Source organism: Mya arenaria, chromosome 5 (assembly GCF_026914265.1).
Source record: "Mya arenaria isolate MELC-2E11 chromosome 5, ASM2691426v1".
NCBI classification, from domain to species: domain Eukaryota; kingdom Metazoa; phylum Mollusca; class Bivalvia; order Myida; family Myidae; genus Mya; species Mya arenaria.
This window is the reverse complement of record NC_069126.1, coordinates 46,994,369-47,116,264: the sequence shown is the minus strand read 5'-3', so window position 1 is coordinate 47,116,264 and position 121,896 is coordinate 46,994,369. Positions and strand designations below refer to the sequence as shown.

The following is a 121,896-nucleotide window of genomic DNA, read 5'->3' as shown; positions in this document are numbered from 1 at the left end:
ACTCAAAATTAATGGGTGCGTTAAGAAGTGTTGACTAGTCCTGAAGCTGATTTTAGCATGAATCAGTTATTTGGAGTTTACTGGCATGAGGATGAACATATATTTGCTGTCAATTTATTTCTTTGGCATCAATTACAATAAGTATTGATTGTATAGGTTTATTTTGGGACAGCGCGTGTCAATAAAGTTCTGTTTCTTGCTCCGGCCGGTTTGAAGCTGTTTACCATGTACAAACAATAACATTAAGAATTGTTGTCTGCTGCCTGCACGTTGGAGATTGTTCTAGATATTTAATTTAACCGAATAAAAAAGTATGGCTTCAAGTGTCGAGCATAAGAAACCTTTATTTAGAAACATTAATGCAGAAGAAGATGATCCTGAAGTGACAGAAATAGAAAGTTTATGTGTGAATTGCGAAAAACAGGTAACTCAAAGTAGAGCGGTGTCCGGATATTTCGGATACTGTCAACATACATGTATGTAGTGTGTGGGGGTAAGAACCAGTCGCTCGGTTAGCTCAGTGGGTAAGAGCGCGATGCTAGTACTGCGGTGTTCGAATCGAAACCCGGACCTGCTGTACTTTTATTCCAATGTTAACTTGACTGGTGTTGGAAAGAAATGGCAGAGTTCCTGGGGTCGGCCTGAAACTGAAAGTTATTTGGGGAGCATATATCCACTGCGTGGGTAGCTCATTTGGTTAGAGTGCTGTGCTGTTGGTCTGGTGATCATAGGTTCCAAGCACACTCATCCTCCATGGCTTTTAAAATAATTAAACATTATATTTAATAACAATAATGCAGATGATTATTGATGGTATTGTTATCAGTATCAAGATATCACATCCTTACTTTTTGTAGTGTTCGTTGCTCATTTATAAGGCTCCCTACCAGTTAAGACAGATATTACTTGGAACAAAACACATTTATGGCACTATTTTGTCTTCAATGCTGGTGATTTTTAGCACGGACCTATAAACCATGGATTGGCAACTGCCCCATATGGGTGAAACGATAAGAAATAATAATTTACCCACAATCCTTAGCGCGCGCTCGGCAAATATCGGAAAATCACTCCGAATCTCCGATCGGTGATTAACGGTGATCTTTGGTTATTTCCGCCAACTCTGCTAATAATGCCTTGTTCGTTATAGATTTAATTATAATTAATAACTGTGATTTAAATCAGATTCAATTGGACTATTATCAACTCAAATGAAAGTACCACGCATTTGAGTCAATTTTAATTAATGTTTTCCTACAAGTTTATATTCGGCCGATGTCGGACTTCTCGAAAATGACCACACGGTAAGATCTCGGAATGAAATCCTGCTGCAAGCGTGAGTTTGAGATTATCCCATTAACACAGATGAGAGTTGCCAATCCATGGTTTATAGGTCCATGTTTTTAGTATATTGTAAATTTTTCATAAAAAAATATCTTCACTGGAAAGATAAACATGCATCAAATTTTCAACCTGACAGTGAAAGCCGTGTGATTTTGAAGATTGGGCCTTAGAATTAAGTAGAATTAAAAATATTATTTAGATGATAAGAGCGATACAATCTTTGTCAAACTAATTTTTGTGAAATGTGATGCATTTTGCGAATGAATGTTTCCTGTTAAGATTGTAAAAAAAAAGCTGCTGTACAATACAAAAAGTTTCAGACTGGTTTACACTTGCATTTCGTCTCTAAAAAAACGTCTCTTTTATGCTCAGTTCATTTTTGCCAATCTTTCTCTCTTGAGTTCATTTATACATTTTGATGTGTTCAGTTGTTATAGTTTAGTATATGGCTGAAAGGAATAACATCACTAATAAACTTCAAACATACACGTAGCATAAGCATAGTAAGGAAAACAAGTTATTGTACAAGAATAAAACTACACTTAATGTTATATCAGAAACCGATTGTACTATCATTGATAATCGGTTACTGGAAACGATTATGGGTAGTCGAAATTGGAACCGATTCCCAACATTACTGTCAACCAACAAATTCACTGTAAATGTTTACGAAACACCAAAACAAATATCAAGTGACTTCATAGCAAAGGCAAAAGCAAATGTAATGATAAGGATTTAGATACTGTTTCCAATTTTTCTTGTACAATTAAAGCTTTTGAATAAACTTCTAGCCCTTGTAATGATTACGGATTTCTCATCATTTTTGGGGATATTATCGTTTCTGTTAGAAAAAGAAATCCCAGTCATTCAGTCCTCAGCGCTTTCAAAATGTTATTCATCTCTTGGCTTATTGTGAAATAAAATAATTCAAATATTAAACTGTAAATTAAACATCTGTATTACATTATGAGTCGTTCTGGCAGTCATTTTGAAATGTCTTATGGCTGTACCTAAATTATGGCTTTACTGTAACTTTGATAACATGTAAAAAGAATGTCCTTTATATTGGATAGCAAACGTACACAAAGGATGTTTGTAATATCTTAGTTATCGTGCACGTTTTTATTGTATTGTTTAAATAATGAATTAATGATGAAGAAACACTTTAGAATTTATTATTTATTATCTAAGTACCAGCTAGTTTTAGGTACCAAACCATTATATGGCAACCAGTCATGTGTGTGTATGTGTGTGTGTGTGTGTGATAGAGACAGGATTGGTTGTACTACACATTTATCTACCATCAACATGATCAATTACTGACAGTCAATGCCCCTAGTTGAGGGCAACCTCCTCTGATTTTCTTAGCAGGTTTAAAATTTCCCCTGTTCTTATAATTTAGTGGTATGTAAAATAAAGTGCTATGTGTGAACCCATTTCATTTGCTTGTTTCAGGGGATGACAAGATTGTTTTTCACTAAGATCCCATTTTTTCGTGAAGTGATTGTGTCATCATTCAAGTGTGAGCACTGCGGGAACTCAAATGCTGAGTTGCAGCCAGCTGGGAGGATACAGGACAAGGGCGTTAAATACACCGTCAGGATCACCAATGTAAAGGTAAAGTCAAGTAAAATAATGTGTTTGTTTTAGTCTCAACCCTCTCAATTAAATCCGTGTGACTTATGAGACACCTAGATGAAACATCTTAACTCCTGATTCCTATCCTATATGACCAGACGCATGCCTGGCAGAAAGTCAATCAGTTCCAATCTATTAAACTTGCTGCTTGGAAGCTGTCCTGTCTATTTAACTAGCTGCTGGGTCTCTTTCTCTTTTTAAAAAGGTAGCATCAGATGATTAAATAGAGGTATCAGAGGAAGGAAAACTTTAATCTTTGACCACATACATGCATCTCTACAGCGTTTCAATCTTTCTTTGTTTATTTCAGGATCTTAATCGTCAGTTTGTGCAGACTGACACAGCCACAGTCTCCATCCCAGAACTCGACTTTGAGGCTCCACCAAATAAAGGAGGTACAGTCTTTAGCTACAACTTTCAATTAGTATAAATAGTATTTTAAGTCCAGATTTCTCCTTTAAAAATTATATTTTATAATATTATATTTCATATTTTCCTGGTACTATTATCTAGAAAAGATATATATAATGTTGCTTGTCCTTGGCTTTTCCCATTGCTTTGTTTTAATTATGAAACCTGATAAAAAAAACACATACAAAACACCATGATATTCATTTCAGCACTGACCACAGTGGAAGGCATCATTGACAGAGTGATAGAGGGCCTCAATCAGGACCAGATCTTACGTAGGGTAGGTGCCCGATAAGTAGGTCTTTAAAATGTTTATACTCTCTACATCATTAGCTTTTAATTGGTGCCTTCCATGCTAAAATTACTTTGAAGATTTCACCAATGTTTACCTCTGGAATGTCCATTCCCCTGACAGGATTTGAAGTGGGAAATCAGTATGTTTATTGCTGACCAATTTAACCAGTAAAAATTTGGCCCCATTCCCAATTGCTTAATCATACTGTCTATTTTCCTTAAGCCCAATTTTCAAAGCTGTGGAAAAAACACTTAAAATTTCCCATAGGTTCGCCCCAATCTGGAGAAAATAACTGACCTTCTGTTGCTGAAAATGAGAAATCAATGTTTGACTGTTGGATTTAATAATGTTTTGTTGCATTTAAACTAGTTTACATTTAACAAATTTTGAAAGCATAAAGTATGTATGTCTATGTTTTTGACTAACCTGCGCAGCATGGTAGTCACATGGGAATTGCTTTGGCTGTGTCGTCTGCATCACTCTTTCGTTTCCATTCAAATACTTTTGACCAACTTTGTGAAGGGTCTATAAACTTGGTATACACATTGGGCATGGTTAGAAGTGATAATAATTGAGTTGATAGGTCAAGGATAAATAGCATGAACTTTTATAGAACAATTATGGGCATTCCCAACAGGTTACACATGTTATATGCTGAATCATAAATTGTAAAAGGGGAAATGTACATGTAGACTAGTATTTCAATGACTCTTAGACAAATCAATAAGAAATTTCTGAAAGTATCTTTGCAAGGAAATGCTAATACTCTAGGATCATTTTCCAAAAATACACGAAAAAAACTCTGATCTGTTTTTAGGAAATAAATTAAAAATAAATGGAAAGAAATCTAAATGTCAGCTCACAAGCAGGTAGTTTCTCAACATGCTTTTTTTCTCTAGATCCAGCACCCAGATGATGCAGCAAAGATTGATACCTTCATAGGCAAGCTAGAGCAGTTGAAGACATGTCAACAACCCTTTCATATGGTTAGTGGTCCAGCTTGAAGTCTCAAGTTGCAGGTTTAAAGAAACAATTGTTAATAAAGCGGAACAATTTTTTTTTTGTTATTATATTGAAGATAAATGATTTGTTCGGAGAAGATTTTATATTCAACAAGTGTCTTACTGTCACTTTTCAAGTATTCAGTATTTCTTGTTATATAGATGACAGTGAGTATTATTTTCATATCTTTTTATATGTGACCAAGTGTGTTATTTTTTCTGCAGGTTGTGGATGATCCAAGTGGGAACAGCTTTATTGAGAACCCATATCCTTTGTTCACGTGAATAAAGCCATATACTTACACATTACTACTATCATCAAAGCTTGTGTCAGCACTGACACAGCAGTAAAATATATCTGCTACTTAAGTATTATATTACATTTTTCGTTTGTTCATGCAGTATGAACACAAGCAAACTCCATTTTACATTCTAGGGAAATTGGCAAGCATGACTTCCTGTGTTCATACTGCATGAACACAAAAACAAACATGATCATTCCTTCTGTTTTTATATCTGACATAAATATTCATCACAATAAGAAATAAGCAAAAGTCTGGCAACTGAAGTTATCAACTTTATTCGCTTGCAAAAAGGAATAGCTATTACATGAGAAATAGGGTAAGTTGCTTATAAAATGATAACAGTAAAAGAACCTTCAATATATTCTCCACAAAATCGTAACATTCATAAATTAATATTTACTTTGCCTACTCTTTTGTATAGAGAAAACTAGACTTTCATATAGAAGGGAGGAAGGGATAATGACATCAATATTTTATTTCAATATTGTACTCCGATTGGTTAAGAGTGAAGTCATCTAACCAATGATATAAGTCTTTACAGTTATCAGCTTTTCTATTCCAATTGCGCTTCACAGAATATGTTCTTATGCCCTCCAATATGAACACATGGAAAAATGCAATAAATCCTTAGATAGTACAGGAAATGATTAAACAATAAAATAACTGTAATACGTTTGTGAACTATTTGCCTTGACTGTGTTTTCACATTTGCCCCGAGTTCTGATCCAGAATCTAAGGTGGTCCACTACAAAAGGACGAAGGCACAAGATGCAGCGTTGGGCCTGCAGGAACAGGTCAGGCCTTTCAGACAATAACAATTTGTGTAAATGTCATGTTTATCAAATCACACATTTATATCAAAAGTGGACCCATTATGTCCTTTGTGAATTTAATATGTGATGCCTAGATTCATTATGAAAGCTAAAAAATATTTTTTAGAAACTGCGGTTTGACTTTGACTTATAATTATTAGCATATTGTTTGGAACCTCTGTTGTTTTGCATTGACTCAATTCCTCAAGATTATAAGCATACAATTCAAGTCAAATGTCATATATTTTTGACATAATTTCAATATAGACTTTATCTAAACTTCTTTTGTGATGATAACTACAACATATGTTTGAACCCCGTGTATAGGTTGAGGAGGCGCCACGGGAAGATGCTCCTCAGGAATTCCATGCTAAAGATGAGGTAAGGAATGCAGGCATGACCGAAACATCAGCATTGTAGTTGAATGTTTACCATGAGAGTTCTCCCACAAGGCTTGTCAGTTCACAAAGTACAAAGTTCATTTCATGTAAAGCTTGTCTGTTTTCCTTAAAAAAATAAGATATTGTCATAGCCCTGGTGTCATCATCGTCACCAGCGTCGTTGTTGTGCAAAAACTCAAAAAACGTTCGAGATATTAAAAAAAAACTTGGTACATGTGTAGCTGGAGACAATTTCACATTTAATGCAAGGCCCATATCTCTGACTATATGAATGATTTGTTATGTCTCTTTTAAACTGAAAAAACAACCTACAGTTTGTTGGCATTTTTTGATTTTTCTCTAAGGATCACATGTAGGGAAGTTTTCTTAGTCTGTGTAGACTGAAATGATTCTGTCAAATACAAACTATACAGCTATCTAGTCCTATTCATTTCTTTCTGTTGATGATAAGATGTATTTTAAATTAGAGAATTATTCATTTTCTGGCAAAGTAAGTGGGAAACTCTTATCATGTTGAATTCTGTACCAATGAATGTTTAAAATGCCATCGTGGCATGGGATGAAGGCATGAGTCCCATATTGTGTCAAACTCAACACAGTTATTTCCCTTTCCTGTACAATAATCATTGCCTTCACCCTTGTCACAGGATGATAACAAATAATGATAACATGTTTGAGATCTTCATTGTATTTTCAAATGCATGTATATTAACTTTCAGTTATTTATAACATAACAATATGACTAGTAAATGAAATGAAACAAACTTCTTAAAAAGAGAGTAGTTAAAATCTAGCTATTTTTCATACAGGGTGCCAGGGATTGATATTATGTATGTTGTGATTGCAGGTTCTAATGTTTCCTAGCAACTGTCCTGGTTGTAACTCACCCTGCCAGGTGAACATGAAGCTTGTTGGTATCCTTGGTTTTATATTTAAAACTTGTACAATTTTGGTCGGCTAGATTTTCAGCTGTCTGTTTTTGAAGAAAAAAAAAGTGAAGGTATTGTCAAAGGTTTAGTGTGGTGGTCAACTTCATCATTCAAAACATTCATCTGGGCCATAATTGAAAAAAATGTTTGAGATCTTCTAATAACACTCGGTAGACCTATTCCCAGAGACAATACACACATATAGCAAGGCCCATAACTCTGGCTGAAATAATTGTCCAGTTATGTCATTTTTTTTAATGAAAAGGATAACAGCTCTTGTTTACAGAGTTGAATTCATTATGACTTGTTCTAATAACTAATTCTAATTTACTTCAAAACTTCTTTTTCACAAAATACCAAAGGGTGTGTATACCAAAGGGTGTGTACACATTTTGCAATTCAGGCTTCTCTGAAGTTTTAATTCTTACCATTTTGTCACCGATGACTTGAATACTTGTGAATAGTGTTTCATGATATTGAAACCTTTACTGCCCTTTTGATACTAAAAAAATGCAACAAGGACATAAAGAATCCAAATGATCCTTAACATTATTATTAGCCATCCCCCACTTCAAGGAGGTGGTGATAATGGCGTTGAACTGCGATGCCTGTGGGCTACGAGACACTGAAGTGAAGGGGGGTGGGGGTATCGAGTCTAAGGGACGGAAAATCATCCTCAAAATCACAGATGTCAGTGATCTCTCTAGGGACGTGCTTAGGGTATGCTGTGTTTTATTTGTTTACATGCACTTTAATGATATTTTTGGTTAATGTCTTACATTACTTGTTATATATATATAATTAGCATAATTTACATGATGTGTATGGAAGCCTCGCTCCGCCTGGTCACATGATAGAGGTTGTTTGTCGGAGTAGGTCAAAGTAAGTCATTGGGTTATACAACCATTGTTCTATTATTTATTGAAGAAATATTGTCATTTAATAGGTCATTTGAAAGGTTGAATGACAACCAGCATCCTGTAAATTGTTACAGATGTTGTACGGATGTCCCATGTTCATTGTGAAAAGGAAATATCATTAATATGTATTGATGTTGAACTTTACTATTCCATGATGATGTCTCTGGTATTGAAGATTGATAGTTTGGATCAGTTAAATTAAGATATTCACAATTAAGTCTTCTAGTATATACATGTAGAACTAAAGTCATTCCACATTATTCTGACACTTAATAAATTATTGATATATGTTGGGACAAGAGTTACCTTGAGCACTAAAAACTGTTTTAAACACCCTTTGAGTTCTCAGGAACATTATGCTGACCATGCCAAGGCAGTTTCTCCAACATTTACCAATAATGATATTGTAACAATCTTATAGAAACATTTTTTGGCAGTGGATAGGGTACAAAATGTAGCCAAAACAATAAAAAAGCATGCCATGGCTTGCAAATATTAAAAGTTTGGCTACTTTACTATGATATTTCATTTTATATGACCTTCCTCCATTTCAGAGTGAGATGTGTTGTGTGAACATTCCAGAGCTTGACTTCTCCACGGAGATGTCGGGTAGTGCAGGGAAGTTTACCACCTTGGAGGGGCTACTTGATGACCTTACTACGCAGGTGGGTGGGGTAACTTGTTGTAGGGGGAGGTGGGAGAGGTCATGTGTTAAACTTCACCATGGAGATGTCCGTTAGCGCAGGGAAGTTTACCACCTTGGAGGGGCTACTTGATGACCTTACTACGCAGGTGGGTGGGGTTACTTGTTGTAGGGGGAGGTGGGAGAGGTCATGTGTTAAACTTCACCATGGAGATGTCCGGTAGTGGTGGGAAGTTTACCACCCTGGAGGGGCTACTTGATGACCTTATTACACAGCTGGGTGTGGTAACTTGTTGTAGGGGGAGGTCGGAGTGGTCATGGATCTGACTTTACTTCAGAGATGTCTGGTTTTGCAAGATAATTCACTACTATTGATAGGCTGCTGGATGTCCAAAGGGATGACCTAATTGTATTGGTAGGTTTGACAGATTGACAGACAATATTAGAAACAAAGAAAACTATTGTAAGATCTGCACAAACAAGGATTCCATGACTTTACGGTTATCCATGAACTTTTCTCTATAAATGTGTTACGCAATACAGATATTTTTTAAACAAAGCATTTACAGGGAAATAATAAATATGCTCCTGTAGTTCACATAACTTACTTCATATCCTCAGAATACATATACTGCATGTTTTTCTCAACAGCTTCATATCCTCAGAATACATATACTGCATGTTTTTCTCAACAGCTTCATATCCTCAGAATACATATACTGCATGTTTTTCTCAACAGCTTCATATCCTCAGAATACATATACTGCATGTTTTTCTCAACAGCTTCATATCCTCAGAATACATATACTGCATGTTTTTCTCAACAGCTTCATATCCTCAGAATACATATACTGCATGTTTTTCTCAACAGCTTCATATCCTCAGAATACATATACTGCATGTTTTTCTCAACAGCTTCATATCCTCAGAATACATATACTGCATGTTTTTCTCAACAGCTTCATATCCTCAGAATACATATACTGCATGTTTTTCTCAACAGCTTCATATCCTCAGAATACATATACTGCATGTTTTTATCAACAGCTTCATATCCTCAGAATACATATACTGCATGTTTTTCTCAACAGCTTCATATCCTCAGAATACATATACTGCATGTTTTTCTCAACAGCTTCATATCCTCAGAATACATATACTGCATGTTTTTCTCAACAGCTTCGAGCAACAAACCCGTTTATGATGGGAGACAGCGGCCAGAAAGATAAAATCTCACAAATAGACGAGTTCTGTGATAAACTCGACAAGGTAAGATCAAGTTAAATGAGATATAATACAACAAGATTGTTTATCTCATTAATTACTTTGTTCATTTTCAAGCATGTCATTATATTTCTATACATGTGAATAAGTGCCTCTTAGATACCGGAAGAAATGAAATGCTCTTCATCATAGCACCATTCCAAGATTCTGCATTAAACTTTTGAGCTGGAGTTCGCACCAGAATTGCTACATTTTCGTTTAGTTCCAATTGCAATATTATTGGTTTGAGTCGAAACTATGCAGTGTTAAATGTGGCAACAGGTGGTATCCACTGAAAGGCCTTTAATATGTAGGCAATTAATTTGCATGATAATACATGATACATTTGTGACGCTTTTAACAAAGAGTTATAGTAAGATGGTCAAGAATGTCAGTGAAGTACCGCTAATTAGTTACGGTATAAGGCTTTGTTGCAAACCTTGTTCTTAAACAACGACTTACTAAGTGAATGCATATGTTTTTAAACAAGTGGCAGGATTACTTGCTTTAAAAAGGCTAAATATTTAAGTAGATAATGATATTTATATTATTCATTGAATATTCGTATTTGACTTCTAATAATGATGCCTTATTCATGTCTGTGTTAGAATTATGAATCATTACTTACCTTTATTTCCAGATCAAGAGTGGAGAGAACCTGGATGTGCACATTGTGTTGGACGACATGACGGGCAACAGTTATCTACAGGTTGGTTTCCTAAATTAATGATTATTACATAAAGTTGCCATTAGAGTGAGTAAAAAAAATCATGAATTTATTTTCATTTTAAGACAAAAAATTATTGAATTATTTGAAACTTGTGCTCCTATTTGGCATTTGTTTTTTCAAAATGTTTTTTATAAAGCATCATTAGTCCTTGGATCAATAACTTGTTGAATAATTTCTTTTAACTCCATTGTGGCAAAAGTTGATAGCTAATAGAATCTTTTCGAGCATGTTTCTAGGTTTGAAACCATTATAAGGGTCCATATAGTGAGGCAATGAGAAAGTTCGCGTGGTGGGTAGCGGACCCACAACCTCTTCGTGGAAAGAGGCACAGCTGTACTACCAGACCACCCTTCTCTTTTGTATTAATAAATGAAGCAAACCATGAATCATTGTATCATTGGTCCTACTTTCAGAACCTGTATGCCCCGGAATCAGACCCCAACATGACGGTAGATGAATATGAACGGACATTTGAACAGAACGAGGAACTGGGACTCAACAACATGAACACTGAGAATTATCAGGCATAATTGCAGGAATGGTCAGACATCTTCATCAGGGATGATAGAAGGAGTGATCAGACATCTTCATCAGGGATAATGGCAGGAATGATCAGATATCCAAGTCATAAGGAATGATGGCAGGAATATATGTAGAGGAAGTATTCTTTTTCCATTTGTGATATTATAGTTGACATGTCTCTGGACCGCTCTGATATTGATATTCATAACTACTAAACAATTGGTGAGATTTACTGGTCACATGATAACCCTGGAAAAAAACATGCATCTGGACATCAAGGGCAGTTGTAATCTGATGTATGTGTCATATCACTTGTTAAGGTTTAATAATGATTTTACAACAAATGAATATAGAGAGGATATTTTTTTAATTTTAGTGTAAGATAGAGATTGATTTTCCAATATGATCATAGAAATCAATATTTTCACGAGAGGCGCAGTCAAGAGTGAAAATATGAATTAATGTGATAACAATGGAATTTTATTTTGATCTTAAACTGAAATTCAACTACAAAAAAATATTGTAAAATTTAAGAAAATTTTAATGGGCGATCATATGAAAAGCATGTGTGAAACAAAATGTCAAGAAAACTTGTGACATGATGTTGGTGATTTAATTCCATAAAAATTCATCCGGCATGAATGAATTCATATGTAACTTTTATTAAGCAACACAGGAACCAAAAGCTGTAAGTACAGTGAAATAACATAAGACAAAGCTATGATAAGCTTCCAAGAAATAGGGACATTTTGACAGAATGAAGAACTTGGGACTCAACACATGAACACAGGGAACAGCAGAATCATAGAACAGAGTGAAAGATGATCTCCACATGTGATAGCATTGTTGTATCGCCATATCTGTTTTATTTGACCATTAATTGATAAATAAATCTAGTCCCAATCATCACATGTTAAAAATGTAAAAAAAAGTGCATACCGGTATTTTATTTTTAAAATTGTTTTGAATTTCTTTAATGAAAAAAAGTTCGTACGGATTTTGTATAACAAATGTGTGTTATTGATTTACCAAGAAATAGTTTTGAAGTTCATGTATTATATTGATGATCATGTGTATGAATTATTTAAGCCTATAATGTCATTGTGCATTAGATAATGGTGAATTTTTGGTTTCATTTAATATAATGTCAATATCCTTAAAATTATATCATGATGTTCACTTACTTTTTATTTCACTGTGCACGTTCGATGTAAATTTGATAATGTCTTAAAGCAAGTATTTGGGACTTTAATGAGTTGATGTTCTTTAATTCAAAGCATACAATATAGTTATTTTGATGTAAACAAAAATGAATGATTGTAATTGTCATTATTGTTACACACAATAAGTGCTTGTTATTAAGTGTGTATATTCCAATAGTTGAAGATTGAATTTTCTATGAGCATCTTTTTATCAATGTTTGCCTTTTAGGTGCTAACTATTAATTTTTACTTAAATGTGGAGGATGAGCAGGTGACTTGGATTACATTAGCTGTTTTATACCTATATGTTTTTGAAGCATATTATGGGATTCAATTTCTGTTACATCTTAATGGAATTTAAACTATCATTTAAACTTTTTATTTGAATTGTCAGTGAAATTCTGTATGTTTGTCAGCAGAGGTCTTTGTTACTAGCATTAATGTTATAGTGGAATGGGTAAGGGTAGGGAAAAACGATTTCTTCACCACAAATACATCCTATTGTACATTGAATATGAACTTGTCTTTGTTATGATTAATAAAGATCAACTATAATAGAGTTTTGTTTCTAATGATTCTTCTGTGGTGTTGTTTGATCCATTTTTCATTTTCAACATACATCCATGTATGACAAGTTGTCACAATCATTAACATTGTTTTAATAAAATATTACAGTATTGCATTTTCACCGAATGGTAAACATTACGAGACATAGCTGTGAAAGAATGTGTACTCTGGTCAAATATCAATCACTCTATGTCAGAAATGAAAACTTTCATACTAAAATTATGTTTTAGCCAAAGAGCTGTGGATTTATTATTTATTTATTTTAGAGTGAATTCTCTTAGAAACCAGAACTTCTTTGTATCATTAAATTAGATCTTGAACTCCATAGCAACCATTTTCAAGGTCAAATGTCTTTGCAGATAGTCAAGCTATGTTTGTGAATTTGCATTTGAAAATGCGCATTCGAATATTACATTGACAGCATGTTCTCCGTGAATTTTGTGTGTATACCATGTTCATTGGCTCCAACTGATGGAATTGATTATTTTTAGCTGGTCTTGTTATGAAGAATAGAGTCGATGTATTGAACCTTGGTCCTTTCTCATTAACCGTCAATATATTAAGATGAAACGTGGTACATATGCTGCCATATAAGATACATTTTGTCATACGGGGATGTATAGCAAGGCTCATAACTATGGCTTAATTATTGTCGAGTTATGTCCGGTGACGGACTCAAGAAAAAAAGGAATAGAAGAGCGATCGCTCCGCCGCGATCTTGTTAATCAAAAGTATGTAGTTTGTCAGTCGGGAGTGAAACAAATACTTGTTAGCAAGTTCAAATGCCTAGACATAGCTTGGATTAGTCTAAAAATGCGTTTCCTTTCCGTAGATAGTCATGACCTATTGAACGACCAGAGACTGGGTTATTATTATTGAAGGATTACTGTATTGAACTTTAATAAATACTGTTAAATCAGACGACGGAAAATCCATTCCACTGATCCTACACCTTTAAATGGGGCCTTGGAGGAAAATAGGACAAATTCAAATGGTCCTTCATCTTAATATGGAGTGTTATAAGTTAGAGGCAACATTTCCCCCGCTGTGTTAAATCCCCGCCTGTCATAACTCACAATACTGTATCAAAAAGTCGGCAGATTCGTATCTGAGAAATCAATCACTAAATAAGTTTATGATAATATCAACCACTATCGATCTACGGACGATGTTCTTAACTAGGTGTAAATGGGTTTAGTAAACTGGGCACTTGTAAGTCTGCTTTGATTAAATACGATTGTTGTGCGTCTGTGTATCCATGTTGACATTTGATTTTAATAAATTCACAGTTAAGATAAGATTTTGAACTTGGATATGACATGAATTGGTGATAAGCGATCGGTCATTTTTTAAGGATTGTACAGGTAACTTTTTAAACCAATATTCTTTATCGTACTGAATTATTATAGAAAAAAAAATCCGCAGCTATTTTTAACATGCCAATAACCAATGCTTTATCATATAAAGAATGAGAATGTGTCTAAATTTTTGTTTGGGATATTATGCGCAAAATCATACCCAGAAGTCAATTTGGAATACTTTATCATATGTACGTATACAATTTATTTATCTAAATTATTAAATTTGATTTAATATCATAACTCTATTTGAATTATTTTATAATTTTTCTTTTATTGAAGCAATGATATAAAGATTTCAAAAACATTGATAAGATCGTGACAATTTTATTATGAGTTCCGCCTGCCTTTTTAATACTTAAAATTGTGATGATATGAATGCCTATAGATGTATGCCCATTCAGCGATTATATATTGAGGATTTAACTTTATTGCACAAACCAGCGTGGTTATACCCAGTGCAAACACGCGAACACAAGGACTATAATACTTCATGTATGTGTCAACATTCTTCACAGTGAATCTCGAGAGATTTTTACATTTTGTTATAATTTGTTTATCTGAAATGAAGAGAAAAGCGACAAGCATTGATCCTATTTGAACGGATATTAAATTCCCTCAAGTTGCTATGGATGGAATATTCTTGTGAGTCTCCGATTTTCAATGGCGGCGCATTTGAGCCATACATTATTCAGGATAAGCCTGTGCATTATAAGTATGGACCAAGTATGAAAGCCCGAACTAACGCGCTAGTGTCGTAATCCTGATTATTTATTTAATCATAAAATGAGTTTGCATTTTGTATTAACGATTTCACATCATGAACTTTCGTTTTATACAGTTTTTTACTTAGTTTTGTGAAAAGTACAACAATATTAACACCCATCTAATAGGTATCATTTTCATAATCGGCCTCGATATAATGTAAGTCAAACCATTTTAAATGGTAACGGATACTATTCCAAAATATAATTGAGATACTTCTATTATAGTATAGACTTATTTGTTGAATTAAATTAATTGAATTATTATTTAGTTTACCATAATTCCTGTTCGTGAAAGCAGCTAGATATTGTTTCATATATTGTTTCCGTCAGCGTTGTCGTCGTCGGCGGCGGCTAAGTGTGGTATAACTCGGACACTATTTGAAATATTTCGATGAAACTTGGTACCCATCTCAGTTGTTGAGTTATACACCTTATTTGATAGAGGAAAACGGACGAGCGTCGACGATTGTGTGTCGTGTTTTGTATACACTAACTATCCATGGGCTCGCGGAATAGAAGCCTGTTTTATGCAAATAATTAATATTAATGATACTGAAACCATTCTATTTGGTATTATATCATTACTGGCAACTAACAGCAGGATTCTGTTTTCCAAATCGCCTGCTATCATACTACTACTGTATTATTTCAAAACTGCACAATCATGATTTATGTATTTTTAATTATTAAACAATGAATGCCAATTACGAGGTACATGACCAATCTTATAACTGCGGTTTAATGACAATTGTGTTGAAAAGGCTTTGAAATTAGATATAAATATATAAATACAGCGGTGACATATAATACCGTGCGAGTTAGATCTGAATCTTCTTACCAAATTGGCTTTCAAGGACGAGAAACAGATTAAACACAACAATCAATGTGTTCATGCCCCGTACAATATACTTAAATAGTTATACAGTCAATATTTGAACTGTGACTTTTTGCTAATAAAAGTGAATTAAGGCAAATATTTACTGCGTTTGTACGGATATTACAGACCAGTTTTGGAACTTGGTTTTAATAATATTCCAGTTATTGAGGATTTTGTATATTAATAATATTCGGTTGTCCAGCATATTCTGCTTTTAAATAACAATTTAGTGATTTAACTTGAAAATGATTTCTTTCAGGAATACAGAAGTGTAGCATAATAGTCGTGGATACAAATGGCGAGGTATTTTATTTATTTCTATTCTTTATATATACTCTGTTTTATACTTCTGTTTTATTTAACAATTTAAGTACAAATTGACGCTGAGTCTTTAAATCGAACAGCTTTACAAAAAGTTGTAATTTTAATTTCTTGCCTTATAGAATTGGTTTGATTTTTGTACTGCTTAAAAAGGTTAAAACGACATCTCTGTACATCATATTACATCGAAACTCTTATGTCTGTCAGTACCAGTGTTCAGCCCGTAATTCGAGATGTCGACAAAGGGACGACGCCCCAGAGGTATGCATAGAGCACGCACTGTCCTGCCGGGGCGATGCTATGCCTTGCATCATTGCTTCATAATTGTTGTGCTTTTCTCAGATTGTAACAAGTTGGCATCACAGCTACTTGAAGTTTGAACAGTCTAGCAATCTGGTCCACCACGGAGTGAGCCGTACTGGAATATTTGAAAAAATAAATAAAATGCTTTGCATATAACAGAATCATTTAATATTAATGTAAGGTGTGCACACGAAGTTATAATGTAATGGTTAACAGCCATGGTTAACTTTATCCTTTATACTGTTTTATTTTATAAAAGCGTAGTTTAAGGCAAATTAGTGTAAAATTTCAACTTTGGGCCTGGATCGCTCGACTGGACTCCAAAACCAGACTTCCAGCCATTGTGATTATGTGAATTTGTGTAGGAGTAATAATGTGCATGATTCTAACTGCGTAGCGGAACTGTGTTATGAGGTTGCAATTGCATAACATGTAAGCTGTATTTATGTTTCTAAGACATATAACACATGGGCATGGACATTAAGTGAATTTGTTTTAACATAAATAATCAGATCACTTTGGTTTTTGTCGAATATCGACATTACAACCACTGGAAATACATTGATATGAATATAAATGTCTTTAAATCAATTTCAAGGGGTGACTAAGCCCCATTTACCCTGCCTTTTTCAATATATGCTATTTTCTCTGTAAAATGCATGTCGTTGTCTAATTGGCCATTCTTGGGCTGAACTGTTTGGGGGCATTGCTCTTGTCTTGGTTTTGCTAAATTTTCTAAGCTATTTAACAAATTGTAACTAGTGGTCAAAATGGCCATCAAGGAGTGTCTCACTACATGTATATTTGTTTTATTTTCGTGCCTTGAATTTATGGTGTACGCACTGTACTGTGTCTTCATACAACTTGTAGAATGGTATATATGGTGTAAGCACTGTACTGTCTCTTCACACAACTTGTGGAATGGTATATATGGTGTACGCACTGTGCTGTCTCGTCGTACAACCTGTGGAATGGTATATATGGTGTACGCACCGTGCTGTCTCTTCACACAACTTGTGGAATGGTATATATGTTGTACGCACCGTGCTGTCTCGTCGTACAACCTGTGGAATGGTATATATGGTGTACGCACTGTACTGTCTCTTCATACAACCGGTAGAATGGTATATATGGTGTACGCACTGTGCTGTCTCGTCGTACAACCTGTGGAATGGTATATATGGTGTACGCACTGTGCTGTCTCGTCGTACAACCTGTGGAATGGTATATATGGTGTACGCACTGTGCTGTCTCTTCATACAACCTGTAGAATGGTATATATGGTGTACGCACTGTGCTGTCTCTTCATACAACCTGTAGAATGGTATATATGGTGTAAGCACTGAACTGTCTCTTCATACAACCTGTGGAATGGTATATATGGTGTACGCACTGTACTGTCTCTTCATACAACCTGTAGAATGGTATATATGGTGTACGCACTGTGCTGTCTCTTCATACAACTTGTAGAATGGTATATATGGTGTACGCACTGTGCTGTCTCGTCGTACAACCTGTGGAATGGTGTGTATGAAGTGCGTACTGTCTCTTTGTACAACATGTAGAATGGTATATATGGTGTACGCACTCTACTATGGCGGCGATGTGTTGTCGGAACGGTTTGTTATGCATTAATGCCAGCTTAACTTGTACTTTCGCAGAGATGTATTAACAGGTTGCCAAATGAATTGTGCATGTGAGTTGATGGTGTTTGTGTACATTGATTTTGTGCTTATAACAACTGGTAAAAACCCAATACATCATAATGCTTGCTTAAACATCGTGTTTCGTATGGATGTGATTTGCACTCAATGGTTTTTTTATAATGTTATTATGACACACTGTGACGACATTTTACATTTAGAATAACTACGTCCCCACTTAAACTTGACTACCAAATACAAATTCAGCACCTTCAAATACACTGTTAATTTGTTTTAAGATAGTATTTACTGCTAAACAGGACTACGGCATTACTTAGTTCTGTCCCATATTTAATAACAAGGTTTATATATTACAGGAAACTTGAACGCGAAATGCGGATGGGGACGATGACGTCAAGGCGCGCGCTCATGGAACGTGAACGTGCGATGGACGCCGCGCGTAACCCGGGCGTCAGCAGGTTCGGGGACTGCCTCGTCTCCGTGAACTCAAAATCTGACAAAATGTTGAACTCTCACTTAAGGAAGATAAACTCAGAAATACGGAGGATGGAAGCGCAGATAAACAATAAGATGAAATGTTTTGTGAAAAATAGCTCTGTACTAAACCACGACCCAATTATTTTAGTGGAGCGACCGGCTTCACCAGACGTTGTTAGAAAGGCGTTTTCAATGAAGTCAGAAAAAGACGTTCACGGTTATCCGACGACGGTGGACGAGGAAAAGCCGAGTTACATGCGGCAGTTGCGCTCAAGGGCACGAACGCCGTCCACCCTCACCACCATCGATGCATTCACGGTAAAGCCAAGAAGGAAGAAAAACGTCTGGGAAGACGCGGCCGACGCGAAGCCGGAGTTTCAGAGCACCGTCCGTCCGTACGCCAAACTCACACAGCGGGAAGTTTCTGAACTCCAAAAAGGGTACGAGTTTCACAAACCTAAGCTAGAGTCTGCCGCTCAGTCTGATATTGATGAGCAGAGCCACAAATCACTTCCGTTGCCAAAGAAAAGAGGCAAAGACGTCCATACAGATGACAGCGATGAGGAGGACATAGGGACGCCGTTCATTACTCAGATGGCCTTGATGCGGAAGGGGAAGAGCCAGGATCGACAGGAGCACACCTTGGCGGAGATTAACATTCACCACCGCTCATCGGAAATGATATCCGACGACGGCCGCGCGCGTAAAGAGTCAGAACACGGCAGTCGCGCTGAGAAATCTGTGAGATTCAAGGCGCCCGTTCTGTCGGCGCCAACCAAGAGGGGTGGAGCAACAAAGCGCAGGACAAAGACGTCCGAAACTATTATCACTTTAGTTCAGCAAACCTAGCTTATGTGTGTTTATATGCAATATTTATAGTTACTACGTTTAAGTGCTATTACCTCATTCTGTTAAGGATGGCAGTCATTATTAGAACGTGAGCTTACGACTAAATTTCGGTGGTTTTCTTACGAAATCAGTCCATTCCAGACACATGTTCAATAAACAACTTATTCCATTTCATGAGTCAATGGTGAATAAAAACTAATAAATTGGTATAATAACGATCATTAATACACCAATTTCCAGTAGACAACAAAATCTGACAAATGGTGCACGATCATCAAGTTCATTATATTTCGCTTGTTCTTACAAGTGCGAACATATGCAACATACTTGTTTTCAAATCTTATTAAATAAATTAATGCCTTGATATTTTTTGTTCATCTTAAACCTGCGTGTGCTCATGGAAAGGGAGGTAATAATGTAAATGCATTTACTGAAATACCGGTCTTAATTTAATTGATCACAAAAACGTGGACGTTACTAGTTAAGAGAAGATATCTGTTCTAGCCACATGCGAAAATTGTTTAATAAATCCATCTTGCCGTCCCCCCATACCAGAACTGCTTAAAGTGAGTTTTCAATTAAATAAAACTTCAAAGGAATTGTCGGCGATGTCCCTCTACTTACCAAAAGCGTTTTTTATGTTCTTTCGAGTATTTTATTCAATGCAAACTGTGTTCGCCATGACAACTCATCGAAAATAAAACCTTCTAGTGAGATACCAATGACCCATAAAAGACGGTCACAATCGTGTTCGCAAAATGATCCTCTACTAACAATTTTCAAGCAAATGCATGACCCTTTAGTGTCGGGGCAAATTTTCCTTCAATCGGTACCGATTTGTAAAAAAAAATTAAAAAGATTTGTCGCTGGTTTGATACCGTTTCCCCTGTTACCGTTTCCCCTGTTACCGTTTCCTCTGTTACCGTTTCCCCTGTTACCGTTTCCCTTAATGGCATCGTTTTGAAGAGGTAACGTGTCGGATGTCATGTAAATGTAGATATCGAGTTACATAATTATTAATTAAGGTTATCAATATATGGCCACTATGACCCTCTTGTTCATACTTGTACTCTAATGTACGCACATATATTAATATTCATTTATTGTTTCCATATAATCCTGTTATATTCTGAGATGATGACTTGTTATTATTAAGTTTTCTTAAATATAAGTACATTATATATGAGTTTGGAGTGCACTGGGCCCCGATGTACTCAGCATACGTCATAATAGTTCGCTTTGGGAGTTTCTCACGCGCTTCAAAATAAAGGTTTGGCGATATATTCCCAATGATAAGGCCACTCTTCCTTCCTTATCAGTAAATTTCTAACATAAGGATAACAAGTCACCTAACTTCAACTGAAGAAAATGTTCACATAATTTCACTCATATAAATGTAAAATATCTCCATATACGGAGAAACGCTTATAATGATTTGTTTGGTATTTTACGGTGTGTTGACGGGCCTTCTTGTGGGCTCTGCCCGGGGGTTTCTACCCAACTCTTTCTCAGCCATCGACATCAACGACTACACCCACACTGACATCACAGAGATTGGCATTCTTAAGGTATGAACTATTTGTACCAATTTTATAATTACATCTGGAATAAAAGGATTTAAGAGTACATGCATTATATCAGCGTATTCATTAAAATCAGAAAGATCATCCGCTCCAATGTGTTACCTAGTAAGTATATGCTTATTACCTTGACCTTTGATAGATTGTTCTAACTTTAAACATTCAAATGGTAAAATACATTAGGTTACAGTTAATAAATAAATCGTTTGGCTGTTCCCTACCCAGATGATGAGTCCTTTGTAGACACTGAAATGATTAATACACTTTTGTGACCCGTTCTGTAGTCTTTTGGTAGGGAGGGTCAAGTCATAGTCACGAATTAATAAATAAACTTGACTTGGAAGAAAAACAAAACAGTTCGTTATGCGGCTGTAGGAAAGGACACGCATTGCTTTCGAAGTGTGATAATCAGAGTTGTTTAGTCATTGAAATAAACCAGTACCTGTATTTAAAGAAACAGACTTGCCAAATGCAATATTCACAAATCGGCCGCCTTTGCCAAGGTAGGACGATAGATAGTTCGTTAAGGAGGAGTTGGTCCATATATTATCAAGGGTTATGCCCAATCCATTTAGGATGGCATAGCCCACAGGATTCCCCATCAGCTGCGGACCACAGATTTAGAACGCAGTAGGTTTAATTGGATCCATTTGGGATTTGGTTCTAAAAAAATGACAAAACGGTTTTGAACAACTTGGTCCAAAACTTTAAATAATATTGAAGACCTTGATAGATAGTTAAGATGCATTTGGCTTAATGGTTTAGGACGTAGAAAATGACTCGAATAACTTGGCAAAATGATTTAGAGAGACTTAATAAATTGGTTTTGAAGAACTTTTTAAAATTTAGGCAGACGTAATTCAATTACTTTGTATATGTCATTTTGGTTTAGGCCAAATAGCTCAGAAGAACTTGACTGAACGGTTGAATTTGATCCAATGGTTAAGTCGGATATGACTCAATGTCTGTGGAGGACTTGGTCCAATGGTTTAGGCGGATATAACTCAATGATAGTTGAGGACTTGGTCCCATGGTTCAGGCGGAAATGAATCAATGTAAGTGGAGGACTTGGTCCAATGGTTCAGGCGGAAATGACTCAATGTAAGTGGAGAACTTGGTCCAATGGTTAAGGCGGATATGACTCAATGTAAGTGGAGGACTTGGTCCAATGGTTAAGGCGGAAATGACTCAATGTAAGTGGACGACTTGGTCCAATGGTTGAGGCGGAAATGACGCAATGTTAGTGGAGGACTTGGTCCAATGGTTAAGGCGGATATGACTCAATGTTAGTGGAGGACTTGGTCCAATGGTTAAGGCGGAAATGACTCAATGTTAGTGGAGGACTTGGTCCAATGGTTTAGGCGGATATGACTCAATGTAAGTGGAGGACTTGGTCCAATGGTTAAGGCGGATATGACTCAATGTTAGTGGAGGACTTGGTCAAATGGTTTAGGCGGATATGACTCAATGTAAGTGGAGGACTTGGTCAAATGGTTTCGGCGGATATGACTCAATGTAAGTGGAGGACTTGGTCAAATGGTTTCGGCGGATATGACTCAATGTAAGTGGAGGACTTGGTCCAATGGTTCAGGCGGAAATGACTCAATGTTAGTGGAGGACTTGGTCCAATGGTTCAGGCGGATATGACTCAATGTAAGTGGAGGACTTGGTCCAATGGTTCAGGCGGAAATGACTCAATGTAAGTGGAGGACTTGGTCCAATGGTTAAGGCGGAAATGACTCAATGTAAGTGGAGGACTTGGTCCAATGGTTCAGGCGGAAATGACTCAATGTTAGTGGAGGACTTGGTCCAATGGTTTATGCGGATATGACTCATTGTTAGTGGAGGACTTGGTCCAATGATTCAGGCGGAAATGTCTCAATGTTAGTGGAGGAATTGGTCCAATGGTTTATGCGGGTATGACTCAATGTTTGTGGAGGACTTTGTCCAATGGTTCAGGCGGACATAACTCAATGTTTGTGGAGGACTTAGTCCAATGGTTTAGGCAGAAATGACTCAATGTAAGTGGACGACTTGGTCCAATGGTTAAGGCGGAAATGACTCAATGTTAGTGGAGGACTTGGTCCAATGGTTAAGGGCGGATATGTCTCAATGTTAGTGGAGGACTTGGTCCAATGGTTAAGGCAGATATGACTCAATGTTAGTGGAGGACTTGGACCAATGGTTAAGGCGGATATGACTCAATGTAAGTGGAGGACTTGGTCCAATGGTTAAGGCGGATATGACTCAATGTTAGTGGAGGACTTGGTCCAATGGTTAAGGCGGATATGACTCAATGTAAGTGGAGGACTTTGTCCAATGGTTAAGGCGGAAATGACTCAATGTTAGTGGAGGACTTGGTCCAATGGTTAAGGCGGAAATGACTCAATGTAAGTGGAGGACTTGGTCCAATGGTTAAGGCGGAAATGACTCAATGTAAGTGGAGGACTTGGTCCAATGGTTAAGGCGGAAATGAATCAATGTAAGTGGAGGACTTGGTCCAACGGTTAAGGCGGATATGACTCAATGTAAGTGGAGGACTTGATCCAATGGTTAAGGCGGATATGACTCAATGTAAGTGGAGGACTTGGTCCAATGGTTAAGGCGGATATGACTCAATGTTAGTGGAGGACTTGGTCCAATGGTTAAGGCGGATATGACTCAATGTAAGTGGAGGACTTGGTCCAATGGTTAAGGCGGAAATGACTCAATGATAGTGGAGGACTTGGTCCAATGGTTCAGGCGGAAATGACTCAATGTAAGTGGAGGACTTGGTCCAATGGTTCAGGCGGATATGACTCAATGTAAGTGGAGGACTTGGTCCAATGGTTCAGGCGGAAATGACTCAATGTTAGTGGAGGACTTGGTCCAATGGTTTATGCGGATATGACTCATTGTTAGTGGAGGACTTGGTCCAATGATTCAGGCGGAAATGTCTCAATGTTAGTGGAGGAATTGGTCCAATGGTTTATGCGGGTATGACTCAATGTTTGTGGAGGACTTTGTCCAATGGTTCAGGCGGACATAACTCAATGTTTGTGGAGGACTTGGTCCAATGGTTTAGGCAGAAATGACTCAATGTAAGTGGACGACTTGGTCCAATGGTTAAGGCGGAAATGACTCAATGTTAGTGGAGGACTTGGTCCAATGGTTAAGGCGGATATGTCTCAATGTTAGTGGAGGACTTGGTCCAATGGTTAAGGCAGATATGACTCAATGTTAGTGGAGGACTTGGACCAATGGTTAAGGCGGATATGACTCAATGTAAGTGGAGGACTTGGTCCAATGGTTAAGGCGGATATGACTCAATGTAAGTGGAGGACTTGGTCCAATGGTTAAGGCGGAAATGACTCAATGTTAGTGGAGGACTTGGTCCAATGGTTCAGGCGGATATGACTCAATGTAAGTGGAGGACTTGGTCCAATGGTTAAGGCGGAAATGACTCAATGTTAGTGGAGGACTTGGTCCAATGGTTAAGGCGGAAATGACTCAATGTTAGTGGAGGACTTGGTCCAATGGTTAAGGCGGAAATGACTCAATGTTAGTGGAGGACTTGGTCCAATGGTTAAGGCGGAAATGACTCAATGTTAGTGGAGGACTTGGTCCAATGGTTAAGGCGGATATGACTCAATGTAAGTGGAGGACTTGCTCCAATGGTTAAGGCGGAAATGACTCAATGTAAGTGGAGGACTTGGTCCAATGGTTAAGGCGGAAATGACTCAATGTTAGTGGAGGACTTGGTCCAATGGTTAAGGCGGAAATGACTCAATGTAAGTGGAGGACTTGGTCCAATGGTTAAGGCGGAAATGACTCAATGTAAGTGGAGGACTTGGTCCAATGGTTAAGGCGGATATGACTCAATGTTAGTGGAGGACTTGGTCCAATGGTTCAGGCGGAAATGACTCAATGTTAGTGTAGGACTTGGTCCAATGGTTAAGGCGGATATGACTCAATGTTAGTGGAGGACTTTGTCCAATGGTTAAGGCGGAAATGACTCAATGATAGTGGAGGACTTGGTCCAATGGTTAAGGCGGAAATGACTCAATGTAAGTGGAGGACTTGGTCCAATGGTTAAGGCGGAAATGACTCAATGTAAGTGGAGGACTTGGTCCAATGGTTAAGGCGGAAATGACTCAATGTTAGTGGAGGACTTGGTCCAATGGTTAAGGCGGATATGACTCAATGTTAGTGGAGGACTTGGTCCAATGGTTAAGGCGGAAATGACTCAATGTTAGTGGAGGACTTGGTCCAATGGTTAAGGCGGAAATGACTCAATGTAAGTGGAGGACTTAGTCCAATGGTTAAGGCGGAAATGACTCAATGTTAGTGGAGGACTTGGTCCAATGGTTAAGGCGGAAATGACTCAATGTTAGTGGAGGACTTGGTCCAATGGTTAAGGCGGAAATGACTCAATGTTAGTGGAGGACTTGATCCAATGGTTAAGGCGGATATGACTCAATGTTAGTGGAGGTCTTTGTCCAATGGTTAAGGCGGATATGACTCAATGTTAGTGTAGGACTTGATCCAATGGTTAAGGCGGATATGACTCAATGTCTGTGGAGGACTTGGTCCAATGGTTAAGGCGGATTTTACTCAATGTTAGAGGATTTTTTTTCAATGGTAGAGACGGATTTGGATCAATGTTAGATGAGGGCCTGATCCAGTGGTAGAGACGGATTTGGATCAATGTTAGAAGAGATCTTGGTCCATGGGCAGAGAGCTTGGGCTTTTGGTTTAAAGGAGCGTGGCCCAAAGTTGTACGATGCCTTGGCCAATTGATAAAAAATATCAATTGCAAATAATGAAGAAGGTAGTGGACACATATTATAAAACCGCTTTGATAAGATGACTTAACGCAATGCTAAAGAATGAGCTAGCCTTACTTAAGATGTTCAACGTACAAGAAAGGGCACAATTTGACCCAAATAGTGTACATGTAAATTGTATTTGAAACGGCTATGCATTTAACATCCAGGCAGTGGCGAAGTTTTTCGAGGAGAACCCAGTACAAGCCTGCCGGGATTGCTCTGCGGGCGCCCTGACCGGCATTACAGACATCACCGCTAGGAGGCTGTACGACCAGTACTACGGAGGTACATTCTACATGTTTATAGGTTCCGAACAATAACAATTTATGAACATGTTTTCTAGTTTCTAGCTAATTACGAAGGCTTAGTGCAAGACGGTTGTAAACTACATCATAAAAAGCAAAAGCAACGTCATTCTTGCGCTTCGCCTTCAAATTTAGGGTCTAAATCACTCGAACCAAAGACAAGCGTACTGTAATCTGTATCATATTGCAAGCTTAAAAATGTTGTGTCTACACAACTACGAGACATCAGTTAACAAAATTGTAAATGCGATACTCGTTTCCCAGGTGTTGTGAGTGAGAAGCGGTTCCAGGAAGCGATTGACGACATCGTGAAACAGAACAATAAAGTCGACCAGGACCACTATGCCGAGGCCGCCTGGCACTTTAACGGGGAACAGATACAGCAGAGTAGGTACTGGGTAGCTCATCCGCAGCCATTTGTTAAACGCTGGTTAAATGTGATAGACCAATCAAATCATTTTAATGCGCAAAGATAACCTGTTGACAATTTTATACAAGTGTTATACAATTGACTGCTGTAAATGATATAATTTACCAAAAAAGAAAGTTTTTTTTAGTTTTAACGATTGCATGAGTTGTAGAAAAGCGGGTTACATTATTGTATGTGCGTTTATTATCGGATCAAATACATTTATAAATGAATGCGTAAACAGACCGTGCTATATGCTGTTTGTGCATTGCTCATTAATACGATCTAGCGTATGTCTAAACTGTTAGTCACTTGTCACAGGTAACAATAAGATGCAAACCCTGCGAGACACGCTCCTCTCAATCCTTAACAACACCAACCCCAACTACGACGCCGCGAGGGAGCTGGTGGGGCAGTACCTCCACCTTCTTCAGATGTTCTACAGCAACACAAACTGGGTGGAGATCGCCACCAGTTCTGGGAGCAGCGGCATCATCTACAAGCCGCTAGGTAGGGAAACGTTTTGTTTAATCTACCCCTAAATACCGGGATCGAAGGAAATGTTTAAACATGTACTTGTATCGGTCGTTGATCAAATGTTAAGTGATATTAATGTTCGTTTGTCGAGATGTGTTTCTAATGCCTTCTACATAGTTCTTAAAGTTATGTAGTCTTGTTCAGTTTAAGATGTCAGATGTACAATTTGGATGACTGGCTCAGTGGTATCACAATCTTATTTACACATCGGATACCTTAAGAGGAAGCACCACACAGCTGCTGTGTCTATGGTTTCCGCTGCAATTCTTAGTTCTACAAAACGACTATCTTATGGTTGTAAAAGTTGATAAACGAAACATCCCGTGATTTGGATTTAGGTATCGCGGGCCAGTCCATCATGGCGGCAGCCCCACCATCCATCGACACTTGCAGATCTTGTGGGTACGTACATGTGGGCGGAGGTAATTATAACGTATCTTCACATTTATACGACACAGTAGTAAGTGTGCATTAATGAGGTGAGCTTATAAACATCCACTTTCAACATGTGCACATATGTTTTAAATAGGTAGAATATGTTGCTATAAAAGTTAACAAAATGTTAGAAAGAATTTTAAAAAACGCCACACAAGCCCATTCCTGTATTGGTTTCTCAGTTGATTATGTATTTCCACGGACAATAATATTTTTATAATTATGAATATGTATCCACTAGATCCAAATAATTATCAATATATTTAAATACATTTACCCACAATGTTATTAAAAGCAAATAAGGCCAATATCTCACTGGGGACCAGTATTCGCTAATATCTGGTATCTGAATTTGAGACTCGGACTCAGATATGCATAAATGCAGATCTAAAGAAATCCTGTATCTGTTTAAAAATAAATTGTTCTGTAATCAGGTTCACATCTGTTGTCAAACTAGTTGTATTGAAGACCTTTTAAGTCTCAAACTCACACTGCAGACATTAGTGAATACGGGTCCTGGTCGCTCGACTGTAATCCAGGAATCCAACCTGTCCTAAAGCTCAATATTTTCCGAACAAGTAAGATAAACGTGTAGATGGTGTGAGCATGTGTGGGATCAGGTATAAGTGGAACACATACATACATGCTTGTATCCCACTGCAGCTCCTCCCTGAGCACGGACTGTGCCACCAACCTGATAGTGGCGGCCAACCTTCTCACCAGCGGGTACAAATCCGGGCAGGACATCGCTAAACCAGCCAGTGAGTAACAGGTTTACATCATCATCATCATCATCATCATCATCATCATCATCATCATCATCATCATTATCATTATCATCATCATCATTATCATCATCATCATCATCATCGCAGTGGTAGTAGTAGTAGTAGAATATTACTGGCATGAGCTGATAAATGCGGAAAGAAAGGATGATAAGTGTTAACTCAGATAATATTTTTGGTTAGGACTGAATGACACATCACTCCATTTTGTTATCCTTACAGAGGACCCCGCCTCCTTCAGTGAAGGGAAATGCAGCCACGGCGGTCCTCGTGACGCTAGCTCCACTCTACAGGCAGCCCTTGGCGGCATCAACAAGGATTCAAACGACGCCGGCTACTCGCCCCACCATCACCTCCATGATAGGGCCGCTGAGTTGGCTATTGAACATACAAGGGTCTTCTTTGAGGATGAAAGTAAGACGATATCAGGACACACGGAATCACGGATACAAAGGCCATTCTTCTCAACACAATTATTTAATTTTGCAAACCTCTTTTGAATTGGGCTGTGAATCAAAATCCGTGTTTTCCGCCGCTTCAGTTAATTCGCTTTTTCATATTATTATGAAGAAAGTCAGGGTGTTTGTTAACTTTTCATGTTGACGTCGTCGTCTTCATGATGTAAAGCATCTTCGACGTTTGTCACTACCGGAAACCCGTTCAAAGTATTCAAATGAAACTTGGTACACATGTTTTCAGAGATTGTAGGCACACGCATAACAGTTATCATTACATTGACTTTGGCAAGTCCTGATTTATGTTCTCCTTTCGACTAAAAACAACAACAACAACAACAACAACATCAGCGACATGTGTTGTGCTATTCGGGGCGCTCTAGTGTTCTATCTTAAATCTTTACAGCGTACGGACTACGGACTCTGGTTGGGGACGACAAGTTCCAGGATTTGCTGCAGATCAGGTCCGGCAACTCCCTCGTCTTTGTTATTGACACTACAGGCTCAATGGGAAAGGTGAGGCGTTTCATGTGGTCAGGATTGAAAAAACGTGTTGTTTGATTACTCTGATAACGACTCTTTGCTAATTTGAATATTGGGTAGAAAAAGGAAGAACATTCTAAAAAAATATTCTCCTGTTGTGCTCGTCGACGTTGCAATTCTCAATCAATCGCCCTTCCCGGCTCCTACTCCCGACTGAATGAACACATTTATATTTTAAATCTGAATCACTATTTATGTCACTATTTTTGTTCACAGATACACTATTAAAATGGCCCTTATCCATTTGTTTTTATACACATTTAAGTTTACAGTTTAAACAATATCTAGTGTTGGAATTTTACAGAAGTAATAGGTTCCAGACTCCAAATGCCATTAAGGGCACAATCTATACGTTTTTCAAAAAGAGTAGTTCAGTTCCACTCTGATACAAGAGTAGCACGATTCAAAAGACTGACAGCTTTCTTAAAATCGATATATATATATTACATTGGTGCATAACTTTTCTGTAATTTTGTAGGACATCGCGGCGGTACAGAACAAGACCGCCGAGATAGTGAGTGAGACAGCGGGGACCCCTAACGCCCCGTACAACTACATCCTTGTTACCTTCAATGACCCAGGTACGTTCACGCGGGGACCCCTAACGCCCCGTAAAACTACATCCTTGTAACCTTCAATGACCCAGGTACGTTCACGCGGGGACCCCTAACGCCCCGTAAAACTACATCCTTGTAACCTTCAATGACCCAGGTACGTTCACGCGGGGACCCCTAACGCCCCGTAAAACTACATCCTTGTTACCTTCAATGACCCAGGTACGTTCACGCGGGGACCCCTAACGCCCCATACAACTACATCCTTGTTACCTTCAATGACCCAGGTACGTTCACGCGGGGACCCCTAACGCCCCATACAACTACATCCTTGTTACCTTCAATGACCCAGGTACGTTCACGCGGGGACCCCTAACGCCCCATACAACTACATCCTTGTTACCTTCAATGACCCAGGTACGTTCACGCGGGGACCCCTAACGCCCCGTAAAACTACATCCTTGTTACCTTCAATGACCCAGGTACGTTCACGCGGGGACCCCTAACGCCCCGTAAAACTACATCCTTGTTACCTTCAATGACCCAGGTACGTTCACGCGGGGACCCCTAACGCCCCATACAACTACATCCTTGTTACCTTCAATGACCCAGGTACGTTCACGCGGGGACCCATAACGCCCCGTAAAACTACATCCTTGTAACCTTCAATGACCCAGGTACGTTCACGCGGGGACCCCTAACGCCCCGTAAAACTACATCCTTGTTACCTTCAATGACCCAGGTACGTTCACGCGGGGACCCCTAACGCCCCATACAACTACATCCTTGTTACCTTCAATGACCCAGGTACGTTCACGCGGGGACCCCTAACGCCCCATACAACTACATCCTTGTTACCTTCAATGACCCAGGTACGTTCACGCGGGGACCCCTAACGCCCCATACAACTACATCCTTGTTACCTTCAATGACCCAGGTACGTTCACGCGGGGACCCCTAACGCCCCATACAACTACATCCTTGTTACCTTCAATGACCCAGGTACGTTCACGCGGGGACCCCTAACGCCCCATACAACTACATCCTTGTTACCTTCAATGACCCAGGTACGTTCACGCGGGGACCCCTAACGCCCCATACAACTACATCCTTGTTACCTTCAATGACCCAGGTACGTTCACGCGGGGACCCCTAACGCCCCGTAAAACTACATCCTTGTAACCTTCAATGACCCAGGTACGTTCACACGGGGACCCCTAACGCCCCGTAAAACTACATCCTTGTTACCTTCAATGACCCAGGTACGTTCACGCGGGGACCCCTAACGCCCCGTAAAACTACATCCTTGTAACATTCAATGACCCAGGTACGTTCACACGGGGACCCCTAACGCCCCGTAAAACTACATCCTTGTTACCTTCAATGACCCAGGTACGTTCACGCGGGGACCCCTAACGCCCCATACAACTACATACTTGTTACTTTTAATGACCCAGGTACGTTCACACAGAAGGCAGAATCACTGAGAGATGTTGAAACGAATGTGTTGTATTCATAATAAGAGATATTCAACATCGGGTCACACCTTGTATATTAAACCTTGCTTTTACAACTAATAAAAGGAATGAGCAAAAACTTAAAAATGGATGTCTAAACAATTTCGTTGGAATCATGGTTTAAAATGTTAAGCAGTGTATACAAATCCATTTTTATATTTTTATCTCATTTGGGAGTGTTAATTTAAGCAAGTAGTACATCGTTCAAAAATTTGGTACACACGCGCCCCCACGCCATTGCATGTTCCTAAATTTTACATCACCAATGAAATGGGAGATTTGTCCTTGTTAAACGTTCATAGGATTCGGTCGTTTTTAATTTTCAAATATAATGTCATGTTTGTGTCCATCCATGTTTCATCAAGTACGCACATCATACATGAACCTAGCCGGGTTCAATGTTAACGAATGATTGAATAGTAGTCGTTACGTGGAACTACGGTATTCCAACGTCGAAGTTTCAACGTTAGGATATGGCTTATGTTCTAAACTTCGTAAAATGATTGTCGTAATGGTATTTCAAAATTGAAATATTGCCGTTTTCCTCAATGTTGAAATTGTTGTAAAGCACATACGACAAAACTAATTGACACTTCCTACCACCTACAGGTAACCAGACCACCGTGCAGAAGACGACCAACCCGGCTGACATACAGAGGTGGCTCGGGGAGATCAAGGTCCATGGTGGGGATGATTGTCCCGAGTTCTCTCTCACAGGAATACAGGCCGGTACGTATTGACGTCCTATTTCAAAACATCCGGCTATAAACCTTATCGCGGATCAAAGTTCACGTGCCAGATATCTAATACAATATGAAATAGCTGGACATATCGGACGTATACGGGCGTTTATAACTGTCCTCTATATCAAATAACTAACCATTAGCATCTTAGTCTTACGTCATACGTTATTCACCCTTTGCAGCGTCTACAGTGGCAATGCCAAACTCCAACGTATTCGTGTTTACTGATGCCACGCCCAAGGACCCCCAGAAAATCAACTACATCACTAGTCTGATCACCGAGAAGAAACTCCGGGTCCAGTTCCTCATTACTGGCTCGTGCACCGGCCGCCGATGAGGGTAGAAGGTGCATTGTGCATTTTCGAAAAAAGCATTCCTACTATTTTAACGTAATTTGCCGTCTGGTCTTGTAATGTTACAAAAGCCGTGTGTGCGCGGAGTCGGGTCAAGTTTTTGTTTTAATACAATTGAATAAGGCTGTGAAGTAATCAAACTTATGCAAGACTTGTAAGTCTTAGTCTTTTACGATTGTCATTTCTATCTTCAGGTACATCTTCAGATGGTCACACACATTTAATTGTAACTGATGTGATTTGAAATTTGTAATAAACTATCAGCTCCTTTGCAAAAAGAGTTTTATACGTTATAAACTGTTATCAGAAAAAAATGGCAAAATACCAATTGTTAAAGATGCACTCTCACAGATTGAACGTTTTGACAGCTTTTCTATTTTTTGTTTTCGAACGGAAATATGAAAAACTACGATCTGATTTTTTGTCAGCAATATTTTATTATTGGTTTGCAGATATTTACGAAATTTTTTCCTCTTTCCAAGACAAAAAAAAAAGTTGTAAAAACGGTAAATCTGCGAGAGTGAAGCTTTTATTGGTGAAATCTTACATCGGTACGCTGGTGACATTGACCGTAAAACGTGATACGGGGTTTCATCGGCATCGGTTATCAACGCAATAAACATAAAAATGTAATGTAGATGACATGATAAACAGATAAAAATACTCAGATGGTATTCAGATCTCATTGATTTAATACAAAGCAATTTGACAAGGCTATTAGTGCATTTAGGGACTTTACGTAAACATCTTTGATCTTAAAATCTTACCTTAAACATATGTTACCTTTATTCTATTTTCAATTTATGACCAACATCCTAACCAAGTTTGCGGATCTTACGCCCAAGCATACTCTAGTTATCAATCGGACAAGCATTAAATAAAAAATTGTGTTCAATGTCACCACAACTGTAGCCTTTGACATACTGCCTGGAAATCAAAAGGTCATCTGCTAGCCATGACCAACCTTCCTACCAAATTTGTGGACGTTAGTGCCAGGCGTTTTCCAGTTACCAGACAAGTTTTGGTCTACAGATCGACCAACAAACATGTGAAAAGGGTCATAATTTCGTAGCATAAAGGACAGTAACTTATGATGGTACCATAATGATTCAATCTAAACAACACATGTGCATGCACCACATCACCATGGCTGCTCACACGTCATGTTAATTTCACCAATTCCTGTCGATAAGGTATATAAATGGCTCCCATTGTGCAAATATGAGCTTGTTTCATTAATTAAAGGGCAATAACTGTTGCGTTACTTATCCAATTCATAAGAATCGTGCACATGCACCATCATACGTAGTAATTAAATGAGTGTAATTCTTTCATTAAAGTGCAGTAGCTCTGCGATGCTAACCCGAGATCTTGTGCCTGGACCACCACACTGTAGTTATACACACATCACAGCATTTAATTAACATCTGTTGATAAGTTCAGAAGTATAGGGTTTGAACAAATTTTAGGTATTTACGTTAATGAAATGGCAACTAGATCTATCACATAAGTGATGACTCCCCTCACAAAAGTTGTTTTTGGTTGACTCGGGCATATATGGAAATAAATAATAATGTATGTTTAAAGATTAATTGGAAGGACACAAGTCTTGTTTGCCATAAGATCGATCTAAAAGTGTTAAACTCATGTTCCAGGGCAAATAGCTCAAACACGCGCAAAGACTTTCAGCCATAATCCGGTGTCGTATTCTTACGTTTGCCACTTTTGCCGAATCACTATCATCAGTAAGGCTTAGGCCATCCTTAAAAAATTGTATGTTTGCTGTAACGCTACCCATCATTTTTACAGTGAGTAGGTAGGTAGGGATTTTTTTTCCCATTGTGTGCCTTAAATTACTCAGTAAATAAGTTTCTTATCATTTCAGATTGCTTGACACTTCATTTTGGACAGACCTCATCCATTAATCCATTATCATGTAGTACAGTGTGATGACTATCATCAGACATGTCTCATTCCATCATCCTCATTTGGACAGATCCCATGGACACAGACTTAGATACTTCACCAGTGTGTCTACATAATTGTACAACAAACTCTTAGGATTACAATATAAATAGTTATAGAACATTATAATAATAAATTTGGTATTTATAATGAACATCCAAAATAAGTTTCCTGTTAATGAAGTCTAATGCATTACATCATTTTTGTTTATTGGCTTTGTTTGAGTAACATTTTTAGAAACCTACTCACAATATTCCTGGGCAATCTCAGTCATCCTGAGTTGTTTACCAGTTCTATAAAGTTCCCATACTCCTATCAGTAACTGAGAACGCAATTTTCTCAAAATGTTCATCTATTTCAGGGTCAATTGCGACATTTTCAGTTAAAGCGGAAAAGACATCAAACCAGGACTCGTTTGTGCTGAATTTTCTAATGGAGTTTCGAGCATGGAATATGGTTTCAGGCCCCTTTTTCTCGATAACTGTAACCGCAAAGGTTACACGCTCGCCTTCGTCGGCCATTTTGTCGATAAAAACAAAAGTCAACCGCATGACGTAATATAAATGAGCCGAAGGAAAATAATGAGCGGAAAGAAAATATAATAAGCGGAAAGATTATTTTCCGTACGCTCGGAGATGCGAAAAAAAAAATTTCGTCCTGGAGGGCCTAAAAAAAAAAAGTTGAGTCGCGGTAATTTCGTGAGTCGGTCGCGTTACAGCAAACATTCAATTTTTTAAGGATGGCCTTATATAGTAAAACTGACGATGTTCAGAGGTGGTCATGACCTTCATATTGAAGCTAGGGATCCGAGTGTGGCGCGCTACATGTCGTCATCTTATGGTGGTCAATTATGCAAAGTTAGTTCCATGTCCCACACTTTATGACAAAGTTACAGACCGGACACAAACCACTTGCATCCATTAATGCTTTATAAAGCAAAAATTCACAAATTCTCAAATGCTCTCCAGCAGAAACGATTAAGTAGCTTAGTTTTAAATTTCATCTTAAATTTACTAAATACGAAATAGTTTATCGTGGTAATCCTAAAGATAAATTCCGTTTAAAGACTATTACAATCTTAACAAAGTAAATATTAGCCTAGCTTAATCCTGTTGTAAGAAGCTTTAGATGGTTCAAGAAATTGGGGTCTGAATCCTGTTTAGCCCAACATCAATTTGCAGGTTTGATCCCATTTAGACAAACTTTGGGCGTAGACCACAGCACCACGGTTATCAAACTTTGCCAGTTTCATTACAATCTGTTAATTATTTAAATGGTAGTGACGCTGGAGAGACAAATATATTCTTTTTTGCAGCGAAATAACTCTTGCATTTCCTACCCAATCAAAATAAACTATGATAAGAAAAGTTTTATAAACATCTGTCCAACATTTACAAAGTAACAACGTGTTTGATATCCCTCCACCGACACCACCGTGGGTGATAATACAAGAAGGGATCGGCCCCATTCCTATGCTAAAACATAATTTGCCTATTCATTTAATATGAAAATATAACTCCCATTTTTTTAATTAAACCATTGAACTGCATTCTCATTCATCAGGGCTTTGATTAGGATAATTCTAATGTGGTAAGCATAGCATCATCACTCTTGCGTACGAGAATGATAAACTGGAATCCATCAACTATTTTTGTGTAAAAAAGCTAATGCATTCTTAACGAAAAAACTTTATCACATTCTTTGAGTTCCCCAATCTGTTTTTAGCACACTTGTTCAATTCCAAGCAAAATTTCTTTCCTTAACTTTAAAACCCAAGCTTCAATCTGAAGTTGAGAGAAACAAGAGGCCCATGTGGGCCTATGCCTTACTGGCATGGCATGTTTGGTCATTTTCTATCTAATCCAGTCATACACGGGCAGGTCTGGCTGTGTTTTTTTTAAAAAGCAATCGAGTCCTCATGGACATATAACTGCTCTACAAGTTTAAGGAAAATAAAATAAAAACTGAAGGCTCTATTCTGTTCACAATCTCAGTTACAGCAATTAAAAGGGCCATAACCCAGTCATGCATGGGCAGATCCAGCTGGTTTTCGAAAGGAACCGTGATAAAGGCAATATCTAACCAGTCGGATAGTAAACATTAAATTGAATGGAAGTTCTATTGTTTTAGCAATTGACAATTTCAAAGGCCATAATGAAGTCATGCATGTTGGGGATCTGACTCATTTACGCAAGGAACCAAGGTCTCATTAATATTTATCTACCGTCTATATTTCTTAAATACCAAATAATATATGAAGACCTTTTTGTTTAAACAACCTGAGTTCAAGCAATTTTCAAGGGCTGTAATACAAAGTTTCATCAATATTTATCTACTGTTTTTGTTTGGTGAAGATCATATTCTTAAGAAATATAGACTTGTGTTCACAAGCTGTTCTTTCGCAAACTCAACAATTTCAAGGGCAATAATCCAGCCACGCATGCCATAGGCAAAACTGGCTGGTTTACACAAGGACCCAAGCTCACGTGGATATCTAACTACTGTAGAACTTTGGTTGATCAAAAATAAAAACTGAAGACTACCGCATTCACAAGCAACTGTCAATGGGCTGTTGAACAACACTATGCCATCACAGACAGCAGAGTTAAAAACACTAAATTGACACTAGTTTCAAGTAACTGGGACAGCAGAAAAGTCAACCCTAATAATTTTGTTGGTCATAGTAAGGTATTATAAAATATAAACAAGAAACACAGCAAAGCGACGAAACCAGGTTTTCAATGATTGAAAGAAGACAGCTTTCATTTTGAGATTCAGTTTCAACTATTTTTCTATTATCAGCAACACAGTGGCCCCATGAGTTCCAAACACAATACCATGAAAGGTCTCCATAACTTCTTCGTATTAAAATACTAAGTTTAGTCAAGATATGTCAAATCCAACTAAGTTATGTGGGTTCAACCATTTTTATATTTTTAGTTAAGTGATCTTGACCCCAGGGGTCCCAAATGCAACCCGCCGTAACCCCATTAACTCTTCCCTACAAATACTAGGTTTAGTCAAGATATATCAAATCTAACTCAAGTTATTCAATACTAACCATTTTTTATTTTCAGTAACAGTGACCTTGACCACAAAGGCCCCCAACCCAATGCAATGAGAGGTGTTCATAAACTCTCCCTATATATATGTGACAATTGGTCAAGATATGTCAACCCTAACAAGTCATTTCGTTTCATCCATTTTCGATTTTTAGTATTAGTGACCTTGACCCAAAATGCAACCCATGAAAAGTCTCCATAAACTCTTCATGGATACCAAGTTTAATCAAGATATGTCAACCCTAATTGAAGTTATTCAGTACTAACCATTTTTGTAACCGTGACCTTGACCCTAAAGGCCCCAACGCAGTCCCATGTGAAAACCTGGTTAACCAGGCCATATCTTTCTTCCAAAAACTATGTGGTAACAGAAATATATACAACGGATCGAGATCACCCTTGATAGTTAATATCTACTTTGCTAAATTCAAAGCACGATTTTTATTATAATTCCAAGGGCACATGTATTTTTTGTCCAGGGTTATTATTTGGCGATTAAACCTCTTCATTGGATTTACAGTTGTCAATTATTGCACAGTGGAACCAATTTTCTTCAGGATTTTTCTCAAACTATCATAGCTGTGTAACATACTATTAACAAAACTTGTGTGTTCCCGGTCTTTATTCTGCTCTTTTTACAGTCAACATAATAACAAAGACAAGGCTTTGGGGCGTGGTCATCTACTTCAGCTTCTTCTTGGGGCGGAGGTTGTTTGTGTGGCCGCACTTCCTTTTTCTGCAGTTGGTTGCTCTGGGGTGCAGACGGGCATAGCACCTGAAGTATTATATCATGATATGACATTGTGTGTATCTTAAATATGTATGTGCATTTTAGTACAGGGCATGGCACCTGAATTATTAAACCATAATAATAAAAGTTGACTGGTGGTACCAAGTGAAAACTAGCTAAATAATGCAATACGGTCTTTTATTTTTCTGTGGTTTATACGAATAAAATTGGGAATGACTGTGTTTTGTAAAATGTAGAAGTTCTGAACAAAGATCCAAATCTGATTCTCTAGAACTTGCAATTGCTCAATGTTGACAATGTAAAATTCTGCATTTTCATAATTTGTAGAAAATCTGTGCATAATACAATAATCAAATCTGAATGAAAGGACACACAACACACTACATATTAAAATAATTTACATGTAATTAAAGGATGATTTAAAAAGCACATCACTCCTTCAGAAATTAAAACATAGTGCATTTGAGTTTGGTATGTGGTCACCAAGCCAGACGAGTGGGTTTTCTCTGGTTTCTCCAACGCAAGACCACACTCTATCGTAAAATCGTGCCAACGAGAGTGATTAAAATATTGTTTGTAATAACTTGTTTCACAATTGTTTTTACCGTAAATAAATATGTTTAAACTAAAGTAAAACATTCAAGTTGTCTTAGTATCTACTTTAATTTTCTGCTGAAACATGTCATTTTATATTGACTTTCTTTGAAAATTAAAAATATACCCTATTTTCAAATATTTCATTGAAACAATTGGCTATGGGAAGCTAAACAAGACTTGGAAAATTAATCCAAACACTCTTATTCCATCAAGTAATGGACCAACCACTCAGTCTTAGGTCTGCACATAAATGAAACAAACTCACTTTCTGCAGATCATCTTGTCGCAGTTGTACTTGGAGGCCAGGATACGGAGGGAGGGCTCGATGATGCCACCTCGAAGACGAAGTACCAGATGCAGAGTTGACTCTGTAAAATACAATAATACATTCAATTACATGTAGAATAATAAATCTTTTTTATTGTTTGTGAGCAGAAAAGGATTATTCCAACACAAAAACGTACCTCTTAACAGTCGGGCCATATTAGGAGAAATAAACCAGGTATGTACCATTGTTGGGATGCTAAGTGCAAGTAATAAAATATTGAAAGCAAAAGCAAATTGTGATATTTTCAGGCTGCCAATATCCAAATAATTGTACATTGATTGACTTTTTTTATGGGGTTTTATATACGGCAAATCCTTCTTGTACAAATAATTTTTACTGCATTTTTGAAACTTTTTTCTAAAGCCCCTCCCCTTAGTAATCCACAAATATCCTTCTCATTGGTAAGGCCTAAAAAAAAAATGTTTGGTTAGGGTTACATCCTTCTCAAAAATAGGTAGGGTAGGTAGGCTTTTATTTTTATTTTTTTTATTATTAGGATTTATATAAGAATATCATTTTCATCATTGGAGAATGGTGTTAAAGCTATCTTCTGTATAAGCATTTAAGGTTTAAACTACATATTGAAAAGCAATTAAAAAAAAAAACGAATTTTTTTTTTTTTTTAGTTTTTCATTTTTTTTTCAAACTGACTATAAAAAAAGTCGGGTCGGCGCCTATTCCGTAGGTAGGGTCGGGTAACCCGAACCAAATGCATTTTTTTTTTAGGCCTAAGGTACTACTGCATTACATATTCATATATGAAAAATATGTGACAACTTCTTAAAGCTGCACTCTTACAGATTGAACATATTGACAACTTTTTAATTTTTTTGTCTTGGAATGAGTCAATTTTAGCGAAAATCCATGGAAACAAGTAATATAAGACTGTTGACAAAAATTAGATCACAGATTTTTATATTTAAGTTCTTCAAAAATTGATGTTTTATGCAATGGTTTAAACCATAAAATATTAATTTTAGAACGGAAATATGATAATCGCTGATCTGATTTTTTGTAATCAATCTTATATCATTGGTTTGCAGATATCGATGCAAAAATTTGTGTTTTCCAAAACAAAAAATAAAAAGTTGTAAAACTGGTATGTGAGAGTGCAGGGTTCGTATTTAATAAGTATCTTAGTGAGAATTTTGTAATTTTTGACATCGATTATTTGAAAAACCCGCTACTTTTCATCAAATTTATTCATATGCATATATTGTTTAGACAATTTTCTTGCTTATTTTCACATTTTTTGGTGTACAAACATTGTTCGTTTTCTTAAAATTCAAATTAGAAAAAAGGCAATTTTTCACTAAGTTGATTTTTTTACTAAGACGCTTATAGAATACGGCTCCAGCTTTAAAATAGGATACATCTTCACAATGGCTCTCTTAATCGAGTTTTTGCCACTTGTAGAAGTATGTCTATGAATTAAAACAATAAAAATCAATATTAACCCTTCTGAATGTTGTAGTCTGACAAGGTGCGGCCATCCTCCAACTGCTTGCCGGCAAAGATCAACCTCTGCTGATCTGGAGGAATACCCTCCTTGTCCTGGATCTTTGCCTTCACATTCTCAATGGAATCAGAGGCCTCAACCTCAAGGGTAATGGTCTTGCCCGTTAATGTTTTAACAAAAATCTGCATTCTTGATCTGAAGATAATAATAATAGAGAACAGTTTTATCTCTAAGATAGTTTATTAGCAGACAGCAGACAACAGACAACGCAAAAACATTTTTTTCTTCACAGAACAATGTGACAGGTAAACACTAAAAGTTTACCTATCGCAACAAATTTTTACCTGTCGCAATGTTTCAAACAGTAAACAAGTTTTATGAAAACATGTGCAAAACGGGGTTTACAAATAGTGACACATGGATTGACTCGCTAAATAATCATGATATAATAGTTAAAAATAACACTAAAAATTTATTTAGAAACTAAAAGTAAATTTTTATCGATAATTAAACGGTGCTGACTGTAATTTTTAACCGGACATTGTGACCGACCAAAACAAATTTTCATCAGCCAAAATGGTAATATACCGGACATGTACGACGGACATTTGCATTGACACGAGTAGGGACACACTCAGCTTAAGCATTGTCTGAAGAAACAAGTTGTTCGACTAATAGCCGACAGTGATGTTATACTGTTACATACAGTAGCTGAAAGCAACTCGGCTCTGAAGTCTAAATAATTATACATTGACGGTTTTATAAAGACATACAAATTGTTTTGTATCAAAAGTGGGTAGTTATTCCGATCGGGATTCTGGGTTAAAACATATTGCATCCATATAATATCATAAAAACAAGAAATATTACCAGATAATGTTATTTTATATTAGTTACGTACAAAAAAATAAATACCCAACAAATTATAATGAGTTTGATGCGTTTTTCTTAATTTCATACTGTCGAAACATAAAGATTTATACATGAAGGGCACCTGCAAGAATGCGGTTCAGTTTTACAACAATCGGAACACTCCTGCCACGGCGGAGCTGTTAGGATTGTATTTAGGTCTATCTCGAAGCTAGTCTAAAATAATAGACGTGTTATACGGGATTCTTCCAATCCCTAACGTCTAAACGGGAATGTGCAAAAAACGGGGGTGTTTTAAAAATATTGAAATTGTTTTAAGTGAAGTATTTTATGGTTAAAATTGATCATAAAGAGTTATATTCATATTTTACCATGTAAGTGAAATGTTATTTAGCACTAAACAAGCATTTAATGCATTAAAACACGTTGTTTACCTTTCCAATAAAACGAAAGTTGACAGACACAGACAACAATTATGCGAAGGGGAACAACTTGATACAATCGTAATAGCTCGGCCTCCTCCGACAAAGCTTCGAGATAGACCTCGTTATACAATCGTAACACCTCGGCCATGGCCGAAATGTTCCGAGCGATTTAAAACTGTGCCCTAAAGTCTTGCAGGTGCCCTTCATGTATATATCGTTATGTTTGGAAAGAATGAAATGAAAAAAAGCCGTCAAACTCATAATTATAAGTTGGATATTGATTTTTTTGTGTACGGAACTAATATAAAATAACATTATCTGGTAATATTTCTTGTTTTTATGATATTTTATATACGCTATATGCTTTAACCCGGAATCCTGATCGGAACAACTACCCACTTTTGATACTAAACAATTTGTACGTGAAGGATTTGCCATATCAAAAATCTAAAAAAAATCCGTCAATGTACAATTATTTGGACTATCTCGAAGCTAGCCAGAGATGTTCGAGTGTTTACGCTTGGCATAATTGTTGTCTGTGTCAGTCAAGTTTCGTTTAATTGGAAAGGTAAACCCTTTGTTTTAATGCATTTAATGCTTCTTTTGTGCAAAATATATATGTACTTACATGTACACGGTAAAATTTGAATATAAACCTTAGTTATCTATTTCAAACATAAAATACTTCTCTACATACTATTTCACTTCAATATTCTTCAAAAGCCCCGTTTTTGCAAAAATCCATTTAGACGTTAGGGACTGGAATTGTAACAATTTAAATATTAGAAAAACACACCTACGTTCAAACAATGTTTATTTAAATAGGTAAAATATGTGATTTTTGAAACTTTAACAAATATGCAAATGTTATACACCATTTTAAAGGGAATCATGAGAGAAAAACAATGGTGTAATCCATTTGATTCTATCACAATTGTAACTAAACTTACAAGCATTTGAATAACACTAACACGAGTTATTCGTCTGTCAGATATTACATTCTATTACAATTGTATATATAACAAGTTTCTGGTTCACATTTCTCCTTTAGATTAAAACAAATGTGCACATGTTGTATATATATACCATTTTCACAGTGCATTTCAATATAAAAACCACTGTGTCATGTATTTGATTATAAAAAGTAGAACAAAAATTACTAGTTGAGAGCGGCCAGTTCTAATTCCATGTGTATATACCATACAAAAGTCCAAATGTGGCATTCTTAAATATGTCTTTTCTGTTGGAATGTCCTTATTATAAATGACAAGTGATATGTCTAACCTTATAATATTAGAATTGGTGAACAATTTATGTCATCATCTGACATAACGGATAATTCAGTAACTGAAAGTACAAAAAAGTAAGGTCAGTAGACTGAAAAGAGTTACAAATGCTGATATGGGTCAATGGTGAGTTATTAATTGACCCTTTCTATTATAAACACACTTTCAATGCACTTAGACTAACACAATCTTCAGTTAAATGACAAATATGAGTCATTATGACTTTTATTGCTGAATTTGTAGGTAATATACAATGTGAAACCCCATTAAATTTAGTGACCCACTTTCTTTTAATTTGTTTATTTCCTGTTTTTTTCTTCAATATATGTTATTTTCTAAGTATATCGGCATTTCTTAATCAAGTATTCGTCTAGTATCAAGTTGTTAATTGCTTTAATTTACCGCTAATCCGCTTGAGATGTTTATTTAGAAAAAACGAAAGTGAAAGTAATTTTTGCTTGTCATGTAACAACAAGAACACCGATCGATTGCGATTTTAAGCGTCCAGAAGACGCAAATTATTTAAAACATTGCGTGAACGGATGTATTTGTACGTATAGAAAAACGTAGATATAATATACTCACTGAGAAATTCTCAAATAGTCAATTAATTCAGTAGAAATGAGTTTTCCATGCGTTTTCGGATAAACCGGAAGTGAATAACGAATGACGTAATTCATTATGGCATAGGCTGTGCGCACCTGCTGAGGCTATCGGTGGGTGATTTTAAGTGTAAATCGGCAGCCTGCGGCAAAACGGGGGGCAGAGTTTGTGATTTAGTCGTAAAGAATAATGCTGTTAGATCAGTTATGTACTATGCCATGCCATGCCGAATGTGCCGATCAGAAGTAAAAACTATTTGAAAATTTCCCTTTTTTTAATTGCTTGTTTTTAAGAAGGAATCGTTTTAAAAACAACAAAAACAATAGTTTCCCCAATTGAGGCCCCTCTTAACTTTGGAAAACACCCTTCGTCATCAAGTTATATTCTTAGAATGCGACAAAAAATAAACCATATTTAGCGCATGTGATCTTCCACTTTTGTCAAAATGGCGGACGTAAAGTGATGTTTAACTCGGGCGTCTGCAATTCTTAACCGGTCAGATTGGCTTTATTACGATTTGTATTTTGTTTGAACTTGATGTAATTACGAAATATAAACATTTATGTTAGTAATGTTGTGGATAAAAACTATATTGACCATTCAAAAAGACGAATTATAAGCACTTAAACTGGGTCTGTTTACAATGGTGACAGATCTATGATCGATAAAGTACTATTACTTGCGGTACCTAATTTAAATGGAAATGACTAGTCCGAAAACATTTATATCCGGATTTAGTTCACCTGATTAGTCGACAAGCCAGAAGTGCTACATTATGCTGGACCTTAGGCTTTATTTCCTTTTTAGCTATTGTTGGATAAGCTTTGATATTTTCTAAGGTGTTTTAACGTCAGACCGGGGAGCAATTTGTAATAACTTTGCCTTCGAAATAATGTTGACTTACATTTTGTACCACTCCACCAGAAAAGGAAGTAGATGGGGTTCACATGTTGTGTAGCGTGGGGCTAATAGAGGTCATAGTGTAGAAAACTATATCCTTACTCTACGCAGTGACCTCCCCTAACGATACCATATCACTTTTTCAGATTTATCACTATTTTGTTGAGGCCGTGTTTAATGTTCAGAGAAGCCTTCTCAACAACTGCATGAACTACATGAACACAACATGGTGTTCATGTCTACACAGGTCGGATACTGGACTTACCGAAATACGCTTATTTACCGAAAGACGGAGAAAATTACCGAAATACGCAAGAAAGTTACCTTCTATACGCCTTCTATACATATTTGTATTGTTCTTATATTAATATTATACTAATACTGTTCGCCACTATGGGACATTGCAAAAACAAAACCAAGGCTTCGTTCTGTTTGTAAATTAATCTTGAATGAACTATGACTGTTTATTTCACGCCAATATGTTCAGATATGTAAATCCTGTCAATTGTTGACTAATAATATGTGTGTTCATCTTCTTCTGTTTTGTCATGAGAAAGAAAAATATCGTCAATTTCTTTGGGATACGATATACGACCATTGTGGTCTCGAGACTTATAAGGTGATTATGACAATGACTTGTTCTGACCAATGTGCTCACGTGTTTGCTATCAGTACAGAAAATGATAATGGCTGCTTAGTTAATTATCCAATTATGATCAATGTACTTAAAATGTTGCGCAAAACTTAAATGCACTTGTTTGTTGTTGCTGATGTTTGTATATTATGTAAAGCTGTTTGCTATAGTCTTGCTCAACATATTTTTTTTGTTTGAAACTCTCGCAGAGCTTAGCATGTTATTTGTGTCGTCAGTGTGTTAATTGTATGATAATATACTGATAGTTTCCTATTCTCGTTTTGTTAAACTTGCTGAATGATATGTTTATATCTTTATTAGAGTCTCGTCCATATACATACTAAAAGTTACACGCAACACATAAAACAAATAATTATATGGCCCTTCTATATAGAATTACAGGAGACTATTTGACAAATACACAGAACATATTAATACAAAATAAAATACAGACTTGTTATAAAATATGTGACTGATACTGACTGGTAAAATAAACCCAACAACAACACCAATTGTACTTACAAATTAAACACTAATATGCCACACAAACAATTATGATATGTATTCATCAATGTGTATTTACTGTCTTTAATGTTGTATATAATTGTATATAAGTTCGACTCTTTAATTTTGGAGGAATAAAGGAATCTATAATGTATCCGTCCGTCCGTCCGTCCGTCCGTCCGTCCGTCCGTCCGTCCGTCCGTCCGTCCGTCCGTCCATCCATCCATCCATCCATCCATCCATCCATCCATCCATCCATCCATCCATCCATCTATCTATCTATCTATCTATCTATCTATCTATCTATCTATCTAATTGTAGAAATTGAGTACATGTACATGCTTAATGTTCTGAATGGTCAGAGCAAGACCTTAAGTCTTGGAGTGCCCAAAACCTCAAATTTGTTGTAAATCTTGTACATACAGTGGATTATCATATGATGCCGGAGCTGCACTTGCAAGGTAAGTACCTGATATATTGAATGAGTAGACATATCACATTTAAATAGAAAACATAGTAAAGACTAAAAATTATACAGTCTGATATGCATTTGTACGAAGTAATGACAAAGTGTTCTTTAACCATAAATTAATTTCGAAAAATCAGTAGATTTAACATTACGAACAATATTTATTACATTTTACCCCAGTTATAGGGAGTGTCTACTCATTCATTTTGTAATTGCATTGCTTTAGAAGATGAATTATATGTTAGCATGTCCTTGTTGTTATGATATTAGAAGAAAATACATTAAGAAATGTACTTAAAATTTGCACCATGTTTTAGTTCATGTTAATTATAGAAATATATTATCGTATTTGATAGTATGTCTGCCATTTTATTCACGTAATTACAGTATCTAAAATATTGGCACATCATTGACATGTCGAACCGTATATGTGGATTGGCGATTGTAATGGATGTTACGTATATTACGATAATTAAGGCTTTTGTTTTCACTTAGTTACTTCATTATAAACAAAACTACATGGAATTAAAATTTACATCTTCTTTGTAATATAATTGATTGCTATTCGTTTTGACATTGATATATTTATTACGTATTATTTACTTGCGGCTTCGTCTACTAAATAATTCCAAATTTAATTTATTTTACTTAATAGCCTTTAGCAGACATACTTTCAATATCGATACCAAGATCTGTATCAATTATGAGTAGTAAACATGGTACGATCGTGTACTTACAGACTCCAACATGCCATGTCCGGAAAGTCGCTTAGTCTTACCAACCAGGGCAAGTCTGAACGCATGCTGCTTGATTAACTTACCGTGTAGCGATGCAACTTGATGGCCTTATAAGTCACACATCGGCAAGTCTCGAATCTAGTTCATGTGACATACACATCCCAATCCAGTTATTTTGACAAAATACAAGCCTGTAAAGACTGTTGGTGATGACAACTGCCTGTATAAAGCTGCTTCTTTAGCATTGACCGGATCCGAGAACAATCACGCATTACTTCGTTTGATGGCTGATATTGAAATTATTCAAAATAAAGCACACTATGATGTAAAGATGTCGAACACCAAATTCCTCAACTATATCCTAATTGTAACAAGCGCACACTCTGAGTTAGTTCGATAGTCCGTTACATTAGGTGCATATGCAAAGATGGCCCATATATATACGCTTTGAGCGCCGCATTGAACGCCCCCTTCAAGGTCCTATCACCCGCCAATTCTTGACAGCAAATTCATGGAAGTCTACACACGCCTTGTCCTCGGACGAGCTGTTAAGAAGCAACATCAAACTTTACAGTCATGTGGACGATGATGTCTGTTGATATTTGCAACTTTGCGCCACACCATTTTGTTCCGTTAGTGAATAATACCCTAAAATTCAGAGTTAGAATTTGTAGATGTAGATATGCCATGTTCTGTCTCGCAAGGGCAGATGGCACTATCTGCTTTGACCAGAAATGTAATGACTTTGAAGAATACTGTGCGGACATATCTGAAACATTCGTGCTGTATTTCCGGAAACGCTTCAAAGCATGTATTAAAGAAAAGATTAGTTTAAACATATTTATTTTACAACGATTGTGAGGTCACAAAGTGTGTTCACCTATCCAATGAGTTAGTAGAAGGTCAATTCAAAGAGTTAAGATCAGCCATTCTAGGGACAGGTGAATCCCGCCTTGCCGAAACCCATTCCCAATTCCATAAATCCAAAACTGCTTGGATGCCGATGTCAATGGTCCAGCGCGACATTCAATACCAGAAGTTCGGTAGGCATGTCCCCCGCGATCGGTCCGTAGTTACATCCACTGACGGTCGGTCCTCTGTGGTCTTACCGAGGACCAAGAGCCAAAAACCGGGACGACGCAAACGCCCGGTTAATGTCTTCTCGACCAGTTTTAAGCGCCCACGTACGTCAGAAGACTCAGACTAATCCCACCCATTGCAAACACTGGAAATACCTGCTATTATTTCTGATGCACTATGCTAATAAAACATACAAAATAAAGTATTTTAGGTATAACTGTTTTATTTCAATAATGAGCATATCTACATAGTTACAAATGCTATTTACTGTATATAATAATTAAACATAATTTGATTCAAGGCAATGCCAACATTTATGCCGGTATGAACTTTGGTAGTAACATTTTTTTTCTTCATGGCCATATTTAAGCATGGTGCATTCAATGGTAAATCTTAACATTTTCTTAAAACATTTGTTATCCAAATGTGTTCGGCTAGGTTCGAATAATTTCAATAGCAGCCTACCGTTTAATTAAAAAGATGATTTTAAATTTTAAAGTTAGATCATATAATCATCCAATGTAATCTAAATAATTTTAGATTTTTTTTATTTGAAGTCGGCAGGACATTAAATTCAGTACAATGTCACGACGTTAAAAAGGCTTCCGTGTCCAAACTGAAGAACGCTCAAATATGTTATTATTAATTTTGATATCGCCACTCCTTACACAAAATATAATCAGAGTATGGGAGTATGATGTTATTGCTCCCAGTCAGAATCCTTTTATATGTCCAAATGTATTTCAATTTATAAGTCAGATCATATGATAATTCAATGCAATCTTATTATTATTATTATTATTATTATTATTAGTATTATTTATTTATTTATTTTAATTTTTTTTCGGGGGGGGGGGGGGGGGGGGGGGGTTCGCAATTTTTGCATAAATATATAATATCATTTCAAACTGTCTGGTTTTGTAAAACGAACTTCCAGGAAAACTATTGTAGCACTCTACTGATAAGTAATAAACTAAAATACTCCACCATAAATTATCTGAAACATCACAATCATGGTGTTCTGTCCATGTGTCTCCAGGTGAAAAACGACGACCTGTCTTCAAGCCAACCACACTTATCATGGCCGAGAGATTGGATACCATGAAACCATTTCGAACACTCGGAAAACTATTATTAATCCATTGTTGATCCACCTTTAATTTGTATGCAATTTTGACTTTAAATATTTCATTCAGTAAACGCTGCTATTGTAATTTGGCCATATTTATTCATGCGCTGTTCCATTTTTGTGAATGTACTTTAACTGTTTAGAACATAAATGTATTGATATAAGCCGGCGTTGGGGTGACAGTTTATGTCATCGGCGATCAAAACTGTGCGTGAGGGGAGTGCAATGGGTAGCTTAAAATTAGAGGTGTGACTAAAACGTTTATTAAGACAATTAGATTAACATACCAATGCATATCCGGAAGTAAGCATAAAAGTAACATTTTATATATATTTCAGTTCAAGATCGTAATTTATTTCTATCGCTATTGATCATAGAAAAACTATATTTTCGCTGTTGAATATATGCATTAATTTCCATGAACATATATACTTTTATTTCCTCTATGATGCTATATATTATGCACGTTTACATCATGACAGTATGCAATAATATAAATATATAAACAACATTCACAATTATATAATTTAACTTCGAGTATAATACATTGGAATTCCATGAACATTGGTATAACCAGGCATGTGTCTATTTCACTCGGAAAATGAAAAACGATCTTACACTTAAACCAAGTATCAACTCTACTTTTTTTATATCTTTTTGCCTTACAGTACATGGGTGATTTTTGTTAAATGCGATAAAAACATTTTGTTTGTATATTTAGTTCGCTCGTTTTCTTCAGAAGGATGAAAGAAAATAGTTTCCTACACTATGCCCAACTTGCAGTTACTATATTTTCGTTCAAACAGCCTGCATTCGTAATATTTACTAGCCCATCGACCGGAAGTAAATTGTCTCAGGAAAGTTTATTCAACAAATTATCAAAACATTTTTGACATTTGACACTAAGTTTCCGAAAATGGCTTCTTTTTTAGCAATTTCTGCTATAATATGTGTTTTAATAGCAACTGTGGCAACGATCGTGGCGTTCTCAACTCCGAACTGGATTGAGTTTGAAGGAAATGGAGACATGCTGTGCAACTGTCATCACTGCGATTGTGGATTATGGCTACACTGTACAGGGGGATCTCTCACCGACACTGGCAACCTCGATAACTGCAAGTGGTTCTTTGGAGATGAATTCTTCATTGAGAGGAGTCTCCCTGGTAATTTATGTTATTATTTTGACATGTACAATACTCGGCAGAGCATCATTATCTGTCAATATTCTAATAATAATTCGTAGAATAATTTTATTTATGTTCTTATTTTCCTGAAATTAATAACTTTTATTTCTTTCTGCTAAGTTTCAATGTTTTTTCCCAACAATTTATCGTCTTTTTAAATCTCCAGAATGGCTAATTAAAATTCTTCAAAACACTAAATCTGGTCTGAACCCTAAGTTACTTTTTTAAATTTAAATATTTAAAATTCGCAATTTTTTTGCATTTTTTTTATTGTGAATAATATTGAATACTTTGATAAATGATCATTTAATCTTTTGATGGATTGTTCATGGCCCATTGTTTAGTGAAATAACTAATGTTAAGAAATTATACTGATGATGCACTTTCCTGATAATGCATGAAAAATATCGAATACTTCAATAAATGATCAGTAAATCTTTTGATTAATTGTTCTGTAAAATTACTATTGATAAGAAAATAAACTGATAATGAACTTTTCTGGACCTGAAAAATGGGTTCGTTCGATAAGTTCTGGCCTGTGATTTTCTGATTCCTGGCGGGTAGCAAGTTAGCAAACAAAGTGTTTGATTAATTCTAATATTATATCCTGATCTAGGCGCAGACCAGGTGACAAGTAAAAGGTGTTATTTATAGAAAAATGCATTATTAGTATATAAAGTGTAATAACAGTCATTGTAATGTTATTTGACTTAGTCACAATAATGAATTACCTTTTTAAGTAGTTTATATTTTTAGATGTTTTTCTTAATGATAATAATTATAAAGCGAGATTTCACAATTTAAGCAAGGTATAAATTGCTGGAAAAAATGGTAAATTTTAGATATGTCACACTGGACAATTTGTTTCTAGAAGCTTACATATGTTATATATACTAATACATATCTTAAGTTAAGTCTATCTACTCTTGAATAACTTAATAAACTCTGATCACAAGGCAGATTGCTTAATATTAGTAAAATTTAAGCTGTGCAAATCATCCTTGATTACATCATTGTATTCTTCAATACTTCTGTGTGTCATGGGAAGCCTGTAAAAGACTGTAAATGTTGTGGAATAGCTATGCCTACATATACTGAATATGCTGACACTTGTGACTGTTGAATTACAGTGAACAAACTCAAAGGGACTGTTTATGTTTATGGTCTGTTTCTTGCTGCTTTTGAGGTCTAGTGTTTTGTTAACTTCTGTACCTGCCCACCATGCCATATGACATTTCTGACAGGGGTAATGAATTTCTGACAACACATCTTGCAACAGGCTTAATTAATCTGTCAACAGAGTGGTGTCTCCTTGTATTGTTTTAATGTTGTTCATTTCAATGATTTGTGTAGCAAACATTCAATAACCTGTTGTGACCGTTTATTTTGCATACACTTTTCAAATCACTTTCTGTGGTGTCCATGATGTACCATTGTCTTACAACATTAGAAATTTGGGATACAAGTCACAAATACGATTGCAGAACATTTGAAGTTTTCAGAAACTCACAAGAATACTTAAGTATACTGTATTACAAATCAAACATACTATTCATTGTTTTCTTCCCAGATGAAGACAACTTGATATCCTGACCCATTTTTCTGGCCAAAGACCCCCATTTCAAAATTTACTGTACATCCCTGGAACACCAAAAATAAATGTTTAATTGTATGTGAACATTTATATTGGAACTCCAAAGAATAAGTTAATATGCATATTTCATGTGAAAAACATGCGATGCTCTTGAAAAAAAGCTGAACGGTGTTTGCCCTGTTACTAAGCATTCTAATTTAACAGTTGATTCACTGGCATGTTCATTATTATGTAAACTTCATTATGCCCTCATCACAAATTCTGAAGTATTCCCAAAATTTGATGGTTCATGACACGCCTAAGGTATGAATTTGTCAGCGGGGTATACTTATGTCATTTGAATATTTAAGAAAATAATTGAAAGCTCTTGTTGGTGTTAAGTGTTAAGAAGAAATGAAGAACACATAAATGCATAAAAATAATAACAAATTCCACAGGAATCGACAACAACAACAATATCTGTCCAGAATCCGTTTTATTTATGTATTCTGTTTTGTAAATTAATATTTATTCCAATATACATGTATGTGCTATACAAATACATTTGCCGCGTTGAAATTTGTATCAAGGTGTCAGACCCATGACAACATACGGTCATCCTTTAATATGTTTGATGTATTGAAATAGTTATTCTGTGAAGAGTGTGCCTCATCAAGGTGTGAGGGGTCAGCTAATTGATTATGTCAATAAACAATTTGATGGATGAGCCAACTGTCAGTTTGTAAATGTAATCGAAATGAACATTCAACTCTTTCTTGTTTATTTGTACATTTGTAAGTATGTTAATAATAGTTATTAAGTTAATCAGAGCTAGGCAATTAAACTGTTTGATGTACTTGATTGACATCTAGTTACATGATATATATTGAATCAGAAATGATGAAATTCAAATAATTCTTTTTTTGTTTAAAAAATTAAGTAGGGTTGAAGGATTTGATTTATCATAACATTGATTTGTTTTCAATTCGCTGAAGACTCCTAATATCTGTACCATGTATGGTGTTCTTATATCTGAACCATATATGGTGTTCTTATATCTGTACCATGTATGGTGTTCTTATATCTGTACCATGTATGGTGTTCTTATATCTGTACCATGTATGGTGTTCTTATATCTGTACCATGTATGGTGTTCTTATATCTGTACCATGTATGGTGTTCTTATATCTGTACCATGTATGGTGTTCTTATATCTGTACCATGTATGGTGTTCTTATATCTGTACCATGTATGGTGTTCTTATATCTGTACCATGTATGGTGTTCAAAGCATGATATTGGCATTGTCCTTAGTGTTTCCAGCAGAGAAAAAACTAACCTTCATTTTGCTTGAATACTCATTTTAGGGTTCCAAAGAATGCACAGTTAGTTCCAAATGGGAGTTCCTAGTTTTCAGCATCATAGACCCCCTTCCAACCCCCAGAGTACAAATTGTACATGTATTCTCTGACTCAAAGGTTTCAGTGTAATTATTCAATGACTAAAACTAAATGATTGTGTTGAGGAGATTCTTTATATCCTTTATTCAAGTGAAGAGGCCTAAAAAAAAAATACATTTGGTTCGGGTTACCCGACCCTACCTACGGAATAGGCGCCGACCCTACCGTTTTTATAGTCAGTTTGAAAAAAAAATGAAAAACTAAAAAAAAAAAAAAAAATATATTTTTTTTTTTTTTTAATTGCTTTTTAATATTAAGTTTAAACCTTAAATGCTTGTACAGAAGATAGCTTTAACACCATTCTCCAATGATGAAAATTATATTCTTATATAAAACCTAATAAAAAAAATAAATAAAAAAAAATATAAAGCCTACCTACCCTACCAATTTTTTTTAAGGATGTAACCCTAACCAAACAATTTTTTTTTTTAGGCCAGAGGCACAACTCCCATATAAAAAAATTCAGAAAAAATGAAGCATTCATCATTTATGTCTGTGAAAATCTTCCCCTACCCCGAGGAAACCCTGCTAGGCAATGTAATGTACCTGTAGCTTTACTGGGGATATCGTCTGCCGAAACAGCCAGCCATGTCATTCATGTTGCAGTAGTGTTCAATGGCAGAGTAGAAGAGATTTCTTGGAAGAGAAAATACATTAAAAAGTAATGATGTTTTAGTTTGATGCTCTGGAACACATTTCAAATTGAAAACATTCTGTAGATTTGAAAAATGATTTTTATTGGCAAAATAAATTAGAAGTGTGCATGTGCTTGTGTATGTTTTCTTGTAGGCAGTTAGAATCCTGTACATTATTATGTTGCTTGTGATTGTTGTTTTATGCTTGTGATTAGACCATGCAGTGTTGGAGGTTTGATTCTATTTTGAAATAACATGTGATTAGATAAAACAGACAACACTAAAAACACCTCTTGTGGGGCTATTAATTAAAGCATTTTCCCGGCATGATGGTGAAATGTGTGGGTAATGGCCGTGTGTTGACTCAGGCACCTGGTAGAACAATCAGTGGGCTCCGGTCCCTGTAATAATGCACACCAGTACCAGCTTGTAGGTTAAATACTGACAGTTATATCCCTGATGCAGAAAACCGGAGTACCTGAATGTGTTTTTTTACAAAGGACCCTGGATTGCAACTTAATGTACATTACTTCAACACCCATAATTAACTGTTACTATTGTCTGATATAATAATTATATTGGGGCTCTAATAACCTTAAGAGAACCCCGTCTTGTCAACAATAAGGGTCCAAATAACCAACAGGAAAGCCCGGATTTGGCCCATAACAGTCATATCATTATGGTGTGGGGTTTGAGGGAATGGGGATGCATAAGTCATACATTTGTATGGGATTTCTTTGTAATGATGTAATTTACTGCATGTTCTATGAAGTTGTGTTCATTATCAAGTACATGTATAGACATTTCCAAGGATCTTGAAAAAAGAGAACTAATTCTTTGAAGGAAATTTAGAAAGAAGAAAATATGGCCATTTGTTTCTCTATGCATGACAGTCTACTGGATGAAAGCGAACATGTTTTTTGCATCTCAACATCATGTTATGTTTTGTTAACATGGCCAATGGTCATATTAATAAAAGCCGGAATCTTGTCAGATTATAGAGCCCTTTGATTTTACAAGTGTTTCAGCGGCAGTTTATGCCAACAACAAATAATGATTGTTTCCCTCCTTTCTTGGTCGTAAACTTATATCTTATTACATGTGTACGTGATTTTTTTGTACAGTGTGCATATTTTGTTCAAGTGTCCTTGATAATGGTAGGTACAAAGTCTGTTGAATCACCGGAACATTGTGGAATACATTGCCAATCCCAGTGATTGAAACTTTAATTAATACTTAAATAATACTTATGTAAGAAATGGCCTTACATTATCTGTCTTAATATTGACTTTAAAGTAGTACATGTAACTTCCTAGTGTTTCACTAGGATTGACAAAGGGGATGTTTGTTTTCTGAAAATGTCATAACCTTAACGCAGCACTGAGGATAAAAAGGACACCCTGGTACATCTGGCGTGGTATCTTCGACAGGCTTAACTTGCCCTCTGTTAGTAGTGCCTTGGACATTAATAAGCTGGCACTGATGTGTCCTTCATCAAGCCCCCCACCCCCTTTTTAACTTCAACAGATGTGTCCACTCCATACAAATAACATTGGCACCTCATTTTGGTATTTTGAACTCCTAGCCTTTACTTTTGGAAGTTTTCTCCAAAATTATGGAAGTTTTTGTACATCCAAGGACTCTCTGACATTTTGTAAGTTTAAGCCAATTTTTACGGAATGCTGAGAAACATATTTCCTATAAAGTTCCTTCAACAGAAGCCTGGCTTATTTGAAAAGCCAGTGTGCTTCTTGATTTGGGAATGACCTCAGATGACCACTGGTAACTATACAACTGTCTGGTCACTGATGACATTGTGTCACAGGACATGAAAAATAGGAGATGATCATGTCATAAATGATTTGTCTATACTCATTTATATCAGCTGGTTGTGAAGACAACTGAAAGTTGATATGAATCTCTCTTGAAACTTATTTCCTGGGCAGACACCAGTTTTACCAGTATATATGACCTTTAATATGCAGTGGTTAAAGGTTGTAAGTATCATACTTTCTAAGTATGTTCTTTAAAAAAATGGCTTAATGTGACACAATTGCAGAACCATTTATTTCTTGTAAGTACATACTAAATCTTTGTTAGTAGTCTACATACTATTGTGTAAACTACCCACTAAATGGGCCAGCCACTGTTTATATCTACCAGTTCACCTGATTAAAGTCAATACAGGCTGACTGCTGATTTACTTTAATTAATCTATTGGCAAACTTTAAGTATACAGCCTTCACATTGGCCAAAAAAAATGTTCATTAAAGTTAAATAATATATTTAGAATGGTTTTAAATGCTGTAACCACTGCCTGATTTAATAATTAAAACTCATGGTGACTTAGCTGGTTGTTCAAATATTTGTTGTATTTTAAGGGGATTTTTAAGACATGACTTGTGAACTTAATATTATCAGGCTATTGAGCAGTACTGCCAGAAGCCTTATGATGTTATAATGTACCATCCTTGGATAATAAAACAGAATTATCCAACCAAGGGAAAAATGAACACACCCAAGTTCACAACTGGGTGAGCAGCAGTCTGGTACCTAAAGCTTCTTTATAATAACAAGTTGCTACATAAAAGTTTTGATGCAAATTGAATTGTTTTATTTTAAGATATATATCATGTCATTTTACATTCAATTCAAAGGGTGAAAAAACATACTTTCCCACTAAGTGAAAGTAATTGATATGAGAGACGAGCATCGTCTATATTGCCTTAGGTTAATGACAGGTTTGTTTAAGATTTGTCTATCTGTATTTGATCATAGTGCATTGTTAATGGGACACTGACATGAATACATACGTATTTGATGGTCTGGGTTTTAATTGATTGTGATTTTTGTGAGTTGTTTTGTGCAAAACATTAACTTTGTTTTGTATTTTCTATGCTTACTAAAATAATTCATTGCTTTCATAAAGAATGGCCTTATGTTTATAACTACTCTGTATGTGTTTGTTTTCGCCACTTTTCAGGGATTGCCAATGGGATCATCGGACACTTCTGATATTATCATTTAGAAAGCTACTGAAAAAAACAACCCCAAACATTCCATAAATAGTTATCAAAATTTGTATTATAAGAGGGTTATGCAGCGGTTTGGGCGCATGCACGCTGGCAGAAATGAATACATTCCCACAAACAGTAAAATAGTAATAAGGTATTTTTTCTTTCCTAGTCCAAACAATGAAATTGGCTTCGCCCACCTAATGCCAATTAAAATGGTTAAGTTAAAAAGCAAAAATAACCAATAACTATGTATGATCTGAAACAGGAATTCACTCAGATAAGTTGAGAATATTTCCTGGTATTGGTATACTCATTGGAAGTCATCATCCATTGTTTGATTTCATTTCTGGTTAAGCAATATCCACATGTACATCAAATCTCAAGATTACATACATGTATGGTCGACTGAAATCCATGTATAAAGTTGCCCTGGTACTGTTGACAATCTCTCATACGTGTAGATATGACAACTGACTTTGTAGGCTTCTTGTTGGAACAGCCCCTAGCCATCTTGTAGTTTCACTCCGAAAACACACTTATGTATACATGTATCATCCTTTAATTCCTTTAACAGTACCTTGCATATGACCAATCTTCATAATATTCTAGACTGTCCAGAGACCGATGTTATGTGTGCTCTCTTCTTAAATGTTGGTGTGATCCTCAAACTGACTTACATGTGCTCAACTTACATCTGCATACATTCTTTATTTCAGACTGGTTCAAGGCAGTCCAAGGGCTGATGTCATGTGCTCAACTAACATCTGCATACATTCTTTATTTCAGACTGGTTCAAGGCGGTCCAAGGACTGATGTCATGTGCTCAACTTACATCTGCATACATTCTTTATTTCAGACATGTTCAAGGCAGTCCAAAGGCTGATGTAATGTGCTCAACTAATATCTGCATACATTCTTTATTTCAGACTGGTTCAAGGCAGTCCAAGGGCTGATGTCATGTGGTCAACTAACATCTGCATACATTCTTTATTTCAGACTGGTTCAAGGCGGTCCAAGGACTGATGTCATGTGCTCAACTTACATCTGCATACATTCTTTATTTGAGACAGGTTCAAGGCAGTCCAAAGGCTGATGTAATGTGCTCAACTTATATCTGGATACATTCTTTATTTCAGACTGGTTCAAGGCAGTCCAAGGACTGATGTCATGTGCTCAACTAACATCTGCATACATTCTTTATTTTAGACTGGTTCAAGGTAGTCCAAGGGCTGATGTCATGTGCTCAACTAACATCTGGATACATTCTTTATTTCAGACTGGTTCAAGGCGGTCCAAGGGCTGATGTCATGTGCTCAACTAACATCTGGATACATTCTTTATTTCAGACTGGTTCAAGGCAGTCCAAGGGCTGATGTCATGTGCTCAACTAACATCTGCGTACATTCTTTATTTCAGACTGGTTCAAGGCAGTCCAAGGGCTGATGTCATGTGCTCAACTAACATCTGCGTACATTCTTTATTTCAGACTGGTTCAAGGCAGTCCAAGGACTGATGTCATGTGCTCAACTAACATCTGCGTACATTCTTTATTTCAGACTGGTTCAAGGCGGTCCAACGACTGATGTCATGTGCTCAACTAACATCTGCGTACATTCTTTATTTCAGACTGGTTCAAGGCGGTCCAAGGGCTGATGTCATGTGCTCAACTAACATCTGCGTACATTCTTTATTTCAGACTGGTTCAAGGCGGTCCAAGGGCTGATGTCATGTGCTCTGGCCTCTACAATGCTGGCGTTGATGATCGGTCTGTTCTCGCTGTGTTGTTCTTGTCGTAGTTGCAACCCAAATATGGCCGCTGGAGCATTCGCAAACCTCACATGTAAGTTCAACATTTACATTCAATATTTAATTTTACTGATGCAGGTTCGTCAATAGCAGCATTCTGACTTCAGGTAGAGTTCACACTTGAATTGTCAGTCCCACAGGTCCGTCTTGTGACTCCAAATTCAATTACTATAAATGCGAAGGTCTTGAGACTGCACAATGCAATTACACTAATATGTGAGAACCCATTATTTGGTTTATAGAAAGCAAACTTTGTGACAATTTTTAAGATGTCATCAAGGCCAAGATATCGATAAAATTAACAGTTGACAAGAGTGTCTTTTGCTATTCTGAAGTATGTTATCAATAAGACTCTTGTTGTCAAGAACTATTTTACAAATAGCAGCCCATAGATTTAAATGTTCCAAAACTGCTAAAACATGTTACTCTAAATACATGTCATTTATTAATTGACATAACTTCTGTGGACCCAAACTTTTATATTTTCCTTACAGTTCTGCTGTTGGCAATCTCTGTCATCCTGTTCGGGGTTCAGGCCCATCGAATCCATTTCGCAGAAGTTTTGTTGGAGCAGGGATCGAACGCGCCCGTGTACGGCTGGAGTTTCTGGGTGGCTACGGGGGCGTGTCTTATGTCGCTTCTCTCTTCACTTCTCTACTTCTGCGTTGGGAGAAAGGAGGACTATTATTAGTCCGAGTGGAGATGTGTAGGAGCTTGACTCTGTGTGTTCAACATTGAAGCATAACAATTGTGTTGGCCTATTGATATTTGTTTTTTTGCTGTTTCATAAAATTCAGGTGTCAGAGAATGTCTCCAGGGGATTTTCTTAGTCTCACCTTGTGAAATTACTTTCCCCAGTAATTCGACTGACTGATTCTTTTGTGTAGATATAATTTATTTAGGGTTTAAAATTATGTTTGTAATTTAGCTTGTTTCTCAGTTTAATAGGATTTTATTTATTCTATTAGATCTGTTGTTTGACCCTTAAATTGGGATATTTTTTTTTTTGATCAAAATTTATTGAGATTAAAACTGTAGTGTTAGGGATACACTTATTATTTCAAAGTGAAGGCCTGTATAAGATGTATTACTATATGTTAGCTCAAAAAAATGGATGTTGATCATTGGTTGATGTACCATATGTTAACAAGACGAGCAAACTTTTTAAAAGCATCATAATAATAGAAATTTAATGTTCATCCAGTCACCAATTGAACATGCCTAAGTTCTTACGCTAGTGCTTGTCATCAATATTTAAGCCAGGCCTGCTGAATCCAATCCAGAAATTGAGTAAACCCCGGAAAGCATTTTACAGGGCTTACAGCTTGTGCTAATTCGACCACTGTTTATCAAGGGACATGCCATATTTTTTTCAAAACAGGAAGGACATTTTACATAATGAGTCTTTAGCCGGCATACACAAACATAAATATATATAATTTTATAATAGTTTGACATTACCAGAACCAGAACCAGTTGAATCTTAATTTAATTTTACAAGCTATAAACCAGTATTTTATTGACAAAAATAGGGAAACTAATGACAATTCTATTCATAAATCAAGGTAGTATAATTTCTATTGAATGTGATAAAGCTTTTATAAAAACCTTTATGTTTTCTATTTGAATACAGACATTGGTGATGCTTTATACAAGTAATTCCTAACTACACCTTACACAACCGATAGTCTATACTGCATGTATGTAAATGTGTTTGAACAAAAGCTTTGCATTTAACAGACCATTCATTGTGCAAATTGAATTGTTTTATTTTAAGATATGAAGATAAAGAAGTGCGAAGGAAAAAGAATCATGTTAAAAGCCAAGCTTTATTTATCAGCTGTAGCAATAAAAAGAATCTGTATTTTTTACACTTCCTAATCTTCTATGAAATGAAACATGTATATTGTGGTTCTCTGGTGTGTGAAGTAATAGAGAGTTGATCATTTTAAACTTTGGGTGGCACTGATGTTTGTATTTCTGTAGTCGAATCTGTACTATAATCAGTTCCACACTCAGTGTATTATAGTCTATTTCACACATTATAAATGAGTGTGTATTATAGTCTGTTTCACACATTATAAATGATTGTGTATTATAGTCTATTTCACACTTATATTTATCACTTTCACCATTCAACCAATCACTGTATATACTCATGTAAATTTATTATTTTTTTCATCATGAAATGTGCTTCTGTAAAATTTTACAGTTGAGTATCTTGAGCACTAGTTTTGTACCAAATATTTATAGATGTAATGTTTTTGTCGAACAAATCTAAGGCCTAAATTTGACCTGCATTAAAAATACATATTTATAGTGTTTAAGCTATAGAGGTAATGGAAGGGTGCTGTGTAAGCTATAGAAGTAATGGAAGGGTGCTGTGTAAGCTATAGAGTTATGGAAGGGTGCTGTGTAAGCTATAGAGTTATGGAAGGGTGCTGTGTAAGCTATAGAGTTATGGAAGGGTGCTGTGTAAGCTATAGAGGTAATGGAAAGGTGCTGTGTAAGCTATAGAGGTAATGGAAGGGTGCTGTGTAAGCTATAGAGGTAATGGAAGGGTGCTGTGTAAGCTATAGAGGTAATGGAAGGGTGCTGTGTAAGCTATAGAGGTAATGGAAAGGTGCTGTGTAAGCTATAGAGTTATGGAAGGGTGCTGTGTAAGCTATAGAGTTATGGAAGGGTGCTGTGTAAGCTATAGAGTTATGGAAGAGTGCTGTGTAAGCTATAGAGTTATGGAAGGGTGCTGTGTAAGCTATAGAGTTATGGAAGGGTGCTGTGTAAGCTATAGAGTTATGGAAGGGTGCTGTGTAAGCTATAGAGTTATGGAAGGGTGCTGTGTAAGCTATAGAGTTATGGAAGGGTGCTGTGTAAGCTATAGAGTTATGGAAGGGTGCTGCACCCTGTCCTCTTTTTGTAGGACCTTTCTGCCATCATGAAGAGCTGCATGTTTGCCCTGTCTTCATATAATTTAATCCTTATGATAATAAAAAAAAACGTTTTGATTAAAGCTTAAAATATTAGCATGAATTCATACAAAGTTGATATATTTGGCAGTTGTAACCTACATTTACTTCAACTAAGTACAATTCCAACTATTTTTTTGTGAAATTAATAATATTCAAATATGTCACAGCCAACAAAATGTGCCCTTTTCCCACTAAGCACCCTGGCCCTTTGCTGCAGCACTCTGTTCCTTTGAAAACCTGGTTAAATGTTCCTTTGAAAATCTGGTTAAAACCGTAATATTGAGGCTTAATTTTACATTTGTTGTCTTAATGAATCTCATTGCTTCATAGGTCTCTGATTTTCAGTATTTTATAATCTTTTTTACTTTAACTTTTTCGTTGAACTTATTAAAATAGTTTTCTAAAAATATGAGAATCGAAATAAATTTCAAACAATTTCTTTTTACTGCAAATGGAATATTTTTTGTCAATATCTACAATATTTCAGACTGTAAGGTTTTTAATATTCAAAGTTTTAAGACCTCAATTTGATATACGGTAATGAATTTTTTTTTTAGTAAAGTGCAACGTTATTCATACTTATATAAACTTAAAAGTAACTTCTGTTTACATCCTAATTGTTCTATAACTAGTCCACTGTTGTGAAAACAAATTGCGTGACACTTCCTTGTGAAATTTGGCTCTTCTGACAAAAGTTATGACACACCTAGATATATGTTCTGTCAGTGTCTCCGCATAATTATCAAAATGTTTATGATATCATTATAAATTAAAAAATAAATGGCTTAAGTGTTAAGTGCAGGTAATAATATAAACCAATTGTCACACGTTTAGCTATGAAGAACAAAATCGAATGAGTTGGTATTTTTTTTTTAATTTCTCCGGGCTTTTTATGAGGATAGTAATGATAAGTTTTTTTTTCCTGTAACAATGGTCTCTTCATTAATGTTGATTTAAAATTAACATTTTTTAGTGTCCAAACATGCTCACAGCCTAAGGTTAAACACAATTGATCCTAAGTCACCTTTACGCATTTGATTATAATATGGCATGACGTGACGTTCATCTATTAAGACTATTTTCCATATCGCTGGTAAACACCCTCTGTATCTATTACGTCCAGATGTTCTTCTAGGTTGTGATTTACTGTCTTCTATGTGCAATATGAGGGGTGGGAGGAAGAAGCTTCTAACTGATATGACATAAACAAACAGATAGAGCCTTCTCGCTCTCTCCCCGGGAATTTATTCTCTCTTTACCGTCCATGAGCATTTGCTGGTCGGCTGAATTCTGCTTTCATTTCCGTCTGTTACACATTTGGGCTGTAAATTTGGGGAAAATGTTGGAAGTAAATAATACATAAATAATGGTTTTGAAATGTTTCTGTTTCTTTATTGTTTATGACGTAAATTTGTCATATATCTGTCATGATTTTTTTATTACCAACTTTTAAACTATATGATATTATCAGCCTTGTCTGGTGACAATAGTTACTTTAACCTATACAACACAATGTTTTTGATGTAGTTAATAGTTAATACCCGTCGGGTATTTTTAATAACAAATCGTCAAACTACATGTTACATATTGATGTTGGCCTAATTTGACATAAACTTTTTATGTACAGCAAAATGATAACGTTCATTTATATGTTTTGCGATATATTAATTGCTTCTTGTTTTCTGAGAGTAAAGGCTCAAAATCATATTTAATTTTCACCAAGGCATCCTGGGTTAAATTTCTGGCCTGGGCATATGTGATTTTGGTATGTTGTCACCAATCCAGACAGGGGGGTTAACTGTGCATTCTATCCCCCCACAACTCAACACTCACGCCCAACATCATCCCAACAGGAATGATATGCTAACATACTTTTTTTGCAATCTATTATGATTGTAAAATAACTAAAGTTAAACTAAAATAATAACTGACATTATTATGTTATAAAGAAAGCAAGTCTGTCCCATGTGTTTTTGAACTCGTTGATTTTTGCCTGGAAGCTGGGATCACTTTCATGAGCTAAGATCATCCCATCATGTGCCATAGTGAATAGATGCACACATATATTCTTAAGTAGTGCCTTAGAATATGTATTATAATGCAGGTACTGTTGAACATCTCATTCACATAAATTTATTTCAAAGTAAGTGTATTTTATCAAGAATTTTATGGAATTCTCCGCATTTTAATCGGTTGTCTTATTTAACACACCCGTAAAATTAATTGTAATAATTCTATTTTCATAAATGTCATATTTTGAAGTGAATTCTGTATAGTATTTTTATATAGAAATTTACAGAATTCTCAGCTGTTTTGACTGTTGTCTATTTTCATACAGTTTATCATAATATTGTAAATAAATTTATGTCATATTTTAAAGTGAATCCTGCACAGTATGTTAAACTTCATCTTTATGTTTTGAACAAAGGGACAATGGATTGAGATTTTTTTGCTAAACTTTGACATGTTTTTCACATTGCCTCCTTATTTATTACCCAGCCATTTACGGTACAAGTGGCTCAAAGTACATTAATAATGGACTGGTACCAGGCTTTCCCTTAATTATATCAGTCGTCATTGTTAACAGTGCCATAATAGAACATGTTGTTATGAAATAGGAAATGTCCGTCTGTAAACAATGTAATATTCTCTTGCCTGTTACGTTCTTTGAAAAACCAAATGTAATTCAATGTATTGTTGTATATACAGTCTACTTAGGTAATTGTAATTGTTAACACATATGATTGTAATTGTTAACACATATGAAAAGAAACACATTCTGTAATTAGAGTCAAAGTTTCAGAGATTTTAGAGAATAGTTTTAGTTCTAAGTGCTCATTTTCTCATTCTTGTTTAAGATATATTAACTAACTTGCCAGGAACTTGAGAGTCTAGTCATAAACTTTCTCGTAGTGTTAGCTTAAGGGGAGAGTTCCTCTATTTTTTGTTACTGACTGATGGGCCATTGTTTGAGCAATTGGATAAAAAAATACTATTACAATGTCAACTCAATTGGTTCATCCCTTTATGTTTGAAAACCCCAAAAAATTAGTCAAATCAATCGCCTACTGTTACAATACATTCTTTTTCTGTACCGCCATAACTTCTTCATGTATGTTTCCAATAAACTATTAATGTAAAATAAACATTTATAGAACTGACATTAATTTAAGAAAATCAAATAAGAAAATGATGATGGTTGTCAATACATGTTGAACGAGGCAAAAAGTAGACTGTCTCAATTTTTTTTTTTTTTAAATATTTTATTGCTCCTGTTGACAATATTTTTCTGAAGGTCTGAGTAACAAAAAATAGATGAACGCTTACCCCCCTCATGAAGAAGGGAGAAAGGGTATAGAAGGTCAGTGAGGGTAACAATCACACACTTGATTGCCTAGAATAAAATCAAAAAGTTAGTTGATATATGGAACTGTCTGTTTCCCTTATTTATTGCGGCTAATTGTATAAAACTGGTGAAGAGTTTGGTCTCGTCAAATGTATCAAAACTGATTATCTTTTTGTCAATATTTATCCAATAATAACTGCTAACCAATCAAATTGTTTTAATGCGTCAACTAGCAAAATAGTAACTTGTTTACTGCTTATCAAAGTTTTAAAGAATTGGTTGCTGGATTTTAAGTTGAGAAACAACTTTTTCCTGCGAAGATGAAGATGGCAAAATAACTACATAGTTGAAATAAATCTAAATCTTAAAAGGAAAATGAGAAATAATAATACGAATCAAAAAAATAATTCCAATTAATTGTTTATGGTATATATATCGATAGGGCAATACACACAGTCAATATTTAAAGAAAACTCTAAAAACTTGTACATAGACTGTTATGATTGAAGTTGTGAAGATAAAGAGAAAGTGTTTCTTAAAGATATTATTTTTTTGTACAATATTACATGCTTCATGGTGTAAGAAGTTTTTTTTTAAATGACTGTGTCATGTTGTTTTAGAAAATAATACATCTAGATTCTGCCACTTGTTTACAAAATGTACTTTAAACTGTTGTCTTTAGAGACTTATTTCTTCTTAATGTATGGTTGTATATTAACTCTTATACTGATTTTTTACTCATTTTTCTACCAGAATTTATAATTTTAAAGACATTTTTACACAACATTTTAGATATATATATATATATATATTTATATACAATTCAAAATTTTCTGTGGATTTAATTTTTTAACAGAGCCATTTTATTATCATACTCCAAGTTCTCAAATGTCATTGTAAGTCTTAAATCATGTAAAGTTGTTATTGCAGTTTAATGCTTAACTTAATATTTGTGAATTCATGTGCATTCATTTGGTACAAGATTTACAGCAACTCTTTTGTACTTTTAACTTACATTATTTCCTTATTGAGATGTATCCCTTTTGAGCAGAAGAGCAGCCTACTTAAAGGAACTTGATACTTCTTCTGATACAGAAATTATATTAAATAAGACAACGAAAAAATGGTGATTTTAGAAATTTATGTAATTCAAATTAATTATATATTATATACTAGAGGTTTTATCTTGATTACTATGGTTGTAGCAGTTGTACCCCATTTGTAACATGTACAATACAAAAAGGGGTACCCCATTTATAAAAGGTTGATTACCCGATAATCCTCAAATGTAGGTCTGTAGAAATATGTGTATAATGTATATTTATGTATGATATTGATGAAATAAATATAACAAGTGGTTTTGGAAGACTGGTGTTTTACTGAATTCCTAATTTTGGTATTACCTTTTTGTCTTCATGGAGATCTGCCATCGCAGAAATGTTGTTAGATACTCTCTTTTTTAAACAAAATCATTGTTTTAAAGATTGTTATGTAGTGTAAACATTGAAGTTTGAACTCTGGCAGTCAAGACTTAATTGATGATCAATAAAACACAATTTCCAACATATTTTTTTTAATATGTTATAATTATAAATGAGTTATTTACGGTCCGATGCAATGTGCCCTTTCCTTAAGTATCGGTCATTGGAGAGCCATGCTTTTTTAAATCTGGTTATATGAATCCTCCTGGCAACAAACGACTATTAGAAATATAAATGTATATAAGAACTAGATCGAGACTTTTGAACTGCGTGAACGCTTATTTACAGTCTGTTCGATAGAATTTATTATATGTCAGGGCTCATCCTACCAGGCGACTTAGGCGATTAAGTCGCCCTGCCCGCGGCAAATTCGCTATTTTCTAAGATCAAAGCGAAGTCAACTTCGCCGACTTTCAAAGATCAAAAAGTCGATATCGCTAAGAACTAATGCTTGTCAAAACAGAGCGACTCCGCCTTCCGCCTGTCAGCTCGATTGACAAACAGCCAATCGTGTTAAACCTAGTAAATATGCTCCTTTGACTTCGACCAATGAGAACGCTTGTTTTATTCAATCGAGGCACGTGTTTGCACCATTGACTTTGTGTACATGCGCTACGTCATCGATGTAATAAAATTGTAAGGGATTAATATTTACACTTGCCGATGTTTGTAAAAGTCAATTTGGGCCAATTAGGATTTATACTTTATGACAATAGCGGTTTAAAGGATGTGCACTGATGACAAATGAACTTAATTGGGTGTGATTAATGCGAAGTTAGCGAGAAGGGCAAGTGCGAATCACAGTTCCAGGTTTGTTGTTTTTTTTATTTCAGAAATGTTTCCATTATTTTTTCTTCGATCGGTTCACATCAATATTCTATATGAGATATTTTGCATTCTGTTTAATAGTAATCATGCTTTCTACGTGGCTTCTGCGGGATTCCCCAGGCCTGAAACGTAAAGCTGACGATATTGATAGCGATGACATGATCGACAGTTCAAATAAGAAATCATTCAAAAAGTTAAATTATCAAAATAATTTCAGTTGGTTCAAACAAGATGCAGATAAAAAATGGCACTGCGAAGTTTGTAGATGTGCTAAGTTGGACAACGCCTAAGCCCTTGGACATGACCAACCAGCAAAAACAACCAATCATCAGAGACATGGCTTGTGTAAGTATTTATTAAAACAATAGAAGCATTGCTTAGTCCGCAGATAAATCAATTCAAAGTGGTATTAATTTTAAGGTGTCTGGTTTTATATATTTTAAAACATGTTGTAATATATGCCCAAATTATTTTAAATGACAGCTGAAAATGATGAGATACTGTGTAAATATTTTTAAAGAAATATGTGTATTTTCAGCAAAATATTTTTCAGCAAATCAGCACAAGGCCGCCTTGGAGAGACAGTTCTGCGTTCACAGGAACCCATGAGGAAAATCGTACTGGCCAAACTGTCCAAGGATGACAAGCTTGACCCCAAGCTCCTTAAGAATGCCTACCACCTGGCTAAGCGGGAGCTCCCCAAGGAGGAATTTCAGTACCACCTCCAGCTTGCCAGGGCCATAGGTGCTGATCTTGGCCATCTCATGAATGGGCACTCACCCTCTTACACATCAAACAAGAGTGTAACTGAGTTACAAGATGCCATCATGTATCATGTATTTAAATTCTGATATATATATGTATGTGTGCATGATAGGTTAACCGTTTGCATGTAATAAAATGTTTGAAACTTGACTTCTTTTTAAAGGTATATACAACAAATTAATTCCAACTAAAAACAACCAGTATGACTATTTTAAAAACAATTTAAACACCTATTTAAATGCATAGAAAAGTTGTCCAGGACACACCAGAACCCACCATTTGACAATTAAAATCTCAAAATTTTCCGACCTACACGAGGGGGAACCCCCCTCCCGCACCCTCCCCCCATTCTCACTTCTCCCTAAAATTTTGGTCTAGGATGAGCCCTGTATGTGTTGACATTTGGAGGGACTCCATAATAATTATAAGGGAAGTTACTGTGCAACCTACGGTAAATTACAATGTAGAGTACGCTTAGATCGGAACTAGAGTACAGAAGATTGCTGATAATTATTATGCCGACGTTATCCTGTATCCGTTTCCGGAATAAACTGTAGGTTATACAACGAACTAGTAAATGGATACCTTTATCAGAGGGGTCGATGATTTGACGTAAGAGGATGCGCAACTTCGGGAACAAACTACGGACGTGCGCCCTTTACACAGAACTAATTAATATTTTCATGAAGTTAGTTGAGCTGGGTGTCTCCACCGTGAACTTTTTTGTCTATTTCTAATCTGGAACGGTGTATATCGAGGTATGATTTTCATTCATTATATAATATTTACACCTCAACGTCCATTCCTTAAATGAACTGCCTTTCGGCAATTGCGTTCATCAATCGATGAACGCAACATCTTCGGATAAGTTCGGATCGCAATATTTGAAGAAAAGGAAAGAACGGATTACTGAAAGGTAATCCGAAATGAAATGAAGTATTTTTTTAACGTTTCTTGAATTAAATAATGAACTATTGGTGTAAATATAAGGAATGAATTGCGGGCTTGATGTCATTATCGGGGATATGAACGCAATTGGGCTGGTCAAAGTACGCGTGGAGTCCTTCGGACTCCACACACTTAGACCAGACCAATTGCGTTCATACCCCGATAATGACATCAAGCCCGCAATTCATTCCTTAAATATTTACACCTTAACTTCCATTCCTTAAATGAACGTCATTTCGGCAATTGTGTTCATCAATCGATGAACTCAACATCTTCAGATATGTTCGGATTGCAATTCATTGCATAACAATATACATGAAAAATATGTATCTTGTTATTGTTTGTATTGTGTCAGAAGGTTCCGTAAAATATAAATCAACATTTTAGAAAGTGTTAGTTTTTTAAATTTTAAATGCTTAGTTGCCATTACTGTTTGAATTTACGTTTAAAAGTGATTTCAAGTGGTTGATCTTTTCCCGCGATATTGTGACGTCATTAAAAAAATGCTTCCATCTCGTTCTATTTACAGAATGGGTTGGAATGGGTTACTGAGTTTTTTTAAATGAAAATTAAGTATTTTTTAACAATTCTTGAATGAAATAATGAACTATTGGTGTAAATGTAAGTAATGAATTGCGGGCTTGATGTCATTATCGGGGATATGAACGCAATTGGGCTGGTCAAAGTACTCGTGGACTCCACACACTTGGACCAGCCCAATTGCGTTCATACCCCGATAATGACATCAAGCCCGCAATTCATTCCTTAACTTTCCGGTGAATAATTTTGAATTTAAAGAAGTATCAGTAAATTGAAAATAATTAATGGCCTGGCACAGCCGATGTGGCGGAGTGGTTCAAACAGTGTGACCGATGTGCCGTAAGACAGCTCAACCGTTAGCAACAAACCTAATGATAATCAAGTCGTCGTGTCCTATGGTGATGGTGTGCATTTTTTGTAGATGGAGGTCTCAAAGAGTGGCTTCGAGAACGCACACGTATTCACTGATCACTTTGTACGATACGCACATGCCATTTCCACGCGTAATGAAATGGCCAAGACAACTGCCGAGAGTCTTATTTGACAATTTCTGTGTTTATGACGGGTTGCCAAAATGTTGCATAGTGACAGGGACATGAACTTCCTTTGCAGGGCCATACAACGTCTTTTCAGAATAGCTGGGATAGGACAGATGCGGACTACTTCCTATAATCCACATGGCAACGGTCAGTGCAACCGTTTTAAACAGACACTATTAAACATTAAGGTACTCCACAGACTGACAAAACGGGCGCATAGAAAGACGCTTTCCCGTATAATACAAATGTGCACGCCAGCCGGCCGGTTTTTCACCATTTCAGCTCATGCTCGACCTCGTTTAACAATAGATGCTGTGTTAGGGCTAAAACGTCAACACATTTTTGGTAGTCCACCATCAATCTATAAACATCACTTGGAGAAACACCTGACCAATGCGTATAAAGCTGCTCTTATTTTGGTGAAGAATGTTGGGGTTCAGGGAAAGCACAAGCTAGCGGATCTTTGGAGCGACTTTGTGTTCAGGGTTGTAGAGCAGCCAGATGTAAATGTCCCTGTATTTCGTGTGTCGCGAGGACCAGTATAGTGGCACTTAAACACTACACAGGAATATATTGCTCACAGTCCCACCTTTACCAATTTGAACATCAGGTGTTGAGGAATCAGCTGATGAACACCGTCACTAGTTACTGAGCCTAATAGTCATGGTGTCATATCCTCCACCAGATCTGATAGTGAAAAAAGTGTTGGGTTCCATCGTCCTGCACATCGACGACAGGCAGGTCAACCAAGTGTCCTCCCTCGGAGGTCCACGAGAGCTTGACGAGCACCAGTCTTGCAGCAGACAGAAAAAAAATATGATCACTTTAGTGACAAATAAAATAGTGATGTTTTTGTGTTATGAACTTTGTTAGATTTGAATTATTGATTTGTGATTAATGCATGTTTAGTGTCCGTTTAAATGTGTGTTTTGCCTAGTATAGAATTGACTGTTTGAGTTGCTCAGTAGTTGTTCAAGTTTTGATCAAGGTAAAAATTTAGTGTTGAAATATGTAGGAGGATCGTATTCCGGTATTTTGGTATTCATTAAGGTTTCGAATGCGCTGATTTTGATACATGAACTCTATTTTGCAAATGAGTCTGATGTTCGGAGGTTAATTAACCGAGGTTGTATATTTAGGTAGCGCAGTTCATATGCATGGTTTTGTTTTGGGAGTTGATCTTGGCATGTATGGTATTGTCAAGGACGCCAATGCCCCAGAGGAGGGTGAAATGTCACAGGGTGTTATTTCAGTTTATTGAGAATCATTTAAACCTATTTTGTATCAGAGGAATTAAAGAAACAATTATTATACTGTCTTTAATGTTATTATTTCTCCAATATAATCAATATTTAATCAGGTATAATGATTTGAGCAGCGTTTTGTTCCCTGGGTTGTTAAGCTACCCTCGGTTTAGTGTAGGATAGATACTACGATGTAGAGTCATTTAAGGGAGTGCAGTTCTTTTCTTGTCACTTAATATCTAAATACAAATACCCGTGTTCAGTATTTTTCCTTATACCTCATCACCCTAATTGTTGTTCAATCCTGAATAGGGTTGAAATGTGACATTTCATTATTTACAACTGACGGTTGAACATTTATGAAAATATTTATTATATGTACATATATATTACAGTCGCTTTGTACAAGCAAACCATCGTCTATAACGCGAGCCCGAGCTAGACATCCAGTAACATTAATTTAATCACATAAATATAAAAAAATGTACATCAAAACAGAATTGTACTCAGCAGCTCAATTAATGCGGTTAAAAAGTAGATCCAGCATGTCCATCCTGTTTTTGAAATCACAAATCATTCAGCTTCAAAACCTAAAAAGATGGAAAGTATCCAATTGTCTGAGACGGTAAAACCATGCGTGGATTCACGGTCATGTGTTAATAAAAAATAGAAAAAAAACATGTGACACTGAGTAGTCACCTCAGAATTGATAAGCTAGCACACATATATCATGACAGAGCCCAAACAGTACATTTTCATGAAGTTAAATTTTCCGTATGAATAATGTGGTACTTCTTAATTTGACTAGATCACCAAAACACATAATATATGTATTGCACATCGATATATGTTCACGTTTTAGCCAAAGGGAGATGTTTCGATCATTCCTCACTATAAACGCATGCACCAGATTAATACTGCACTACACCTATGATTTGAGTCCCATTTTGGCTCCTCTGCATGTCACCTGTCAACCTGCACGTCCCCAGAAACCGAAGAAGACCGCTTGGCAACAGTAAGATCAAGGTCAGTGCGACGGTAGCGCTCGGTGAACAGTGCAAGGAGCGGCAACGCGGCCAAGTGTGACCCGAGCAAAGCCCAATTCATCCAGTTAGTTCCTGAACATAATAACAATTAAATTGTACATATATTTCATATTGTGGTTAGGAATGGCACGAAGAGGCTTATCAAAGATAATCAGTATGTTGTTGTTTCTTTGATGGGATAGTAAATCAAATTGCATTGTAGCAAAACCAGTCAGTGATCTAGAGCAGGCATCGATTTATGTATTGAAATCGCTTATGACCAGCTACTCTTGGCATTCTTTCATAGCTAAGTTTATATATGCTCGAGTCCGTGACCTGGGAAAAAAAACAGTACTGATGTATATTTTGGGTGATCATGAGGACGTTCCCTAGGCGGGGACTGAACCCAAATTTTTGGTGAGAAGCGGACAACTAGACCCCTCGATCATTCTCACCATTTTACAGAGACACTTAATTCTGGATTTTCCCCCGTTGTCACCCATTCAGTATAATTAGAACCGCTATCTTGATCACTCACCTATATCTTTGATATACATAACGAAGAGAAAGAGAATGCCAAAAATGCCATTGACAAGCGTCATGACTCCACCAGTAACGCCCTCTGCCACCGGGTAGGACGCCTCGCACGTGATCTCGTAGAACAATGGGACGCCACCGTTAATAAACACGCCGATAAGGATACATGATGTGTAGAGAGATGCTTGAAATAAAAGAGTACTGGTTATAGAGCGCGTTTCCTTGTACGCTACATGTAACCTATCAATTACTTAGGAATCAGGCATTTGAATTATACGTCACATGCTGTTTATTTATTAAACATTATGTATTTTTACAAATTATTTGCATTCTTTGACGGTCTTATGATTCATACACGGAATGGCATTGGTAATCTAATATATACTTCAGAAATCGAAAAACCTAACTGGACATACTTCTAGATCTAATACCTGAATATACATAGTATATGACATATAATATGATTATAATTCTTATAATTCGACACGTGTTCATAAAAACGGTTAAAGCCATTTGGCATTTGAATCACGATCAGGAAATGTTGAAATGTTGCTTTCGATTCGGTTATTCAACTGGACGCACACCACATCAGAGGCCTAGCATATAGAACGAGCCCTCTATTCACAGTGTTCGCTTAATAACAATGTTTTGCCCCAGAGAGCAGCTGCGGGCATAAAGCTGACTTTAGACTGCACGATACCTGACATACCCGACAGGCGGGATTATGACAGGCCCGTTGTGAAAGCCACCCGGTAAATGAGGCTTGGCCGGAATCTCATTAAAACAAATGTCAGACCTAGGAATTTTCGGAAAGCTCCCTTCTTTAGGGTTTGGGTTTCGACAGCAAAGTTTGCATCATTTTGTCTACCCTAACACCCACACCCGGAGCAAAACATTGATAGTTATACAGGGAGTAGTTCAAACGCATTGGTTTCATCCAGCACTTTGTGTACTTACTGATATCGAAGGGAATGTATTTCTCACAGATGGCTGTAAACCAAAATGTGGCGAGGGTTGCAGCCAGAAAAAGGAACAGCAAAATTAGCTTCATTCGCCGCATGAACATGTCAGAGAACCTAAAAGTAATGTTGACGATTCATGTGGCAAACAGCAAGAAATTGCATTCAGAAAGAAATTTATGGATTAACATAAGTTTGTTAGATAAAGATGATGCAGATTCATTTTCATCCAAATAAACAAGATATGCGATCAAGCACGTATTATAATGGACAAATAAGGATTGGATCAAGTCTCACCATGCGATGACCAGTCCGGCCGTACACCCGACTAATGTCTGCCAGAACCCCATGTAACCAGCTTGGTTCTTCAAAACAAAAAACAAAGACTTTGTTCCAAAATTAAAAATAATTAGTTGTTAAAGAAAACTCGAGTTATGATGCCTGGGGATCACTTATCCTAATCGGACTTAGACGACTTGTATAAGTGTATGACGTTGACATGCTCTGCATTTGAGACTTCATAGTTACTTACCTGCGTGATTCCGTATGTCTTCAGGTTGATGTAGAGAACAGTGACCCATTGGCCGAGTACACCATTCGAAATCATACTAGCAAACACCACCAGCCAGAATGAAGAGTTCCTACATTATAATAATGGTGTTAAAGCAAGTACGTTATAATAAGAATAACAAAAAACACATCCGGGGGACATCCAAATCGAATCAAAACTTGTTAACGAAGAAACATAACTAAGAATCGTTTTCATCGGAGTTACAGGGCCTTATTACACTAACACGTAGGGAACGCATATAAAAGGTTCGTGACTAGTTTCAACCCAGCCATGGCCAGCTCTAAGAAGAGATTGCACACCTCCGCCATTGACTATAGAATGCCAACGGCATAAATTCCGTGATTTTAGTTCGCCATTTTCTCTTATATACACACAACAAAAAATATTTGTTGAAGGAGCTAATATTATACTGAACTGTTGTATTATAACTCGTACTTTGCCAACATGCGGAGTCCCTTGAGCCACTCGGTCCGCTCCATGGAGGCGGTGTTACTGGGAGGCTTGGGAGGTTTATCCGGGAAGTAGACGATCACCATAACTAGGAAAAGTGCTGCGATACCCGCGTCTGTTAATAATGAAACTTTGTACCATGTATGAGGGTGTTGTTTACGTTCAAAGATACACCCATAGAGGAATGGTAACAGAAAGGCGGAGTTGAACCGTGCTATGACTTTCGTGCGGATAAACTACAACATTATTTACGAACGAATATTTTCGTTGATATAATGGATCAAAACAGCTACTTCTCTCATTACTTTCGTTGAAATTATACACTCGTGCTAAATATCTCAATACAAAGGGTTATGCGTGCAGTTACTCTTACAAAGACATGCTACAAAATACCTGTAAAAGGTACACTTTGATAAAAAAGCAACCATAAACAAACACAAGAAGAAATTAAGTAAATAGTTTCGTGTATAGAAACAAGCACATGTGTAAATATAATAACCTTAAAACACATGACCAACAAAAGGAGCTGCTCCTAACCCCCATGTAAATGTAATGCCGAAGGCAATCCCCTCCCTCTCTCAATTCTGTTTATCGAAGGAGCATTTTGGTGAACTTGTCAAATATAGGGTTCGGAACACTTTTTCATATACTGCTATTCAAGGTATAAAGCCATTTAAACTATTGTTTAATAATATCCAGTAAGCCCATGCAATATTCGCGGTGCTTGGTCATATCATCCTCTGCATGATGTCCATTATTGCGTCGAAACTTTATGCTGTTAAACTGCATGTATAAGCAAAATATATTGGTTTCGAATCTTCGAGAATATTTTGAACACCTCGTACCTTCCAGTATTACAATATTATTTCAAACTCCTACGAAGTGATCTCCCTAAGCAAGCAGAGTGAAGTAGCCGCCGCGAGGGTTTTGGCTGTATTATATTGCATTTGTATTCACAAATGGTGAAAACAATAATACTTACGTACATACATCAGATGACGGATTTCGACGATGAGATCACTTTTGTTGACACAAACTGAGGAAATGATATATATTTGAAAATTGAAGGCGCATGGACAAAACCCGATAGAAATATATAACCACCAGTTTACAAAGTAATGTCTCGAAAGTTAAATTGGAAAGGATAGTTCACATACATATAGCCATTTCACACACTTAGTGATACTTATTCAAGATACTCATTACGAGTGATTTAGGTTATCCTTCATCACCGTGACTGGGATGGACGAATAGTGCTAGAAACACACGTGCAGTTTGCTTTCTAGTATTTACTAACGCGAAAGTAACGCTAATGACCTGTTACACAGCTGGTGTTTGAGATGTTGATAGCTGGCATCGTGGTCGCGATGTCCGCCAGTTCCAGGGTACTGAAACACGTTCAAAATTAGTCAGCTTGGTAATCATGGTCCGTAAAACTAAACGCAAAGATATCCCTATTTATATTGCTTCTGTTAAGACATGTTGTGAAGAACACGTTTGACATAACACGTATGTACGTTCTAATAAAGAGTGTTGACAAGAATGCATGGAGTTGAATATTCAGAACCATTTACAGCGCCAAATTATAGACAAAAACATACAAGGAATGGCTAGCATATCCATATGTTATTTGACCTGTCAGGTTTATGAGATTTTAAGAGAAGAGTGAAACGTCATTGCTCATATATACCTGTTTAAATGGGTGGAATTTTCACACACCGTTGTTGGACTTGAAACCATCAAAGGGCCTGCAACACATGGTTAACAACGTTATTCATATGCACGTTATTCTATTTGCTGACGTATCAAAGGACGTTAAATGAATGAATAAAGAACTGTTTCCGAACGAAAATAAAACTAAAAAGCACCAGGCATTCATTAACATGAAACATTACATATCAAAGATAGAGGGCCTAACCGATGATGAAACCCATGGCGTTGCCAAAGTAGTTGGCGAAGGAAACAATGGCGGTTGCAAAAGTGCGTTGTTCAGGCGGGAACCAGACGGATGAGAACTTCGGGGGACCAGCGAACAGTACCGTACTGCCTATGCCGAAAAGAACCGATGCTATAGGGGAACACCTGCAAATACAACTCCTGAATAAATAAACCAACGGCAACCTGTCAGCCTCTCACGAACATAATGAAATCCGGACTCAGCATCGGTCTGTCTCTCATGTCTCCTAAAACTCACAATATCTACAAATGAAATGTACTGATTGGGGCGAAAACGTCTTTGCAATCGACTTTCAGAACTACTCGCCCATTTTTATCGAAAACAACCTCGGATGTATTTGGACGGTTTACATACTCAAAAAGTGGTATGTTTAAGTCCGCTGCACGTAGATCGCGTAGTAAATTTATTAAGCAGTTAAACTTTATGACTTAACTCTTTGGAATCTTAATTATGTTTGCAATAATATACTTCACTGGCAATCGAGGTTGTTTTCGATTAAAATGGCCGAGGAGTTCCCAATGCGCAATCGAGTCGCAAAAAAATAGTTCTTAGGTGAATGATATAGATAACTGATGATTTACTCGGAGGGTAAATTAAAAAACAACAACACTTCCACAACTATGAATAGTGTGGACGACATTTAATCCACAACAAGTAAGAATACCAGTACATAACGCCAGGAAAGGATTGACATCGATGATACAATTCTATAAAAGTATCTTCAACCTACACTGTCATTACGGTGGGTTCCATCGTGATACATCGGATTGCTGCGCCGACAAACAGCAGCACCGCACAAATCAGGGTCGAGATCCGTAAACCTGGGGTGATGTACTTGTTAAAATTAATACAGATTATGTCATACAGTGATACAGTAATGTTAGATTTAGACATTTTCATATTTGTTGTGATGATACAGTGACTCTGATTGCAGACAACGCCATGCTGAGTTACAAGAATGGGGTTAAACTTTTTACAATGCCATATGGGTTTACAGCGGTGTTAAATTCAGACACTCTACAATATCACAGTGATGTTAAATGTAGACACTCTCTACAAAAGCACAGTGATGTTAAATGTAGACACTCTTTACAATGTCATGGTGATGTTAAATGTAGACACTTTACAATATCACGGTGATGTTAAATGTAGACACTCTTTACAATATCACAGTGATGTTAAATGTAGACACTCTTTACAATGTCATGGTGATGTTAAATGTAGACACTTTACAATATCACGGTGATGTTAAATGTAGACACTCTTTACAATATCACAGTGATGTTGAATGTAGACACTCTAGACACTCTTTACAATGTCATGGTGATGTTAAATGTAGACACTTTACAATATCACGGTGATGTTAAATGTAGACACTCTTTACAATATCACAGTGATGTTGAATGTAGACACTCTTTACAATGTCACAGTAATGTTGAATGTAGACACTCTTTACAATGTCACGGTGATGTTAAATGTAGACACTCTTTACAATGTCACGGCGATGTTAAATGTAGACACTCTTTACAATGTCACGGCGATGTTAAATGTAGACACTCTTTACAATGCCACGGCGATGTTAAATGTAGACACTCTTTACAATATCACGGTGATGTTAAATGTAGACACTCTTTACAATATCACAGCGATGTTAAATGTAGACACTCTTTACAGTATCACAGCGATGTTAAATGTAGACACTCTTTACAATATCACAGCGATGTTAAATGTAGACACTTTTTACAATATCACAGCGATGTAAAATTTAGACACTCTTTACAATATCACAGCGATGTTAAATATAGACCCTCTTTACAATATCACAGTGATGTAAAATATAGACACTCTTTACAAATAGCACAGTGATGTTAAATGTAGACACTATCATAATGATTTGAATTTGAAATAATACAGTGATGACCTTTGTCACTCTTTGTCTATGCCTTTGCGGTTTAACTGTTCCGCACAGAATTTGTGTAATTCTTTAAATTAGCTGTTTGTTAGCAAGTTGCTTTACTACCTTTAACATCCATGAAGTAGCAGAAGAGAAGGACGGTCACCATGTACCCTATATTGGCATCGTTAGCCAGCATTCCGATCTGGCTGTCATGCCAACCAAACACCGCCTCGGCTGACGCCGTAATCGGACCCCAGCTGTTCCAGGCACACGCCTGAAACATACGGAAACGTAACTGAGGGTTTGAGGAATTGTTTTTAGTCATCGAGGACTCCTTTTATTTGCCCCTCCATATGGACCATGGATTCGAAGCCATCCCCGTTGGACATTAAAACGAAATATAGCATGTATTATAATTATCATATTTAGCATAAGACAGCAATATAACGCTATTTATATGAGCCCCAGTGTATATTTATCGTTTGAAAACTAATTATGGCAGAATTACAAACTCTTTTAATGTCGAAACATCGTTTTCGGAAAATAAGGTAGGCAATTTGCAACAAACGAATTATTGCAATTAAATCAAAAGCCAACAACTGTCACGCCATAATTATGACCGTTTCATGCCTGTTCTACCTGTATAAAGGTTCCAATGGAGAATACAAGGACGATGTACCACCTGCGCTTGTATACGGAAGTGGCGTCTCCGGAAGCCCCCTTGGTGCCCAGGATCGGTGTCCTTTCTTCAGTTTGCTCTTTCGGCATTGCAACCTTGCAACCACAACTACGGTTAATACAATAACATTACAACACATGATTCATCAGCATATGCATATAATGTTTCATCTATTTGCTCATACACAAATGCAGTTGATAAACACATATATAAGCAGCTTATCGTTGAGGTAGTGTGATATGTCACATACTTAACAGAGATGGTAGTACAATGTACAAATTTAGAAAATATACATTGTATAATCCAGTCTATATTTTGTTAATAAATTTATACTATCAAATACTGTAAATAAGGACAAGATGTTTATTTCAAATAAATCTGAACATCTGAATAATGTGTACATACTTGGTTTCTATCATAAGAGGGTAGATTCTCTCTCCTTAAGTCACTATGTACAATCACACACAATCAAAACATGATATTTATAATCATTTTCTATCTTGTATCGGTATTCAGGTATATCATATCTATATTGGACATTATTTGGCTTGGCGCAATAGTAAGTCAGTTAAATAATCAGTGATTTCAATAAGGTAAATCTTGTGTGATATAAATGTATTCAATCTTTTACATAAATTGAGAAATAAAGCATTTAATATAATTATCGGAGTCTAAAAAACACACCAATAAACCCATTCTGCTGAAACATGTTTGATATATTAGTAACTGTCGCTTTTAGTACACATACATGTTCATACATAACATACACACACATGTGTTGCCACCTTCAGTTTTAACCAATATGTTTAACATTATGTTATAATACGTATATTACTTTTTGTAAAAATATTATAAGGCAACATTCCAGCTTAATTATACAATATATTACTACTGACTCGTCATTTTAACTCGAATCTTTCGCTTTATTTTTTATGTAGTATCTCAATAGTATCAGCATTACAAGGCCCCAACGATCACACCCATAACTTTGTAACGAGATGACATACGTATCAAACCAAATCGAAATTAATATTCATTGGAATACACAGACAGACCTTCAATAGCCATCATATATAACTGTGTGTAATTTACTTTCGTTGATATTTTCCATGGCATATCACAAATAGCAGCCAAAACATACCTAAGCGTTCTTAACAACACGATAATTGGTCCTCCATAGCTTCCACATATATTCCCGTTCTATCATTACATTTATTTCCGATAAGCAATCAGTCATTGACCGTTTACGTAATTGCTATAGGAAATTAGTATGTACATACTAAGAAAAATAAATTGTTTCCTGCGAAACTTGATGTAAGTTCTTACTAACAATATTTAAGATTTTTAATGATCTACATTATGTTATGTAAACTACCAACTGACTGGACCAGCCGCTGTTTATATCTTACCGCTTCACCTGATTCAAATAAATTACGGCTGACTGCTGATTTACTGAAAAAAGTGTGTTGGGAAACTTGAGAAATACTGTCTTCTCAATGGACAAATATAATGTTAACCACTAATGAACACTTTATTCATCATGCTCTATGATTTATTTATTTATCATATAAATAGAGATTAAAATCCCGTTTTTACAATCAAGTAGACTGTTTCAATGAACCATTTAAAGTGTGCTATTGTACACAAGTATATGAATATTGGCTGACTGGTGACCCCGTATGATTGTGGCATGCTGTGTAAGTGTTTTGTTTGTAAAGAACGAATATGTAAAATTACAAAATATTACAAATAAGCTGATTTGCCCTGAAATATTGCAAAATATGTCATTTCTCGTACGATTTCATTTAAATTAAAGACCAAAAACACTTACTGCTATAACTTTATCTTTAGTGAATTTGGTCATATTTTGTTAACATATAAGTTATCAGCAAGCAACATCTTTCAACCAATACCACATTAATTTGTTGTCACCAGGCATCCAGATTTATTATTAAATTCAATGGCTTGATAGAATGCAATGCTTAATTATAAAACGAAACCATATTTTTTTATACGAGACACTTTGCTGTTAAAACAGTGGACTCTAATGTTAACGCTGTATACGTTATAGTAACGCACTGAATATAATTCATCTGACAAAATACGTTCGGACTTTCCACGGTCTCAAAGCTCGTACAGGTCACCAAGTCCTTCCGGGCCGGGTGGTGGTGGTGTTAGTAGTTTATACTCCGGGTCCCGGTGTGAGCACATTGAAGGGTCCCAGAGTGACAGCTCAACCACCGCACACCTATCCTGGGCAGAACCAGTACTAGGTGCCTTCACCTCTGCAAGGAACTGACGACTTCTGTACATGCCAGGGGCAGTGGTACAGTGCGAATGGTCGTAGAAAGGATTGCATAACCAATCACACCAGAGGTGACCTGGTCCACCTGGGAATCGAACCCGGGGTGTCCAATTCAGAGTCCAACGTTCTACCGATTGAACTAACTGGGCGGACTGTTTCCGGGCCGGGACCTCTCACCGAGGGATTTATAAGGTACCAATAGCTCTATATAACTGGTGTAGCATTTTTGTTCTTTTTTCTGTACTATATTGTTTAAAAAATGTTTTATTTTTTGTTTTTATGGCTGAATGCCGCAAGCCCGCTTAAGTACCATAAATCGAAATCAGGTTTCATCAGATTTACTTTTTGGCATGACATGTTTCAAGAATTCATGCACCTGGTCTGCAAATATTGTGTTAGGCGGTTTTAAATAGTGCGAATTAAATACCAAGCTATTTCATACGCTCATAAGATTGCAACACTAATGTGAATTTGAACGCAAGCCGAATAATCTGAAAAGAACTTGTTGCGGAACCAAGGAGAATTGGTAATAATAAATAATTACGCAAAAAAAGGAAATGTGCTGACCATCCCTTAATTCATCTACTAGAAATAGTCAAAACGTCATCAGCCAGTATCGGTTTAATTTATTTATATTTACAATACCTATACAATTGCGAGATGAAAGCAGTGTTCATTAATCCAGGTACATACAGGCTATGAGATACTGGTAAATGTATTAAAAATCAACAATTTATATAACCTATTCTTAGGAAATGACAGGCACTGTATCGGATACAGTTTGGGACCTCTCAATATTGTTTTGGATACGATTGTTATTGTCTGTAAACAGAATTGTATAAAAAGTAAAAGCACGCTTGTCGCGCTTATAGCCGTTTAAAGCTTTTAGCTTTCATTTTAAATTAATAACATAATCGCATTGATGTGGATATTTATTATTGTGTAGTTATTATTATTGCGAAGAAATGAATGTAAAGATTACTACTGCGCTTTTCGGAGGGTTACACAATAAACTCTTTCACCCCTTTACTGTTTCTTTTTCTGGCGTTATAGGCCTGAATGCGTGCTCTGACATATAATTTTAAACAAAACAACGATTATCATTCTTTCACATATAATTGCATCCAACATTTAGTATATACATGTAATTTTAACGTTCTAGAAAATAGAAAGCCTCGTTCTAGCTTACCCACACTTCGGCTCGTATATTTTTTAAGGAACTTTAAAACATACTGTATTTATTATCTAGTTTTCACAACCTTGTTATCAAGCATATCAGATCCGTTATTTTTTAATCAGAACACAACATATGCCTGATAAAAACACGCTTTTAATGTGAAAACCATTTTTTAGAAAACATGGACCAGTTGATAAAATATTTCTCAACGATATTTTAATCTAACAAGATTATCTCAGTATTTAAGGATTGATTCTTCAAGTTTTGTGCGTTCATGCAGTATGAACGCTCGTCCGCCATTTTGCAAATCCATGAACCGGAAAATATGCAAAATCGCGGCCGAGCGTTCATACTGCATGAACGCACACAAAATTAGAATCAATACTTATATTTACATTTACCCTTTTATTTGTACATTTTTTTGCGACCTGAAGGGTTCGAGAACAAGTCTTTAATTACAACAAAGGGAACAAGCGCAAATGCAAATGGTAAGAGCACTTGTCGCCCTTGTTTTTTAAAGTTGGCGTTTTTTTTATCATCCGCATAATAAATAGCCCCCCCCCCCCAAAAAAAAAAAATAAATAAATAAAAAAAAAATGCAGAAAAAAATAAATAATCCAGGATTCTTTTTAATAATTTGGTAGTTACTGTAATGCATATGGCGGTAATAATGATTTCCTTTGTAATATTCTTGTTTTTATCACAAAAATATCGATATATTTTAACTCCTGTTTTACATATGCATGACCAATGTGAGTGGGCATAACACATGTTGTCACTATGATTTGTTTGGATTACCTTTAGTTCAAAAGGTAAAAATAGCGTAAATATACTATTACGTTGTTGTCTTTTAACGTTTTCTATTAAATTGGCGCTTAATGATGTGCAAGTCTTCTCGGATTTACACTTTAAGTCAGTTCATGTATTTAAATGTTGTTTTATAAAAAAATATGATATTTTAAAATATTCTTCTTTAATATGATGGATACCATTATATCATTCTTATGATGAAAAAATGCATTTCGACATTTTACCAGTCAATTCTTTTAAAACTTGACACATTTACAGTGTCATTTCATCAGTTGTTTGTGTCCATGTGCCGTGCTATATTTAGCAAAAAAGTAGATCGTAGTAGGATCTCTACGCACGGTGATTCACCAGCGCCCAATCTGAGCGTTGCTTTCTTGCAAAACTCCGCCTACAAAGGTCACGAAAGGTCGACCGGTTCATGCAAAAAAACACAAGTTTTATCGTTCAGAAAATCAAGAACGAATGTAAATATTTATACACATACCGTTTTATTGAAACAATATAGGTGGAGGGACATTACTTGTATTGGTACGTGTACGTGTTGGTTACGTTTTGTTCACTCACGACTGTACGTCATCCAGGTGTACACGTTCTAAAACGAGCGAGGATCAACGGGTCTTCAAGCACAAGTTATTGTGAAATTTCACGACCATTGCAACTTAGTACATGTACGTGTTGCTACAAGTGTTACAAGTACGTAGCGTTTCAAGACTTCTCTATTGTTTTGCATTCAGTATTACTGCTATAAACTGGCTACAAACTGGCACAGTTTAACAATTTCCTTCAATATTGACTTCAAGTTTACTTGTGCATAGTGTTTCTCAACCTCTCAATTATTTTGCAAACTAGGTCGTAACAAGTTTTGAACATCTGGCCAAGAAATAATTCATTTTAGATAAGCCGTCCAATATAAAATACAGACTATGAGTAGCATTTTACAAAACCGCAGAATTTCGCGAATTGAATATGTCGCATACCTGGAGCGCCACTTTTTGGATTGGACAACTTACCCCCTCATAAAGGAGGGAGAAAGGTTATAAAAGGTCAATGAGAATACCAATCACACGGTCGATTGTCTATAATAAAATCAAAAAGTAAGTTTATATATAGAATCAAATCAAATGTCTGTTTCCTTTCCTTACTGCAGCTAATTGTATAAAACTGGTGAAGTGTTTGGTCTGGTCAAATCACTGGCACCGGATTTTCAAACTCAAACATTTTTTTAAGAAATCAATAAAAAATCTTATAATTCCTAACTAAAAATTATAATACCGAATATGTGAATTGGTATTGAACGTTTCTCTACCCGGGTCACGTAATCATCTTATTACTCAGTTCAAAAGAACTTCTGCAGATTGACAGTCATCGCAATCTAAGGACATGATATCCATCTTCAAAATACTCAACCATAACCCGTGAAGAAATTCGCCGGTCATGCGATTTTTTTTTTACTTTATTCCCATTTTTCTGTTTTCCTGGATTTTCTACCACCCTTGACTTCCAGTTTGTTGTTGTTTTTCGCTCAGTTTGTAACATGTGATTTGATTGGTCGAATGAAAAGGCGGCGTATTTAAAATCTCAAATCGTTAACAAATTGAAACTCTAACATGTTGGCCCTTCTTCTCCGTTATCAAGCAGATCATGAATGAAAGTCCACATGAAATATGAATTTGCAATGATTCAATGCAAAGTTTATACAGATTAAGGCATATTTATCACAGAAAACAACGGTCACTCTGCACTCAACATAACAATACATTTCTTATTTACGAGTTCACAGTATTGCTAAATTCTTACTATTCGAAACGAAGTAAAATCGATAAATATAATGAAGAAACTTTCAAAAAAATAAAAATAAAAAATAAATAAAAGAAAAAATATATTTTTTGTTTAAACTATAATAAGTAAAATTAAAATAAAAACATATTCCTGTAATTGGATATTTTTTTTCTAGAGATTCATCTTCTGATAACGTTTCCAATTTACTAGTCAAGAAGGGTGAGAGACTGGTTTGGTGGATTAAGATGTCTGCCTCCAATCCAAGAGTTATTTGGTTATATCCAACCTGGTGACAAATGGAACATTGTGACGAGGCTCTTGAACGTACACAGTACTGATTTCCAGGGGCACAGCTAGCCCTCTATTCATGTAGATTCATGATTGTGCTGGAGGGGGGTATGAACATTTTGAAAACAATGGAGCAATCTGGTGTATTCTGGGCGTTCTTAGGTCCTTTAGTACTTGTAAATTGACAGTTTAAGGTTAATAAATCAACAAATTTATTTTCTCAGCAGATCTTTTCTACAAAATAGCAAACAAATAAGGTTTGATAATGTGAAAAACACTCAGATTGTCTTACAGAAATCTAATTGTCTGTCCTTTTTGCCATTGAACTGTATAATTACATACTCGATGACAATGTCCATGTGTCTGTTACATCATGTACTCAAAAAAACATAGTGATGCTGTAGCTTTGGCTAAACTGTTTTATTTTTTGTCAGAATCATGTGGATTCAGCCGTGTATATTCGCTTATAGGCAGCTACGCGCCTGGTTTCTACCTACCAAACAGATTTGGCTGTTAAGTTATCAACTTTCATCACAATCAAGCAAATATGTTTTATTACACAAATCTTGCAATATAAGTTTAAGCAATATTACAACACAACTACATTAACAACAAACATGAAATGGTTATAGTGACTTCTGACTTGGTCACAATTTATAGAGAGAGCAAAATAATTAATTTCCTTATTGATAGAAACTAGTTAAAAAGGTAACAAATCACTTAAAGTTCCAATATAGCTAATTTGAAAGTCAATACATCACTATTAGTTCCAATAGAGCTCTATAATGGAGTTTATTCATTTAAGAAGTTTAAAAAATGCTTTATTTTGCTGAAAAGAATTGGTAACACTTGCTACTTTAAAGGGCGCCTCTTTTAAAGCATGGTTCTTCAAATGATTTTGCTTTTGCTCTATAGTAATTTAAAGCTGCACTCTTACAGAGTGAATGTCTGGTAAACAGTGATATAAGACTGCTAACAAAAGATTTGAATGTAGTTTTTCATGTTTTTGTTAGAAAATTGATGTTTTATGGTAATATTTGGATGTAGTTTTTCATATTTATGTTAGAAAATTGATGTTTTATAGTAAAAAGCATTATTAACGCTTATTCTTTTTTTTAGATTTTGGCGTTCTTTCTTACAATTGAAATTTGTTCTATTGTAAGTAAACTTTATTTTGATAACTGAATCGAAGGCTTTAATGCCAACATGAGCGTATTCTGAGACAAAACCCCCCAAACATTTCATATCAGTGTCAAACTGTGAGAGTGCAGCTCTAAAGTCAAACTGGTAATACAAATTGAAAGAAATTATCCTGTAAAAACAATAGCATTACAACTTGTGAGCTAGATGTTATTCCAACACCAAAGTTGAAAGACAATCTTAATATTTTTATACCAGTTGTGACAGAAATTGTAAATAGATCATTATCATCTGGGGTGTTTCCAACAGAGTGGAAACGTGCTGTGATAAAGCCTCTATTGAAGAAAAAGGGTCTCCCTCTAGAACTTAAAAATTATCGGCCTGTGTCAAACTTGTCGTTTTTATCAAAGATCCTTGAGAAATCTGCCTTACAACAAATTACTCATCACATCGAAGTAAACAGACTTATTCCGTCATATCAAAGCGCTTACAGAAAGGGTCATGGTGTCGAATCTGCAATGATGAAAATGTATTGTGATTTATTGGATGCTTTTTACAACAATAAAGTTACTATCGTTGTCATGATTGACCTCAGTGCAGCTTTTGATACAGTGGATATTCCAATTGTACTTCGAATTCTTCAGGAAGACTTTGGTATTCAAGGTATTCCTTTGAACTGGATAAATTCCTATTTAACTGAAAGGACAATGAAAGTTATTGTTGAGAACGCATCTTCCAACACAGAACAGCTGCAGTTCGGTGTACCACAGGGGTCCTGTGCAGGCCCAGTTATTTTTACCATGTATATTGCTGCTCTGAACAAAGTTGTACAAAAATACCCAGCTGGACTTTATGGGTATGCAGATGATCATAAAATTGCTTTCAGAATTCAGGCTGGAAATGCACAAAATGAGGCGAATGTGCTTGAAATGCTAAATGATTGTCTCAATGATATAATTGTGTGGATGACAAATTTTAAGTTGAAAATGAATAACTCAAAAACAGAAATTATCATGTATGGCACTAAACATCAGCTAGCAAAACTTAACATTTCAAGTGTGAGTGTTGGTGGATCATCAGTAAAATGTGTTAATAATGTCAGAGATTTGGGTGTACATATGGAAAGTACGCTTAATTTTGACATGCATATCAGAAAAAAATGTCAGATTGCGCATGCTCAGCTTAGAAATCTGAAAGAAATTCGTAAACACCTTTCACAAAAATCAACAGAGATAATGGTGAACGGCCTTATTCATTCTCATATTGACTTTTGCAATGGATTATTTACGGAAATACCTGCCTATCAGATTAACAGACTTCAGAAAGTTCAGAACCAAGCAGCAAGAGTTGTGACCAACACACCATACGGTCATCCAACTACCGAAGTCCTCAAATCCCTTCACTGGCTACCTGTGAGGGCAAGAATTATATTTAAAATTCTTGTCATTGTGTTCCGTATTGTGCAGGGAACAGCTCCTTCTTATTTGAGGTCTTTATTAAACGGTGTTCAGGGAAAATACAGACTAAGATCTTCTGATGACATTCAATTTATTGTTCCAAGAACTAGAACCAGAATTGCTGACAGATCACTTGTTGTGGTTGGACCAAAATGGTGGAATGCTCTTCCTAAAGACATAAAACACATTAAAAGTGAACCTACTTTTAGAAAGGAACTGAAAACTTATTTGTTTGGACTGTTTTATAATTAGGAGCCTACCAGATTTTATGTGTAAATGACTGTATATAGCCTTGTGTGAAATAGCGCATGAACTGTGTGAAGCGCAATCGAATATTGAACAATACATTTTGCGCTATACAAATGTATTTGTATTTGTATTTGTATTATGTGCTCCCTACTAAAATGTTACAAAATGGTCTGAGAAACTAAACATTTACTATCCCTATATTGAGCTGAGGTGAAATACATACATGTATACACCTACAAAGCATTATTCCTAAATAACATTTCATGCATTTCTAAAGATACCATTCCAGCAACTGTAAGTATCTTTTACTGAGAAAGTACACAAAGCTGGACAAAATCCCAACTCTTGCAAAGGTAAAGACAGCAGATTCTCATTATATAAGTCATTGTTTCCAGGTAGTAGCGATATCATGTTAAAACTGTTAACAGCGCAATGTAACATCTCCACTGAGTCCAGATCTTGGCGGTGGGATAGGAGATAGTGCCGGTGTGTCTCACTCTGTGGAACTGCAGCCCACAAGCCTACACTTCAATACATATGACCGTCACGGATACCGGTGTTGCCATCCATCACTTCCCTGCAAAGATTTTAAGGTTCATTTTAACCTAGCTACAACTGTACATTCATTTTAAATCTATTAATTAATGCACAATGTGCACATGGACTTTTAGCATCTGCATTATAATAAATGTTTTGAAAATATTTATTGATATTCGACTTTTCAGCAAAAGCTGGGGTATGTGCCTGTGTAGTTGAGTGGTCTATCCATTTTCCTAATAATTTACTTGTTTCCACAAGAAGACTCGAATCAAATCTATGATCAGTCTATTTTGTTACTTATTTCCTATTTTTTTCTACAATTATGATATCAAACATTGAAATATATATGTGATTGTAATACAGGTAAATGTAAGCATAATAATATTAACCATGTTCAGTTTCAGGAAATATTTATTTTTTTAATCACAAAACATGACCAAGTCCATTTAAGAGCATTTTGGCAATTGCAAAGGAAATTGAGATGGCACTCATTTCTGTAAGCATGCATCAAAAACAAAGCAATAAGTTAACTACAAAATGAATTAATCAAAGGTGTTCGTCACATTGCCTGGATACAGTAATACAATTCTTTTTTATTTTTTATTATCAATATATTTTTAATTATCAATAATTTTTATTATTTTTTTTGTCAAAATAGTGAATATATGTCATTTAAAAATATATTCCACAATTTTCCATGAAAGTAAATTAGTATAATATATAAATAAATATAGTTCTGGCTTCCATAACTTTAATGTTGATATTTATTTTTTTGATGTTTACAACACATTAAAGTTATGGCGTAACCCCCATAGTAAAGTCAACCAGAATCAATTGAGTGTGATGATGCAATGCAATCACATGACCATGGTGACGTCGATGGATTCTATTTATAGCATCGGATTCACATTGTTCATTTATTTGAATCCAATACCAGTAAGGCTGTAAATACCTTTTGATAAGTAAAAACAATTTATTTATTCCAAATTTGTTATTAGTTATTTATTAATTATTCAAAATAGAAAAAATAACAGCAAAATAAACACTAGGTCACATGGGTATTTTCTGAAAATCTTGGTGTCACGTGATTAAATTTGAACACAACTATGACCTAGATAAGGAATGCTTGTAAAAGGATTTATTAAAATGCTAAATCAACTATCTTTAAAGCGTTTTTTGGTTTTGAAAATGAGTTTGTGAACTACATTTTACTTCATTAACCTAAGGATACAGCTATTTTGTCTGTACAATGCATACAAGTGAAATAACAGCGTGACATAAAAATGTCACGAATTCTGGTAGAGTTTGGATACGGCGTTCTCTTCAGCGAACACATCCAAAAAGGTAATATATAACGTGTTCGCTGAAGTTCTTTAGCTAAAATAAATATAATGTTACTTAATAAATATACATGTGTAAATGAACCAAACGCATGTATACACACAAAATACATGCATGTTTCTACAATTATATAGATTATTATTTAACACGGCGTATTGGTAAACAGCTCTTTTTTATAAATAAAACATTTTGCACTTCTTACCTGTGAAACGTTTTTGCGATGAGATCGCTGTCAAGGAAACAAGTCAATCCTGTGGTGCATATTAAGCCACTTTCCGTTGTCTCATGAAATTTCATATTCGGCTTTGATGATATGTGTAATTCCAGAACCAGTCTGACCAGAAATAAGCACGCTCAAGTCATTCAAAGCGGAATTTAATGTCAGACTTCTCTGTGATTAACACTTTCGGTCCAAATATTACAGTTGTTGACACTTGTACGCGAAATGTCTCGCGGAGTTCATGGACCAATGAGCCGTTTTAAAACCTTACTCTGAAACCGGAAGTCAAGGGTGGTAGAAAATCTAGGAAAACAGAAAAATTGGGAATAAAGTAAAAAAACAACAACGTATGATAGGCAAATTTCTTCGCGGGCTTAGGTGGAGTGTTCGGAAGATAGAAACCATATCCTTAAATTCCGATGACTTTTAATCTTCAGAAGTTCTTTTGAACTGAGTAATTAGATGATTACGTGACCCGGGTAGAGAAACATTCAATACCATGTTAGTATACTATACATTACAAAGTGCATATTTTAAAAAAATATTTTTCAATATTTTTTCACATATTCGGTATTATAATTTTTAGTGAGGAATTATAAGATTTTTTTTAATTTTTTAAAAAAAGTTTGAGTTTGAAAATCCGGTGCCAGTGGGTCAAATCTATCAAAAATATTTTGGTCAATATTTATCCAATGATAATTACTAACCTATCAAATTGTTTTAATGAGTCAACTAGACAAAAATACCTGTTTACAGCTTATTAAAAGTTTAAACAATTGGTTGCTGGATTTTAAACAGTGAAAATATCAATTTGATATTTTTCACTGTTATGAACTTTTAGCCCGTTCTGCAATCCAAATCAAAAATAAACTGCGACTGCCGGGGTACTCTCCACACCCTTAAATCCGCTAGCTGATATTCATCATTCTCATTCATCATAGATTTGACAATGAATAAAGCTAACGCAAACGTCTGATGTTGTACGCCTAGAACAAAGCTCTGCTGTACGACAACAATACATGTATTTATTGAATGCAGTCGATACACAATATAATGTCATTGTATTTTTTATTATAAAAGTAATGATGTTTTGTGAAGCACATACATATAAACATTATACCTCAAAACAGAATTTTATTATTCAGATGGTATGAAGAGATGCCACTGTTAACATAGAAGTCCTTTAAGAACATAGATATCGTGGAAGAGCCCTATAGCATATGTTCGTGCAGTATTATGTTCAGTATAAAAACTGATGATACTTTTTATTAGAACACGTTTATTGCACAACAATGAAACATTTCAGCCATAGATGAAAGTCTTGGTCATTCCTTACTGAGACAGTTAACACATATATATGTTCCTGTCGGAAAATAGCTGATTGAGCTAATGTTTCTTGTTAGCATATACTCGACTTTAAATAATGATTCTTGTATCTTGCGAAAAAACATGCACCAGAATACTCGACACCTATGATCTGAGCCCCATTTTGGGTCCTTCTGCATGTCACCTGTCAGCCTGCACATCCCTCGAAACGTTAGTAGAATGCTTGTCAACAACAATAAGATCAAGGTCAGTACGACGGTAGCGTTCGGGGAACAGTGCAAGGAGCGGCAACGCGGCCATATGGGACCCGAGCAGAGCCCAATTCATCCAGTGAGTTCCTGAACATGATAAACATTTAATAGTACATATCTATTCATATTGTGGCACTGTCAGACGAGTTTAAGCAAAGATAATCAGTAGTGCTGTTGTTTCTTGGATGGCATAGAAAAAATACAATTGCATTGCAGCAAAACCAGTCAGGAATAAAGAGCGTACATGAGTGTCCCACGATTTTCGCATTAAATTCGCTTATGACCAGTTACAGTAGGCATTATTTAGTTAAGTTTATATACGCGTCCTGGGTAAAAACCAGATATTATGACCATTTTTGCAGGCCATGAGAAAGTTCCCCTGCCGGGGATCGAACCCGCAAAATTTTGGGTGCGAGGCGGACATTTATACCCCTAGGCCATTATCATCCTTTGATACTCTTTGCAGAAGTTGCCTCACGTTGTAGAATAAAACCGGAAATAGTTCCCGTCATCATCCATTCAGTATATTCATAACCGCTATCTTGATCACTCACCTACATCTTTAATATACATGATGAAGAGAAAGAGAATGCCGAAAATGCCGTTGACAAGCGTCATGACACCGCTAGTGACGCCTTCCGCCACCGGGTAGGACGCCTCGCACGTGATCTCGTAGAACAAAGGGACGCCACCGTTTATAAACACGCCGATAAGGATACATGATGTGTACAGAGATGCTGAAATTAAAAACAACACAACTGGGCCGGTATTTTAAAACATCTTAAGTTATTTCTTAACTTAAGTCAATTTCTTAAATTAAGTATCTCGCCTAATATATGCTATCATAACTTAATACTATCTGATATACTTTTTTCATTGATTTCGTTGAAATACATATCTTTTGGTTAAAACACTTTCTAGTACTATTTTCTTTTTTATTTGATATTGACATTGTAGGACATTGACTTACGTTTTGTAATGAGTTTAAGGTGCTGTGTGAATACCGGCTATTTAAAAAAGCGCGTATCCATGTTCGCTACACACAGCATATCAATTACAATGAAAGAAATCAGACATTTGAATAATGGTCCCTTTTATGAAACTTTATGTATTTACATGAATTCGTTGCCTTCTGTGGTTTGATAATTCACATACGGAATGACATTTACAATCTATATGTATAGTACAGAGATCGACAAACCATCTCCATGTGCCTCATTGCACATACATCAAGAGCTAACATTAGCGGCTCTACTGGGGCGCAGGCATAAAGTCCCGTGCTCTCCCAGTTGGCCGACAAATGAACCCTTAAAATACCTTATTTTAACAATAAGTTGATACCTTAACAAGTAAAGAGCTGATTAGAATGCATCAACGATTTTATTCGTGAAATTTCGATACCTCAGTGAAAAAAAAAGTTCTGCGTTTTTTTCGATTTTGTACTTGAACACAGCATACTTGGTTAACACATAAGGGACACTGTGTCACAACATTCAGTGTTTACTGAGTAACAATGTTTTGCCCCAGAGAGGAACAGCAGGCATATAAGGGGCTTCATACGGGAAGGTAGTCATATAAGGGGCTTCATACGGGAAGGTATTCATATAAGGGGCTTCATACGGGAAGGTAGTCATATAAGGGGCTTCATACGGGAAGGTAGTCATATAAGATACTCGAGGGGAAGGGATGCACATAAGAGGTTTTACATGGGAGCGGCAGGCATATTAAAACGTTTTTTTTTATGTCCACTTTATAAGATGAATACAAGTATTCTTGAAAGAAGGGTTAAAATTGTTCAAACCTCAGCTTGGACATTTAAATTTGGTCATTTAGTTCTTTCATATTGTTTAAAAACAATATTTTGACATTTCAATACTTATTTTAGAGTTTTATTTGAAAAATATCATTTATTTATTATTACATGTATTATAATCAAAACAATATCAAAGGACTGAAGGGCCATATTGTAGTGTTCAAGCATTTTGGCGGAGACCTATGGTTTCATCTATCGGTGTGTGTACTTACTGATATCGAATGGTATGTATTTCGCACAGATGGCTGTAAACCAGAAGATAGCGAGGGTGCCAGCAAGAAAAAGGACCAGCAAGATCAACTTCATTCGCCGCATGAACATGTCAGAGAACCTAAATATATCATTTTGTATTTCATAACGTGGCAGCCAAGAAAATGAGTCAGCAAGAAATTGCATTCAGAAAGAATTATCTGGCTTTACGTTTGTCAGAATTTTTCTTATCCGAGTCTGATAAAACTCTTACAATCGATATTTAGCTCTGCACGACGATTGTGCACTTTAGCCAGATTGATTTTAATCCAAACACACAATAAATATGATGAAGCACGAATCATAATGGGCAACTAAAGATTTGTTATGACCTCACCATGCGATGACAAGTCCGGCCGTACACCCGACTATGGTCTGCCAGAACCCCATGTAGCCAGCTTGGTTCTACAAAAAAACACCATAGAGCTAGTTCCGTACCACAGTTTTAACATCAAAGTAAGCTAAACACACGATAACTCATCTATCCTTTCTTCAAAATTTAAAATCATTAGTACGACACCCTAGTGCAATTACTCAATAACTGAATACAGAAATAAAAGTATAAATTGAAAAATTGCAGTAAGGTGACAAGTTGTTGAAGAAACCTCGAAATAGTGATGCATACTTATTACTAATTCATTTCGGACTGAGGCGACTTGTAGCATTGTATGTAGATGACATGCTCCACAGTTGAAAGCTCATACTAACCTGCGTGATTCCGTATTCCTTCAGGTTGATGTAGAGAACAGTGACCCATTGGCCGAGTACCCCATTCGAAATCATACTAGCAACCACAACCAGCCAGAAAGCAGAGTTCCTATATATTATAATGGTAATATAACAAATACGGAACAGTAAAGATAACAAAAAACAAATGTGGGGGAAGTCCAAATCGAATGAGAGCTCATTTCCCAAACTGATGTATGAACGTTTCTTCGTATCGATTTTATCCAGAGCGACATGCCAGATTACACGAACACGTAAAAACACGTGCACCGTCTCATGACAACACTGCAAATGTATCGAACGGTTTACGCGTCCGGACGCAATCAGTTTTAGACCTTTAAACGTATGTTCAGGTCTTGACACAAACACACTTGTTCAAATCAATGTTTAACATTAAGATTGCCTTCAAAATGCGTTAATGTGCTTTGACCAACCCAATTGCGTTCATATCCCCGATAATGACATCAACCCCGCAATTCATTCCTTATATTTACACCAATAGTTCATTATTTCATTCAAGAATTGTTAAAAAAATACTTCATTTCATTTAAGAAAACCTTTCAGTAACCCGTTCTTACCCATTCGGTAAATAGAACGACCCGACTATAACCGGAAACATTTTTTTCAAATGACGTCACAATAACGCGGGAAAAGATCAACCACTTGAAATCACTTTAAATCGTAAAATTGAAACACTTCTGGTACCAATATATTTAAAATATAATAAACTAACACTTTTAAAAATGTTGATCTATATTTTACGGGACCTGCAGACACAATACAACCAATAACAAGATCAATAGCTTTCATGTATATTGTTATGCAATGAATTACGATCCGATCAATTGCCGAAAGGCAGTTCATTTAAGGAATGGAAGTTGAGGTGTAAATATAAATATATAATCTTTAACAATTGATCTTGAGAATGGTTCATATGATTTTTTACTGAATCAAAACTTTCGAATCACCACTGTTCAAACAGAGTCCAATCTCGAATGCACCAGCCGTTATGAGGAATGATGCCAAAACTAGAGATAGCCCTGAACGGTTCCTGGAATTTAAGGTAACGGCATGTTCTAAGACAAAGACTGTAGACCATAATTTTGATTCTTAAGGAAAGTGTCCAAACTAACAGATTCTGCATTCATGGTTAAAATCATTCTTTTATACCTGTGAACTCACCGGTTCGTTTGTCTATACGTGCCAATATTTAATACTGTAGTTTCTTCTCTTTCTGACCTGATTGCATTGCATATAAAATTGGCATATCGATCAGAGTTCGGTCGTGTTGCTGAACATGGATGGTGATATAACCTAATAATTAATATTGACATGTGTTGTTTTGTTGTTGATACATTTCTGTCATTTCAAAATCATACAATACGTTATCACAAGGCTGGTTTTCGGTTGGTTGCGGCATTGCTCGTAAGCGGGGTACATTTCGGTCTTATGTTGGTCGTAAACATTCACATTTTGCGTTACTAAATTTTCCTCCTCCGATTGACAATGTGTTGAATAATGATTGTGAATATGTTTCTAACCCCTTCGACAATGAAGAAGAGCGTCAGCAACAGAATGTTGTGTACACGCTAACTTTACAAGCACAAAATAATTGTCTGAAACATTTGTCAACAAGATCGTTTTTTGTTCTAGTTTATAACTTGAATGCTAAATATAAAACCATAAAAAGAAAAGAAAAAAAGATTAAATAAAGATTTATAGGGAATGACTTTGTTGTCAGTATTCAGGTTAGGCACTTGTTGAATGACTTGAACACGGCTAGTAAGATATATAAATTCTATCAGAAAAGTAACTCCTTGTGCTATGTAAACCCGACAGGAGGTGTTCTTGGATCATATCATGTGCAAGTAGGAAGTTAAGTTGTTGTAAAGGTGATAATAGCATATTAGGTTCCATTTCAAAGTTTCTATGCAATTTCATTAATTTTTCGGAGGTTTGGCATAATAGTCAAAACCCGCAATTTTCTAAAGTTTATGTATGATATTTGAGACATAATGAGGGCATCCTTCCAAATGAGGTGGTTAGTCATTTGTAATATATAGCAATTACCCAAATGTTTGTGACATTGAAGTGGTTCAATTGTCCGATTAGAACATTGCCGTACTCAAATATTCATGCTGATAGCAAGTCGGAGGACACATTTGCATAAGTCAGCCTCAAAGAATTAACCAGTGTCAAACATTGGTCTGCAGCAATGTTCACTCTTATTCAGATTGTGCCAATAGTTATTGATCCCAAAATTCCGCAGACGACAGTTACTTGTTAAACTTTCCCTGTTTGGTATAAATTGTATTGTTGAGTACCAGTTACTACTGCAACAGAGGTTCTGCCATTCTTTTGCGTATTCTGTTGGGTATATATCTTTTAACCAGCAAGTCATTGCATCCAAAATCATCTTTTATTCTCATGTTTTTTACCGGTTCAGCTTCCAAGGCAGATGTCCTTATACGGACCACTCAGTCAACACTGGTGTATGCGTTTTGAGGGAAAGCATGCATTTCTTAAAGCCTAAAATACCAAGAACTTCAAAAACTTGCCATATACACCCAACAGGCATTACCAATTATACATGTGCCTTAAACACAGGTTAAGGGGTGAACAATCATACTTTTTTTCTATGAATGCAACATTGTGGGAGACGGTGAATAATTTGAATTCTAAACCCAAGGCGGCATTAACTGGAGAAATGGGGTTTCTTCTTGAAATTGAGCCTTTGGAAGAAATTGCAATATACAGTACAGCACATGGCACAATCCATGGCAAAACATGAAGTACGATGTCATTTTCCTTTATAAACTCACAACAAGTAACATTCAAGCTTATATTATACCGATCTGTTGTATTTTAAGTCGTACTTAGCTAACATGCCGATTCCCTTGAGCCACTCGGTCCGCTCCATTGAGGCGGTGTTACTTGGTGGTTTTGGAGGCTTGTCCGGGAAATAGACGATCACCATAACTAGAAAGAGTGCTGCGATACCCGCGTCTGTTCATAATGAAAAACTTGCAATATGTTTGAATGTGTTGTTTACGTCTAAACATACTCCCATAGCGGTATGGTAACAGGTTGGCGGAGTTTAACTGTGCTATAATTGTCGCGCAGATAAACAACAACGCTATTTTCTTATATATACGAACGCTAGTTATTGAACATTGACCTTGACATCAAGGTACACAACAATTACTTCACTCTCCACCTTCGTGATTGAAATTTAACACTCTCGCTGAATATTTCAATAACAAGGGTTGTGGGTACAGTAAGTCATATAAAGACATGACAGAAAGTAACTGGTAAAGTTACACACTGATGAAATAGCAACCTTAAACAAACGCAAGAACAAATACAAGATATATATATATATATATATATATATATATATATATATATATATATATATATATATATATATATATACAATCACTTTTAAACAGATGATCAACGTAAGTAGCCCTGGCCCCCATGCAAATGTGATACCCAATTTTTAGTCAAACAGTCCTCCCTCTCTTAATTCTATTCATCAAAGGATAATTTGGGAGAACTACCAGCATTGTAAAATATATATTGTTCTAAACATTTTCCATGTACTGTTGGTAAGGCAGGCAGATAATTTTTTAATACAACCATGGGCGGAGTAGGACGGATACTGTTTAAACATATCCAGTGAGCCAATGAAGTATTCGCGGTGCTGGGTCAGATACCATTTGCATGATGTCCCTCATATCGTCGAAACGTGTTTGTTCTTTAAATATTTTCATTTAAGATATGTTCATTAAAACAATCTTATAGACAACGATTTATAATTGCATTCCAATTGTTTTAATTGCTGTGATTATATCATTATCCACAACTATCGATTAAAATAGTAAAATAGTGACTATATGCAAAATATATGGGATTTCTAATATTCTAGTATATTTTGAACACCCCTCGTATCTGCCAGTAATACAATATTGCAAACTCCTGCGGAGTTACCTCCCTTGGCGAGTAGAGAATCTTGTAAAGTAGCCGCCGCGAGGAGTTTGGCTATATTATATTGCATTTATATTCAATGAGCAAAACAATAGTACTTACGTACAAACATTAGTTGACGGATTTCGACGATGAGATCACTTTTGTTGACACAAACTGAGGAAATAATATATATTTGAAAATTGAAGGCGCATTCGCCTTATTCCAGAAGCCCATAATGCTTTGCGACAAAGGTGACTTCCGGTTTATTTCCGCATTCAATTTCCTAGTTATCGATACGAGTGAAAGGAAGAGCATACTTGGCAAAATAGATCGATAGGTGAGTAAAACATGTTAGGAACATCAGGTTATACATTCTTCTATAAATATCTACCGCTTTTTGTAAATGTCAATGAAGTTTTTGACGTTTATACCCAACTTCAATACACATTTAAGTGGGTGGGGTAAAATAACAAATATTATGGTAAAGACTTTCATAGTAGTTCTCAAAGACTTCAAATACATATTGGTTGTTATAAAGTATGCATTCAATTGTGGTTTGTTGAGTTTGTTATTAAATTAAATGAATGATATGTTGCAATTAGTGTGAAATTGTTAAAATCTGCAACTTCAAAACAGTCAAGTAAATGAAGCTTAAATGTGATTAAGAAGGGCATTTAAATACTGACTGCTGTGCTGTATGTAAACAAATATGCAGGTCTTAAAATAACAGCTTATTAATATTGTACTAGTAAATTGTAACTATTTAAATATCTGACTGATATTAAAGCTGCACTCTCACATATTAAACATTTTGACAACTGTTGTTTTTTTTGTCTTCGACTGCCAATTTATGCAAACGTGCAAGAAAACCAGTGATATAAGACTGCTGACAAAACATTGGATCGCAGATTTTCATATTTAAGTAAATAAAATAATTTTTAATGCATTTTTCTTAAACCGTTAGTAACGCTTTTAAAATTAGCCATAAAATAATAATTTTTAAATGGAGATATGAAAATCGGTGATCTGATTTTTTGTCAGCAGGCTTATATCACTGGTTTGCAGATATTGACGCAGAAATTGCCTCTTTCCAAGACAACAAATAAAAAAAGTTGTCAAAACGGTATATCTGTGAGAGTGCAGCTTTAACAGTTAAGAGTCTTTTGTATTTTTATTTTTTCTGGCTAAGTTGGATGATAATAAAACTATTTATTTTATTTCAGAGATGTCCATTCTGGATATTTGATTCCGCCAAATCGGTTCAAGAACAGAGATAAAATAAATGAAGTGTGTCAATATGAATGAAAACTTTCCCTGACTGCAAGGACTAAAGAAATGCACACAAGTGACATAAATTTAAATGTTTGGTACAAAAAGTAGACATGTAGAACTTAAAATTATGACACAGGATGTGAAACAACACTATAGCGGATAACAGTCCAACAAGAGATTTTTCAAAAAGAAGCAAGATTTGGTTTTTGAACCCTTGGCAAATGAACCTTTAAAGGGATTATTGCATACCAAGGACAAATTTATTGTTTTTGAATTATATCATGTTTAATGTTATTATTAAATTGTAAAAAATACCGTTGTTATTAATATGATTGTCTATGATCTTTTTATTCCAATGACTGTGTAAACTCCCATGGTTAATATTAAAAAGACATAAAATTGAGTCAACGTTTGTGGGCAATAACTAGCCACCCGGTTAACTTAGTTTGTAGGAGCACCGTGCTTTTTCTGGCAGCCCTTGGTTCGAGCTTTTTCCTATCATGTTACTTTAGTATTGTTATAGTCAATAAGCCTAGGTGTCGTTAGCGCAGTACTGTAGGCCGAATATTTTCTTGGCCCAAATTCAAACAGCCTTGAGATTTAAATGAAACTTGGTACACATGCAAATTTCCAGAAACAATAGGCTCATGTCCAGCAAGATCATACATAATATTTCAAGACTTGAATGATTCAATACATCTGCTCCTATGTATTTTAATTTTCATAACTAAAATTGTTCATCATTGTAAATACAGTGCTCAAGTTTAAAGCTGCATTCTCAGACTGACCATTTTGACAAAAAATGTCTGAAAACCAGTGATATAAGATTGCTGATGGAAGATCATAAAACATTTTTACAGAATTATCTTGACCGTTTTGACAAAAAAAGTCTGAAAATCAGTGATAAAAGATTGCTGATAGAAGATCAGATACCATTTGTACGTATCTTTGTTTGAAAATGGATATATTTATGGTTAAAAAGCGTTTCTAACGCTTTAAGAAAATGGAGTCTTTTGACAGTGTTTCAAACAACTGTGATCTGTTATTTTGTGAATCATCTTATATGACTGACTGAATTGAAGGCAATGATATCAAAATCGGTTAATCTGTAAGATTGCAGTTTTAAAGGTGCATGTCCCTAAAGGTCAATTGGCAGGAGATCTCATCAAATTTAATGAAGAATCATACATTCAATGATGCAATTCAACTTATTCATTTTGATGAGAATCAGCATTTAAAGAAGTTACCATGAGCTCTGATTTTTTTGCTGTGTTTTTTTTTATGACAAATGTATCCTTTCTGTAGAAAATGTCTGACACTATCATACAAATTGTAGCAAAAGAAACAAAAAATGGTTGTACAGAATTAATGTTTATTTAAATATCTATAAAAAGAGTTGTTCATATAATAAAACATTATGATGCACATTGTAAATGTAAAACATAACTAAAGTACAAGGACATAAAAAAATATTTAATTTTATATATTTATATGATTTTTGAATAATACTATTTCTTATGATAACAATAATAATAATAAGTGTTGAATACTAAGCACTTAACATATTATACATGTATGAATATCAATAATAGCAGTAAAAAAACAACAGTTCAACCAACAAAAGAGATCCAACAAGTACTAGCAATGGGAATCAAACCAATATGACCCAACAGTGATTCTAATAACACTAGTTGTCTATCACACATTCTGTCCAACAAGCAGTCCAAACAACACTGGTGGTCCAACCAACACTTCCAGTCCAACCATTTATAATTGTTCAACCAACACGTATGGTCCATCCAATATAGCGGCCCAGTAAGCAATAGATGCCAAACCAACAAAAGCATGTCAGGTACTAGCTGTCCATCACGTTGCTACCAATCTAGCAGCCCAACCAATTGTAGTGATGTTCTTCATTGAAAGTAATGATCTCAGAAGGTAACATCAGCATATTTGAATCATATCTGTAAAGAAAGGAATGGAACATAAAAAGCATATTTTTATAAAAAAGTAAGTTACTCTCAGACTTATTTATGAATGGGTTTTAAGACAATCTGGAAACCGATTTAATTCCAGGCCTGGGGGTATGCGACTAGTCCGGTGGCCATCATAATATTTGAAAATAACAAATCATTCAGGAGACTACACAGGTGACAGCATGACATAATTACTCTATGTAAAATGTTTATTACATAGTAATAAAATACACACAGCAGTATAAATATCATAATTTATATTGATGATGATTTATTTATGTTCATTCATAAGACTATTAGTATTAGTTATACCTGGTAATGTACATACAGATTCCTCATTAGATTATGACTGTCAGATAGTAAAACAGACTAATGTATTATTTGTGTTAATTTTCAAAACAAATGTTTTAGAATAGATGAGAATTTGTTGTTTATAATACTCCAATAAGAATAGTAACTGCAGTCTTTTCTGAACCATCTACCCCACCCACCAGAACTAACTGTCCAAGTAAACAGTCAAGCGATTTATAGCTCATGACATTCAAATAATATCACAATAATGTAATATAAACTCATTACAATGGCAAATCTAATAAAAATAAATAAATTATAACAAACCTGGAATGATAATTTGTCCGTATTTATCGCTGTTATTGTACTTCGTCATAACCCGGAAATAAACCGGAAGTCACCATGCCGCAAAGGATTATGGTCTATTGGAAAGTCGAGAATGGACAAAACCCGATAGAAATACATAGCTACCAGTTTACCAAGAAAGGTAATTATGTCGTGAAATTAAATTAAAATGATATTTGCCTAGATGCATATAAAGATTTAAGACACTTAGTGGGCAAAACGTACTCATTACAATCAATACGACTGGTTGGGGTTGTAACGTTAATAACCTGTTCCACAGCTGGTATTTGTGATGTTGATAGCTGGGACCGTGGTCGCGACGTCCAGGGTACTGAAACACGTTCATCTTGGTATTCATGGTCCGTAAAAACGAAACGCATAGCTATTTTAATATTTCAAAAGGCTCGTAATAAAAGACGTTGTTCAAAAACAGCAAAAACGACAACATATGTGACGTTTGAAGGGGTACATGCAAGTCTGTTGTAAATGCCCCTATAAATTAAAGTATTAAGTACAGTCTTGCAGGCATCCCTTGGTTTGTAAATGTTTATAAAGAGTTTTGACAAATGAGAAACGACATTGCTCATACCTGTTTAAAGGAGTTGAGTTTGTGCACACCATTTTTGGACTAGAAACCATCAAAGGGCCTGCAACACATGGTTAACAACGTTTTTCCATTTGCTGACGGATCAAAGAGAAAGTGTAATTTGAATGAATCAAAAGTTATGTTTAAAAAAAAACAAAAAACAATTAGAGAACCAGCCATTCATTTGCATAAAGACATACATTATATATAGAGTCTTACCAATAATGAAACCCATGGCGACGCCAAAGTAGTTGGCGAAGGAAACAATGGCGGTGGCGAAAGTACGTTGGTTGGGCGGGAACCAGACGGATGACAACTTCGGGGGACCAGCGAACAGTACCGTACTGCCTATGCCGAAAAGAACCGATGCTATATGGGAACACCTGCAAAAACAACTTCTGATTCAATTAACAAAATGTAATCTGTCAGCCTCACATGAACATTATGAGAGCCGGCTTGGGTCTAAATGTCCTTTTAACATTGACAAGTATCTACCAATGGAATGGTCACATCGCGGCTAAAATCATATAAAAATGGGTCTTCGCAAGCTAATATCAGTACTCTACTAAATTCACGGAAATATTGCTTTCAAATAAGAGTTCTTAAATGAATCATACATATACAAATTACTGTAGTTTTATTCGGAGGATAAATTAATATAATACACACCAACAGCACTTTCACAACCATCACGAAATACACTACCGAAAAAGTTTTACATAAAGTTTGAATACCAGTACATTAATAAGCCGGGAAAAAATACACCATAACATACCATGAGGATACAATTAACGAAAGCATTTTTAACCTACACTGTCATTATAGTGGGTTCCATCGTGATACATCGCATCGCGGAACCGACAAACAGCAGCACCGCGCAAATCAGAGTCGAAACTCGTAAACCTGAGAAAAAAAAGCTAATAAAAATATTATAAGGTGTCATTATTAAAAATGTCGTATAGATTTAAAGTGATGTTAAACTTTACAATTTCATTTCATTATTAAGCATGTCGTATAGATTTACAGTGATGTTAAACTTCATTTCAGTTAACAGTAATTTTAAATTGAGATATTCAAAGATTAGGTAAAACTTTTCACAAGGCAATAAAAAGTGTTGAATTTGGACAATATCATGATTATTTACACGATGTTGTTAAACTTAAACAATGTCTTTAGATTTACAATGATACAGTGATGGCACATGTATACAATGTCATTTACATTTACAATGATACATTTAAACAATGTCTTTAGATTTACAATGATACAGTGATGGCACATGTATACAATGTCATTTACATTTACAATGATACAGTGATACAGTGATATCAAATGATGACAATGCCATTTAGATTTACAATGATACAGTGATGTTAAGTTAAGACAATGTCATTTAGATTTACAATGATACAGTGATGCCAAAAAGACAATGCCATTTAGAATTACAAAGATACAGTGATGTTAAATTGAGACAATGGCATTTAGATTTATAGTGATACAGTGATGTCAAATGAAGACAATGTCATTTAGATTTACAATGATACAGTGAGGTCAAATGTAAATAAAGTCATTTAGATTTACAATGATACTGTGATGTCAAATGATGACAATGCCATTTATATTTACAATGATACAGTGATGTCAAAAAGACAATGCCATTTTATTTACAATGATACAGTGGCGTTAAATTAAGACAATGTCATTAAGATTTACAATGATACAGCAATGCTAAATACTGACAATGTTATTTATGATTTCAATGATACAGTGATGTTAAATTAAGACAATGCCATTTCGATTTACAATGATACAGTGATGATGTCCAGTGTAGACAATATCATTTAGATTTACAGTGATGTCAAATGTAGACAGAGTCATTTAGATTAACAGTGATGTCAAATGTAGACAGTGACATTTAGATTTACAGTGATGTCAAGCGTAGACAGTGTCATTTAAATGTACAGTGATGTCAACTGTAAACAGTGTAATTTTGATTTACAGTGATACAATCATGGCAAATGTAGACAGGTTCATTTTGATATTAAGCGATGATGTTGAACTTTCTCTATGCCCTATTGCTTTATAGTTATGTAAAATGTAGACAACGCCATAATTATTTACAATGTTGTAATTTTTTTGGAAGGCGTTATGTTGATTTAAAATATGTTAACTGTTGATTCATGATGTTGTTGATTGTTTACGGTGCCATGTTAATTAACAATGTTATTCATGGTTGACGGCATCAGGTTGATTTACAATGTTCGTTATTGTTAACTGGTTATGTTTATTAACAATGATGCTAATTGTTGAGGGTGGCATATTGATTAACAATGTTGTTTATTGTTGACGGCGTCTGGTTGATTAACAATGTTGTTTATTGTTGACGGCGTTATGTTGATTTACAATATTGATGGTGGCATACTGATTAACAATGTTGTTAATTGTTGAGGGTGGCATATTGATTAACAATGTTGGTTATTGTTGACGGCGTTATGTTGATTTATACTTTGTTAATTGTTGATGGTGGCATATTGATTAACAATGTTGTTAATTGTTGACGGCGTCAGCTTGATTATCATAAATATTTATCATATATATATATTTGTTATCTGGTTATGCTTATAAACAATGCTGTTAATTGTTTATGGTGGCATATTGATTAACATCTTTGTTTATTGTTGACGGCGTCAGGTTGATTAACAATGCTGTTTATTGTTGACGGCGTTATGTTGATTAACAATGTTGATAATTGTTAATGGTGGCAAATTGATAAACAATGTTGTTTATTGTTGACGGCGTTATGTTGAATTACAATGTTGTTAATTGTTGATGGCGTCATGTTGATTTACAATGTTGTTTATTGTTAATGGTGGCATATTGATTAACAATGTTGTTTATTGATGACGGCATTATGTTGATTTACAATGTTGATAATTGTTAATGGTGGCAAATTGATTAACAATGTTGTTAATTGTTGAGGTCGGCATACTGATTAACAATGTTGTTAATTGTTGAGGTGGTATATTGATTTGCAATTTGTTTATTGTTGATAGTGGCATACTGATTAACAATGTTGTTTATTGTTGAGGGTCGCAAATTTATTAACAACTTTGTTTATTGTTGACGGCGTCATGTTGATTAACAATGTTGTTAATTGTTGATGGTGGCATATTGATTAACAATGTTGTTAATTGTTGATGGTGGCATATTGATTAACAATGTTGTTAATTGTTGATTGTGGCATATTGATTTACAATATTGTTTATTGTTGATGGTGGCATATTGATTAACAATGCTGTTAATTGTTGATGGTGACATATTGATTAACAATGTTGTTAATTGTTGATGGTGGCATATTGATTTACAATGTTGTTAATTGTTGATGTTGGCATACTGATTAACAATGTTGTTAATGGTTGAGGTCGGCATACTGATTAACAATGTTGTTAATTGTTGATTGTGGCATATTGATATACAATGTTGTTTATTATTGATGTTGGCATATTGATTAACAATAATGTTAATTGTTGATGGCGTCATGTTGTTTTACAATGTTGTTAATTGTTGACGGCGTCATGTTAATTAACAATGTTGTTTATTATTGACGGCGTTATGTTGATTTACAATATTGCTAGTTGTTTGTCATGTTGATTTACAATGCTGTTAACAGTGGACGGCGTTATTATGAGGTACAGTAAAACATTGATGTAAAACTAAGCCAGCAAATTGAATTACAGTGATGTCAAATGTATACATGTATTACACTTATTTGATTTACCATTGTGCTTGAAAATTACAGCAGAGTAATGCATTCAATGTAACATTGGTAAAATCTTGGTATTTGCATTTTTGTGTTTTCTCGAACTGCGGCCTCGCTGCGCTCGCTTCATTTTCTGTAGATCGACGTAATGAACTCAACATATGAGTCAATTATTCACGAGCTACTGGGATTTTGCGAACTTTCTTGGTTAAAAAACCCATAATCGTTTTTTGTTCACGTCATTGCAATGTAACGGTGAAAGACAGGATTTAGTTTTTAATAAGCTGTTTGTAACAAGTTGCTATGTTACCTTTAACATCCATGAAGTAGCAGAAGAGAAGGACGGTGACCATGTACCCGATATTGGCATCGTTAGCCAGCATTCCGATCTGGCTGTCATGCCAACCGAACACCGCCTCAGCAGACGCCGTTATTGGACCCCAGCTGTTCCAAGCACACGCCTGAAACAGGCGTGACGAAACAACTGTTTACCAGTTTTACGTATTGTAACAAATGACTAGCTGCAATGCGACGTGGAAGCCCTGAAGTAGAGAGGGATTATTTTCTCTTTAGTGCCTCGAGGACCCCTTTTATTTGCCCCTTTATAGGGACCATGGAATTACAGCTATACCCATTTGCCCTTCTATCGAAAATACATTCTGCATAACATATTAAATATTTAACATAAGGCAGCAGTATTTATCCATTTATATGAAGCCCATGTTATATCAATATAGTTTATAAGTAGAATAACCTTTTGCAGAATTACCATTCTTTCTTTATGTCAAACTTCGAGGTCGGAATTGGTCAACAATCGAATTTAGCAATTAAATCAAAATCCAGGCAATAGTGTAAGATGGTATGAAGTAAATGGACGGAGTGAACGTAGCATTGCAAGGTAACTGTGAAAGATAGGAGTTGTTTAACATTTTTTTAAATAAGCTGTTTGTAGCAAGTTGCTATATTACCTTTAACATCCATGAAGTAGCAGAAGAGAAGGACGGTGATCGGAAATGGTCAACAATCGAATTTAGCAATTAAATAAAAATTCAAGCAATGGTGTAAGATGGTATGAAGTAAATGGACGGAGTGAACGTAGCGAGCTAGTCCTTTTTAATAATTAGAATTTACTTCAGGTCATCTCACTAACTTAGAATACAACCTCATTTGTTGATACATTGACAACGCAAAATCTGACGCATGTAGTGTGTATCGGATGAGTGGCATAAGCCGGACCACCCGCGAAAGGTGAAATTCTTGATGATTAAGTCTACTACTTAATGATTGCCTATCTGCAATTTCATTGGCTTAAAATGTAGGTTGTATTCAAACAATGGTCACGCCACAATTATGACCGTTTCATACCCGTTATACCTGTATAAAGGTTCCAATGGAGAATACAAGGACGATGTACCAACGGCGCTTGTAGACGGAAGTGACGTCACCGGAAGTCGTCGTGGCGCTCTGGATCAGCGTTCCTTCTTCAGGTTTTAATTCGGGCATTGAAACCTAGCAACGTCACACACGGTCCGATTTATAACATTACAAAGCATAAAATGTATTTCCATGAGCATATACATATCCATTTATTGTATAAATAAGCAGCTTATCGATGAGATTGTGTGCTATGTCAAATATTTAACAAAAAGAAGGTTATGCATTTACAAATATAGATTGTATTGTAATATAAATGTTTATAAAACAGTCAAACCCTGTTGGCTCGAACTTACAGAGGCCGGCGAAAATACCACGAGCATTTGAAAAATCAGGCCAAGCGAGATAACTTACATATAGTTGCAACAAATTGGTACTGTAAATTCAGTTTGAGCCAACGAGGCGATCGAGCCAAGCGTGTTCGAGCCAACCGGTTTCGAATGTAGTGTCTGTTAGTTTATGGATGAGTTGTTTATTATTTTTAAATAAATGAAAGCATTTGAATAAATGTGTACATACTTGTTAAACGTTCTATCATAAGAAGGTAGATACTCTCTCCTTAAGTCACCGTATTCATCACACACAATCAAAATATTCATATTCTTTATCGTGTTCTATCTTGCCTCAGTATTGCGGTACATCCGTTTATTTATTTAACTCATGTCAGACAGTGGTTTGAAGTTATCTAAGTAACAGCGTTAAATAATCAGTCATTTCAAACATGAAATTAGGTGAACCATGTGTACTATAAATGTTTTTTTAAGCCCTGAACATAAATTGGGAAATAAATAATTAAAAATAATTAACGGAGACTAACGAAATCTACATATCATTACATTCTGTTTGCTGAAACATTCCTCTTATGTTTGATAGCCAGTTAACTTCTGTATTATGCGACTTTCAATTTCATACATAGCATGCACAAACACTTGTTGTCATTTGTCGGCTTTCACCAGTATTTTATAATACGTATATTTCTATGAAATGTCAGAATGATCAAAATTTCGATCCGCAAATTGATTTTGTTAATACGGCTGTTGGTTATATGTTTGTGTGTAAACTTTTCATGTCAGAAAACCGCGCCTTCATGCCTTGTTGTTACATTTCTACACGCATTTTAGTGCAATCGTTACTACTCGTAGATGCAAAATTTATTAGACGAACTCCATTTCCAGATTTGGAAAACCTTATTTGACCGTCCTGATATTTATGATTTCCGATATAAATGAAATTCATTTGTTTGATAGTTCACTATAGCCAAATATGCTTTGTGCTAAATGATATTACGCATTCCTCTTGAAATCATCCTACTCTCAATTCGCCTACAAACTTTCGGCTATAATTTATTTGCTAGCTTTGTCGAGTCACGATATAATTTTAAGCGGTGGTGTTCATAATATTTATTAAAGTGTCGTGTGTAGGTGTTCGTAATAGTGAGTAATATGTCTATTGATTACTATTAGCAACACCACCACCAGAATCATTAATAACTATTAGCCCACTACCCGACTTATTTATTACTATTAGCAACACCACCATCGAAAATATTAATAAATATTAAGAACACCTCCACCCGACTAATTATTTTACATTATCAACAACACCACCAGAAGAAATATTAACAGCATTATCACACCACAAGAAAAACTATTAGCACCACTACCACTCGACATAGTAATAAGTTAATAACTATTTGAATAATACTCCACATATGTTCTTTTTTGTACTTTTTATTTTTATGAAGTATATGCGTGTTATGGTATGATAATTTATGTACGGAATTTACCAAATAATATATACTACCAGAGATCTACAAACCATTTCCATGTGCGTAATTGCACATACCTCTAGAGCTGACAGTGGCAGCTATAGCGGGTTAGGGCACTATGCCCCCTCCCCTCCCATTTGTCGGCCGACAATTGAACCGTAAACACCTAATTTCAACATTAAATTGATACCCTAACAGTGAAAACAGAATCAAATTTAAATTTATGCTCATGTTTATTGCAATATTCAGAAAGAAATGCAGAAAGAAACTTTCTAAACTCAAAGATATCCAAAGTACGAACAAGTTTGTCAATTTATTGAACCGTTGGCGATTATGTTTACCTTTGACCTGTGCAATCCAATAGGACGGACTTTTTTAATATTATTTTTATGACAAAGAATGTGTGCTTTTACATACACTTCAGTATATTATGTTTAACATATTATTTCTTTACACGTCAATCCCTTAAAAATTAATATGGGTCACCAGGCATCCACAATTCACATTTTATTAACAACAGGATAGTAATGAATTAAATGTCTTGTCAATGAGCTTAACTACAAGACTTTTGTTTACATCCAACTCGTGATCGGTGAATTTAGAACGGCAAGGAGATGGATAGACACATGTGTATATTTGAAAGTGGTTGTAAAATTTCGTTGAAAAACAATCTTGTATTGGCACTTTCGAAAAATATTGAACACCATTTTAATGAAAACATATTGAAATAGAAAATTTGAAAATGAAATATTTTGATGACATTGTTCATCCACACCTGGTTAGTCTTTTCATTAGGATAATTATGCCTTTGGAATGAGCATACTCCTCGAACAAAGGATAATTCAATCCCATAATAATTGTAAGTCTCCCCAACCGAATCCCATATCAGTTGATTGAAGTCCACACAGATTGGGTGTATATCCCTCGTTTTGAAGTTTATTCTCTTGCGGGATTAAGAATGCCGACAATCTAAAAGGTCAAACATGTTGCTTTGTTATGCCAATTCTCCCTTAATTCCTTTGCCTGCACACTTACCGAAAGTGTTGTGACAAGCTACCGCGAAATATTGATAGTTTTAAATGATATCAAAATGCAGTTTTAAAAATTTCATCAACAAACGTTTTTTGTGGCGAACTGATGTATGCCAATCTGATGATGACTTTCTCACCGTGCTTTTTTTCTTCTGTGTTTTATTGAGTTTGCTGCAGAGATTTGACACCCTTGGTTTTATCATTGATCAAGGCCATATTGTTTGTCTTCTTGTTGACCTTCTTGGAATACTGATAGGTTCCATGTTTCTTGATGTGATTGTTTGTTTTGAGTTCTATGTCTTTGGCGTTTACATAATAATAATAATAATAATAATAATAATAATAATAATAATAATAATAATAATAATACAGACAGACAGACAGACAGACAGACAGACAGACAGACAGACAGACGCACAAACAGACAGAGATACATACATACAGACAGACATTCATACAGACGCACAGACAGTTTCACAGTCAATCAATCAAACAGACATACATACATACGGACGCACATACGGACGCACATACAGCCTCACAGACAGATGCACGTACAGACGCACATATAGAAATACAGACAGACAGACAGACGCACAAACAGACGCACAGACAGACATAATAAAATATATTTTATAATAGATATAATATATATGAAACATAGCAATGCGTATTTTGATTTGGTCCGGTACGGCCAGTCTTTTAATACCAACACAAAATTAGGAAAATTCCGAACGATTTCCGTAACAGAGATTTCAATTGGTCCGGATTTGGTCCGGTCCGGCCAGTCTTTTATACCCAACCGTTCTTTGCGCATGCTCAAAAATTGAAAGGAGTTATTGACCTCCGGGCCTTTGATTATACGCCTCGAAATCGACTAATTATATAATTTCTTTACACCTTTTGCCAATTAGGTAAAAAATAATCATTTTTACAAAATTTAAATCGAAATCACTCTAACAGTAGTCAAAATAGTATCATTCTCGAAAGGGAGGATTATACCTTGTAGTGATCGGACGTGTTTTAGGGACGGGGCTAAATTTTGGGATTTTAATGTGAACTATTTGGAATACAATCGTGAAAGTATACCATAAGAAAGAGTTTTTCATGGACTTTACATAAACCAAAGATGGATCTAAAATGACTGGGAAAATAGAAGAAATAAGAAGAAAAGGAGTGAAATGACGATGAGTTCAGTGGAAACAAACGTATAAATACACAGAAATCGCCGGGGGCTTCGAGTCAATTAGCCAGGTGTTGGGCGAGGCGAATTCAGTTTTGTATGACGAGGAGATTAACGTTTCAACAAGCAATTTGTTTGAACCACTGGAACGATAATTGCTCACAATCGACGGATACTATGGAGGACCGTTCTGGAAATAACGCAGGGGGACCTACAAACTCGGATATTATCGCATTGTTAGGGGAAAAATGGACCTTAAACTAAATGACATGGATACACGGCTAAAATCACTAGACGGGCTGGAAAAGAAGGTCGATAATTTTGACAAAGAACTTAAGAAGCTTTGGCTACATATTGATAGCTCCACGAAAGAAAACAGTGTGAAGTTGAATCGAGTGGAACATAAAGTGGACTCGGTGGATATTGAGTTGGAGGGGGCTAGGAAAAGGATTGCGGATCTGGAGCGAGACAAGGATAAGTTAAAAGATGACATAAATTATGTGCAATCGCAGACTATGAGGAATAATCTCATTTTATACCAGAAGATGTCAATGAAACTCCAGCCAAATGTGATGAAATTGTGAGGGAATTCATTGAGAAAAAACTCAAAATAGCCAAGGAAACGGTTGCAAGTATGAGATTCGAGAGGGTTCATAGGATGGGCCAAAGCCAGAACGAACCAGCCGAACGAGCAGCCAACGGAAATGGGAACGAACGGCGCCACCGCAGTATCGTGTGCAAATTTTCCTTCTTCAGCGAACGGGAGCTGGTCCGTGGTAGCAGTAGGAATCTAAGGGACACGCCATTCTTCGTGACGGAGCAGTTCCCATCGGAAATTGCGTCGAAGAGGAGGAGACTGTTCAGGAGAGTGAAAGAGGAGAAGCAGGCCGGGCTGAGAGCCTGGGTGTCATACGACACTTTGTATTTGGACGGTAGGCCGGTTAAGGATGCGTAGGACGGGCCGGATGGGCTTAAATATGTTGTTTGGAACTGCCATGGGTTAAGCGCTTCTAAGCGCGAGGACCAAAACTTTATTTCTTTTCTTGTGCAACATGATGTTATTATTTTGACTGAATCATGGACATGTAAATCCAGTGAAATTGATCTTTCCGCATTCCACTGTTTTAACTTTTATAGGAAATAGGCATAGGCACGCCAAACGCAATAGTGGCGGCATTGTCATTTATGTACGAAATAACATTAAGGAAGGCATGTCTATAGTTAAAAATACACATAATACTATTATATGGCTAAAAATGGATAAACATTTTTTTTAATAATGATAACGATATATATCTTGCAGCAGTGTATATGTGGGCTGACTCATCGCCTATCGCAAATTTGATTGACGTTGATCTCTTCGAATGCCTCGGTGATGATATAAATTATTATAATTCATTAGGCACTGTTATGATTGCTGGGGATTTTAATGCCAGAACTTCAAGTAAAAGCGATAGTATTATTTGTGACACGTATGTACCGGATATTGATGATGAAAATTATGTATGCGATATTCCGATACCGAGATACTCGATGGACAAGGGCAGTAACTCTCACGGTAATAAATTATTGGACTTATGTAAAGCCACTGCATTAAGAATAGTAAATGGCCGCCTTGGTTCGGACTGTGGCGTAGGTAAATATACATGTTTTAATACTAAAGGTTCCAGTGTTATTGACTATTTGATAATCAATGAAAATAACTTTAATTTGGTTAAAAACTTCACTGTTTGTCATTTTAATGATTTCAGTGACCATGCCCCATTGTCTTTTGATATTGTTTGTAACACATATGTAATGAAAGAAGAACCTTATTTGGGTGAATTTTTGAAATGGAATGATGAGGAGAAGGATGCCTTTAGAAATAATTTGATTACTAGAGTTAATGATTTTAACGATTTAGTCCAAAATAGTGATGCACAAAATGTTGACCATATTGTAAATACGTTCACTGACATTGTACGTGAGGTAGCATATTTATTTGTTAAGCATATCATAAATTTTCCATGTTTTGGAAAAATGTATTGTAACTGACTCGGCCAAATGGTTCGATCAAGAATGTAGAAATACTAAAAAGTTGTACAAAAATGCCCTACATATTTATAATAATTCACATAGAGATACAGATAGATTGGAACTGTGTAGATTGAAACGAGTGTATAAAACTACTGTGTCAAAGAAACGCAGAGCTTTTATATTTAAACGCTGTAAAGAGTTTGAAAATGTGAAACGTAATAAACCTAAAGATTTTTGGAGATATTTCCATTCACAAAAGTCAAGTAATACGAATGTAAATGTACCCTTGGAAGATTTCAAAAATCATTTCGAGCAGATCTTTGCGGATATAACCCATGATATAAATGAGGAGGCTGAAAGTTTTAATACCAACCATGATTTCAATGATTTTAGTACTGTTTTCGGAGACCTAGATCACCAAATAACATACGATGAAGTTTGTAAAGCTATAAAATTGCATAAGAAGAATAAATCACCAGGAGAAGATAAATTGCTAAATGAGTATTTTATAGAAGCATGTGACATATTGGGAGGATATATTACAGAAATTTTTAATATTATTTTAAACTCTGGGAATTTTTGGTTTGGTTTTAGAAGAGGCAGGTCTACAGTCGATGCAGTGTTTATTCTCCAGTCAATTGTGCAAAAATACGTTAACTTAAATAAACGGTTGTATTGCTGTTTCATTGATATGAAACGTTGTTTTGATTCCATATATCTCAATGCGCTATGGTTAAAGTTGTATAAATCCAATTTAGATGGTAAAATATTACGTATTATACGCAATATGTATCAGTCAGTAAAGTCCTGTGTAAAACACTGTAATAGCTATTCAGACTTTTTTTAATATTGCAGTAGGCTTAAGGTAAGGAGAGATACTTTCCCCAATTATGTTTTCATTATTTGTGGAAGACTTAGAATTGTATTTACAAAATAGAAACGATTGTGGTTTAGCTTTACGTGATATTTCTTTGATTTTATTGTTATTTGCTGATGATATGGTTGTTCTTGGTGAAACCCCGGAAGACTTACAAATGTCGTTAGACCGTTTATACAGTTATTGTAATACCTGGGGCTTAGAAGTCAATATTGCTAAAACTAAAATTGTAATTTTTCGCAAAAGAGGTGGCACAAAACGTAATGAAAAATGGTTGTATGCAAACGAAGATGTTGACATTGTAAATGATTTTAACTATCTAGGAGTAACATTAAATTTTACTGGCAATTTTAGCCTTAATACCCAAACATTATATGGTAAAGGTTTAAAAGCAGTAAACACATTGTTGTCAAATCTTAAAAAGTATGAATGCAAACCTAGGGTAGCGTTGCAATTATTTAATGCCTTTGTTTCATCTATAATTACATACGGGTGTGAACTTTGGGGATTTACGAAGTCTACACAGCTAGAGAAGATACATTTAAAATTTTGCAAAGCCGTACTAGGCGTCAGACAATCGTCTTCAAATGTTGCTGTTTACGGTGAATTGGGTAGCTACCCATTGTATATAAATAATACGATAATAATGCCAATAATGACCCAACTTTTGCTAGTTTGGATGAACCTATATCTGATCAGGAAATTGTTAATGTTGTGAAGAAATTGGGTAATAATAAAGCTTGTTCTCTCGATAATATTCTGTATGAGCATTTTAAGTCAAGTATACCTGTTATAATTAATCCCCTAGGGATATTCTTTAATCATATAGTAGATATGCGATATTTTCCCAGTAGTTGGGCTAAAGGAGCCATAATTCCAATATATAAAAAGGAAGAGCAAACGGACCCAAATAACTATAGAGGTATTACACTAATAAGCTGTTTTGCTAAACTATTTACAGTTATATTAAATGACCAGCTTAAAAAGTGGGCAAAAGAGCACAATATTTTAACAGATGCTCAGTTTGGTTTTAAAAGTAATTATAGTACAGTTGACCCGGTGTTTATACTTAACTCTCTTATACAAAGACAATTAAGTAAGAAGAAGAAATTGTATTGTTGTTTCGTGGACTTCCGGAAGGCATACGACTGCATTGATAGAGGGCGCCTTTGGTGTAAACTTATCAAACTTGGTATTGATGGAAAGTTTTTGTCGTTGCTTAGGTCGATGTATAGTGAGGTGAAAATGTGTATTAAACATCTTGGTTCTTTGTCAGATTTCTTTGACAGTAATATTGGCTTGTTTCAAGGGGGGATAACCTCCCCGATTTGCTTTTCTCTCTTTCTCAATGACATTGAGCTACATTTACAACAAGGCTTAAATGCAGGTCTGACAGTTGATGAGATTTCGGTTTATTTATTGTTATTCGCAGACGATGCAGCTATTTTGTCGGAAACTAATGAAGGCTTGCAGGAATCATTGAATAATTTATGTACCTATTGATGTAAATGGAATCTGACGGTCAATGTGGAAAAGACTAAAATTGTGGCGTTTAGAAAAGGTGGTCGGTTAGCTAGAAATGATATATGGACGTACAACGATCAAGCTGTTGAAACTGTCAATTCCTTCAACTATCTCGGTGTAGTATTTTCCTATGGTGGATCTTTCATGCAGGCGGCTAATACACTGGCTGGCAAGGCATTGCGGTCTATGAAATCGCTTAAGGCTTTAATCAAACGTAACCAGGTCCCTATTGGTATAATTTTCAACTTGTTTGATGCATTTGTTTTGTCAATTCTTAACTATAATTCAGAAGTGTGGGGCTATATTCAGCCAGAGGTGATAGATAGAGTACATAGGAAATTTTGCAAGTGGGTACTTAATGTCAAGCGCTCCACAAATTCATTGTCACTTTATGGAGAGCTAGGCAGATTTCCGCTATATATTGAGAGACATATTCGCGTTATTAAGTATTTCCTTAAATTATACAAAGAGAAAAAAGACAATTGTATCCTGAGGGCAATATTAAAGGATCAATACAGGGATCTTGATGATAATCCACAGACTATAAACTGGGTCTCTAAAGTAAGAAGTATACTTCAGTCAGCGGGTTATGCGGATGTGTGGTTATTTCCTGAGTCGGTTAATATAAATTCATTTGTCCCCATGTTTAGAAATAGATTAAGAGATGTATACATAACTAGTTGGCGAGCTACCATGGAGACACATTCACCATTGTATTTATATAAGGAAGTTAAACATACGTTCCAATTGTCTAACTACATGGTATTACTGGATACTATAAAATATAGAAATGTTTTAGCTAAACTCATATTGTCCTCGCATAATTTGTATATCGAACTAGGTAGACATAACAACATCCCTAGACAAGATCGAAAATGCACACGGTGCCATTTAAACGATATAGAAGACGAGTTTCATTTTGTTCTTGTCTGCCCAATGTATAGTAACAACAGACTTATATTCCTAGATACTATGTTAGAAATCCCAGTATGATTAAGTTTATATCATTACTAAATTCTGATAAAAAACTCTGTTAATAAAATTAGCTATTTTCTGTATTAAGGCTTTTAAGATAAGAGACATAAATATATGATATATTTTATAAGACATTCTCACATTATATTGCTGTTAAATGTGTTAGTTTTGTGTATATCATATGTATTGTTGGTATAGTTATCAAAATATCCATATGCATTACTTATTTGTTGCATGCATTACTTATTTATCACATGCATGCTGTTTTTCATTTTTGCATTCTGTGTATATAACGATGAGCTGTATATGCTTAAGTTAAATAAACATTCTGTTCTGTTCTGTTCTGTATAAATAGATATGTACGTATTGTAAAATACTGGTCAAACTTAAGAAAAGTGACAATATAATTACTCAATCTGTCATAGAAGACGCAATGTTAGATTTTGATAACAATCAGGATAATTGGTTCATTAAGGCTTTTATTATGTATGGTGTAATGATACACAGCTAAACGAAAACCAGTTCATTTGTATTTTTAAACAGCGTCTGATGGACACCAGAATAGGATCTGTGGAAGCTAAAGTTAACGACATGGAAAAGTCGTGCACCTACATCAGCGACGAAAACGATGCGCGAAAGCAGGACTTTGCTACAATGCAACAGCAGGTGAAAACGCTAGACAGAATGTGTAAGAATGCGGAAAGTTCTCTTAAATCACACCAACAGGAAGCAGAAAAATCTAAGGAGGACCTTTTAGACTTAAAAGCCCGCTCAATGAGAGAAAACCTTATGTTTTACGGCATCCAAGAGAGCCCTTCCGGAAATGTCGAAGACTGAAAGGTTAGTCAAAGACTTGATCAAACTAAAACTAGATCTAGACACTGATAACATGACATTTGATCGAGCCCACCGTCTTGGTGCCCCATCAAGAGGTCGAACCCGCCCTATCGTGGTTAAATTCCACAGCTACAACACCAGAGAAGAGGTACGTACCAAAGCCTTCCAACCGGAAGTGAGGTCCGCCCTGAAGGATAGCAACCAGGGTATCGGCATCCAAACGCCCCAGGAATATCGGGACGCCAGGAAGGCGTTCGTGCCGCTCATCAAGAACGCCCAGGAGCGAGGACAGACCGCCCGCGTTACCGGAAATAAACTTTTCATCAATAGGACACTGCACAAAACGTTCGTTAACGGGAAGCTCTGTGATCCACCACGTGCCTAGGACAGTCAAGAGAGATCGGACATAAAATTACTGTCATGGAATGTGAATGGACTATCCAGAAAATTATTTGATATTGACTTTTTAGATATTATACAGCAGTATGACATTATTCTATTATCTGAAACTTGGATTTCAAAACAAACTTGTTTAAATTTAGAGATAAACAATTATGTAAGTGAACATATTACTGGAAATAAGGCACATAATATTAAAAAAGGTCGCTATAGCGGCGGATTATCAATATACATACATAAAACTTTATGCAAATATTATGAAATTGTGGATAAAAACCAACATGGTATATTATGGTTAAAACTGTCAAAACAATTATTTAACTTTGATGAAGATGTGTATATTTGTTTTACATATATTTCTCCTATTAATTCGAAAATATTTGCAAATGATCAATTTGATTTTTTTGAAGAAATAGAACTAGGAATTGAGAAATATTCTCCATACGGCAAATGTTTTGTCTTCGTTGATCTTAATAGTAGAAGTTCAAATATCATAGATTTTATTACATTTGACAAGTATATTGATCACGATAATCAGCTGTCAGATTTTGTAAACATTCCCTCACGTGCGTCTAAAGATCACGTGCTTGATTCATACGGTAAACGATTGGTTAAACTTTGCCAATCCACTTCTTATATTATAGGCAATGGTCGATTGCACACGGATAATAACGTGGGAGATTTTACTTTTCATCCCCATCAAGGGTCCAGTGTAGTAGATTATTTATTATTGAAGGCCCATGCTATTAAGTACATATCAAATTTTGAAATATTAGAACCAAATGAATTCTCAGATCATTCAGGTATATTTTGTTCTTTTGGGAGACATATGATAGAAAGAAATAATACAAACGATACTGAAAATGACGTCAACAAATCAAAATACATTAAATGGGATTTGTCAAAGGTACAGGATTTAAATAATAAAATAGCTTCGTATCACGAACAATTAACATTATTGACTGAGCAATTAAAATCAAGCACTAATATTAATGAAACTACGCAATCATTTATACAAATAGTTCAAGAGTCTGCGTCTTGTATGTCTATTACCAGAAATACATTAAATACAGATAAAATACCACATCCGAACAAGAAAGTATGGTTCAATGCAGAATGCTATAATGCACGATCTACATTTAAAAAGGCAAGGAATAAATTCATACGGAATAAATCGAGTGATGAATTGCGCCATAATTATATTGCATCAAATTCTAATTATAATAAGGTTAAACGCAAGAATAAAAATAAATACTTAGCCAAGGAAAAGGAAACATTCGAAAAATTAAGCAAAACTAAACCAAGGGAATTCTGGAAAAGGGTGAAGAACCAGTATAAGAAACGCCCCCAAGATGCGGAAAATCTAAATATTTCTGATCTTTTCGAAAATTTTCGGGATTTATATAGCACCCCCGTTAGTAACGATGATAATGTCCTACGAGATGATATTGTTGATGAATACCTTGATAAAGAAATAACCGTTGCTGAGCTAAAAGATGCAGTATTTTCCCAAAACAATAATAAAAGTAGTGGTCTAGATAATATCCCCGCAGAGATATATAAGCATATATTTCCTCATATTGCACCGTTTCTGCTTAAACTTTATAACTATATATTTGCAAAGGGGGAGTACCCAATATGTTTTGGGGAGGGTATTATCGTCCCTATTTTCAAAGGCGGGAATGTAGAAGAAGCAAAAAATTATCGAGGAATCACACTCATTAATATTATAGCTAAAATTTATTCAACGATATTATTAAATAGGCTCACTAAATGGAGTAACACTAATGAAAAAATAATTGAAAATCAATTCGGATTCCAGAAAGGAAAGTCCACAATTGACTGTGTATTTATACTTCATTCAATAATCGCTAAAACTCTTGCATCAAAAATGAAATTATATTGTTGTTTTATCGATTACGAGAAATGTTTCGATAAAATCTCAAGATCTCATTTATTTCATAAACTTATAACCCAAAATGTTAGCTCATTGTTCGTAAAAGCTATTCAGGCCATGTATAATACTGTAAAAGCCTGTGTTCGATATAAGGAAACGGCGTCCGCCTTTTTTACCTCAAATATTGGAGTAAAACAGGGGGATCCCAGTTCAAGTTTGATGTTTTTATTTTTCGTCAATGACATACTTAA

At 35.7% G+C, this 121,896-nt stretch overlaps 7 protein-coding genes across 19 annotated transcripts; 4 read left to right on the top strand and 3 right to left on the bottom strand.

Annotated features, from left to right (window-relative positions):
- Positions 1-262: 262 nt before the first annotated feature.
- LOC128233409 (zinc finger protein ZPR1-like) lies at positions 263-12,971 on the top strand. Its single transcript, XM_052947075.1, has 15 exons — positions 263-424; positions 2,800-2,961; positions 3,293-3,377; positions 3,603-3,673; positions 4,588-4,674; positions 4,915-4,957; positions 5,703-5,788; positions 6,134-6,187; positions 7,055-7,121; positions 7,696-7,856; positions 8,611-8,721; positions 9,879-9,968; positions 10,603-10,671; positions 11,106-11,216; positions 11,252-12,971. Exons 1-15 carry the CDS (start codon positions 314-316, stop codon positions 11,255-11,257), a joined length of 1,314 nt encoding a protein of 437 aa, XP_052803035.1. The 5' UTR covers positions 263-313; the 3' UTR covers positions 11,258-12,971.
- A 1,160-nt stretch (positions 12,972-14,131) lies between these two features.
- On the top strand, positions 14,132-19,965 carry LOC128235037 (uncharacterized). 9 transcript variants are annotated; one of them, XM_052949734.1, is made up of 4 exons: positions 14,177-14,195; positions 16,245-16,288; positions 16,514-16,567; positions 18,630-19,965. In XM_052949734.1, exons 2-4 carry the CDS (start codon positions 16,281-16,283, stop codon positions 19,597-19,599), a joined length of 1,032 nt encoding a protein of 343 aa, XP_052805694.1. In that variant the 5' UTR covers positions 14,177-14,195; positions 16,245-16,280; the 3' UTR covers positions 19,600-19,965. The 9 variants fall into 9 exon arrangements, with proteins under 9 accessions (XP_052805698.1, XP_052805694.1, XP_052805690.1 ...); XM_052949730.1 differs by lacking the exon at positions 14,177-14,195 and adding an exon at positions 14,202-14,347; XM_052949731.1 differs by lacking the exon at positions 14,177-14,195 and adding an exon at positions 14,788-14,986.
- Positions 19,966-20,941: 976 nt separating this feature from the next.
- Positions 20,942-32,901, top strand: LOC128235286 (von Willebrand factor A domain-containing protein 7-like). Its single transcript, XM_052950100.1, has 12 exons — positions 20,942-21,167; positions 26,155-26,272; positions 26,557-26,679; positions 27,023-27,211; positions 27,577-27,640; positions 28,337-28,434; positions 28,681-28,872; positions 29,320-29,429; positions 29,935-30,037; positions 32,137-32,256; positions 32,453-32,616; positions 32,818-32,901. The coding sequence occupies exons 1-11, from the start codon at positions 21,030-21,032 to the stop codon at positions 32,605-32,607; spliced, it is 1,410 nt and encodes a 469-aa protein (XP_052806060.1). The 5' UTR covers positions 20,942-21,029; the 3' UTR covers positions 32,608-32,616; positions 32,818-32,901.
- Positions 32,902-38,254: 5,353 nt separating this feature from the next.
- LOC128235276 (ubiquitin-60S ribosomal protein L40) lies at positions 38,255-44,892 on the bottom strand. Of its 4 annotated transcripts, none has more exons than XM_052950088.1 (4): positions 44,874-44,892; positions 40,784-40,980; positions 39,264-39,366; positions 38,255-38,425 (listed from the first exon to the last, which is right to left on the bottom strand). In XM_052950088.1, exons 2-4 carry the CDS (start codon positions 40,971-40,973, stop codon positions 38,332-38,334), a joined length of 387 nt encoding a protein of 128 aa, XP_052806048.1. In that variant the 5' UTR covers positions 40,974-40,980; positions 44,874-44,892; the 3' UTR covers positions 38,255-38,331. The 4 variants fall into 4 exon arrangements, with proteins under 4 accessions (XP_052806048.1, XP_052806047.1, XP_052806045.1 ...); XM_052950087.1 differs by lacking the exon at positions 44,874-44,892 and adding an exon at positions 44,713-44,842; XM_052950085.1 differs by lacking the exon at positions 44,874-44,892 and adding an exon at positions 43,365-43,437.
- A 5,363-nt stretch (positions 44,893-50,255) lies between these two features.
- On the top strand, positions 50,256-66,777 carry LOC128234354 (uncharacterized). 2 transcript variants are annotated; one of them, XR_008260935.1, is made up of 4 exons: positions 50,256-50,585; positions 58,987-59,130; positions 59,591-61,584; positions 61,770-66,777. XR_008260935.1 is itself a non-coding variant. In XM_052948551.1 (3 exons), exons 1-3 carry the CDS (start codon positions 50,339-50,341, stop codon positions 59,785-59,787), a joined length of 588 nt encoding a protein of 195 aa, XP_052804511.1. In that variant the 5' UTR covers positions 50,256-50,338; the 3' UTR covers positions 59,788-66,777. The 2 variants fall into 2 exon arrangements, 1 of the variants encoding a protein (XP_052804511.1); XM_052948551.1 differs by having other exon boundaries at positions 59,591-66,777.
- A 5,942-nt stretch (positions 66,778-72,719) lies between these two features.
- On the bottom strand, positions 72,720-79,920 carry LOC128235750 (solute carrier family 49 member 4 homolog). Its single transcript, XM_052950549.1, has 13 exons — positions 79,792-79,920; positions 79,276-79,426; positions 77,986-78,076; positions 77,217-77,380; positions 76,989-77,046; positions 76,616-76,686; positions 76,281-76,334; positions 75,284-75,413; positions 74,810-74,918; positions 74,575-74,642; positions 74,276-74,394; positions 73,320-73,502; positions 72,720-72,874 (listed from the first exon to the last, which is right to left on the bottom strand). The coding sequence occupies exons 1-13, from the start codon at positions 79,918-79,920 to the stop codon at positions 72,720-72,722; spliced, it is 1,482 nt and encodes a 493-aa protein (XP_052806509.1).
- Positions 79,921-92,303: 12,383 nt separating this feature from the next.
- On the bottom strand, positions 92,304-109,207 carry LOC128235749 (solute carrier family 49 member 4 homolog). The gene is made up of 11 exons (XM_052950548.1): positions 109,079-109,207; positions 108,015-108,165; positions 104,757-104,847; positions 104,164-104,327; positions 99,595-99,648; positions 98,379-98,508; positions 95,485-95,593; positions 95,114-95,181; positions 94,740-94,858; positions 93,269-93,451; positions 92,304-92,801 (listed from the first exon to the last, which is right to left on the bottom strand). The coding sequence occupies exons 1-11, from the start codon at positions 109,205-109,207 to the stop codon at positions 92,644-92,646; spliced, it is 1,356 nt and encodes a 451-aa protein (XP_052806508.1). The 3' UTR covers positions 92,304-92,643.
- Between the last annotated feature and the right edge of the window lie 12,689 nt (positions 109,208-121,896).

Excerpts from the sequence above, each read along its gene's own strand:
- LOC128233409 (XM_052947075.1), top strand. The coding sequence starts at position 314 with ATGGCTTCAAGTGTCGAGCATAAGAAACCTTTATTTAGAAACATTAAT. Across the intron at positions 425-2,799 it reads GTGTGAATTGCGAAAAACAG|GGGATGACAAGATTGTTTTT; the intron begins GTAACTCAAAGT and ends TGCTTGTTTCAG. Across the intron at positions 4,675-4,914 it reads GTCAACAACCCTTTCATATG|GTTGTGGATGATCCAAGTGG; the intron begins GTTAGTGGTCCA and ends TTTTTTCTGCAG.
- LOC128235037 (XM_052949734.1), top strand. Across the intron at positions 16,568-18,629 it reads AAAGGGACGACGCCCCAGAG|GAAACTTGAACGCGAAATGC; the intron begins GTATGCATAGAG and ends TATATATTACAG.
- LOC128235286 (XM_052950100.1), top strand. The coding sequence starts at position 21,030 with ATGATTTGTTTGGTATTTTACGGTGTGTTGACGGGCCTTCTTGTGGGC. Across the intron at positions 26,273-26,556 it reads GTACGACCAGTACTACGGAG|GTGTTGTGAGTGAGAAGCGG; the intron begins GTACATTCTACA and ends CTCGTTTCCCAG. Across the intron at positions 28,435-28,680 it reads GGACATCGCTAAACCAGCCA|AGGACCCCGCCTCCTTCAGT; the intron begins GTGAGTAACAGG and ends TTATCCTTACAG.
- LOC128235276 (XM_052950088.1), bottom strand. The coding sequence starts at position 40,973 with ATGCAGATTTTTGTTAAAACATTAACGGGCAAGACCATTACCCTTGAG. Across the intron at positions 39,367-40,783 it reads AGACTACAACATTCAGAAGG|AGTCAACTCTGCATCTGGTA; the intron begins GTTAATATTGAT and ends TGTATTTTACAG. Across the intron at positions 38,426-39,263 it reads GACAAGATGATCTGCAGAAA|GTGCTATGCCCGTCTGCACC; the intron begins GTGAGTTTGTTT and ends ATAATACTTCAG.
- LOC128234354 (XM_052948551.1), top strand. The coding sequence starts at position 50,339 with ATGGCTTCTTTTTTAGCAATTTCTGCTATAATATGTGTTTTAATAGCA. Across the intron at positions 50,586-58,986 it reads CATTGAGAGGAGTCTCCCTG|ACTGGTTCAAGGCGGTCCAA; the intron begins GTAATTTATGTT and ends TCTTTATTTCAG. Across the intron at positions 59,131-59,590 it reads AGCATTCGCAAACCTCACAT|TTCTGCTGTTGGCAATCTCT; the intron begins GTAAGTTCAACA and ends TTTTCCTTACAG.
- LOC128235750 (XM_052950549.1), bottom strand. The coding sequence starts at position 79,920 with ATGCCGAAAGAGCAAACTGAAGAAAGGACACCGATCCTGGGCACCAAG. Across the intron at positions 77,381-77,985 it reads GAACCCACCGTAATGACAGT|GTGTTCCCCTATAGCATCGG; the intron begins GTAGGTTGAAGA and ends TTGTATTTGCAG. Across the intron at positions 74,919-75,283 it reads GGACTCCGCATGTTGGCAAA|GAACTCTTCATTCTGGCTGG; the intron begins GTACGAGTTATA and ends ATTATAATGTAG.
- LOC128235749 (XM_052950548.1), bottom strand. The coding sequence starts at position 109,207 with ATGCCCGAATTAAAACCTGAAGAAGGAACGCTGATCCAGAGCGCCACG. Across the intron at positions 104,848-108,014 it reads CTACTTCATGGATGTTAAAG|GTTTACGAGTTTCGACTCTG; the intron begins GTAACATAGCAA and ends TTTTTTTCTCAG. Across the intron at positions 94,859-95,113 it reads GCCGGACTTGTCATCGCATG|GTTCTCTGACATGTTCATGC; the intron begins GTGAGGTCATAA and ends TGATATATTTAG.